The sequence below is a fragment of the Balaenoptera borealis genome, assembly GCF_965194805.1.
Source record: "Balaenoptera borealis genome assembly, contig: HAP1_SCAFFOLD_1247, whole genome shotgun sequence".
In the NCBI taxonomy this organism is placed as follows: domain Eukaryota; kingdom Metazoa; phylum Chordata; class Mammalia; order Artiodactyla; family Balaenopteridae; genus Balaenoptera; species Balaenoptera borealis.
The window spans coordinates 17070-161248 of record NW_028122970.1 but is presented as its reverse complement, the minus strand read 5'-3'; the positions used below and the strand labels follow the sequence as shown (position 1 = coordinate 161248).

At 44.8% G+C, this 144179-nt stretch overlaps 1 protein-coding gene and 1 pseudogene across 2 annotated transcripts; one reads left to right on the top strand and one right to left on the bottom strand.

Annotated features, from left to right (window-relative positions):
* Positions 1 to 23288: 23288 nt before the first annotated feature.
* On the bottom strand, positions 23289 to 93057 carry LOC309621945 (uncharacterized protein; the record flags this gene model as incomplete). The annotated part of the gene is made up of 8 exons (XM_082409216.1): positions 23289 to 24512; positions 25223 to 25269; positions 31569 to 31629; positions 34422 to 34559; positions 43027 to 43164; positions 51707 to 51844; positions 64464 to 64601; positions 93054 to 93057. The coding sequence occupies 8 exons, from the start codon at positions 93055 to 93057 to the stop codon at positions 24445 to 24447; spliced, it is 732 nt and encodes a 243-aa protein (XP_082265342.1). The 3' UTR covers positions 23289 to 24444.
* LOC309621946 (RING finger protein 11 pseudogene) lies at positions 25427 to 30087 on the top strand (annotated as a pseudogene). The gene has a single exon. The product of its transcript is annotated as an RING finger protein 11 pseudogene (transcript).
* Positions 93058 to 144179: the final 51122 nt, after the last annotated feature.

Sequence of the window (144179 nt, the reverse complement as noted above, 5' to 3'; positions counted from 1 at the left end):
TATTTATAGGACATTCCACCCAAAAACAACAGAATACACATTTTTCTCAAGTGCTCATGGAACATTCTCCAGGATAGATCATATCTTGGGTCACAAATCAAGCCTTGGTAAATTTAAGAAAATTGAAATCGTATCAAGTATCTTTTCCGACCACAACGCTATGAGACTAGATATCAATTACAGGAAAAGATCTGTAAATAATACAAACACATGGAGGCTACACAATACACTACTTAATAACGAAGTGATCACTGAAGAAATCAAAGGGGAAATCAAAAAATACCTAGAAACAAATGACAATGGAGACACGACGACCCAAAACCTATGGGACGCAGCAAAAGCAGTGCTAAGAGGGAAGTTTATAGCAATACAAGCCTACCTCAAGAAACAGGAAACATCTCGAATAAACAACCTAACCTTGCACCTAAAGCAATTAGAGAAAGAAGAACAAAAAAACCCCAAAGCCAGCAGAAGGAAAGAAATCATAAAGATTAGGTCAGAAATAAATGAAAAAGAAATGAAGGAAACAATAGCAAAAATCAATGAAACTAAAAGCTGGTTCTTCGAGAAGATAAACAAAATTGATAAACCATTAGCCAGACTCATCAAGAGAAAAAGGGAGAAGACTCAAATCAATAGAATTAGAAATGAAAAAGGAGAAGTAACCACTGACACTGCAGAGATACAAACGATCATGAGAGATTACTACAAGCAACTCTATGCCAATAAAATGGACAACCTGGAAGAAATGGACAGATGCTTAGAAATGCACAAACTGCCGAGACTGAACCAGGAAGAAATAGAAAATATGAACAGACCAATCACAAGCACTGAAATTGAAACTGTGATTAAAAACCTTCCAACAAACAAAAGCCCAGGACCAGATGGCTTCACAGGCGAATTCTATCAAACATTTAGAGAAGAGCTAACACCTATCCTTCTCAAACTCTTCCAAAATATTGCAGAGGGAGGAACACTCCCCAACTCATTCTACGAGGCCACCATCACCCTGATACCAAAACCAGACAAAGATGTCACAAAGAAAGAAAACTACAGGCCAATATCACTGATGAACATAGATGCAAAAATCCTCAACAAAATACTAGCAAACAGAATCCAACAGCACATTAAAAGGATCATACACCATGATCAAGTGGGGTTTATCCCAGGAATGCAAGGATTCTTCAACATACGCAAATCAATCAATGTGATACACCATATTAACAAACTGAAGGAGAAAAACCATATGATCATCTCAATAGATGCAGAGAAAGCTTTCGACAAAATTCAACACCCATTTATGATAAAAGCCCTGCAGAAAGTAGGCATAGAGGGAACCTTCCTCAACATAATAAAGGCCATATATGACAAACCCACAGCCAACATTGTCCTCAATGGTGAAAAACTGAAACCATTTCCACTAAGATCAGGAACAAGACAAGGTTGCCCACTCTCACCACTATTATTCAACATAGTTTTGGAAGTGTTAGCCACAGCAATCAGAGAAGACAAAGAAATAAAAGGAATCCAAATCAGAAAAGAAGAAGTAAAGCTGTCACTATTTGCAGATGACATGATACTATACATAGAGAATCCTAAAGATGCTACCAGAAAACTCCTAGAGCTAATCAATGAATTTGGTAGAGTAGCAGGATACAAAATTAATGCACAGAAATCTCTTGCATTTCTATACACTAATGACGAAAAATCTGAAAGTGAAATTAAGAAAACACTCCCGTTTACCATTGCAGCAAAAAGAATAAAATATCTAGGAATAAACCTACCTAAGGAGACAAAAGACCTGTATGCAGAAAATTATAAGACACTGATGAAAGAAATTAAAGATGATACAAATAGATGGAGAGATATACCATGTTCCTGGATTGGAAGAATCAACATTGTGAAAATGACTCTACTACCCAAAGAAATCTACAGATTCAATGCAATCCCTATCAAACTACCACTGGCATTTTTCACAGAACTAGAACCAAAAATTTCACAATTTCTATGGAGACACAAAAGACCCCGAATAGCCAAAGCAATCTTGAGAACGAAAAATGGAGCTGGAGGAATCGGGCTCCCTGACTTCAGACTATATTACAAAGCTACAGGAATCAAGACAGTTTGGTACTGGCACAAAAACAGAAATATAGATCAATGGAACAGGATAGAAAGCCCAGAGATAAACCCACACACATATGGTCACCTTATCTTTGATAAAGGAGGCAAGCATATACAGTGGAGAAAAGACAGCCTCTTCAATAAGTGGTGCTGGGAAAATTGGACAGGTACATGTAAAAGTATGAAATTAGAACACTCCCTGACACCATGCACAAAAATAAACTCAAAATGGATTAAAGACCTAAGTGTAAGGGCAGACACTATCAAACTCTTAGAGGAAAACATAGGCAGAACACTCTATGACATACATCACAGCAAGATTCTTTTTGACCCAGCTCCCAGAGAAATGGAAATAAGAACACAAATAAACAAATGGGACCTAATGAAACTTAAAAGCTTTTGCACAGCAAAGGAAACCATAAACAAGACCAAAAGACAACCCTCAGAATGGGAGAAAATATTTGCAAATGAAGCAACTGACAAAGGATTAATCTCCAAGATTTACAAGCAGCTCATGCAGCTCAATAACAAAAAAACAAACAACCCAATCCAAAAATGGGCAGAAGACCTAAATAGACATTTCTCCAAAGAAGATATACAGATGGCCTACAGACACATGAAAGCATGCTCAACATCATTAATCATTAGAGAAATGCAAATCAAAACTACAATGAGATATCATCTCACACCGGTCAGAATGGCCATCATCAAAAAATCTAGAAACAATAAATGCTGGAGAGGGTGTGGAGGAAAGGGAACACTCTTGCACTGTTGGTGGGAATGTAAATTGATACAGCCACTATGGAGAACAGTATGGAGGTTCCTTAAAAAACTACAAATAGAACTACCATACGACCCAGCAATCCCACTCCTGGGCATATACCCTGAGAAAACCATAGGTCAAAAAGAGTCATGTACCAAAATGTTCATTGCAGCTCTATTTACAATAGCCAGGACATGGAAGCAACCTAAATGTCCATCGACAGATGAATGGATAAAGAAGATGTGGCACATATATACAATGGAATATTACTCAGCCATAAAAAGAAATGAAATGGAGATATTTGTAATGAGGTGGATGGAGTTAGAGTCTGTCATACAGAGTGAAGTAAGTCAGAAAGAGAAAAACAAATACAGTATGCTAACACATATATACGGAATCTAAGGAAAAAAAAAAAAAAAGGCCACGAAGAACCTAGTGGCAAGACGGGAATAAAGACACAGACCTACTAGAGAATGGACTTGAGGATATGGGGAGGGGGTGGGGTGAGATGTGACAGGGTAAGAGAGTGTCATGGACATATATACACTACCAAATGTAAAATAGATAACTAGTGGGAAGCAGCCGCATAGCACAGGGAGATCAGCTCGGTGCTTTGTGACCACCTAGAGGGGTGGGATGGGGAGGGTGGGAGGGAGGGAGATGCAAGAGGGAAGAGAAATGGGAACATATTGTATATGTATAACTGATTCACTTTGTTATAAAGCAGAAGCTAACACACCATTGTAAGGCAATTATACTTCAATAAAGATGTTAAAAAAAAAAAAAGTATCCCTGAGTATTTCATTCTTTTTGATACCAGTGTAACTAGTATTGGTTTCTTAAGTTCATTTTGGGAATTTTCCTTGTGGTACAGGAATATTACTGGTTTTTGTATGTATTTTGGTTCCTGCAACTTTGCTGAACTTGCTTATAAGTTTGAGTAATTTGTGTTTGTGTGTTCCTTAGTGTTTTCTATATAAAATATTGTGTCATTTGCAAAGAGAGATAGTTTTCCTTCTTCTTTCCGATATCATGTCATTTATCTCTTTTTCTTGCCTAGTTGCCCTTGCTAGAACCTCCAGTACTGTGTTGAATAGAAGTGTTAAGAATGAGTATCCTTGTCTTGTTCCTGATTTTTTTTTTTTTTTTTTTAATTTTATTTATTTATTTATTTATTTATGGCTGTGTTGGGTCTTCGTTTCTGTACGAGGGCTTTCTCCAGTTGCGGCAAGTGGGGGCCACTGTTCATCACGTTGCGCGGGCCTCTCATTATCGCGGCCTCTCTTGTTGCGGAGCACAGGCTCCGGACGCGCAGGCTCAGCAGTTGTGGCTCACGGGCGTAGTTGCTCCGCAGCATGTGGGATCCTCCCAGACCAGGGCTCGAACCCGTGTCCCCTGCATTAGCAGGCAGATTCTCAACCACTGCGCCACCAGGGAAGCCCTTGTTCCTGATTTTAAGGAGAAATCTTTCTGGTCATTAAGCATGATGTTAGCTGTGAGTTTTTTTTATAAATGCCGTTTATCAGGTTGAGGAACTTCTATTCCTGTTTTGTTGAGTGTTTTTATTATGGAAGGGTTTTGGGTTTTGCCATATGCTTTTTCTACGTATAATGAAATGATCCTATGTTTTCTTTATGAAGATGGTGTGTTACGTTGATTGATAATCATATATTGAACCAACTTTGCCTTCCTGGGATAAATTCCTCTTGGTTTTAATGTATAATCCCTCTTCTGTGTTGCTGGATTCAGTTTGCTAGTATTTTGTTGAGGATTTTCCTTCTATATTCATAAGGGGTATTGGTCTGTAGTTTTACTGTATCTTTGCCTTTTTTATCAGGGTAATAATCTCCTTATAGAAAGAATTGGGAAGTAATCCTTCTTCTCATTTTGTTTTGATGATGATGTTGTTTTTTGAGTTTGTGAATGGTTGTTGTTAATTCTACTTTAAATGTTTTTTAGAATTCACCAGTTTGGGCCTGGGCTTTTCTTTGGGGGGTGTTTTCTGATTACTGACTCAGCCTCTGTCCTTATTATAGGTTTGTTCAGATTTTCTATTTTTGCTTGAGTCAGTTTTGCTAGGTTGTTTTTCTAGGAATTTGTCTATTTCATCTGGGTTACCTAATTTGTTGACATGTGATTGTTCATAATATTCCCTTATGATCCTTTTTAATTTCTGTGTGATTGGTAGTAACATCCCCTGGTTCATTCTTAATGTAAATGATTTGAGTTTTCCCCTTTTTGCTTTTGGTGAATTCTAGCTAAAGATTTGTCCATTTTTGTTGACCTTTTCCAAGAACCAACTTTTGATTTCTTTGATTTTTCTCTTTTTTTGATTCTCTGATTCATTTATTTTCATTCTAATCTATATAATTTCCTTCATTTTGCCTGCTTTGGGTTTTATTTGGTCTTCTTTTTCTGGTTTCTTAAGGTTGAAGGTGAGGTTATAGTTTCGAAATCTTTCTTCTTTTAATATGGACATTTACAGATACAAATATCTGTAAGCTCTGCCTTCACTGCATCCCAAAGGTTTTGGGATGTTTTGCTTTCGTTTTCATTCATCTCAAAGTATTTTCTAATTGCCCTTGTGATTTCTTCTTTGAACATTGGTAGTTAAGAGTGTGTCATTTAATTTCTCTATATTTTTGAATTTCCCAAATTTCCTTATTGATTTCTAGTTTCATTCCATTGTGGTCAGAAAACATACTTTGTATAGTTTGTAAATATATTGTGACTTGTTTTATGGCCTAGCACATGGTCTCTCCTGGAGAACATTATTATGTTCCCTCAGAAGAATGTGTATTCTGCTTCTGTTGGTTGGAGTATTATGTATATGTCTTTAGGTCTAGTTGGATTATAGTGTTGTTCAAGCCTTCTATTTCCTTATTGGTCTGTCGAGTTTTTCTATCCATTTTGAAAGTGTACTATTGCAGTCTCCAGCTATTACTATTGAATTGTCTATGTCTCCCTTCATTTCTGTCAGTTTTTTTCCTTTGGTACCTGTCCTTGGTTTTCCAACACATGGCAGACATTCATTAATTTTTGGATGAAGTGTGTTAATTTGTCAACTACCTTTTAGTCTCCCTGTATTGTCCTAGCTTATCTTGGATCCATTTCATTAAGTCCATGTTCTTTTTAAATTTTCTCTAGAGTGAGAGTACAAATTCTTTATTGACTAAAATGGGTAAACCTTCTGGCAAAATAAATTCTTTCTCTTTCCCTTCTTTTTTTCCTTCCTTTCTTCCACTTGTTTCTTTATACATTTATTTATTTTATTTATTTATTTTTGGCTGCATTGGGCCTTCATTGCTGCGCCCAGGCTTTCTCTAGTTGTGGTGAGCGAGGGCTACTCTTCATTGTGGTGCGGGAGCTTCTCATTGCCGTGGCTCCTCTTGTTGTGGCGCACGGGCTCTAGGCACACAGGCTTCAGTAGTTGTGGCGCGTGAGCTCAGTAGTTGTGGCTCGCAGGCTCTAGAGCACAGGCTCAGTAATTCTGGCACCCTGGCTTTCTTGCTCCGCGGCATATGGGACCTTCCCAGACCAGGGCTCGAACCCGTGTCCCCTGCATTGGTAGGCAGATTCTTAACCACTGCGCCACCAGAGAAGCCCCCTTTCTTCCACTTTAATGCTATAGAATATTTTCATAAATCCTTCTCTTTTGTTTTCAGATGACCTTTGTCTCAAAACAGTTCTGTGGAAGCCATTTATTTGATCACAACCATTTATTTGATCACATTTGATGACCTTATTACCTATTTACAAGATACTGCTTGAGTCCCCTTCCTAGGACATGAACTTGAAGGCTCATTGTGTATGGCTTGTATTTCTTTTGCCCCTCAGAGTTTGGGAAAGGCAGAAAGATAGTAATTGATTCTAGGACTCTGGACAGCTACAGTAGGTGACATTTTTCTCTGCCATTGTTTTGAAACTCATAAATTGATGGCCACCTTATCAAGTGTGGAGGTGAGGAAAGTATCTTGTTCTATAGGACATGCCCTTGGGGTTTTGCTATTACACTACTGTAAAGTCACCTGGCAGCTGCTTTCATAGCATTGTCGTGTGGGCAGTGATATGGCTGAGGCCTTATTTTTTTCTAGCAAATCTTAGTAATAAAACTAAGACATTTAGACTTAAAAGGTTATTTCCCATCCCTTTTTCTGACTTCTTCCTGGCCAGAGTAGGCATACAGTGAACCATTCTGGCAAGGACATAAGGAGCTATTTTTTCACAGGGAACGTGTCTCCAATTGGGACATTTATCTTTCTCCTGGGCCACTTATTACCTCAGTCCCCTTTCTGAGATACCAGTGGGATATTTTGAATTGTTGACTCACCTTTTACCCTTCTGCTGTATGGTCCTTTGTGTAGGAAGAGCTTTGTGGTGGCTCCTTATATTTATTCCCAGTTGTTTCTTTAGACATTATTTCTGGGATTTTGTGGTGTGAGTTGAGTCTGTTCCCTAGATTCTGAATATTTTTTTACTTTTTTAATAAATTTGTTTATTTATGTAGTTAGTTATTTTGGCTGCGTTTGGGGCTTTGTGCACGGGCTTTCTCTGGTTGTGGCGAGTGGGGGTTACTCTTCGTTGTGGTGCGCAGGCTTCTCATTGTGGTGGCTTCTCTTGTTGTGGAGCACGGACTCTAGGCATGTGGGCTTCAGTAGTTGTGGCACATGGGCTCAGTAGCTGTGGCACACGGGCTTAGTTGCTCCACGGCATGTGGGATCTTCCCTGACCAGGGCTCGAACCCATGTCCCCTGCCTTGGCAGGCGGATTCTCAACCGCTGTGCCACCAGAGAAGCCCTATTTTTTTACTTTTTGATGTTTTTTGTTTGTGTCTTTCAGTTATGAAAGAAAAGGTTCATTAAGGTCTCTGTGCTGTCATATTTTCTAAAATCCATTATCTGTTTTCTCAGTTTTGTTTTCGCTCTCTCTTTTATATTCCATTTCTTCCTTTTCTGTAGGCTCCTTCCTCTCAGCTAGAACCATGCTTATGTCTCTCCTTATCATAGACTGGGGAGTGGAGGGCTTGCCTGTGGTTGATGCTTCTACCACTTTACATCTCTCTCTTCTCTTTATTACTAAATACTTTGGTCAAAAAAGATATTTTATTACTTTTGAGTATAAAAGTAAAAAGGTAACTAAATATAAAGAGTTTAGATAATATATAAAATATAAAGACCTTGGAAATCACCCATAATTCTCACCATCCTGAAATAGTCGTGATTAACATTACAGATAAGCTTCCAGGTTTATATTTTATGATTCACATACCTACTGCCTATCTTGGATCTATTTTATTAGGTCTGCAATCTAATGAAGCTAAATATCAAATGAAGAACTCCATGAGAGCATAAAATGAGAGCTTTATTAATGTTTAATTAAATGTTTACCAGTGTTTCTTACACTTTTATAAAACAGGCCGATTTCATACCAGTCTTCAAAATCATGTTCATATATGGAGAGAAACAACAGTCCAAAAAAATGAAATCATACTATGTATATGTATGAATACATATGTATGAATACATACTATGTATATGTATGAATACAATATATGTATTGTTTTGAAGCTCTGCACTTAGTATATCATAGACATCTTTCTATGCAGTAAATAAAGATTTATGTAGTCATTGTTAATAGCTTTATGGGTTCCATTGTATAAATATAATATTTAGTTAGTTCCTAATGACAGATATTTAAGTTTTTTTGGAATTTTTCTTTATCATAATCTGCACTTCGATGGGTAGTCTTGTTACATCTTTCTGAATTTTTCAATTTCCTTGAGAAACATTTCTAAACATGGAATTTCTGGGTTACCAAGTAGGCACATTAAAAATGTTTAAGCCACACTACTAAATTGTCCTTCTGAAATGTTGATTCAATTATTTGTTCACCAGTAATGTGCAATAATATTTTGGTCAATACCTGCCAACAGCATCCTTGTTAATACTTGCCACATTGGCCAGAAATATGGTATCTATCCTGATCCACGTTTCTTTAATCACATGGAGTTTTTAGTTTCTTTTGTGTGTTGATCGACCGTATTTCTTCTTTTTGGAACTGCCTATCTTATCTTTAACCCAGGTTTCCTTAGATATGCTAATGCTTTTTTCCCCCTGAACATGTGTACCCAGGACATGTACATTTGAGGGGTTAAGAGTGAATATAAGGGAATAAGTGCAACTGCCTGCTTGTTCTTCCCTTCTTCCTTTGATTACACCTACTCTTTCTTTGACTCATTCTTTCTGTGCCTCTCTCTGCTGTGTCTATGCAGGCTGTCCCCAGGCTCTATAGTTCATGCTTTTCTCTTATTACAGTGTCTTTGCACCCTGTCTGCTTCTGTGTTCTTTCTCTCTGCCTCTGTGCACCCGCATTCTGTGCACTTGTGCTCTCCTCCACCCCACCCCATGCTGTCTCTTGTCTCACTGTCTCTGCTGTGTAGCTCTCTTGTTCTTCTGCTTACTCCTTTTCTCCTCTCCTTCTCTCATGTTCTTGCTGTGTTTGTCTCTGTGCTCTTTCTCTCTCTCCTTCTTGTTTTTTCTTTCTTTCCCCCTCCCTTTCCCATCTTTTTCTCTCAATGTCTGGGTGTATACTGGGATCAAAGAAAAGGGATAGTTTACTACTGTCAGTACAAAAGAAGCCATATTTAACAGTTTTTGTTTACAGAGAAAAAGCTGAAGATGAATAATTTCTCTGTATTTTTGACCTCTCATTATTTCCAGTTGCCCACGTTTTCAGCAGTGGGGCAAATGAACAACACAAACTAACTACCAAACAAAGAGACCTCCATGAGAGAATAAAATGAGAGCTTTAGTAATATTTAATTAAATGTTTACCAGTGTTTCTTACATTTTTATAAAACAGGCTAATTTCGTATCACTCTTCACAATCACACATATATGGAGAGAAACAACAGTCCAAAGCAGTATCTTGGAACCCAAGGATACATTTCATTATATGCTAAGAGGTAAAAAGCAAGATATAATATTTACATGTATTTATACGACTGGATCAAAATTAAATATTAGCAGATTATTTTAAGATTATGGGATTATACTTTTTTTAAAAAAAATTTTTCATGTTTTTTTTTAAACAAGAAGCACATCTTTTCTACTATGAAACCATAAAAATTTCTTTGTGACATTAATTAAAAAGTGACCTCAGCCAGACTGATCAAACATAAAACGTTAGTTATGAGCTGGAAGAGAGAATTCTCAAGCTTTTCATTGTGTTCTAGTTTCTGCCTAAAGTACCTGTTTGAACCTCCAATCTAGTCATAACAAATCCTTCTAGAAGCAGAGCGAAAGCATAGAATTAGTACGCAGTTTCTATGCCAAGATAAAGTTAAAAAAATTTTTTTAACTTCAGCTGCCAAGAGTTGAGTTAAGTATACTCCTAGGTTCATGGCCTCTCTTTTTAAAATTTCATTCCCATATCCCATCCTCATTCCTGTCCTCCCGTCGGAACTGGCCTTGTTATGTAAATATCTTTTGGCTTACAAGAGTTCTTACAAAATATGTATTCTGTGTTGTCATGTATTTTCAATGTATATAAAAGGTATGTCATTACTTTTGTTATTTTCACTAAGCTTGTATTTTTAAGATTCATCACATTGCTATACACACGTCTAATTCAGGTTTCTGATCACTGCATAGTACTCCATGGAGTGCATCTACCAATCTACCTATGCACTTGCCCTGTAATGGACACCCAGGTCGCCGTCAATTCCCAACAAGGCAAAACACCAGCAGTGCACATCCTTGTCCATATTGCCTTATGGACCTTGTGAGACTACCTTTGTTGCACAGACCCAGAAGTGGAAATCTTGGATCATAAGCTATATGTATACTTAATTTTCTACATTAGTACCAAATTAATTTCCAGTCTATATTCCTACCTGCAATGCATGAAAATTCCTATACTTCCACCTTTCTGCCAATAATTTATAGTTTTTCCGGATTAGAAATACAAGTTTCTATACCATGGAAAGGTAGCGTTTTGGGGTCATTTCTAATTAAATGTTACTTGTCTTGAGAATCTACCCTATCTCCACTCTGTAATTTCCAAGGGAAGAAAGAGTCTTTCAGAGACTTCCAAAATTACTGCTGTGCTTTCAACCAGAGTGCATTCATATGTTCATCCAGACATAATTACAATATACAACGTGACAAAAGTACAAGAATGGGATATTTTCATTGTTTTTATCAGATTTTGACATATAACAGATAAAAGATATGGAAGATTTTAATAGCAATATTAAGAAGTTTGATTTAAAGTATCTATAGAAAACTTTATTCCCAAAACACAGCAGCCACAGTTGTTCCAAATGCCCACGGAATATTTACAAAAATTAACTGTACATTTAGGCAAAATGTTGATAAATCCGCAAAGTAGAACATTTCTAACTAAGCTTATATTCTCTAACCACAGTACAATAAGGTTGGAATTTAACAACTATAACTTTTTCCTTAAATAAACATTTTAAAACAGTCTAAGCTTTTGGGCTACAGGAGAACTAAAAATTGAGATTATAGAATTTTTTTCATTAATGACAGTAAAAGCACATATCCAAAACTTACGGGATGTGACTAAATCTATATTGAGAGGAAAATGTATAGCCTTCAATGATATTTTAGTTCAACAAACTCAACTAGGAAACAATTGAAATAAGCATTCTATAAATCAGTCCCCAGAATTGATCGATATAACCAAGATCTGGTTCTTTCAAAAAAAAAATAGACCAAATCTCTGGTTATTCTGACCATGAGAAAAGGATCAACACTAATAGTATGGAAGGGTATAACCACAGTCAAAGAAGTGTTTTTTTTAAAAAGATTACTGTATGCAACTTTAAGCTGATATATATATTTTTTTTTCCTTTTTTTTTTTTTTTTTAATATGAATGGCTGGATTTTATTTATTTATTTATTTTATTTTTTTGGCTGTGTTGGGTCTTCGTTTCTACGCGAGGGCTTTCTCTAGTTGTGGCAAGCGGGGGCCACTCTTCATCGCGGTGCGCGGGGTTTTCACTGTCGCGGCCTCTCTTGTTGCGGGGCACAGGCTCCAGACGCGCAGGCTCAGTAGTTGTGGCTCACGGGCCTAGTTGCTCCGCGGCATGTGGGATCCTCCCAGACCAGGGCTCGAACCCGTGTCCCCTGCATTGGCAGGCAGATTCTCAACCACTGCGCCACCAGGGAAGCCCTAGGCTGATATATTTTAAAACCGAAATTAGATGGGTGATTTTCTAAGAAAATATAAATTAACAGAGTTGACCAAGAAGTTTTAAATCCTAAGTAGATCATTAATAATAGAAATTTAAAAGACTGTCAGTAATCTGTAGACCTCCCCACCTCTAACTATGTGCCCTCCGGGAATTTTGTACAAATATATGTGCCCACCAAAAGTATGAGAGGATGTGTTTCTTCATTCCTTTGCCAACTATGGGTAGTATCAGTCTTTTTAATATTTGCTAATCTAATGTGTGAAAAAACTCATTGCTTTAAATTGCATTTTTTAAATATTAGGTTTCAGAGATTGCTCTTTACATTTCTTGTTTTGAGAATTAGCTGCTTATATCCTTTGCCCATTTTTCTCTGAAGAATTTTTCTTATTAATTCTTGAGCATTATTGATATTGTATTAATAGTGTAATAGCATTGTTGTGTACTCAACTTCTTTATTTCTTTTTTCCATGCTAAGAAAGATGTCCCCAACCACAAGATTATAAAAAAGTATTCTCCTTTTTTTTTTTTTTTTTTAATACTTATTTAGGGTGGAGGGCAATGCATTTAAACACTTAATCCACATGGAATTTATTTTGTGTGTCTAGATATAATTTTATTGCCAAATGTTTAGCTAATTGTCAGCAGAGATTTTTAAATAAGAAAGTGATATTCATCAATTAATTTATGAGAAGAAACTAAGCTGGACTCTCATCACTTGGACTTGGTAATTAATAGCCGTGGTTCTTTTGAAATTTCTACCCAAAGCAACTAAAATACTATGCAAACACCTTATCAAAATGGAGAGATTGGAAGAGGAAACTAATTCTGACTGAAATATGAAGGAGTTTTATTGATTAAAGTTGAAGTTAGATCAAAACATCCAAGTGAAACTATCTAAAAACATAGCTACGTATGACCTCATGAGTATGTCATGAGTGGAATAAAGATTTTAGAGCCATCCATGTAAAAAAGGTGATCATAATCCTCACAAATACTAAAGCTAAGAGGAAAGATTTCAGAGAATGCAGAGAAGCAGAGAGTGAGAGGGTCACTTCCAGACCATAATTTTTCAAACCTGATAGAAAATCCTTTGGGACTTAAGTCATCTAGCTCTACCACCCTCTACAAGATTTTAATGATCATTTGCTAACCTTCCAGTTTTTCCTGTATATTGAGGGCTTTAGCTCTTGATTTTCTTTCTTTTCTACCCCAAACCCAGCCACTATCTGGGAACCTTACCATCCTGTTAGTTTCTTGACCTCGGTTCTAATGACAAGTACTTCCATTACATTTTAACTCTACAGTCTCATGGCCTGGAATTTTGGCATTATTCAGATTCGTTATGTCTCTGCAATCTTTACTCATTCATGTATGAAAAGAAATTTTCTGAGGACCATTCTGCAGGCGCAATGCATTTTTGATTTGAGGGGGAGGATATATTAGAGTTATCATCTACCATACTTGCAGAAGTAATTGACCAGTTCTGATTTTCTGATGGTGACTACTAGACAGTTATCACCTTAGTTCCTGCTTTTAGAAGTTCTAATCTTGCCTTTCAGAATTAAATCTACGTCAAAATGTTATTTTGGGGGCAGACGAGCTAGTACGTTTTCGTACTGAAACGCCAGTTGCCAGTTTGAACGGTGCATATCTAAAAACTTTTCACAAGAAAAGACTGTCTTTTGGTGCCATCGACTGTATTTCTAATTTTGACTCTGTCTTATCAATGTGTATCTCTGGTCCTAAACTTTAGTGGTTATAAATAAATGAGCATAAACCCATTTTTCTGAAAGAAAAGCATCTTTCAGCAGGCACCTTGCCGGCAGAAGGTCAGCAATAACAATCTTCATACATGAAGAATAGCTGTATAAGGTGATGTAAGAAAATACAGCCTTTTTCCTATATTAGAGATGTTTTCCTAAGTTCAGTTTCCACCTAAAAAGTCATTATTTAATTGAAAAGCTTTTCTTTTTCCCCCCCTGGGTCTCTATGATGGTTTGTCTGATCAATGAACACGGGAATGAATTTCACCTAGATTTTAATTAAACTAAAAAGTACTACAAAAAGCCTGAAACATCTCTGAGATGGTGGCAGTTACTTTTTCCCCAGTTGTAATAAGGCATTAACAGGTGAGTTTACTCTCACAATAATAGAAATTATAACAGAAGAAGCCAGCCAGTGTGTATCTCCTTTCAAGACTCTCTGCAACAGAAAGCTTAAATCATGGTAGCTGATAATGTGAGTTGACTTGTAGTCACTTCAATCTTTATGCGTAAGCCCAGTTGCAGAGAACAGAGTGGGTTGATTCACATCCAGGCGCTAAGGGATGATGAGATCATTAGAGGAAATGCCTGAGACTCTCCCACGGACTAAGGAAAGTGGATTGTTGTGGTTTACCGACGGCATCTGTAAATGAATTCAGCAACAGTTCTATGTTCTATCCCATGGTGGGTCCTCAGCACAAATTGTCACACACAGTGCAGACCTGTGAATTGTGGTTATTGATTGAATCTGTGGAAGTCAAATTAGCGTGACGGCACGGTTCTGACGGTTTGCACTTAGTGCTAGCCGTAGTGTGTGTAGCACTGCACCAAACGTACAATACCCAGCGCCCACATTTTTGTTGGGACTGTCCACTGTTAAATGGAAATGACGCTGTTGGTCACCTTCCATTGTTCTTGTACCCCTGATTCAGTAACAGAAGATGTAAGAACAGAGAGCCCGAGAAGCTTTTTTCTCCAAATAAGGCTTCATAATCGACATGTATTTTAGTTTGCGTACATGAATAAACACATTGTTATAGCTTTCTTGAGATCCTTAACATACCATAAAAGTCACCTATTTAAAGCGTACAGTTAAGTGTGTTTCAGTGTATTCACCGAGCTGTGCAACCGTCACCCCAGTTTAATTTTAAGACATTTTCAACACCTACCATAAACACCCTATGTACATTAGCAGTCACTCATTTCTCCCAATCTCCCACCCCTGCCCCAGCCCCTGCCCCGGCTGTGGTTACTAATCTGCTTTCTGTCTCTATAGATTTCATTATTCTGGACATTTCATGTAAATGGAATCATACAACATGTGATCTTTTGTGACTGGCTTCTTTCACTTAATATTTTCAGAGTTCATCTACACTGTAGCATGTATTCATTCCTTTTTATGGCCAAATCATATTCCACTGTATGAATGCACATATTTCACTTATCTATTCATCAGTTACTGGACATTTGCATTTCTTCCACTGCTTGGCTACTATTAACAAAGCTGCTGTGAACATCCATGTACAAGTTTTTGTGTGGACGTATTTTACATTTCTTTTGGGCATATGCCGATGAATGGATATACTCTGGATAATACAGTTAACTCTATATTTAACCATTTGGGGAACTACCAGACTGTTATGCAAAGTATTGTTACCATTTTGCATTCCTAGCAGCAATGTATGAAGGTTCCCATTTCTCCACATCCTTGAAAACACTTGTTGGCGTCTGTCCTTTTGATTTTCACCATCCTAGAGGGCTAACTAGATACATTTTGTTGAGAAAGAATTTATTTTTAGACTATTTTCTATTTTTAAATGTTTACCGTTTTATAGGCAGGAATGAACTTAATCAGAAAGATTGAAACTAGAAGCAGAAACACACACACCAAGGCTCCTCCCTCATTTAATCAGATGTAAACGTGTGTGCTTTACACCCAGCGGTGCATACCATGTCCTCTGGAAGTGCCAGAGGTTCTCAGACTCGTTCTCGGAAGGGACCGTCAACACTTCCGCTGCCTCTGCTCCACAGGGTGCTCCAGCCTCTGCTTCAACAGCTCCACCACTCACTTGCCGCTCATTGGCAACTTGTTCCATTTGTCTAAGGCTCCAGCTGGCAAAGGTTTTAAAACTTAAAAAGATCCAAAATCTGCCTGTACTAGATTTCCTGGCTCTGCTTCCAGTTCTGCTCTCTGAAGGCACAAAAGAGACCTAATCTTCTACCTCTCAGGTCCCCACTTCCTTCCCTGAAGTATTTTCCCTCAGGTCTTCACTCTTTGAACCGTTTCTCACAGGTCATCCTTTCTACTCCCCTTTCCTAAGTTGACAGCTTCTGGGTCTATTTGTTGACATCCTGTTTTTAAGCATGTCCCTTTGAACTAAGCATGTTGTGCTTCAGATGGTGACAGAGGATTTATCATCTTCCTTTCTGTAAGCTAGAACATTTCTATGGCCTAACATATGTTTTACTCCTATTGAACTCACCAAAGCCATTAAACCTTTATTGCCACACTCTTCCTTGTAAGTTTTTGTTTTGTTTATTCTCATTTCTTAAACTGACAATACATGGTACAAAATTAAAAATATAGAAAGGAGTATTTGATACAGTGTCTTCCCTCTCCCGTTTCCCAGGCACCCATCTTTCCTTTCCAGAGCTACTCAGTGTGACTTGTTCTGGCATATCTTTACAGAGATTTTTAAAACACTTTATAGAAGTTTAATTTACATACCATAAAATACATCCATTTTAAGTATACAATTCAATTATTTTTAGTAAATTTACAGAGCTGTGCAATCATCACCACAATCCAGTTTTAGAACACTTCTGTTACCCAGAAAAGTCCCTTATACCTGTTTGCAATCAATCCACATTCCCAGCCCCAGACAACCTCCAATCTGCCTTTTTCCTTTTCTGCACATTTCATGTAAATAGAATTATATAATATCTAGTCTTTGCATCTAGCTTCTTAGCATGATGTTTTCAAGATTCATCCTTGTTATAGTGTGTACCAGTACTCCTTTTTATTGCTGGTTAGTATTCCATTGTATGGCTCTACCACATTTTGTTTATCCAGTTGCCAGTTGTTGGACATTTGGATTGTTTCATTTTTTTTTTTTTTTTCCGGATAACGTGAATCATGCTGCTATGAACATTTTTGTAAAAGTTTTTCTGTGGACATAGGTTTTCATTTCTTTTGCATATATACGCAGGACTGGAATTGCTGGGTCATATGGTAAGTTTATGTTTAGCTTTTAAGAAAATGCCAAAGTGCAAGCCCCACAAACAGCAAGAAAGTTGAAGAATGAGGTCAGCATTCAAAAATGGGGTCAAATCTACAGCTGGGAAGTGGTGTACAGACAGGTAGAATTTAGATCCTGAGCCTTTAATAAGCACTACCTTCGCTCAGTGCTCTCTGTTTTTAGACTCTATATGAGAACACCTAGGGCTTCCCTGGTGGCGCCGTGGTTAAGAATCCGCCTGCCAAGGCAGGGGACACGGGTTCGAGGCCTGGTCAGGGAAGATCCCAGATGCAGTGGAGCGACTAAGCGCATGTGCCACAGCTACTGAGCCTGCATTCTAGAGCCCGGGAGCCACAACTACTGAAGCCCATGCGCCTAGAGCCCATACTCCGCAACAAGAGAAGCCACTGCGATGAGAAACCCGCACACCGCAACCAAGAGTAGCCCCCGCTAGCCGCAACTAGAGAAAGCCCGTGCACAGCAATGAAGACCCAGTGCAGCCAAAAAAATTAATACATAAAATAAATAAGTTCAAAAAATAAACAAATTAAAAAAAAAAAACAGAACACCTAATGCAGGTGGGAAGGTGGGAGGGACACTGTAAAGGTCATCTATGCTACATGTACAAGAACCCCGAGAGCACACCAATAGGTACCACATTTTTCACTGCTGTAGCCGATCATTCCCCCTGTACTACCACACTGTAGCATTCCCTTCCCTGATCTACTGCTACAGTCTCTTTGGAAGGTGTTTCAGAACTCTTGTTATGAGAGTACCAGTTGAACTGTCCTCACTTCCTTCATTTATACCAGGATTGAAGACCTTGTGGTCCGAGATCCTGTCCAGAGAGCAAGCAGGCTAAGACTCTGTCTTTGTTGATGTATTTCATCAGCAAGGGCTCTACCCCCTCTCCTAGTTCATGGTGTGAAGTGTTCTTAGCCTCTCAGGAAAGTGGGGAGAATTGGAAAGACTCTACATGAGAATGCTAGGCTTTGTAAAACACTTTAGTTTTTTAAAAATAAGACTCATTTTGTATTGGACTTATAACAATCCTATGAAATACAAAGAAAGCCAAGAATCAGTGACATGAAATGATCACCAGTAAGAACTACAACAGTCACCGCTTATCTCGTAGCACAGGGCATTGTCCATGATCCTTAAGAAGAGTTACTAGAAATGCCTCGCCCATCCTGCCCCTAAACACCAACACAGCAATCATGTACCTTGAACGGTACATGATTGCTGTGTTGGAGTTTAGCGGGAGCATCTCACTTACCAGGGACTGGACTTTTACCTTGATTCCTTTGTAGTGACGGAGACATCCCTGGTGATGAAAAATTCCCTGGGATTGCAACCTCCAAGCCAGACATTTTGTGTGACACAAACTCAAGAACTCCCCAAGTCCTGCAGTAGCAGAAACAGTCACATATTTGAGAGTAACCCAGCATCTGAACTTGGGGACATTTCAGTGACAGCTCCAGTCCAGAGTGCCAGGCGTCTCCTGGCCCTGCCTCCAGCTCCAAGCCAGGGACAAATAGAGAGTAAGAACGTGGATGATATTAAAACCAAGCTTTCAAAGATTCTGGATGCCTAACACATCCCAAAAGAAAACCAAGATCCTCCACTACTCCCTTTAGGAATCCCTGATATTCACCAGCCGCTGGCCTGCACCGATCCCCTCAGCCAAGAGGAGCAGCCTGGTTCTGAAAATGCTGATCTGGGAAAGAACAGCCTGAGTCGTGAGGACCTAGGGACACTCGAAAATGGGATCGAATCCAGCAGTGGTCTTGCAGACATTACTACACTGGCGGAGGATATTCACCTTCCCCAGCTCTTTAGTTCTTTGAAAGATCTTGATCAATCCCAAGGTCCCAACGGGATCAAAGCCAAAGATGCCAGAGCCTTTAAGGTGAATCAGGTGCAGGAAAAGCCAAGTGTCATAAAGGTTCCCTCTGATCAACCCAGGAAGAACAAACAGAAAGCCTCTGAGCCTATCAGTGGCGCTCCCAAGGCCAAAATCCAGCCAAAGAATCCAGAGTGCCTGTTAGGGGGAGAAGTGGTTATATGCCACGCTGCAGTCAGTGACAGGGCTCCTGTGAACACGGCCAAGCACTCTCAAGGCAAACCTCAGAAAGCTGCATCCAGAAAGATCAGCAAAACTAAGAGCCACGGGCAGGAAAAGACCAAAAGGACCAGAGGAAGAAACAAGGCTGAAGAGAACAAGCAGTCAGGGAACAAAGTCAAGGCAGAAGAGAAGCCAACAATTCCCGAGACGAAGCGAAAAAAACACCAAACTGAGCTTTAAAAAGCCTCGAACCTCCCTAGGCATGCGCATGCTGGAGTCTGTGAAGGTTCTTCATGCGCTGGGGAAGAAGGATGATAAGAAAACTGGGCTCTCTTCCTGTCGGCTCTTGGGAAATTCAAGCAACCCCAAAGACCCCCAGCCATCCGGCCATGGCGGCATACCCCACATGAGGGTAAGAGTGCTGAGAAAACTCAAGTCGAAGCCCAGAAACCAGTCAGCAGTGCTGAAACAGAGTGTCTATCCTCATCCCAGTATGAGCGGCCTCCTCCTGGGAAGGTCAAGTTGATACCTCTGCCTTTTTCTGCCTGGGACAAGCCTCAAGCTCGACCCGCTCCTCGGAGGCCACAGTCTCTGGCCTCACATCGGCCTGCTGGGGCTTACCGTGCCCAGCCTGGTTCTACTGACTCAGCTCAACCTGCTGCAGTCAATTCATCCCAGCCAGTTCCTGCCTCTCTGCCAGGTCCCGCCAAACCAGCTCAGCCAACTGTGACCAACCCAACCCAACCGGCTTGGACCAACCATACCCAGCCTCGTGTCCCCTCAGTCTGCTGCTCTTAGGCCTGCACCCTACAAAACTTCATCTGGCGCTTCTCTCCAGCGGGAAGCCTGTTCCCCCTGCTGTGACTAAGCGCCAGTCCCCATCCAAGCTCCAAACCCAACTTCTATGCCAAGACTTCAGCAAGCAACGAGTTCCATGGAGGGAACCCAACGTGCCTGAGCCAGTCATGTCAAAGCCCATCGAACAAGAGCAGAGGCCAGAGCGAGAGGCCATGAAGAGGCGGGCTCAACAACGTGAGAATGCTGCCAGATACACCTCTTCGGGGAAGCTGCAATTTTTCACTGAGAGGGAAAAAGAAATGGAAATTGCTGTCTACTACGGATACGTCAAGTGAGAGCTGCTAGGATTCTTGGTGCCACCTTGGCTACCAGCTGTTCTTCCATACATAGGTAAGATAGGTATAGAACTGAATAAGTAAATGGAATACAATTAATAGATGAGTAATAAACCTTAAGAATTTTGAGATGCTGCTAACTGGGGCGTGAGAAAGGAAGGACTGAAAGTTGGATGGGAGAATGAAGGAAAGGGGTAAAAACTGAGCAAAGAGGAAGGAACTTGGCCCAGGGCTAGGAAGGCCAAAAGAGACGTATGGATTTAGGAAAGGAAGCAGGAGTGAGGATGAAATGGCAGAAGTAAAAAGCAGGGTCAGAGGTCTGGGTTGAAAGAACACAATTGGAGTAGAGTTGAAGGTGACAGAAGATGAGTCTAGGTTTACTAGGAGAAATAGAAAAAGTCTCTCGGGGACGCTGGCCTTAAGTCTCACAACCACCAGATAGGTATTTCAGAAAACAAGAGGTTCAGGACACATCTCTGAAAGGTCTGAGTTGCCTTATTCAGGTGTGACTATAGTGGGGGAATAGGGAAATCTACCAGAGAAGTGGCTAGGGCTCAGAGTTATCCTAGGGGCAGCTGACGACAGGGGCAGAGCCAAGGGAACTGCTGCATCAGGAGGCCCACGAATAGGGCCTGGTATGTAAATCACGATGTACTCAACACCTAAGCACGAGGGGAGCGAATGCGCTCTTCAGTTAACCTTGGCAAAGACAGGCAAGGCCGGTATTCCTGTGCCACTTCACTTACAGAGGTGCAGCAAAGGGCTGAGGTCACATCCCATGTGGAGGTACAAGGACTCAATTTGAGGCCCAAATGCCTCTGAAGTCCTCTGTATTTGCAGATGCCCGTAGGCGGCCAACCTGGCTTTCAGAGCACAGCATCCTGAGGTTACTGGTGGACGAGATCAAACTTCTGCACGCGCCTAAATATTAACTTGAGGGGCTTCCTCCATTGAGCAGGGCACGTGCCGCCTTTTGTAAACATCACCATCTACTGAAACGCATGAGAAAAAATCCGACGGAAGCGTCCACTCTCACGGGTGAGAGTGGTGGGGGCACGCGCACTGGGCAGCAGCTCCAACAGCCACAGGACGCAGGCGCCCAGGGGTTCAGAGGCTCCCTGGGAGGCCTCGTGGGGCAGCTCGAGGGAGTGACGATGGGAGAGAGCGGCAGGGCTGGGCGTGAAAAGGAATGCAGTGGGGAGAAGGGAGAGATGGAGACAGTGGATAGTGACTATGGGAAAATGGGCAATTTTCATTTTCAAAATTATTTTTTTGAGATGTCATTCACATGCCATAAAATTCACCTTCTGAAACTGCAAATTCAGTGTCATTTAGTACATCCACAAGCCTATGCAACCATCACCGGCATCTAACCCATCACGTTTTCATCACCCCAAAAAGAAGCCCCCTTAAGCATCAGCAGGCACTCTTCATCCCCTCTTCCTTCAGCCCTGGCAACCATTAATTTGCTTTCTGTTGCTATGGTTTTGCCTTTTCTGGACATTTCATGAAATAATACAAATGTGACCGCTGTCTCTGGCTTCTTTCACTTAGCATAATGTTTTCAAGTTCGTCCATGTTGTAGCATGTGTTAGTACTTCATTCCTTTTTATGGCTGTATAATATTTCACATATCCACCACATTTAAAAAAATCCATTCATCCACTGATGGGCATTTGGGTTTTTTTCACTAATAATGTCCATTTTTTGAGAGTTTATTCTGTGCCAGGCAGCACCAGGCTGAGTTACTGACCTTACTTCACAGATTAAGAGGCTTGGAGAGTGTGAAGAGTTTGCCCTAGATTAAGAGCTAGCAATTGGGGGAACTGGGGTTTGAACTCAGGCAAACTTCAGAGGTAATAGATTCACATGACAGAACACTAGAAAAGGTACACAAGGGTATTCAATGAAAAGTGACCCTTTTCCCCACGTTCCCCAGCCACACATTTCCCTCCTCAGAGACATCTGCTTTGGCCGTGCTGTGGATCCTTCCAGAGAAATATTTATACCCCAACATTTATGTATCACAACTTATTGACTAATCTGTCCCACTGATTTGAAATGTCACTTTTATGGTATAACAGATTCTTATACGTATATATATTTTAATGTATTTATTTATTTATTTTTGGCTGCTTTGGGTCTTTGTTGCTGTGCGCAGGCTTTCTCTAGTTGCGGCAAGCGGGCTTCTCATTGCGGTGGCTCCTCGTGTTGCCGAGCACGGGCTCTAGGCGCGTGGGCTTCAGTAGTTGTGGCACACAGGCTCAGTAGTTGTGTCTCACGGGCTTAGCTTCTCCATGGCATGTGGGATCTTCCTGGGCCAGGGATCGAACCCATATCCCCTGCATTGGCAGGAGGATTTTTAACCACTGCACCACCAGGAAAGCCCCTTATACGTATTTATATTTCTCTTTTCAGAGCTGTCCTGACTCTTTCTTGCCTATCTGTTATGTTTGCCATTTCTCTAAAATTCTTTTTATCTTCTTTTTGATTTAAAAAAATTTTTTCCTCTTCTTGTTTGTTTCTCTTAAGGCATTATCCATTATGTTCATTCACTCGTATTATTTTATTTAATTTATTTAATTAATTAACTTATTTATTTTTGGAGGTGTCGGGTATTAGTTGCAGCACGTGGGCTCTTTGTTGCAGTGCGTGGGCTCTTCCTTGCGGCTCGTGGGCTCTCCAGTTGTGGCGCGTGGGCTCCAGAGCACGTGGGCTCAGTAGTTGCGGCGTGCGGGCTTAGTTGCCCTGCAGCATGTGGGATCTCAGTTCCCCAACCAGGGACCGAACCTGCATCCCCTGCACTGCAAGGTGGATTCTTAACCACTGGACAACCAGGGAAGTCCCCACTCTTGTATTATTTTAAATTTAGTCCTCATTTCTGAAACTTTTTTCTTTTATTTTGAATTCTGTCTTGAGTTCTATCATCTTACCTAATTCTGGTTTATGCTGTTCTTTCATCTTTTTTTTATTATGGTAAAATATACATAAAACAAAATTTATTATTTCAACCATTTTCAAGTATACAATTCAGTGACATTAAATACATTCACAATGCTGTGCAACCATCACCACTGTGCAAATTCAAAATAATTATGTCAAAAGATTGAGCAGGACATCAGAAAGATGGAGGCAGCAGCATAGCTTCTGAATCTCTCCAAACCCTTTCATGGAAGAAGATCAACTAAAACCAAACACCCATAGGTGGCATTTATCAGCATTTACCATTTCCAGAACTTTTCCACCATCCCAAACAGAGACTCTATAGCCACTAAACAATAACTTCCCATTCCCTCCTCGATCCATGTTCTTTCATCTTTCGCATTGTTTTTCCTAACATCTTTTAGCCCACTTTGAAATAATAGGTTACAGTTTTGATCTGTTTTGTGGACCTGTCTTTTCCAACTTGATTTTATTGTCTGAAGACATGCTATTCTGCTCCTTATTCTCTTTTTTCTTACACTACCTCTGTACGGGATTTGATCCCAATCCTTTTCTGTTACTGATTTTTGGATGAAAAAAGTTTTACAGCACTTTGAAAAGGTGGTGCGAGGCCATGTGGAAACATGTTCTTCATGGCTGTTTCATCAATGCTTCACTTATACTGCTTTGGAATAACTGTTTTCCAGGAGGCATAAACCAGTGGGCTTTACCATTGGACAGAGTGCAGAGAAAGGACCCCACGAAAGCTGATCACCTTAGCAGAAATGACTTAGTTATGATTTCACCCAAGATTGGTCACAAACCAGCCTGGGAAACTCAAGGCACCAGAGACAAGGCATAATGCCATCTTTCCTTCTCTCTGCCTCAGCTCTCAAGGATTGGTCACCTCCATGTTATTAGTAACTATTATTTGGTTTCTGTTCATAATTACTATCAGGAGACACAGCACTTAGGGGCCTAATTACACTGCCTAGCTACGCACCATTCTTCTTCATCTTGGCTTCCTGTCCACCAGCAGGAACCTGATTTAGTTTTGTTCTCCCTTCACCACAGCCCAGTAATTTTTGTGCATGACTCTCAGTCTCACCAGAATCTGTATCTCTCACTCTGCCCCAACATTCCACCCCATCATTCGCTCCCTGAAGTGTACTCTAGAAATTTCGGTCAACTGGATATTTTACCACTGTTCACCATCTCTTATGAAACCAGAAGACGAGCAGCTTTCTTATGGAATGACGGAGAACTTGTAAAGATAAAACACCAGTCTGCAGGAGAAAGGGAAGAAGAGAATGATGGAAATCGTTTCTGCAAAACTAGTTTTACATTACGTTTTGTTTGTTCCTGGTAAAGAAACTGAAATCTTCTAAACATTAAAAAAAAAATCTAAACCACTAAAGTCAATAATACAGGAATATAACTTTTGAAAAAAAGTTCTTTGGCTGCGCAGCATGTGGGATCTTAGCTCCCCAACCAGGGGTTGAACCCACGCCTGCTGCATTGGAAGCGCAGAGTCTTCACCACGGGACCACCAGGGAAGTCCCAGGAATATCACTTTTAAAGGAGAAGTTATAAACCCCTTGGTTCTATGAACTGGAGATTTTTAGTAAGAAGTCATGTATTTTAAATGACTTGGAGCTTTAAAGGAAGGAAGGAAGGAAGGGAGGAAGGAAAGAAGGAAGGAAGAAAAAGGGACTTCCTTGGTGGGGCAGTGGATATAATATCAAAAGTAAATTAATTAATTAAATAAATTTTAAAAAGAAAAAAAAAATGCTGAAATCCACTGACTAATTATTCAGGCTATTATATCTTGCTATTTCCAGATACATCCCTTTATAAACTTTTGGTAAAAGGTTATCGTATGTCAGAACAAATGAATTACAGACTTTTCTATTTTTCCAAAATTTGAGAAATTCCCTTACATTTCTCCCTTCAAATTTTATAACAAGGGAAAAGTAGTGACAACCCTTATACTTACATTCAATTGCATCATCTGGCCACATGCCTTCTACATCAATCAAATATCTACAAAACAACAAAATTCGAGTCATTTGTAAATAAAAAGGAAAGAAAATCAAGTTTTTGCAAAAAAAGGTCCAATTGTGCTTTACAAATACAGATAGAAAAATCCTAAGAAAATATCAGCATATCTAATCAATAATTATTAAAGCATGATATATACCATGACTACAAAAAGGCTTTATTCCGGAGTTTCCCTGGTGGCGCAGTGTTGAGAATCTGCCTGCCAATGCACGGGACACGGATTCGAGCTCTGGTCTGGGAAGATCGCACATGCCCCGGAGCGACTGGGTCCGTGAGCCACAACTACTGAGCCTGCGCGTCTGGAGCCCGTGCTCTGCAACAAGAGAGGCCGCGATAGTGAGAGGCCCGCCCACCGCGATGAACAGTGGCCCCCGCTTGCCGCAACTAGGGAAAGCGCTCGCATAGAAACAAAGACCCAACACAGCCAAAAAAAAAAAAAAAAAAAAAAAAAAACAGGCTTTATTCCAAGGACCAAGGATGCAAGGATAACGCAACTTTAGAAAATCTATTAATATAGTTATTTACATTAATACAACAATTTAATCAATAAATGAAAGAGAATAAAATACAGGACCAAACTGGCAGATGTTAAAAAGTTATCTGATAACATACAACGGTCAGTTTCGGTCAAAATGCTTTGTACACTAAAAACAGGAGACTTAATATGACAAGAGTATTCATCAAGAACCAACAAATAACAAAAGACAAATTAGGACAAATATTAACATCATATCTAAAAAACCCTATCTAACCAACCACAGGAGCCAGAAACTTAGGAATCACCATCACTGACAGCTATTTCTCCCTCACCCTCATCCTCAACCCACCACCAGTGCTGACAATGATACTGCCTACATACCTCTAGAATCTGTCCACATCTTTCCACCAAAATGACCACCATACCCTGGTCCAAGCCACCATTATGCCCAATTTCTACACAAGTCTCCTAACTTGCTTCCTCGCTTCCACTCTTTCTCCCTGCAGTGTATTCTCCACTCGGTAGCAAAACGATAGGTTGAAAATGCAATTGGGTATGTTCCACACACTCACCTTCAACAAAAATAGTTCAATGGTTTTCTATTACTCTTCAAGTCTGAAACCTTAAACATAAGCCTGCACGATCGAGCTCCTACCCACACTTGCAGCTCCATTATAATGACATGCTCCCCCAACGGCCCCACCTTCCTGGCCAGTTCCTCCAACACAGCATATGCTTTCCTCTTAGAGGGTCTTTTGCTATTCCTTATGCTCAGAAATCTCTCCCCAACGTCCCTATCTGGTTAATACCTACTCATCCTTCAGATATCAGCTGAAACATCCCTAAACCTTCTCTAATCTCCATGATGAGATCAAATCCTCCCTAAAATATGCTCTCATGGTACCATGTCCCTCTCCTTGGCACCTGTCAGAGTTGTAATTCTACATGCAGAGTGTGATTCTTGAATAGCTATTCCCTCTCTGGACTGCTAGAATTCACAAAGGGCAGGCAGGTCAAGTCTCCTCACTCACAAAATTTCTCAAGTCTTTTTGCTAGCACCCAGCACAGTGCTTAAACATAACAGATGCTCAATACGTATTTCCTGCATGAACAACCATACATTGGTACAGTGTAGCAACACCCACAAAAAGCATAAGGGCATAAACTCCTTGATGCAGAAGTCCCATTCTGAGTGAAGTTAACTGAGACAAAGCATATATATTCAAAGATGTTCACACAGGAATGTTCATTACTTTGATGTTTTATAATATCAAAAACTTCTGACTTGTACATGTTCATCAGTAAGCAAAGGAACAATGCAGCCTTAAAAAAAAAAATAAACCGATCAACAAAGGATTAATCTCCAAAATATATCAATAGGTCATGCAGCTCACTATTAAAAACACAAACAACCCAATCAAAAAATGGGCAGAAGACCTAAATAGACATTTCTCCAAAGAAGACATACAGATGGCCAAGAAGCACACGAAAAGCTGCTCAACATCACTAATTATTAAAGAAATGCAAATCAAAACTACAATGAGGTATCACCTCACACCGCTTAGAATGGGCATCATCAGAAAATCTACAAACAGCAAATGCTGGAGAGGATGTGAGGAAAGGGAACCCTCTTGCACTGCTGGTGGGAATGTAAACTGATACAGCCACTATGGAGAACAGTATGCAGGTTCCTTAAAAACTAAAAATAGAATTACCATATGACCCAGTAATCCCACTACTGGGCATATACCCAGAGAAAACCATAATTCAAAAAGACATATGCACCCCAATGTTCACTGCAGCACTATTCACAATAGCTAGGTCACGGAAGCAACCTAAACGCCCATCGACAGGTGCACGGACAAAGAAGATGTGGTACGCATATACAATGGAATATTACTCAGCGATAAAAAAGAACGAACTTGGGTCATTTGTAGAGACGTGGATGGACCTCGAGACTGTCATACAGAGTGAAGTCAGTCAGAAAGAGAAAAACAAATATTATATATTAATGCATATATGTGGAATCTAGAAAAGTGGTACAGAAGAACCGGTTTGCAAGGCAGAAATAGAGACACAGATGTAGAGAACAAACGTATGGACATCAAGGGGGGAAAGCGGGGCAGGGCGGGGGTCGGTGGTGGTGAGATGAATTGGGAGATTGGGATTGACATATATACACTAATATGTATAAAATAGATAACTAATAAGAACCTGCTGTATAAAAAATAAATAAATTTTTTAAATTCAAAAATAAATAAATAAATAAACTAATTAAAAAAAAAAAAAAAAAAAAAAAGAATGAGGTTGGGAGACTGTCAAAACAGCACACAGATCACACACTCAAGCCCCGGAAGATGGGGAACTGCCTTAAGTCCCCCACTTCGGATGACATCTCCCTGCCTCAGAAGTCTCAATCCGACTGGGCTAGCTTTGGCAAGGGGACGGAGCTGGATCAGGAGCTGCTGCTGCCATATCTGGATCAAGTTCCAGTTTTGGTCTCTCATCCAACACCTAGTCAGACTCGCCTAGCACCTCAGCTGAGAGGAGCAAATTAGGATAGCTCAAAGAATAGGCCTCATACAGCATCAGCCTGAAGGAGTTTATGACCCTGGAAGAAATGGATCAGAAAAAAGGATCCGGGGGACTTCCCTGGTGGTGCAGCGGCTAAAGACTCCACACTCCCAACGCAGGGGGCCCGGGTTCGTTCCCCGGTCAGGGAACTAGATCCCACATGCATGCCGCAACTAAGAGTTTGCATGCCACAACTAAGGAGCCCACCGACTGCAATTAAGACCCGGCGCAACCAAATAAATGAATAAATAAAATAAAACAAATATTTAAAAAAAAGATCGGGGAGTGTGTGATCTGTATGATGCACTTTGTTTATGAGAACCCAATTTGATTTCTGCTGTGTATGCAGATCACCTGGGCTGTACAGATGACTGGCTGATGAGATCCTTCACGTGCCCCTCCTGCATGGAGACAGTTGATGCAGCACTGCTTTTGTCCTACGAGACTAACTGAGCCAGTGTCTCTCACCTGACTTCAAGTGAACCATCATTTTTGGTGGTTTTGATCTTTTGTGGTTGAGCCCAAAGAGCCAGGGATTAGGAATTAAGATCATGCATGAAAGTTTCCTAAAAATTCCTGAACGGCTGCAGATGTTGGGGAAAAGCACGTGATATTTTAGAAATTTAGGGGGAAAAAGGAGGATGGTATTTTTATGTAAAGCCTTCACCCAGTGTTGAAAAATATAATTGTTATTTAGATCTTGTTATTCCTCCAGTACATAGGAATTGTGTAAAGTGTTACAGCAGCTATATATGTTTCAACTGTGTGCCAAAGATTAGGATAAAGATAGTGGTTGTTTTTCCTAAGTGAGATAACTTTCTTCTTCCCCCTACCCAAATTCTTTTCTGAAGTTGCTGGCATTTGGGTCAAGGTTTTATGAAAAGCCACATTTTAGAACACTGGCACAAAAAAAGGAGTTTTAAGCTGGTTTGCATAGTTCTTTTTTTGTTTTAGAATAAACATAGAGCACTTATATTTTTTACTTTATAGGAACTCCACAAGTTAAGGTCCCATTGTTCTTTTGCTGTGATTGTTGTTACTATTGATGTTGCTGTTTTCTGTCTTTGCTGGTTCTTTCTAATCTACCATTTGTCATTATTGGCATATGATCATCTCAGGGTCACAAGATGGCTGCTGTAAAACCAAATATCATATTCTCACAAAACAAGGAGGAAGCAGAAAAAGAGCCCAAATGGTCATTTTCCTAATGCCTATTTATCTTTTCTCAGAGAAAAATATCATTCTCATAAGCACAATAACAGCCTTCCCTTAATTACTCATTTGCCAAAACAGACTGATATGACCATTCGTAAGACAATTCATGGCAAAGAGGGATATGATAATGATTGTCTTAGCCTAACAAGGATTTATCCACTCAAGCTGAATGCTTCACTCCTCAAAAAAGTCATAAAGCTCTATGAGCAAGGAAGAACTACTAAGTGACTGTTAAGTAAACCATCAGAATTGTTTGTCCAAGACCATACGATTCTTTCTTTCCACTGGAAATGGAATTCATTGCCTTAGGTCTTTTTCAATAGTGTACTATTACTGTTGGGGCTGGCTCTGTGCTTGAAAACCAGCTGAAAACCAGTTATAACCTGTTACAAGTGCTATATCTGTTTGCAGTTAAGAAATGCAGAATTCAAAGTGATCTCCTAGCTTGTAAGCCAACTGAGATTCACTGTCCCTCTTCTATAAAAAAAATGAGCTAATGTGTCCAGAAACTAACTCTAGTAAAGTGGGGTTTATTAACATTACCCTTTCTTATGAGTTTCGTCAAATTATTTTGGTTGTTAACATGGTGATAATTAAAAGTCAAGGTAAATTTTAAATATTAAGAATTCTGATGTATTGAGCTTGAATTATGCCACCATGCTTATGTAAAAATGAAAGTGGCACCATGGTTACACTGAGAAAAGTTTCTCAGTTGTAACCATTTTGATTTCTTCTTTCCTGTGACCTCCTTCCCTGTTGTCTTGAAGCACAGCAAAAGGATACTGCATGTCTTCTTACTGTAGTGCTGAGGTTATTGAAGTTATATAAAACACATCTCAGTCTCTTGTTTCTTGGAAGGAAAGTCCTGCTAGTTGACTGACAATTCTAAGCAGGGAGAATTAAGAGAAATGTGTTTCATGTTTTGCACACAAATGAAGAATTTGTATAATCACGACTTCACAGCTGTGATCTCAAAAAAGAAGGAATTTCTCTCTTTCTATTTTTCTTGCAATTAACATAAGAACACTCTAAATCTCTAAGCTTCTGAAGCGTTAGTAGAGATGGTCTAGTAAAGATGTAGTTGTAATGTTTTACCCATTTAGCATGTGTTTATTTTTCCTTATGTACTCCAAGGTGACATATTTGTTCAGCTCAGTGATATTACAGCTAAAACAATCATTCATTAGTAAAAGGAGAAGCAATCTCAACCTAACAAATCAGAAGTGTTTCTTATTATTTTATACTGAGTTGAATATTTGACTCTTAACACTTTTTGCTACATACAAAACACAAGTCTCTTGAAGGGTTCCTCATAAGTGCATTATACAAGGATTTAGTATGTCCTAAGCACTTAAAGATTTGACATTCAACTGTAGTAGTATCCATGTTGGTTACTTTTCTTACGAGCCCCATGATGAGTTGGAGAAACACTGAAAGAATTAAGAGTATCAGGTTCTATTAAATTGTTACATGTATCTTGCTTAAGTTTGTGCTCATTTATTTATATCCAACTACATAAAGCAAATTAGGATGAAAAAAAAGAATAATAAATAAATAAGAATGAGGTCTCCAAATATTGTCAGACGAAGATGTCCTCCATATATTAAATTATAAACCAGAATGTCTAAAACACTATACCATTAAATCACAGGTACAGTCAGTTCTGTATATCCAACGGTTCCATAACCTGCAGATATGGAAGCCCGACTGTACTACACCATTTTACATACGGGACTTGAGCATCCGAGGATTTTCGGATCCATGGGGAGTCCTAAAACCAATCCCCCTGCAGATACCAAGGGACCATTGTATATGCTTATATCTGCATTTTTTACGTCTGAAAAAATATGTGCTAAATTATTACTGGTGGTAACATCTGAGTAGGGGGCAAAATTGCCTTCCACTTCATACACTTCTCTGACTGCATTTTTTGCATTCAGCTTACATTAGCTTACATTACTATTGTAAACAGAACAATTTAAACATGCTCTGCCTCTTGGGGTTGGCAACTCACCTGCACATGAGGTAGCCAGTCCTGTTGAAACCATGGGTACAGTGGACACCAAGAAGTCTGTCTAGAAAACAGGGAATATGGAATTAAGTAAGCGAAGTAGATACACTAAAAACGAGTTATACAATTTTCTGAAGAGTAGCCTTTATTAGTTACCACAACACTACCACTATCCTGAAAAGGAAAAACTCTGAAGAAAAGAGTGTTTTTGCAGGAACGTACTATAAAGAATTAACTACTATACAGTCAAAATTCATTGTCTCTGGGAAATTTTGCATAGCCTCCAATCAGATGCAATAGTGTGGACTGGAGAATGCCCATCAGGAACTGATCTGACTATAGAAAAAGGGAGTGGAAAAAAAAAACAGGCTATCAGAAGAACAGAATTTGTTTTTGAGTGAAACAAATGGAATGCCTTCACTTTTAATGCTCAATATTAAAAAGAACAAACGGTTTCTGAAGGGCTCTTGGGGTCCCCAAAGCACTTCCATTCCTTCTCTCCTTCACTGCTCCTCACACGCCACGGGTCTATGTGCCTGGGGAGTTCTCGGGTTAAGTAGCACCGTTCTTATTTCACAATGAAAAAGTAAGGCTTGAGAACGTAAGCCCAAGCTGCAGAGCAGGCAAACAGAAAAAAGACTAGAATCGAGTCTCAGATTTTTCCAACGATGCCACAGTATTTTGTGGTCCAGGACTTAAAAAAAATTATATGAGAGAGTAAATAAAAAACAACAACATGTAGCTGATCTCTGCAAAAGCTATGTCTGTGACTAGGTGGTGTCTGGCATTCGTCATCTCCTGCCTGGAATACTACCGCCCTACAATTCTAACAATCTCTTCTATTTCAACTGATCCTCCACATGGAAGATGTTCTCTCTCTAAAATATAAACTTGGCTGGATTGCTCTGTTGCTTAAAAATCTGTTGTAGCAATGCAACTTCCCTAACACGAAGCGTCTGCAACTTCTCCAGAGTCTCTGCCCCTGCCGTCAGTTCGGCATCGGCTACTGGTACCCCTTTCCAGACACTCATGGGTAGTGCCTACCTTTACCAACATTCTAGCACGACTATGTTACCTGGAGTTACGGACCACAGCCAGATCTCCACTTCAGCTGCTTCCTATCCAGGTGTTCTTGAGTGGGACATCACAGCAAGCACTGAAAAGAATTCTTCTTCACTCGGAGACTTTACTCTGGCACTCACTGACCGGCATACAGCTGCTTCCTCCATGTTTCTGGCAGCCCAGTATGATAAAACTTCAGACGCCAAGAACATGGTCCCTCTACATCCATCGCTTTCTGCCAGCCTTGCTCAGGGAACACCATCTCAGATTCCAAATCAGGGGCAGAGCCACCTGTCACTTACCTACCAGGAAGGAAGCCAGGTATATTACTATAACCAAGGCACACTGGGGTCTTTACTGTATGGAGAACTTGGCTCCTGCCCGCAATCCTATGGCTCTGTGTCATACACAGGAAGTAGGGCCTCTGTGCAACCAGAAATGGGAATGGGACTGAAGGAGATTCAGCCCACAAATATCCGACCACCAGCTTCCACCTCTGCAATCTGCCACCCTGTGTCTGCTCAACGCATCACAGAAACAAGTTTTCAAGGTGAGTACACAAACGGCAGAGAAAGTTGAAGAATGAGGTCGGCATTCAAAAATGGGGTCAAATCGACAGCTGGGAAGGGGTGTAGAGACAGGTAGAATTTAGATCCTGAGCCTTTAATAACCACTACCTTCTCTCAGTGCTCTCTGTTTTTAGACTCTATGTAAGAACACCTAGGGCTTCCCTGGTGGCGCCGTGGTTAAGAATCCGCCTGCCAATGCAATGCGGGGGACACGGGTTCGAGCCCTGGTCTGGGAAGATCCCACATGCCGTGGAGCAACTAAGCCCATGTGCCACAACGACTGACCCTGCATCCTAGAGCCCGTGAGCCGCAACTACCGAAGCCCACGCGCCTAGAGCGCATGCTCCGCAACAAGAGACGCCACCGCGAGGAGAAGCCCGCACACCACAACCAAGAGTAGACCCCGCTAGCCGCCAACTAGAGAAAGCCCGTGCACAGCAATGAGAGACGCAGTGCAGCCAAAAAAATAAATACGTAGAATAAATAAGTTCAAACAATAAATAAATACATAAACATAAATTACAAAAAAAAGAACACCTAATGCAGGTGGGAAGGTGGGAGGGCCACCGTAGAGGTCATCTATGCTACATGTACAAGAACCCCGAGAGCACACCAATCGGTACCACACTTTTCACTGCTGTAGCCGATCGTTCCCCCTGTACTGCCACACTGTAGCACTCCCTTCCCTCATCTACTGCTATAGTCTCTTCGGAAGGTGTTTCCGAACTCTTGTTATGAGAGTGCCAGTTGAACTGTCCTCACTTCCTTCATTTATACCAGGATTGAAGACCTTGTGGTCCGAGATCCTGTCCAGAGAGCAAGCAGGCTAAGGCTCTGTCTTTGTTGATGTATTTCATCAGAAAGGGCTCTACCCCCTCTCCTAGTTCATGGTGTGAAGTGTTCTTGGCCTCTCGGGAAAGTGGGGAGAATGGAAAGGACCCTATATGAGAATGCTAGGCTCTGTAAAACATTTCAGGTTTTTAAAAATAAGACTCATTTTGTATTGGACTGACAACAGTCCTATGAAATACAAAGAAAGCCGAGAATCAGTGACAGGAAAGGATCACCAGTAAGAACTACAGCAGTCACCGCTTACCTCGTAGCATAGGGCACTGTCCGTGATCCTTAAGAAGAGTTAGTAGAAATGCCTTGCCCATCTTGCCCCTGAACCCCTTGAAAGGTACACGACTGCTGTGTTGGTGTTTAGGGGGAGCATCTCACTTACCAGGGACTGACTTCTCCCTTGATTCCTCTGTAGTGATGGAGACTTCCCCGCTGATGAAAAATTCCCTGGGATTGCAACCTCCAAGCCAGACAGCTTTCCTATGGAATGACAGAGAACTTGTCAAGGTGAAACACCAGTCTGCGGGAGAAAGGGAGGAAGAGAATGATGGAAATCGTTTCTGGGAAACTATTTTTACATTATGTGTTGTTTGTTCCCGGTAAATAAACTGAAATCTTCTTAACAGTACAACAAAATCTAAACCACTAAAGCCAACAATACAGGAGTATAACGTTCGAAAAAAATTTCTTTGGCTGCGCAGCATGTGGGATCTTAGCTCCCCAACCAGGGATTGAACCCACGCCTGCTGCATTGGAAGCGCAGAGTCTTCACCACGGGACCACCGGGGAAGTCCCAGGACTATCACTTTTAAAGGAGAAGGTACAAACCCCTCGGTTCTATGAACTGGAGATTTTTAGTAAGAAGTCAATATATTTGTTGTTAGGCACATTTTATGTTAGGCTGTCTCCCTGCACAGGATGCAGGCGCCTTGAGAATGGAAGTCATATCCCTCTATAGTACGTCCCTCTTCTTTCTGCTTTGCAGTTTGCTGCTCCACTTGTTCAACCCCACCTAGTAATAACCTATACTTCCCTTGTTCCTGTTTTCCCATCTGGAAAACAGACAAAAGGCAACCAAACAACGCAAAGGTCTCAACAAATAAGGGATATCCAAAACCAGAGATGGCCAGAACTTCTGTACCCCTGATGAAATAGTCCTCATACAAAACCTGATAATCAAATTCCTTAATGCTAGGAATCACAGTGAAAAATAGTATCTGAACTGACTTCTGTCAGATGAGTGAGAACTAAGGTTAATTCAGTGTATCTGAAGCATAGAAAGTGAGGGCAAAAGTGGCACAAGATGGGGCTAGAGAAGCAGAGAGGATTCTAGACCACGCAGAGTCTTAAAGGCCAACAGTGTGTTTTCTATTCTCAAAACAATGCTTGTGAGCGATGTTTATGAGCAACGTTCCAACTTGCTTTGAAGGTTTCTTGTGTGAAGAGTGGATTGGAAGGAAACAAGATATATGGACACCAGTTAGGACCTAATCGTAACAGACAGGCAAGTTCAGTATTAGGAAGTTGAGGAAGAGCTGGCTGACAGATTCCAAAGAAATTCAGGAGATGAACTGAAGCGGGCTTAATGGGGTAGGAGATGGAGGAAAGGAAGGTCTTAGGGAATTCAAGGGTTTACTGCACACATGAGCAAAGTCTCAAAATTAATCATTTGAACGTACAGAGGCGGATCTCCCAAATGACACCGGTTAGGAAGCAACGGTACGCCCTTTAGAATTCCTAGAGACAACACAAATCAACTGTTTCGATGGAAAATTCGGCGGGACTCTTGATTTCCATGGGAATACAGAGAAAAGAGACACTGATCTGGCTTGCAGGTATATTTAGGAAGCTGTTAGCCGGACATCACCTACTAGTATCATGTAAGTAGGCCGTCCGAAGTAGGAAGCTTAGGGGAAAAACCTGGAGGAAAACTTAAAAGCTTAAGCCACACCTCTACACTACACCACCTTTCACAATTTCTTCTCAGATAAGCATCATCCCCATCAGTGAAGAAACTCGTTCGTACCTCATAATAGGAAAAACAGGCCTAAAGATTCAATGTGTGTCTTGGGAGGTCCCATCTATGCGATATCTTCCTGGGACCAGAAAAGGCCCCAGGAAGATCCATCTCTGCACCCCTGAAAGCTTACCACCAAGGAAAATGACTAGGTCCATAGATTTCCTCCCTCAAACCAGCTTACCTCACACATAGATCATTAGCAACTCCGCCCTTACTCACATTATCACAGTCACAAGAGTGGTTAGGGAGAAAAGCACTAACCAGGGGAACTAAAACAGAGGCAATCCAGGCCAAGCTGGGCTAGTGGCAGATATCTGCTCCTTACGCTCGGGTGCATAATGCGACTCACCACAGTGCCTTTTTCACAGACCCTTTTGAACGTTTCTCCACAGAATCCAACAGCTCAAGTTAGTTCATGACGCTTCAAGGTCAACAATCGTCAAGAGAAAAACATGCAATATGTCTTACAATGTTGGATTCCTTACAAACAGGACAAGGAGATAACCATGTAGACAAAACCAGAGCATTTGAAAACATCTGTATTCTACAAACACACCAGTGAATGCTATAAATAAGGTACTATGACATAAAACAAAATGAAAACTAGATGTGAGACTGTTCTCTTCAGTGTACAGACTTCATGGCAGTTGCTGCACACTATCTAGCTACTTAGATCTTTAACTCTCTGTTCTGTTAATACCAAAGGAGGCCCAAGTGTGTCAACCTGTTTCCCACAGAAACCAAAAAGTCTACATGCATCTCTTTTCTCCTGTGCCCTTTCACCTTACCTGCTCCCAATTCTCCACCAACGTCCTCCTCTTTCTCTAATTATTCTCCTCTTCATTTTGCTTGGCCTTGCCCCCAAGCATGCAAGACAGAGAGTCCTAGAGGTCCAAGATTCTAGAGTGGCTGTTTGCAAGGCGGAGGAGATTACAGTAACTGCCACACTGTATATACTTCTGTGCAAAGAAAAAGGGACAGTGTTCAGAATGTCTCTCACATATAACAAGAGCTGGAGATGGCAGGATACCTGTGTGGCCCAAGGAACTAGAGCTAGCAAATTATGGGCCAAACAATTGCAACCAAAGGCTGGAAGAGGAAAGGTCTGCAACCAGCTCTGTCTCCTAGCTCTCTGGTATTTGCTGCCAACGGGCAGAGTCTATTTCGTGAAGCATCAAGCACTGAAAAGAAGACTCCTGCTGCTGGAAGGTGACAGGAAGTAACGTCCAATGCAAGATCAAGGCTTGTCCTCGAAGCAATGCCCATAATGGAAGAAAAAAAAAAAAGAGAAAGCGGAAGAGAAACGTTAAGTCGCAAGTCCAACCTGGCCCCCAGCCTAGCCCAGCCCAAGGAAGGTAGGAGTCAAGGAGAAGAAACTAAAAGAGAAGAGCCTTGGACCACAACATTCTCCACAAGGTACACTCAACAAACTTCACCCTACTCTTGAACCAAGTTACAAAAAGAGCTTCTTAATCCCTACTTTGGCTCCTTAAAAGCTGCTATCAGTTCACTCATTAGACACATATGATTTCAGAACAACTGTAATAGTTCAAACTAGATGGCTCTTTCCTTCCTAAGGATTATTAATTAAAGAAGATCTATATAGCTCTAAGTATATGATACATAAAATAGAATACTCTGTAGAATATAAGTAACTCTTAGTTCAGTGTATTAATGAACGTCTGTAAGAAATGTGGCAATGATTTCCCTAATGGAAGAGCCTGGGGGAGGTAAATCTGTCTTCTAGGATTTCCTCCTCCCCAAAGCTCAGAAACTCAGGTGTTGTTTTAGCTCTCCTACACTCTCTTCACCCAAGCCCGCCTTCCTGTTGGGGATCGGACCTCCCTATTGGCTCTCTCATACCTTTCAACTGCCTGCTTTGTGACATCACTCTCCTCCCAAACCTACTACCACTTGGTAGAGCCTTGGGGTTTCCGTGGAGCTGTTTGGACCAGTAACCAGTGACCTCTGTACTGGACACGTGCGCCGTTCAGCTGCAGCCACTCGGACATCCTCTAGTGTTGTCTCCTCATCCCTTGTACCTGCAGTGGATGCTTCCTCTTCTCTGACCATGTCAGGTAAGAAAAGAAACTTTGGAAAGTTTTGCGTTCGATTTCTTTTGCCCCTAAATTGAGTAAGTAGGAGATTCAAAATAGCATGGAATAATGAGGGAAAGTATTGAACTACAAGTCTGGAGACCTAATTTCAGTTTTGACTTTGACGTTTACTATCTGTGTGACTTTGGACAAATCACTGGCTGTCTCACAAAGCCTGTTGCTTTCCTTAACTGTTACGTTAGGATACCACGTTGGGTTGATCACTCTGATCCCCTTCTTTTCCAGTATTGAGCCTTAAAGGGTACCCATGTAGAAAACGAAATCAGACACTTCTCAAGAGTGTTTCAACAGAAACATAGAAAAGCCAGGGGACATAGAAAACTAGCAATATATACCAAGATGTTTCATCTCTAATGGTCTCCCTCCACTAGGATTTCGACTAGTTGAAAAGAGAGAATAGGGAGAGAGGATGGAGAGTACTGGGCTCTACAGGGAGGCACAGAGTCGAGCGTAAGGAAGTTTAGGATGGTTTTCATTAGCACAGGCCAACAGGCACCAAGAGATGGGAGAAAATGTAAGAATGAAGAGGGAAAGCATAGAGGAGCTCTCAAGAAAAACGGAGTTTGCAATGGAATGCTGATGGGAACCAAAGATTTTCAATTAAAGCAGAAACAGCACAGAGGGAAACCTGCTCAGAGCAGGGCAAAACCAAGTTGATGGTAGCAAACCCTTACATTAACAGACTAAGAAGGAAAGTAAGGCCAGAACAGGGGATCACCAGGAAAGGCAGCTTATCAGAAAAGTCATACTCCGTTTTCTTTCTTTTATTGCCTCTCTGAATACAGTTGGCCACTTGACAGTTTTGAATATAAACATTTTAGAAATACGTTTTAGAAATGATGCCTCCTATAAACAAGCAACCACAGTGGTTATCTAGGGGGCTGCTTTTCAGTGTTTTATTCTTTCTAATTTTTAAACTAGGTAGACATTTCACCAATTCAACATTTTAAGTGATATCTTCTAAATTGAATCAGAAGGACTATTTTCCTTGGTGTGATATGTAGGTTCTAAGGCAAGGCTGCTTTTCATTTTTACAGTTATTTCCTTCCTAACACAGAGAGCACATTGATCAACAGCCATCGTTCGCTTGTAGAGCTTAGCTACCGAAGAAGAAGAAGAAAAAGTCAAGCCCCACATCTCTAATTCCCCCCACTTAGGGAATTCCCTGGCGGTCCAGTGCTTAGGACTCGGTGCTTTCACGGCCAGGGCCACGCGGCGCGGCCAAAGAAACAAAACAAACAAACATCCACGTTTATCGAAAACCATATTGTGGAGTCCTGTGGATTTTCTTACATTCGAAAATCTTTTTTAATTGGATTCTAGGCATGATGGTTTTTTGAGGTTTTGGGATGCCATCTTCTTGGATGCTGAAGATGATTCTAATCTAAGTTCTAGGATAAATCCAAAAACCTTCCTGATACATTTTAAGCTTCCTTTCTGCTTATTATATAAGCTATATTCATTGAAATATATATTTCTCCTAGGCTTAATACCTCTTACTTGCTGGGTAAAAATATGAAGGAGCACAATAATGAAACTCTTTTACACTTATTATTTTGCTGTCTGCTTCGTACCGGTTTTCATTGAAATACTTGTCTATATGTGTTGTGGCTACCTATACATGCACATTTATTGCATTCTGTTGCTTGTTATGCATTTTTTACTGACATACCTTCTCTGTCTGTATGCATTGGCTAGGAATTCATTCACCTCTATCACCTCCATCGTGTCTTCTGGTTAATAGTATTCACTAAAATAGAGTGGGCAAAATTCACTTTCATAATATTGCATGGATAGTACAGAATGCCATTTGTTAGTAAATTCATTAGGCTTCGATACTTGCCACATACCTCAGTTTTCATTAATATCTATGGATTTCTTTTTCGTTAACGTAATATGCTTGTCATGATTTTTCTTTGTCTTTCTAGAACTTATTGTATCTTCCTCCATATAAATCATACGCAATAGATCAGCTTATTCATCTATTAATTATTACTGCTATTATTATTGGTGGTGGTGTTATAACCACTTTACAGATGAGTAATCTGAAGTAATCAGATAACTCTTCCCTTTCCAAAAGCACTTAAGAAATCCACTTTCGGGTAATCATTTTGAGGTAGGATGAGAAACCAGGCTTGAAGAGGGCAAAAATGACTCTTTCAATTCACCAGTTGGACTGAGCTGTACGTCACCTCTAGGTAATAGCGTGGGAACTGCACAAGCAAAGGGAGACACTGAAGACGACAATGGTAACAGCCGTACTGTTTTCTAATGGACAAAAAAAATGCCTATATTATAAGTTCTATTTCTCCTGCTTTCTGGCAGTATCATGCTCAGAGTGGAGTCCTGGCAAGGAAGTCAGGATACTTAGGTTCTGAAACCTGGTAATGATACTAACATAATGAGAGAACTTGAACAAGTCAACCCGACCTCTCTGAGCCTCAGTTTCCTTACTCACGAAATGAGACTGAGAACATCGAAGTTCTCTAAGGGCCTCCTAGTTCTAAAATGCTTCCAGTCTAGGAAATAGCATAGAAGTCAATACGAGTGCAGGCTGAAGGGAAAGACAGGGCAGGGAGAAGGTTGCTTCCAGCCTAGAGAACAATCTCTGAACCACACCACTTGGCTCTTCTGCCCGTCTGTGCCCAAGATGGGAGCACAGGCAGTGAATAGAGAAGAGTGGAAAACTGCTCAGTCCTTACAGCCATCATTAACTGTCTGATTTTGGGTTTCTCAGGAAGTAGTGATAGTAGAGGTGTCCTGATAGCAAGAACCTTCAGATGATGCCGTTCCTCAAACGTAGTGAGAATTTCTCAACCTCCCTGAGTTTTTCATGACCCTCTTGTTCTTACAGAAAATTTCCAACATCCATCTCTACTTGGAACTCTAAATTCTCTGCAGCATTCTCCTCCTGTGGTGAGCAATGCAACTTCCCTAACACGAAGTGTCTGCAACTTCTCCAGAGTCTCTGCCCCTGCCGTCAGTTCGGCATCGGCTACTGGTACCCCTTTCCAGACACTCATGGGTAGTGCCTACCTTTACCAACATTCTAGCACGACTATGTTATCTGGAGTTACTGACCACAGCCAGATCTCCACTTCAGCTGCTTCCTATCCAGGTGTTCTTGAGTGGGACATCACAGCAAGCACTGAAAAGAATTCTTCTTCACTCGGAGACTTTACTCTGGCACTCACTGACCGCCACACAGCTGCCTCCTCCATGTTTCTGGCAGCCCAGGATGATAAAACTTCAGACGCCAAGAACATGGTCCCTCTACATCCATCGCTTTCTGCCAGCCTTGCTCAGGGAACACCATCTCAGATTCCAAATCAGGGGCAGAGCCGCCTGTCACTTCCCTGCCAGGAAGGAAGCCAGGTATATTACTGTAACCAAGGCACACTGGGGTCTTTACTGTATGGAGAACTTGGCTCCTGCCCGCAATCCTACGGCTCGGCGTCATACACAGGAAGTCGGGCCTCTGGGCAACCAGAAATGGGAATGGGACTGAAGGAGATTCAGCCCACAAATATCCGACCACCAGCTTCCACCTCTGCAGTCTGCCACCCTGTGTCTGCTCAACGCATCACAGAAACAAGTTTTCAAGGTGAGTATAACAAACGCCAGAGAAAGTTGAAGAATGAGGTCGGCATTCAAAAATGGGGTCAAATCGACAGCTGGGAAGGGGTGTAGAGGCAGGTAGAATTTAGATCCTGAGCCTTTAATAACCACTACCTTCGCTCAGTGCCCTCTGTTTTTAGACTCTATATGAGAACACCTAGGGCTTCCCTGGTGGCGCCGTGGTTAAGAATCCGCCTGCCAATGCAATGCGGGGGACACGGGTTCGAGCCCTGGTCTGCGAAGATCCCACATGCCGTGCAGCAACTAAGCGCATGTGCCACAACGACGGAGCCTGCATTCTAGAGCCCGTGAGTCTCAACTACCGAAGCCCACGTGCCTACAGCCCATGCTCCGCAACAAGAGAAGCCACCGCGATGAGAAGCCCGCACACCGCAACCGAGAGTAGCCCCCGCTAGCCGCCAACTAGAGAAAGCCCGTGCACAGCAATGAGAGACCCAGTGCAGCCAAAAAAATAAATACGTAGAATAAATAAGTTCAAACAGTAAATAAATACATAAACATAAATTACAAAAAAAAGAACACCTAATGCAGGTGGGAAGGTGGGAGGGCCACTGTAGAGGTCATCTATGCTACATGTACAAGAACCCCGAGAGCACACCAATCGGTACCACACTTTTCACTGCTGTAGCCGATCATTCCCCCTGTACTGCCACACTGTAGCACTCCCTTCCCTCATCTACTGCTATAGTCTCTTCGGAAGGTGTTTCAGAACTCTTGTTATGAGAGTGCCAGTTGAACTGTCCTCACTTCCTTCATTTATACCAGGATTGAAGACCTTGTGGTCCGAGATCCTGTCCAGAGAGCAAGCAGGCTAAGACTCTGTCTTTGTTGATGTATTTCATCAGCAAGGGCTCTACCCCCTCTCCTAGTTCATGGTGTGACGTGTTCTTGGCCTCTCGGGAAAGTGGGGAGAATGGAAAGGACCCTATATGAGAATGCTAGGCTTTGTAAAACATTTCAGGTTTTTAAAAATAAGACTCATTTTGTATTGGACTTATAAACAGTCCTATGAAATACAAAGCGAGCCGAGAATCAGTGACAGGAAAGGCTCACCAGTAAGAATTACAACAGTCACCGCTTACCTCGTAGCATACGGCACTGTCCGTGATCCTTAAGAAGAGTTAGTAGAAATGCCTTGCCCATCTTGCCCCTGAACCCCTTGAAAGGTACATGACTGCTGTGTTGGTGTTTAGGGGGAGCATCTCACTTACCAGGGACTGACTTCTCCCTTGATTCCTCTGTAGTGATGGAGACTTCCCCGCTGATGAAAAATTCCCTGGGATTGCAACCTCCAAGCCAGACAGCTTTCCTATGGAATGACAGAGAACTTGTCAAGGTGAAACACCAGTCTGCGGGAGAAAGGGAGGAAGAGAATGATGGAAATCGTTTCTGGGAAACTATTCTTACATTATGTGTTGTTTGTTACCGGTAAATAAACTGAAATCTTCTTAACAGTAAAACAAAATCTAAACCACTAAAGCCAATAATACAGGAGTATAACTTTTGAAAAAAATTTCTTTGGCTGCGCAGCATGTGGGATCTTAGCTCCCCAACCAGGGATTGAACCCACGCCTGCTGCATTGGAAGCGCAGAGTCTTCACCACGGGACCACCGGGGAAGTCCCAGGACTATCACTTTTAAAGGAGAAGGTACAAACCCCTCGGTTCTATGAACTGGAGATTTTTAGTAAGAAGTCAATATATTTGTTGTTAGGCTCATTTTATGTTAGGCTGTCTCCCTGCACAGGATGCAGGCGCCTTGAGGATGGAAATCATATCCCTCTATAGTACGTCCCTCTTCTTTCTGCTTTGCAGTTTGCTGCTCCACTTGCTCAACCCCACCTAGTAATAACCTATACTTCCCTTGTTCCTGTTTTCCCATCTGGAAAACAGACAAAAGGCAACCAAACAACGCAAAGGTCTCAACAAATAAGGGATATCCAAAACCAGAGATGGCCAGAACTTCTGTATCCCTGATGAAACCTAGCCCGGTGTTCAATACTTAGGTATCATTAATTCATGCGTGTTGACTGAAACAGTTGAAACTCAATTCTTCCACTTCCCAGTTTAGTTTTAGTCCTCATACAAAACCTGATAATCAAATTCCTTAATGCTAGGAATCACAGTGAAAAATAGTATCTGAACTGACTTCTGTCAGATGAGTGAGAACTAAGGTTAATTCAGTGTATCTGAAGCATAGAAAGTGAGGGCAAAAGTGGCACAAGATGGGACTAGAGAAGCAGAGAGGATTCTAGACCACGCAGAGTCTTAAAGGCCAACAGTGTGTTTTCTATTCTCAAAACAATGTTTGTGAGCGATGTTTATGAGCAACGTTCCAACTTGCTTTGAAGGTCTCTTGTGTGAAGAATGGATTGAAAGGAAACAAGATATATGGACGCTAGTTAGGACCTAATCGCAACAGACAGGCAAGTTCAGTATTAGGATGTTGAGGACGAGCTGACAGATTCCAAAGAAATTCAGGAGATGAACTGAAGCGGGCTTAATGGGGTAGGAGATGGAAGAAAGGAAGGTCTTAGGGAATTCAAGGGTTTACTGCACACATGAGCAAAGTCTCAAAATTAATCATTTGAACGTACAGAGGTGGATCTCCCAAATGACACCGGTTAGGAAGCAACGGTACGCCCTTTAGAATTCCTAGAGACAACACAAATCAACTGTTTCGATGGAAAATTCGGCGGGACCCTTGATTTCCATGGGAATACAGAGAAAAGAGACACTGATCTGGCTTGCAGGTATTTAGGAAGTTGTTAGCCGGACATCACCTACTAGTATCATGTAAGTAGGCCGTCCGAAGTAGGAAGCTTAGGGGAAAAACCTGGAGGAAAACTTAAAAGCTTAAGCCACACCTCTACACTACACCACCTTTCACAATTTCTTCTCAGATAAGCATCATCCCCATCAGTGAAGAAACTCGTACCTCATAATAGGAAAAACAGGCCTAAAGATTCAATGTGTGTCTTGGGAGGTCCCATCTATGCGATATCTTCCTGGGACCAGAAAAGGCCCCAGGAAGATCAATCTCTGCACCCCTGAAAGCTTACCACCAAGGAAAATGACTAGGTCCATAGATTTCCTCCCTCAAACCAGCTTACCTCACACATAGATCATTAGCAACTCCGCCCTTACTCACATTATCACAGTCACAAGAGTGGTTAGGGAGAAAAGCACTAACCAGGGGAACTAAAACAGAGGCAATCCAGGCCAAGCTGGGCTGGTGGCAGATATCTGCTCCTTACGCTCGGGTGCATAATGCGACTCACCACAGTGCCTTTTTCACAGACCCTTTTGAACGTTTCTCCACAGAATCCAACAGCTCAAGTTAGTTCATGACGCTTCAAGGTCAACAATCGTCAAGAGAAAAACATGCAATATGTCTTACAATGTTGGATTCCTTACAAACAGGACAAGGAGATAACCATGTAGACAAAACCAGAGCATTTGAAAACATCTGTATTCTACAAACACACCAGTGAATGCTATAAATAAGGTACTATGACATAAAACAAAATGAAAACTAGATGTGAGACTGTTCTCTTCAGTGTACAGACTTCATGGCAGTTGCTGCACACTATCTAGCTACTTAGATCTTTAACTCTCTGTTCTGTTAATACCAAATGAGGCCCAAGTGTGTCAACCTGTTTCCCACAGAAACCAAAAAGTCTACATGCATCTCTTTTCTCCTGTGCCCTTTCACCTTACCTGCTCCCAATTCTCCACCAACGTCCTCCTCTTTCTCTAATTATTCTCCTCTTCATTTTGCTTGGCCTTGCCCCCAAGCATGCAAGACAGAGAGTCCTAGAGGTCCAAGATTCTAGAGTGGCTGTTTGCAAGGCGGAGGAGATTACAGTAACTGCCACACTGTATATACTTCTGTGCAAAGAAAAAGGGACAGTGTTCAGAATGTCTCTCACATATAACAAGAGCTGGAGATGGCAGGATACCTGTGTGGCCCAAGGAACTAGAGCTAGCAAATTATGGGCCAAACAATTGCAACCAAAGGCTGGAAGAGGAAAGGTCTGCAACCAGCTCTGTCTCCTAGCTCTCTGGTATTTGCTGCCAACGGGCAGAGTCTATTTCGTGAAGCATCAAGCACTGAAAAGAAGACTCCTGCTGCTGGAAGTTGACAGGAAGTAACGTCCAATGCAAGATCAAGGCTTGTCCTCGAAGCAATGCCCATAATGGAAGAGAAAAAAAAAAGAGAAAGCGGAAGTGAAATGTTAAGTCGCAAGTCCAACCTGGCCCCCAGCCTAGCCCAGCCCAAGGAAGGTAGGAGTCAAGGAGAAGAAACTAAAAGAGAAGAGCCTTGGACCACAACATTCTCCACAAGGTACACTCAAGAAACTTCACCCTACTCTTGAACCAAGTTACAAAGAGAGCTTCTTAATCCCTACTTTGGCTCCTTAAAAGCTGCTATCAGTTCACTCATTAGACACATATGATTTCAGAACAACTGTAATAGTTCAAACTAGATGGCTCTTTCCTTCCTAAGGATTATTAATTAAAGAAGATCTATATAGCTCTAAGTATATGATACATAAAATAGAATACTCTGTAGAATATAAGTAACTCTTAGTTCAGTGTATTAATGAACGTCTGTAAGAAATGTGGCAATGATTTCCCTAATGGAAGAGCCTGGGGGAGGTAAATCTGTCTTCTAGGATTTCCTCCCCAGAGCTCAGAAACTCAGGTGTTGTTTTAGCTCTCCTACACTCTCTTCACCCAAGCCCGCCTTCCTGTTGGGGATCGGACCTCCCTATTGGCTCTCTCATACCTTTCAACTGCCTGCTTTGTGACATCACTCTCCTACCAAACCTACTACCACTTGGTAGAGTCTTGGGGTTTCCGTGGAGCTGTTTGGACCAGTAACCAGTGACCTCTGTACTGGACACGTGCGCCGTTCAGCTGCAGCCACTCGGACATCCTCTAGTGTTGTCTCCTCATCCCTTGTACCTGCAGTGGATGCTTCCTCTTCTCTGACCATGTCAGGTAAGAAAAGAAACTTTGGAAAGTTTTGCGTTCGATTTCTTTTGCCCCTAAATTGAGTAGGAGATTCAAAATAGCATGGAATAATGAGGGAAAGTATTGAACTACACGTCTGGAGACCTAATTTCAGTTTTGACTTTGACGTTTACTATCTGTGTGACTTTGGACAAATCACTGGCTGTCTCACAAAGCCTGTTGCTTTCCTTAACTGTTACGTTAGGATACCACGTTGGGTTGATCACTCTGATCCCCTTCTTTTCCAGTATTGAGCCTTAAAGGGTACCCATGTAGAAAACGAAATCAGACACTTCTCAAGAGTGTTTCAACAGAAACATAGAAAAGCCAGGGGACATAGAAAACTAGCAATATATACCAAGATGTTTCATCTCTAATGGTCTCCCTCCACTAGGATTTCGACTAGTTGAAAAGAGAGAATAGGGAGAGAGGATGGAGAGTACTGGGCTCTACAGGGAGGCACAGAGTCGAGCGTAAGGAAGTTTAGGATGGTTTTCATTAGCACAGGCCAACAGGCACCAAGAGATGGGAGAAAATGTAAGAATGAAGAGGGAAAGCATAGAGGAGCTCTCAAGAAAAACGGAGTTTGCAATGGAATGCTGATGGGAACCAAAGATTTTCAATTAAAGCAGAAACAGCACAGAGGGAAACCTGCTCAGAGCAGGGCAAAACCAAGTTGATGGTAGCAAACCCTTACATTAACAGACTAAGAAGGAAAGTAAGGCCAGAACAGGGGATCACCAGGAAAGGCAGCTTATCAGAAAAGTCATACTCCGTTTTCTTTCTTTTATTGCCTCTCTGAATACAGTTGGCCACTTGACAGTTTTGAATATAAACATTTTAGAAATACGTTTTAGAAATGATGCCTCCTATAAACAAGCAACCACAGTGGTTATCTAGGGGGCTGCTTTTCAGTGTTTTATTCTTTCTAATTTTTAAACTAGGTAGACATTTCACCAATTCAACATTTTAAGTGATATCTTCTAAATTGAATCAGAAGGACTATTTTCCTTGGTGTGATATGTAGGTTCTAAGGCAAGGCTGCTTTTCATTTTTACAGTTATTTCCTTCCTAACACAGAGAGCACATTGATCAACAGCCATCGTTCGCTTGTAGAGCTTAGCTACCGAAGAAGAAGAAGAAAAAGTCAAGCCCCACATCTCTAATTCCCCCCACTTAGGGAATTCCCTGGCGGTCCAGTGCTTAGGACTCGGTGCTTTCACGGCCAGGGCCACGCGGCGCGGCCAAAGAAACAAAACAAACAAACATCCACGTTTATCGAAAACCATATTGTGGAGTCCTGTGGATTTTCTTACATTTGAAAATCTTTTTTAATTGGATTCTAGGCATGATGGTTTTTTGAGGTTTTGGGATGCCATCTTCTTGGATGCTGAAGATGATTCTAATCTAAGTTCTAGGATAAATCCAAAAACCTTCCTGATACATTTTAAGCTTCCTTTCTGCTTATTATATAAGCTATATTCATTGAAATATATATTTCTCCTAGGCTTAATACCTCTTACTTGCTGGGTAAAAATATGAAGGAGCACAATAATGAAACTCTTTTACACTTATTATTTTGCTGTCTGCTTCGTACCGGTTTTCATTGAAATACTTGTCTATATGTGTTGTGGCTACCTATACATGCACATTTATTGCATTCTGTTGCTTGTTATGCATTTTTTACTGACATACCTTCTCTGTCTGTATGCATTGGCTAGGAATTCATTCACCTCTATCACCTCCATCGTGTCTTCTGGTTAATAGTATTCACTAAAATAGAGTGGGCAAAATTCACTTTCATAATATTGCATGGATAGTACAGAATGCCATTTGTTAGTAAATTCATTAGGCTTCGATACTTGCCACATACCTCAGTTTTCATTAATATCTATGGATTTCTTTTTCGTTAACGTAATATGCTTGTCATGATTTTTCTTTGTCTTTCTAGAACTTATTGTATCTTCCTCCATATAAATCATACGCAATAGATCAGCTTATTCATCTATTAATTATTACTGCTATTATTATTGGTGGTGGTGTTATAACCACTTTACAGATGAGTAATCTGAAGTAATCAGATAACTCTTCCCTTTCCAAAAGCACTTAAGAAATCCACTTTCGGGTAATCATTTTGAGGTAGGATGAGAAACCAGGCTTGAAGAGGGCAAAAATGACTCTTTCAATTCACCAGTTGGACTGAGCTGTACGTCACCTCTAGGTAATAGCGTGGGAACTGCACAAGCAAAGGGAGACACTGAAGACGACAATGGTAACAGCCGTACTGTTTTCTAATGGACAAAAAAAATGCCTATATTATAAGTTCTATTTCTCCTGCTTTCTGGCAGTATCATGCTCAGAGTGGAGTCCTGGCAAGGAAGTCAGGATACTTAGGTTCTGAAACCTGGTAATGATACTAACATAATGAGAGAACTTGAACAAGTCAACCCGACCTCTCTGAGCCTCAGTTTCCTTACTCACGAAATGAGACTGAGAACATCGAAGTTCTCTAAGGGCCTCCTAGTTCTAAAATGCTTCCAGTCTAGGAAATAGCATAGAAGTCAATACGAGTGCAGGCTGAAGGGAAAGACAGGGCAGGGAGAAGGTTGCTTCCAGCCTAGAGAACAATCTCTGAACCACACCACTTGGCTCTTCTGCCCGTCTGTGCCCAAGATGGGAGCACAGGCAGTGAATAGAGAAGAGTGGAAAACTGCTCAGTCCTTACAGCCATCATTAACTGTCTGATTTTGGGTTTCTCAGGAAGTAGTGATAGTAGAGGTGTCCTGATAGCAAGAACCTTCAGATGATGCCGTTCCTCAAACGTAGTGAGAATTTCTCAACCTCCCTGAGTTTTTCATGACCCTCTTGTTCTTACAGAAAATTTCCAACATCCATCTCTACTTGGAACTCTAAATTCTCTGCAGCATTCTCCTCCTGTGGTGAGCAATGCAACTTCCCTAACACGAAGTGTCTGCAACTTCTCCAGAGTCTCTGCCCCTGCCGTCAGTTCGGCATCGGCTACTGGTACCCCTTTCCAGACACTCATGGGTAGTGCCTACCTTTACCAACATTCTAGCACGACTATGTTATCTGGAGTTACTGACCACAGCCAGATCTCCACTTCAGCTGCTTCCTATCCAGGTGTTCTTGAGTGGGACATCACAGCAAGCACTGAAAAGAATTCTTCTTCACTCGGAGACTTTACTCTGGCACTCACTGACCGCCACACAGCTGCCTCCTCCATGTTTCTGGCAGCCCAGGATGATAAAACTTCAGACGCCAAGAACATGGTCCCTCTACATCCATCGCTTTCTGCCAGCCTTGCTCAGGGAACACCATCTCAGATTCCAAATCAGGGGCAGAGCCGCCTGTCACTTCCCTGCCAGGAAGGAAGCCAGGTATATTACTGTAACCAAGGCACACTGGGGTCTTTACTGTATGGAGAACTTGGCTCCTGCCCGCAATCCTACGGCTCGGCGTCATACACAGGAAGTCGGGCCTCTGGGCAACCAGAAATGGGAATGGGACTGAAGGAGATTCAGCCCACAAATATCCGACCACCAGCTTCCACCTCTGCAGTCTGCCACCCTGTGTCTGCTCAACGCATCACAGAAACAAGTTTTCAAGGTGAGTATAACAAACGCCAGAGAAAGTTGAAGAATGAGGTCGGCATTCAAAAATGGGGTCAAATCGACAGCTGGGAAGGGGTGTAGAGGCAGGTAGAATTTAGATCCTGAGCCTTTAATAACCACTACCTTCGCTCAGTGCCCTCTGTTTTTAGACTCTATATGAGAACACCTAGGGCTTCCCTGGTGGCGCCGTGGTTAAGAATCCGCCTGCCAATGCAATGCGGGGGACACGGGTTCGAGCCCTGGTCTGCGAAGATCCCACATGCCGTGCAGCAACTAAGCGCATGTGCCACAACGACGGAGCCTGCATTCTAGAGCCCGTGAGTCTCAACTACCGAAGCCCACGTGCCTACAGCCCATGCTCCGCAACAAGAGAAGCCACCGCGATGAGAAGCCCGCACACCGCAACCGAGAGTAGCCCCCGCTAGCCGCCAACTAGAGAAAGCCCGTGCACAGCAATGAGAGACCCAGTGCAGCCAAAAAAATAAATACGTAGAATAAATAAGTTCAAACAGTAAATAAATACATAAACATAAATTACAAAAAAAAGAACACCTAATGCAGGTGGGAAGGTGGGAGGGCCACTGTAGAGGTCATCTATGCTACATGTACAAGAACCCCGAGAGCACACCAATCGGTACCACACTTTTCACTGCTGTAGCCGATCATTCCCCCTGTACTGCCACACTGTAGCACTCCCTTCCCTCATCTACTGCTATAGTCTCTTCGGAAGGTGTTTCAGAACTCTTGTTATGAGAGTGCCAGTTGAACTGTCCTCACTTCCTTCATTTATACCAGGATTGAAGACCTTGTGGTCCGAGATCCTGTCCAGAGAGCAAGCAGGCTAAGACTCTGTCTTTGTTGATGTATTTCATCAGCAAGGGCTCTACCCCCTCTCCTAGTTCATGGTGTGACGTGTTCTTGGCCTCTCGGGAAAGTGGGGAGAATGGAAAGGACCCTATATGAGAATGCTAGGCTTTGTAAAACATTTCAGGTTTTTAAAAATAAGACTCATTTTGTATTGGACTTATAAACAGTCCTATGAAATACAAAGCGAGCCGAGAATCAGTGACAGGAAAGGCTCACCAGTAAGAATTACAACAGTCACCGCTTACCTCGTAGCATACGGCACTGTCCGTGATCCTTAAGAAGAGTTAGTAGAAATGCCTTGCCCATCTTGCCCCTGAACCCCTTGAAAGGTACATGACTGCTGTGTTGGTGTTTAGGGGGAGCATCTCACTTACCAGGGACTGACTTCTCCCTTGATTCCTCTGTAGTGATGGAGACTTCCCCGCTGATGAAAAATTCCCTGGGATTGCAACCTCCAAGCCAGACAGCTTTCCTATGGAATGACAGAGAACTTGTCAAGGTGAAACACCAGTCTGCGGGAGAAAGGGAGGAAGAGAATGATGGAAATCGTTTCTGGGAAACTATTCTTACATTATGTGTTGTTTGTTACCGGTAAATAAACTGAAATCTTCTTAACAGTAAAACAAAATCTAAACCACTAAAGCCAATAATACAGGAGTATAACTTTTGAAAAAAATTTCTTTGGCTGCGCAGCATGTGGGATCTTAGCTCCCCAACCAGGGATTGAACCCACGCCTGCTGCATTGGAAGCGCAGAGTCTTCACCACGGGACCACCGGGGAAGTCCCAGGACTATCACTTTTAAAGGAGAAGGTACAAACCCCTCGGTTCTATGAACTGGAGATTTTTAGTAAGAAGTCAATATATTTGTTGTTAGGCTCATTTTATGTTAGGCTGTCTCCCTGCACAGGATGCAGGCGCCTTGAGGATGGAAATCATATCCCTCTATAGTACGTCCCTCTTCTTTCTGCTTTGCAGTTTGCTGCTCCACTTGCTCAACCCCACCTAGTAATAACCTATACTTCCCTTGTTCCTGTTTTCCCATCTGGAAAACAGACAAAAGGCAACCAAACAACGCAAAGGTCTCAACAAATAAGGGATATCCAAAACCAGAGATGGCCAGAACTTCTGTATCCCTGATGAAACCTAGCCCGGTGTTCAATACTTAGGTATCATTAATTCATGCGTGTTGACTGAAACAGTTGAAACTCAATTCTTCCACTTCCCAGTTTAGTTTTAGTCCTCATACAAAACCTGATAATCAAATTCCTTAATGCTAGGAATCACAGTGAAAAATAGTATCTGAACTGACTTCTGTCAGATGAGTGAGAACTAAGGTTAATTCAGTGTATCTGAAGCATAGAAAGTGAGGGCAAAAGTGGCACAAGATGGGACTAGAGAAGCAGAGAGGATTCTAGACCACGCAGAGTCTTAAAGGCCAACAGTGTGTTTTCTATTCTCAAAACAATGTTTGTGAGCGATGTTTATGAGCAACGTTCCAACTTGCTTTGAAGGTCTCTTGTGTGAAGAATGGATTGAAAGGAAACAAGATATATGGACGCTAGTTAGGACCTAATCGCAACAGACAGGCAAGTTCAGTATTAGGATGTTGAGGACGAGCTGACAGATTCCAAAGAAATTCAGGAGATGAACTGAAGCGGGCTTAATGGGGTAGGAGATGGAAGAAAGGAAGGTCTTAGGGAATTCAAGGGTTTACTGCACACATGAGCAAAGTCTCAAAATTAATCATTTGAACGTACAGAGGTGGATCTCCCAAATGACACCGGTTAGGAAGCAACGGTACGCCCTTTAGAATTCCTAGAGACAACACAAATCAACTGTTTCGATGGAAAATTCGGCGGGACCCTTGATTTCCATGGGAATACAGAGAAAAGAGACACTGATCTGGCTTGCAGGTATTTAGGAAGTTGTTAGCCGGACATCACCTACTAGTATCATGTAAGTAGGCCGTCCGAAGTAGGAAGCTTAGGGGAAAAACCTGGAGGAAAACTTAAAAGCTTAAGCCACACCTCTACACTACACCACCTTTCACAATTTCTTCTCAGATAAGCATCATCCCCATCAGTGAAGAAACTCGTACCTCATAATAGGAAAAACAGGCCTAAAGATTCAATGTGTGTCTTGGGAGGTCCCATCTATGCGATATCTTCCTGGGACCAGAAAAGGCCCCAGGAAGATCAATCTCTGCACCCCTGAAAGCTTACCACCAAGGAAAATGACTAGGTCCATAGATTTCCTCCCTCAAACCAGCTTACCTCACACATAGATCATTAGCAACTCCGCCCTTACTCACATTATCACAGTCACAAGAGTGGTTAGGGAGAAAAGCACTAACCAGGGGAACTAAAACAGAGGCAATCCAGGCCAAGCTGGGCTGGTGGCAGATATCTGCTCCTTACGCTCGGGTGCATAATGCGACTCACCACAGTGCCTTTTTCACAGACCCTTTTGAACGTTTCTCCACAGAATCCAACAGCTCAAGTTAGTTCATGACGCTTCAAGGTCAACAATCGTCAAGAGAAAAACATGCAATATGTCTTACAATGTTGGATTCCTTACAAACAGGACAAGGAGATAACCATGTAGACAAAACCAGAGCATTTGAAAACATCTGTATTCTACAAACACACCAGTGAATGCTATAAATAAGGTACTATGACATAAAACAAAATGAAAACTAGATGTGAGACTGTTCTCTTCAGTGTACAGACTTCATGGCAGTTGCTGCACACTATCTAGCTACTTAGATCTTTAACTCTCTGTTCTGTTAATACCAAATGAGGCCCAACTGTGTCAACCTGTTTCCCACAGAAACCAAAAAGTCTACATGCATCTCTTTTCTCCTGTGCCCTTTCACCTTACCTGCTCCCAATTCTCCACCAACGTCCTCCTCTTTCTCTAATTATTCTCCTCTTCATTTTGCTTGGCCTTGCCCCCAAGCATGCAAGACAGAGAGTCCTAGAGGTCCAAGATTCTAGAGTGGCTGTTTGCAAGGCGGAGGAGATTACAGTAACTGCCACACTGTATATACTTCTGTGCAAAGAAAAAGGGACAGTGTTCAGAATGTCTCTCACATATAACAAGAGCTGGAGATGGCAGGATACCTGTGTGGCCCAAGGAACTAGAGCTAGCAAATTATGGGCCAAACAATTGCAACCAAAGGCTGGAAGAGGAAAGGTCTGCAACCAGCTCTGTCTCCTAGCTCTCTGGTATTTGCTGCCAACGGGCAGAGTCTATTTCGTGAAGCATCAAGCACTGAAAAGAAGACTCCTGCTGCTGGAAGTTGACAGGAAGTAACGTCCAATGCAAGATCAAGGCTTGTCCTCGAAGCAATGCCCATAATGGAAGAGAAAAAAAAAAGAGAAAGCGGAAGTGAAATGTTAAGTCGCAAGTCCAACCTGGCCCCCAGCCTAGCCCAGCCCAAGGAAGGTAGGAGTCAAGGAGAAGAAACTAAAAGAGAAGAGCCTTGGACCACAACATTCTCCACAAGGTACACTCAAGAAACTTCACCCTACTCTTGAACCAAGTTACAAAGAGAGCTTCTTAATCCCTACTTTGGCTCCTTAAAAGCTGCTATCAGTTCACTCATTAGACACATATGATTTCAGAACAACTGTAATAGTTCAAACTAGATGGCTCTTTCCTTCCTAAGGATTATTAATTAAAGAAGATCTATATAGCTCTAAGTATATGATACATAAAATAGAATACTCTGTAGAATATAAGTAACTCTTAGTTCAGTGTATTAATGAACGTCTGTAAGAAATGTGGCAATGATTTCCCTAATGGAAGAGCCTGGGGGAGGTAAATCTGTCTTCTAGGATTTCCTCCCCAGAGCTCAGAAACTCAGGTGTTGTTTTAGCTCTCCTACACTCTCTTCACCCAAGCCCGCCTTCCTGTTGGGGATCGGACCTCCCTATTGGCTCTCTCATACCTTTCAACTGCCTGCTTTGTGACATCACTCTCCTACCAAACCTACTACCACTTGGTAGAGTCTTGGGGTTTCCGTGGAGCTGTTTGGACCAGTAACCAGTGACCTCTGTACTGGACACGTGCGCCGTTCAGCTGCAGCCACTCGGACATCCTCTAGTGTTGTCTCCTCATCCCTGGTACCTGCAGTGGATGCTTCCTCTTCTCTGACCATGTCAGGTAAGAAAAGAAACTTTGGAAAGTTTTGCGTTCGATTTCTTTTGCCCCTAAATTGAGTAGGAGATTCAAAATAGCATGGAATAATGAGGGAAAGTATTGAACTACACGTCTGGAGACCTAATTTCACTTTTGACTTTGACGTTTACTATCTGTGTGACTTTGGACAAATCACTGGCTGTCTCACAAAGCCTGTTGCTTTCCTTAACTGTTACGTTAGGATACCACGTTGGGTTGATCACTCTGATCCCCTTCTTTTCCAGTATTGAGCCTTAAAGGGTACCCATGTAGAAAACGAAATCAGACACTTCTCAAGAGTGTTTCAACAGAAACATAGAAAAGCCAGGGGACATAGAAAACTAGCAATATATACCAAGATGTTTCATCTCTAATGGTCTCCCTCCACTAGGATTTCGACTAGTTGAAAAGAGAGAATAGGGAGAGAGGATGGAGAGTACTGGGCTCTACAGGGAGGCACAGAGTCGAGCGTAAGGAAGTTTAGGATGGTTTTCATTAGCACAGGCCAACAGGCACCAAGAGATGGGAGAAAATGTAAGAATGAAGAGGGAAAGCATAGAGGAGCTCTCAAGAAAAACGGAGTTTGCAATGGAATGCTGATGGGAACCAAAGATTTTCAATTAAAGCAGAAACAGCACAGAGGGAAACCTGCTCAGAGCAGGGCAAAACCAAGTTGATGGTAGCAAACCCTTACATTAACAGACTAAGAAGGAAAGTAAGGCCAGAACAGGGGATCACCAGGAAAGGCAGCTTATCAGAAAAGTCATACTCCGTTTTCTTTCTTTTATTGCCTCTCTGAATACAGTTGGCCACTTGACAGTTTTGAATATAAACATTTTAGAAATACGTTTTAGAAATGATGCCTCCTATAAACAAGCAACCACAGTGGTTATCTAGGGGGCTGCTTTTCAGTGTTTTATTCTTTCTAATTTTTAAACTAGGTAGACATTTCACCAATTCAACATTTTAAGTGATATCTTCTAAATTGAATCAGAAGGACTATTTTCCTTGGTGTGATATGTAGGTTCTAAGGCAAGGCTGCTTTTCATTTTTACAGTTATTTCCTTCCTAACACAGAGAGCACATTGATCAACAGCCATCGTTCGCTTGTAGAGCTTAGCTACCGAAGAAGAAGAAGAAAAAGTCAAGCCCCACATCTCTAATTCCCCCCACTTAGGGAATTCCCTGGCGGTCCAGTGCTTAGGACTCGGTGCTTTCACGGCCAGGGCCACGCGGCGCGGCCAAAGAAACAAAACAAACAAACATCCACGTTTATCGAAAACCATATTGTGGAGTCCTGTGGATTTTCTTACATTTGAAAATCTTTTTTAATTGGATTCTAGGCATGATGGTTTTTTGAGGTTTTGGGATGCCATCTTCTTGGATGCTGAAGATGATTCTAATCTAAGTTCTAGGATAAATCCAAAAACCTTCCTGATACATTTTAAGCTTCCTTTCTGCTTATTATATAAGCTATATTCATTGAAATATATATTTCTCCTAGGCTTAATACCTCTTACTTGCTGGGTAAAAATATGAAGGAGCACAATAATGAAACTCTTTTACACTTATTATTTTGCTGTCTGCTTCGTACCGGTTTTCATTGAAATACTTGTCTATATGTGTTGTGGCTACCTATACATGCACATTTATTGCATTCTGTTGCTTGTTATGCATTTTTTACTGACATACCTTCTCTGTCTGTATGCATTGGCTAGGAATTCATTCACCTCTATCACCTCCATCGTGTCTTCTGGTTAATAGTATTCACTAAAATAGAGTGGGCAAAATTCACTTTCATAATATTGCATGGATAGTACAGAATGCCATTTGTTAGTAAATTCATTAGGCTTCGATACTTGCCACATACCCCAGTTTTCATTAATATCTATGGATTTCTTTTTCGTTAACGTAATATGCTTGTCATGATTTTTCTTTGTCTTTCTAGAACTTATTGTATCTTCCTCCATATAAATCATACGCAATAGATCAGCTTATTCATCTATTAATTATTACTGCTATTATTATTGGTGGTGGTGTTATAACCACTTTACAGATGAGTAATCTGAAGTAATCAGATAACTCTTCCCTTTCCAAAAGCACTTAAGAAATCCACTTTCGGGTAATCATTTTGAGGTAGGATGAGAAACCAGGCTTGAAGAGGGCAAAAATGACTCTTTCAATTCACCAGTTGGACTGAGCTGTACGTCACCTCTAGGTAATAGCGTGGGAACTGCACAAGCAAAGGGAGACACTGAAGACGACAATGGTAACAGCCGTACTGTTTTCTAATGGACAAAAAAAATGCCTATATTATAAGTTCTATTTCTCCTGCTTTCTGGCAGTATCATGCTCAGAGTGGAGTCCTGGCAAGGAAGTCAGGATACTTAGGTTCTGAAACCTGGTAATGATACTAACATAATGAGAGAACTTGAACAAGTCAACCCGACCTCTCTGAGCCTCAGTTTCCTTACTCACGAAATGAGACTGAGAACATCGAAGTTCTCTAAGGGCCTCCTAGTTCTAAAATGCTTCCAGTCTAGGAAATAGCATAGAAGTCAATACGAGTGCAGGCTGAAGGGAAAGACAGGGCAGGGAGAAGGTTGCTTCCAGCCTAGAGAACAATCTCTGAACCACACCACTTGGCTCTTCTGCCCGTCTGTGCCCAAGATGGGAGCACAGGCAGTGAATAGAGAAGAGTGGAAAACTGCTCAGTCCTTACAGCCATCATTAACTGTCTGATTTTGGGTTTCTCAGGAAGTAGTGATAGTAGAGGTGTCCTGATAGCAAGAACCTTCAGATGATGCCGTTCCTCAAACGTAGTGAGAATTTCTCAACCTCCCTGAGTTTTTCATGACCCTCTTGTTCTTACAGAAAATTTCCAACATCCATCTCTACTTGGAACTCTAAATTCTCTGCAGCATTCTCCTCCTGTGGTGAGCAATGCAACTTCCCTAACACGAAGTGTCTGCAACTTCTCCAGAGTCTCTGCCCCTGCCGTCAGTTCGGCATCGGCTACTGGTACCCCTTTCCAGACACTCATGGGTAGTGCCTACCTTTACCAACATTCTAGCACGACTATGTTATCTGGAGTTACTGACCACAGCCAGATCTCCACTTCAGCTGCTTCCTATCCAGGTGTTCTTGAGTGGGACATCACAGCAAGCACTGAAAAGAATTCTTCTTCACTCGGAGACTTTACTCTGGCACTCACTGACCGCCACACAGCTGCCTCCTCCATGTTTCTGGCAGCCCAGGATGATAAAACTTCAGACGCCAAGAACATGGTCCCTCTACATCCATCGCTTTCTGCCAGCCTTGCTCAGGGAACACCATCTCAGATTCCAAATCAGGGGCAGAGCCGCCTGTCACTTCCCTGCCAGGAAGGAAGCCAGGTATATTACTGTAACCAAGGCACACTGGGGTCTTTACTGTATGGAGAACTTGGCTCCTGCCCGCAATCCTACGGCTCGGCGTCATACACAGGAAGTCGGGCCTCTGGGCAACCAGAAATGGGAATGGGACTGAAGGAGATTCAGCCCACAAATATCCGACCACCAGCTTCCACCTCTGCAGTCTGCCACCCTGTGTCTGCTCAACGCATCACAGAAACAAGTTTTCAAGGTGAGTATAACAAACGCCAGAGAAAGTTGAAGAATGAGGTCGGCATTCAAAAATGGGGTCAAATCGACAGCTGGGAAGGGGTGTAGAGGCAGGTAGAATTTAGATCCTGAGCCTTTAATAACCACTACCTTCGCTCAGTGCCCTCTGTTTTTAGACTCTATATGAGAACACCTAGGGCTTCCCTGGTGGCGCCGTGGTTAAGAATCCGCCTGCCAATGCAATGCGGGGGACACGGGTTCGAGCCCTGGTCTGCGAAGATCCCACATGCCGTGCAGCAACTAAGCGCATGTGCCACAACGACGGAGCCTGCATTCTAGAGCCCGTGAGCCTCAACTACCGAAGCCCACGTGCCTACAGCCCATGCTCCGCAACAAGAGAAGCCACCGCGATGAGAAGCCCGCACACCGCAACCGAGAGTAGCCCCCGCTAGCCGCCAACTAGAGAAAGCCCGTGCACAGCAATGAGAGACCCAGTGCAGCCAAAAAAATAAATACGTAGAATAAATAAGTTCAAACAGTAAATAAATACATAAACATAAATTACAAAAAAAAGAACACCTAATGCAGGTGGGAAGGTGGGAGGGCCACTGTAGAGGTCATCTATGCTACATGTACAAGAACCCCGAGAGCACACCAATCGGTACCACACTTTTCACTGCTGTAGCCGATCATTCCCCCTGTACTGCCACACTGTAGCACTCCCTTCCCTCATCTACTGCTATAGTCTCTTCGGAAGGTGTTTCAGAACTCTTGTTATGTGAGTGCCAGTTGAACTGTCCTCACTTCCTTCATTTATACCAGGATTGAAGACCTTGTGGTCCGAGATCCTGTCCAGAGAGCAAGCAGGCTAAGACTCTGTCTTTGTTGATGTGTTTCATCAGCAAGGGCTCTACCCCCTCTCCTAGTTCATGGTGTGACGTGTTCTTGGCCTCTCGGGAAAGTGGGGAGAATGGAAAGGACCCTATATGAGAATGCTAGGCTTTGTAAAACATTTCAGGTTTTTAAAAATAAGACTCATTTTGTATTGGACTTATAACAGTCCTATGAAATACAAAGCGAGCCGAGAATCAGTGACAGGAAAGGCTCACCAGTAAGAATTACAACAGTCACCGCTTACCTCGTAGCATAGGGCACTGTCCGTGATCCTTAAGAAGAGTTAGTAGAAATGCCTTGCCCATCTTGCCCCTGAATCCCTTGAAAGGTACATGACTGCTGTGTTGGTGTTTAGGGGGAGCATCTCACTTACCAGGGACTGACTTCTCCCTTGATCCCTTTGTAGGGATGGAGACCTCCCCCCTGGTGATGAAAAATTCCCTGGGATTGCAACCTCCAAGCCAGACGTTTTGTGTGACACAAAGTCAAGAACTCCCCAAGTCCTGCAGTAGCAGAAACAGCCACATACTTGAGAGTAACCCACCATCTGAACTTGGGGACATTTCAGTGACAGCTCCAGTCCAGAGTGCCAGGCGTCTCCTGGCCCTGCCTCCAGCTCCAAGCCAGGGACAAATAGAGAGTAAGCACGTGGATGATATCAAAACCAAGCTTTCAAAGCCTCTGGATGCCTACCAGATCCCAACAGAGAACCAAGATCCTCCACTACTCCCTTTAGGAATCCCTGATATTCACCAGCCGCTGGCCTGCACCGATCCCCTCAGCCAAGAGGAGCAGCCTGGTTCTGAAAATGCTGATCTGGGAGAGAACAGCCGGAGTCGTCAGGACCTAGGGACACTTGAAAATGGGATTGAACCTAGCAGTGGTCTTGCAGACATTACTACACTGGCGGAGGATATTCACCTTCCCCAGCTCTTTAATCCTTTGAAAGATCTTGATCAATCCCAAGGTCCCAACGTGATCAAAGCTAAAGACACCAGAGCCATTAAGGTGAATCAGGTGCAGGAAAAGCCAAGTGTCATAAAGGTTCCCTCTGATCAACCCAGGAAGAACAAACAGAAAGCCTCTGAGCCTATCAGTGGCGCTCCCAAGGCCAAAATCCAGCCAAAGAATCCAGAGTGCCTGTTAGGGGGAGAAGTGGTTATATGCCACGCTGCAGTCAGTGACAGGGCTCCTGTGAACACGGCCAAGCACTCTCAAGGCAAACCTCAGAAAGCTGCATCCAGAAAGATCAGCAAAACTAAGAGCCACGGGCAGGAAAAGACCAAAAGGACCAGAGGGAGAAACAAGGCTGAGGAGAACAAGCAGTCAGGGAACAAAGTCAAGGCAGAAGAGAAGCCAGCAATCCCCCACACGAAGCGAAAGGAACACCAAACTGAGCTTCTCCAACAGAGCTTTCAAAAGCCTCGAACCTCCCTTGGCGTGCGCATGCTGGAGTCTGTGAAGGTTCTTCATGCGCTGGGGAAGAAGAATGAGACGAAAACTGGGCGCTCTTCCTGTCGGCTCTTGGGAAAGTCAAGCAACCCCAAAGACCCCCAGCCACCCCCAGCTATCCAGCCATGGCGGCATACCCCACGTGAGGGGAAGGGTCCTGAGAAAACGCAAGTCCAAGCCCAGAAACCAGACAGCAGTGCTGAAACAGAGTGTCCGTCTCCAGCCCAGTATGAGCGGCCTCCTCCTGGGAAGGTCAAGTTGATACCTCTGCCTTTTTCTGCCTGGGACAAGCCTCAAGCTCGACCCGCTCCTCGGAGGCCACAGTCTCTGGCCTCACATCGGCCTGCTGGGGCTTACCGTGCCCAGCCTGGTTCTACTGACTCAGCTCAACCTGCTGCAGCCAATTCATCCCAGCCAGCTCCTGCCTCTTTGCCAGGCCCCGCCAAACCAGCTCAGCCAACTGTGACCAACCCAACCCAACCGGCTTGGCCCAACCATACCCAGCCTCGTGTCCCTCAGTCTGCTGCTCCTAGGCCTGCACCCTCCAAAACTTCATCTGGCGCTCCTCTCCAGCGGGAGCCTGTTCCCCCTGCTGTGAATAAGCGCCAGTCCCCACCCAAGCTCCAAACCCACTTTCTACTCCAAGACTTCAGCAAGCAACGAGTTCCATGGAGGGAACCCAACGTGCCTGAGCCAGTCATGTCAAAGCCCATCGAACAAGAGCAGAGGCCAGAGCGAGAGGCCATGAAGAGGCGGGCTCAACAACAACGGGAGAATGCTGCCAGATACACCTCTTCGGGCAAGCTGCAATTTTTCACCGAGAGGGAAAACGAAATGGAAATTGCCGACTACTACGGATACGTCAAGTGAGAGCTGCTAGGATTCTTGGTGCCACCTTGGCTACCAGCTGTTCTTCCATACACAGGTAAGACAGGTATAGAACTGAATAAGTAAATGGAATACAATTAATAGACGAGTAACAAACCTTTCGAATTTTCAGATGCTGCTAACTGGGGCGTGAGAAAGGAAGGACTGAAAGTTGGATGGGAGAATGAAGGAAAGGGGTAAAAACTGAGCAAAGAGGAAGGAACTTGGCCCAGGGCTAGGAAGGCCAAAAGAGACGTATGGATTTAGGAAAGGAAGCAGGAGCGAGGATGAAATGGCAGAAGTAAAAAGCAGGGTCAGAGGTCTGGGTTGAAAGAACACAATTGGAGTAGAGTTGAAGGTGACAGAAGATGAGTCTAGGTTTACTAGGAGAAATAGAAAAAGTCTCTCGGGGACGCTGGCCTTAAGTCTCACAACCACCAGATAGGTATTTCAGAAAACAAGAGGTTCAGGACACATCTCTGAAAGGTCTGAGTTGCCTTATTCAGGTGTGACTGTAGTGGGGGAATAGGGAAATCTACCAGAGAAGTGGCTAGGGCTCAGAGTTATCCTAGGGGCAGCTGACGACAGGGGCAGAGCCAAGGGAACTGCTGGATCAGGAGGCCCACGAACAAAGCAGGGGCATAGCCGCCTGTCACTTCCCTGCCAGGAAGGAAGCCAGGTATATTACTGTAACCAAGGCACACTGGGGTCTTTACTGTATGGAGAACTTGGCTCCTGCCCGCAATCCTACGGCTCGGCGTCACACACAGGAAGTAGGGCCTCTGGGCAACCAGAAATGGGAATGGGACTGAAGGAGATTCAGCCCACAAATATCCGACCACCAGCTTCCACCTCTGCAGTCTGCCACCCTGTGTCTGCTCAACGCATCACAGAAACAAGTTTTCAAGGTGAGTATACAGACGGCAGAGAAAAGTTGAACAATGAGGTCAGCAATCAAAAATGGGGTCAAATCGACAGCTGGGAAGGGGTGTAGAGACAGGTAGAATTTAGATCCTGAGCCTTTAATAACCACTACCTTCTCTCAGTGCTCTCTGTTTTTAGACTCTATATGAGAACACCTAGGGCTTCCCTGGTGGCGCCTGCCAATGCAGGGGACACGGGTTCGAGCCCTGGTCTGCGAAGATCCCACATGCCGTGCAGCAACTAAGCGCATGTGCCACGACGACGGAGCCTGCATTCTAGAGCCCGTGAGCCTCAACTACCGAAGCCCACGTGCCTACAGCCCATGCTCCGCAACAAGAGAAGCCACCGCGATGAGATGCCCGCACACCGCAACCGAGAGTAGCCCCCGCTAGCCGCCAACTAGAGAAAGCCCGTGCACAGCAATGAGAGACCCAGTGCAGCCAAAAACATAAATACGTAGAATAAATAAGTTCAAACAGTAAATAAATACATAAACATAAATTACAAAAAAAAAGAACACCTAATGCAGGTGGGAAGGTGGGAGGGCCACCGTAGAGGTCATCTATGCTACATGTACAAGAACCCCGAGAGCACACCAATCGGTACCACACTTTTCACTGCTGTAGCCGATCGTTCCCCCTGTACTGCCACACTGTAGCACTCCCTTCCCTCATCTACTGCTATAGTCTCTTCGGAAGGTGTTTCAGAACTCTTGTTATGTGAGTGCCAGTTGAACTGTCCTCACTTCCTTCATTTATACCAGGATTGAAGACCTTGTGGTCCGAGATCCTGTCCAGAGAGCAAGCAGGCTATGACTCTGTCTTTGTTGATGTATTTCATCAGAAAGGGCTCTACCCCCTCTCCTAGTTCATGGTGTGACGTGTTCTTGGCCTCTCGGGAAAGTGGGGAGAATGGAAAGGACCCTATATGAGAATGCTAGGCTCTGTAAAACATTTCAGGTTTTTAAAAATAAGACTCATTTTGTATTGGACTGACAACAGTCCTATGAAATACAAAGAAAGCCGAGAATCAGTGACAGGAAAGGATCACCAGTAAGAACTACAGCAGTCACCGCTTACCTCGTAGCATAGGGCACTGTCCGTGATCCTTAAGAAGAGTTAGTAGAAATGCCTTGCCCATCTTGCCCCTGAACCCCTTGAAAGGTACACGACTGCTGTGTTGGTGTTTAGGGGGAGCATCTCACTTACCAGGGACTGACTTCTCCCTTGATTCCTCTGTAGTGATGGAGACTTCCCCGCTGATGAAAAATTCCCTGGGATTGCAACCTCCAAGCCAGACAGCTTTCCTATGGAATGACAGAGAACTTGTCAAGGTGAAACACCAGTCTGCGGGAGAAAGGGAGGAAGAGAATGATGGAAATCGTTTCTGGGAAACTATTTTTACATTATGTGTTGTTTGTTCCCGGTAAATAAACTGAAATCTTCCTAACAGTAAAACAAAATCTAAACCACTAAAGCCAATAATACAGGAGTATAACGTTCGAAAAAAATTTCTTTGGCTGCGCAGCATGTGGGATCTTAGCTCCCCAACCAGGGATTGAACCCACGCCTGCTGCATTGGAAGCGCAGAGTCTTCACCACGGGACCACCGGGGAAGTCCCAGGACTATCACTTTTAAAGGAGAAGGTACAAACCCCTCGGTTCTATGAACTGGAGATTTTTAGTAAGAAGTCAATATATTTGTTGTTAGGCACATTTTATGTTAGGCTGTCTCCCTGCACAGGATGCAGGCGCCTTGAGAATGGAAGTCATATCCCTCTATAGTACGTCCCTCTTCTTTCTGCTTTGCAGTTTGCTGCTCCACTTGCTCAACCCCACCTAGTAATAACCTATACTTCCCTTGTTCCTGTTTTCCCATCTGGAAAACAGACAAAAGGCAACCAAACAACGCAAAGGTCTCAACAAATAAGGGATATCCAAAACCAGAGATGGCCAGAACTTCTGTACCCCTGATGAAATAGTCCTCATACAAAACCTGATAATCAAATTCCTTAATGCTAGGAATCACAGTGAAAAATAGTATCTGAACTGACTTCTGTCAGATGAGTGAGAACTAAGGTTAATTCAGTGTATCTGAAGCATAGAAAGTGAGGGCAAAAGTGGCACAAGATGGGACTAGAGAAGCAGAGAGGATTCTAGACCACGCAGAGTCTTAAAGGCCAACAGTGTGTTTTCTATTCTCAAAACAATGCTTGTGAGCGATGTTTATGAGCAACGTTCCAACTTGCTTTGAAGGTTTCTTGTGTGAAGAGTGGATTGGAAGGAAACAAGATATATGGACACTAGTTAGGACCTAATCGCAACAGACAGGCAAGTTCAGTATTAGGAAGTTGAGGAAGAGCTGGCTGACAGATTCCAAAGAAATTCAGGAGATGAACTGAAGCGGGCTTAATGGGGTAGGAGATGGAGGAAAGGAAGGTCTTAGGGAATTCAAGGGTTTACTGCACACATGAGCAAAGTCTCAAAATTAATCATTTGAACGTACAGAGGCGGATCTCCCAAATGACACCGGTTAGGAAGCAACGGTACGCCCTTTAGAATTCCTAGAGACAACACAAATCAACTGTTTCGATGGAAAATTCGGCGGGACTCTTGATTTCCATGGGAATACAGAGAAAAGAGACACTGATCTGGCTTGCAGGTATATTTAGGAAGTTGTTAGCCGGACATCACCTACTAGTATCATGTAAGTAGGCCGTCCGAAGTAGGAAGCTTAGGGGAAAAACCTGGAGGAAAACTTAAAAGCTTAAGCCACACCTCTACACTACACCACCTTTCACAATTTCTTCTCAGATAAGCATCATCCCCATCAGTGAAGAAACTCGTACCTCATAATAGGAAAAACAGGCCTAAAGATTCAATGTGTGTCTTGGGAGGTCCCATCTATGCGATATCTTCCTGGGACCAGAAAAGGCCCCAGGAAGATCAATTTCTGCACCCCTGAAAGCTTACCACCAAGGAAAATGACTAGGTCCATAGATTTCCTCCCTCAAACCAGCTTACCTCACACATAGATCATTAGCAACTCCGCCCTTACTCACATTATCACAGTCACAAGAGTGGTTAGGGAGAAAAGCACTAACCAGGGGAACTAAAACAGAGGCAATCCAGGCCAAGCTGGGCTGGTGGCAGATATCTGCTCCTTACGCTCGGGTGCATAATGCGACTCACCACAGTGCCTTTTTCACAGACCCTTTTGAACGTTTCTCCACAGAATCCAACAGCTCAAGTTAGTTCATGACGCTTCAAGGTCAACAATCGTCAAGAGAAAAACATGCAATATGTCTTACAATGTTGGATTCCTTACAAACAGGACAAGGAGATAACCATGTAGACAAAACCAGAGCATTTGAAAACATCTGTATTCTACAAACACACCAGTGAATGCTATAAATAAGGTACTATGACATAAAACAAAATGAAAACTAGATGTGAGACTGTTCTCTTCAGTGTACAGACTTCATGGCAGTTGCTGCACACTATCTAGCTACTTAGATCTTTAACTCTCTGTTCTGTTAATACCAAATGAGGCCCAAGTGTGTCAACCTGTTTCCCACAGAAACCAAAAAGTCTACATGCATCTCTTTTCTCCTGTGCCCTTTCACCTTACCTGCTCCCAATTCTCCACCAACGTCCTCCTCTTTCTCTAATTATTCTCCTCTTCATTTTGCTTGGCCTTGCCCCCAAGCATGCAAGACAGAGAGTCCTAGAGGTCCAAGATTCTAGAGTGGCTGTTTGCAAGGCGGAGGAGATTACAGTAACTGCCACACTGTATATACTTCTGTGCAAAGAAAAAGGGACAGTGTTCAGAATGTCTCTCACATATAACAAGAGCTGGAGATGGCAGGATACCTGTGTGGCCCAAGGAACTAGAGCTAGCAAATTATGGGCCAAACAATTGCAACCAAAGGCTGGAAGAGGAAAGGTCTGCAACCAGCTCTGTCTCCTAGCTCTCTGGTATTTGCTGCCAACGGGCAGAGTCTATTTCGTGAAGCATCAAGCACTGAAAAGAAGACTCCTGCTGCTGGAAGTTGACAGGAAGTAACGTCCAATGCAAGATCAAGGCTTGTCCTCGAAGCAATGCCCATAATGGAAGAGAAAAAAAAAAGAGAAAGCGGAAGTGAAATGTTAAGTCGCAAGTCCAACCTGGCCCCCAGCCTAGCCCAGCCCAAGGAAGGTAGGAGTCAAGGAGAAGAAACTAAAAGAGAAGAGCCTTGGACCACAACATTCTCCACAAGGTACACTCAAGAAACTTCACCCTACTCTTGAACCAAGTTACAAAGAGAGCTTCTTAATCCCTACTTTGGCTCCTTAAAAGCTGCTATCAGTTCACTCATTAGACACATATGATTTCAGAACAACTGTAATAGTTCAAACTAGATGGCTCTTTCCTTCCTAAGGATTATTAATTAAAGAAGATCTATATAGCTCTAAGTATATGATACATAAAATAGAATACTCTGTAGAATATAAGTAACTCTTAGTTCAGTGTATTAATGAACGTCTGTAAGAAATGTGGCAATGATTTCCCTAATGGAAGAGCCTGGGGGAGGTAAATCTGTCTTCTAGGATTTCCTCCCCAGAGCTCAGAAACTCAGGTGTTGTTTTAGCTCTCCTACACTCTCTTCACCCAAGCCCGCCTTCCTGTTGGGGATCGGACCTCCCTATTGGCTCTCTCATACCTTTCAACTGCCTGCTTTGTGACATCACTCTCCTACCAAACCTACTACCACTTGGTAGAGTCTTGGGGTTTCCGTGGAGCTGTTTGGACCAGTAACCAGTGACCTCTGTACTGGACACGTGCGCCGTTCAGCTGCAGCCACTCGGACATCCTCTAGTGTTGTCTCCTCATCCCTGGTACCTGCAGTGGATGCTTCCTCTTCTCTGACCATGTCAGGTAAGAAAAGAAACTTTGGAAAGTTTTGCGTTCGATTCTTTTGCCCCTAAATTGAGTAGGAGATTCAAAATAGCATGGAATAATGAGGGAAAGTATTGAACTACACGTCTGGAGACCTAATTTCACTTTTGACTTTGACGTTTACTATCTGTGTGACTTTGGACAAATCACTGGCTGTCTCACAAAGCCTGTTGCTTTCCTTAACTGTTACGTTAGGATACCACGTTGGGTTGATCACTCTGATCCCCTTCTTTTCCAGTATTGAGCCTTAAAGGGTACCCATGTAGAAAACGAAATCAGACACTTCTCAAGAGTGTTTCAACAGAAACATAGAAAAGCCAGGGGACATAGAAAACTAGCAATATATACCAAGATGTTTCATCTCTAATGGTCTCCCTCCACTAGGATTTCGACTAGTTGAAAAGAGAGAATAGGGAGAGAGGATGGAGAGTACTGGGCTCTACAGGGAGGCACAGAGTCGAGCGTAAGGAAGTTTAGGATGGTTTTCATTAGCACAGGCCAACAGGCACCAAGAGATGGGAGAAAATGTAAGAATGAAGAGGGAAAGCATAGAGGAGCTCTCAAGAAAAACGGAGTTTGCAATGGAATGCTGATGGGAACCAAAGATTTTCAATTAAAGCAGAAACAGCACAGAGGGAAACCTGCTCAGAGCAGGGCAAAACCAAGTTGATGGTAGCAAACCCTTACATTAACAGACTAAGAAGGAAAGTAAGGCCAGAACAGGGGATCACCAGGAAAGGCAGCTTATCAGAAAAGTCATACTCCGTTTTCTTTCTTTTATTGCCTCTCTGAATACAGTTGGCCACTTGACAGTTTTGAATATAAACATTTTAGAAATACGTTTTAGAAATGATGCCTCCTATAAACAAGCAACCACAGTGGTTATCTAGGGGGCTGCTTTTCAGTGTTTTATTCTTTCTAATTTTTAAACTAGGTAGACATTTCACCAATTCAACATTTTAAGTGATATCTTCTAAATTGAATCAGAAGGACTATTTTCCTTGGTGTGATATGTAGGTTCTAAGGCAAGGCTGCTTTTCATTTTTACAGTTATTTCCTTCCTAACACAGAGAGCACATTGATCAACAGCCATCGTTCGCTTGTAGATCTTAGCTACCGAAGAAGAAGAAGAAGAAGAAGAAAAAGTCAAGCCCCACATCTCTAATTCCCCCCACTTAGGGAATTCCCTGGCGGTCCAGTGCTTAGGACTCGGTGCTTTCACGGCCAGGGCCACGCGGCGCGGCCAAAGAAACAAAACAAACAAACATCCACATTTATCGAAAACCATATTGTGGAGTCCTGTGGATTTTCTTACATTTGAAAATCTTTTTTAATTGGATTCTAGGCATGATGGTTTTTTGAGGTTTTGGGATGCCATCTTCTTGGATGCTGAAGATGATTCTAATCTAAGTTCTAGGATAAATCCAAAAACCTTCCTGATACATTTTAAGCTTCCTTTCTGCTTATTATATAAGCTATATTCATTGAAATATATATTTCTCCTAGGCTTAATACCTCTTACTTGCTGGGTAAAAATATGAAGGAGCACAATAATGAAACTCTTTTACACTTATTATTTTGCTGTCTGCTTCGTACCGGTTTTCATTGAAATACTTGTCTATATGTGTTGTGGCTACCTATACATGCACATTTATTGCATTCTGTTGCTTGTTATGCATTTTTTACTGACATACCTTCTCTGTCTGTATGCATTGGCTAGGAATTCATTCACCTCTATCACCTCCATCGTGTCTTCTGGTTAATAGTATTCACTAAAATAGAGTGGGCAAAATTCACTTTCATAATATTGCATGGATGGTACAGAATGCCATTTGTTAGTAAATTCATTAGGCTTCGATACTTGCCACATACCCCAGTTTTCATTAATATCTATGGATTTCTTTTTCGTTAACGTAATATGCTTGTCATGATTTTTCTTTGTCTTTCTAGAACTTATTGTATCTTCCTCCATATAAATCATACGCAACAGATCAGCTTATTCATCTATTAATTATTACTGCTATTATTATTGGTGGTGGTGTTATAACCACTTTACAGATGAGTAATCTGAAGTAATCAGATAACTCTTCCCTTTCCAAAAGCACTTAAGAAATCCACTTTCGGGTAATCATTTTGAGGTAGGATGAGAAACCAGGCTTGAAGAGGGCAAAAATGACTCTTTCAATTCACCAGTTGGACTGAGCTGTACGTCACCTCTAGGTAATAGCGTGGGAACTGCACAAGCAAAGGGAGACACCGAAGACGACAATGGTAACAGCCGTACTGTTTTCTAATGGACAAAAAAAATGCCTATATTATAAGTTCTATTTCTCCTGCTTTCTGGCAGTATCATGCTCAGAGTGGAGTCCTGGCAAGGAAGTCAGGATACTTAGGTTCTGAAACCTGGTAATGATACTAACATAATGAGAGAACTTGAACAAGTCAACCCGACCTCTCTGAGCCTCAGTTTCCTTACTCACGAAATGAGACTGAGAACATCGAAGTTCTCTAAGGGCCTCCTAGTTCTAAAATGCTTCCAGTCTAGGAAATAGCATAGAAGTCAATACGAGTGCAGGCTGAAGGGAAAGACAGGGCAGGGAGAAGGTTGCTTCCAGCCTAGAGAACAATCTCTGAACCACACCACTTGGCTCTTCTGCCCGTCTGTGCCCAAGATGGGAGCACAGGCAGTTAATAGAGAAGAGTGGAAAACTGCTCAGTCCTTACAGCCATCATTAACTGTCTGATTTTGGGTTTCTCAGGAAGTAGTGATAGTAGAGGTGTCCTGATAGCAAGAACCTTCAGATGATGCCGTTCCTCAAACGTAGTGAGAATTTCTCAACCTCCCTGAGTTTTTCATGACCCTCTTGTTCTTACAGAAAATTTCCAACATCCATCTCTACTTGGAACTCTAAATTCTCTGCAGCATTCTCCTCCTGTGGTGAGCAATGCAACTTCCCTAACACGAAGTGTCTGCAACTTCTCCAGAGTCTCTGCCCCTGCCGTCAGTTCGGCATCGGCTACTGGTACCCCTTTCCAGACACTCATGGGTAGTGCCTACCTTTACCAACATTCTAGCACGACTATGTTATCTGGAGTTACTGACCACAGCCAGATCTCCACTTCAGCTGCTTCCTATCCAGGTGTTCTTGAGTGGGACATCACAGCAAGCACTGAAAAGAATTCTTCTTCACTCGGAGACTTTACTCTGGCACTCACTGACCGCCACACAGCTGCCTCCTCCATGTTTCTGGCAGCCCAGGATGATAAAACTTCAGACGCCAAGAACATGGTCCCTCTACATCCATCGCTTTCTGCCAGCCTTGCTCAGGGAACACCATCTCAGATTCCAAATCAGGGGCAGAGCCGCCTGTCACTTCCCTGCCAGGAAGGAAGCCAGGTATATTACTGTAACCAAGGCACACTGGGGTCTTTACTGTATGGAGAACTTGGCTCCTGCCCGCAATCCTACGGCTCGGCGTCATACACAGGAAGTCGGGCCTCTGGGCAACCAGAAATGGGAATGGGACTGAAGGAGATTCAGCCCACAAATATCCGACCACCAGCTTCCACCTCTGCAGTCTGCCACCCTGTGTCTGCTCAACGCATCACAGAAACAAGTTTTCAAGGTGAGTATAACAAACGCCAGAGAAAGTTGAAGAATGAGGTCGGCATTCAAAAATGGGGTCAAATCGACAGCTGGGAAGGGGTGTAGAGGCAGGTAGAATTTAGATCCTGAGCCTTTAATAACCACTACCTTCGCTCAGTGCCCTCTGTTTTTAGACTCTATATGAGAACACCTAGGGCTTCCCTGGTGGCGCCGTGGTTAAGAATCCGCCTGCCAATGCAATGCGGGGGACACGGGTTCGAGCCCTGGTCTGCGAAGATCCCACATGCCGTGCAGCAACTAAGCGCATGTGCCACAACGACGGAGCCTGCATTCTAGAGCCCGTGAGCCTCAACTACCGAAGCCCGCGTGCCTACAGCCCATGCTCCGCAACAAGAGAAGCCACCGCGATGAGAAGCCCGCACACCGCAACCGAGAGTAGCCCCCGCTAGCCGCCAACTAGAGAAAGCCCGTGCACAGCAATGAGAGACCCAGTGCAGCCAAAAAAATAAATACGTAGAATAAATAAGTTCAAACAGTAAATAAATACATAAACATAAATTACAAAAAAAAGAACACCTAATGCAGGTGGGAAGGTGGGAGGGCCACTGTAGAGGTCATCTATGCTACATGTACAAGAACGCCGAGAGCACACCAATCGGTACCACACTTTTCACTGCTGTAGCCGATCGTTCCCCCTGTACTGCCACACTGTAGCACTCCCTTCCCTCATCTACTGCTATAGTCTCTTCGGAAGGTGTTTCAGAACTCTTGTTATGTGAGTGCCAGTTGAACTGTCCTCACTTCCTTCATTTATACCAGGATTGAAGACCTTGTGGTCCGAGATCCTGTCCAGAGAGCAAGCAGGCTAAGACTCTGTCTTTGTTGATGTGTTTCATCAGCAAGGGCTCTACCCCCTCTCCTAGTTCATGGTGTGACGTGTTCTTGGCCTCTCGGGAAAGTGGGGAGAATGGAAAGGACCCTATATGAGAATGCTAGGCTTTGTAAAACATTTCAGGTTTTTAAAAATAAGACTCATTTTGTATTGGACTTATAACAGTCCTATGAAATACAAAGCGAGCCGAGAATCAGTGACAGGAAAGGCTCACCAGTAAGAATTACAACAGTCACCGCTTACCTCGTAGCATAGGGCACTGTCCGTGATCCTTAAGAAGAGTTAGTAGAAATGCCTTGCCCATCTTGCCCCTGAACCCCTTGAAAGGTACATGACTGCTGTGTTGGTGTTTAGGGGGAGCATCTCACTTACCAGGGACTGACTTCTCCCTTGATCCCTTTGTAGGGATGGAGACCTCCCCCCTGGTGATGAAAAATTCCCTGGGATTGCAACCTCCAAGCCAGACGTTTTGTGTGACACAAAGTCAAGAACTCCCCAAGTCCTGCAGTAGCAGAAACAGCCACATACTTGAGAGTAACCCACCATCTGAACTTGGGGACATTTCAGTGACAGCTCCAGTCCAGAGTGCCAGGCGTCTCCTGGCCCTGCCTCCAGCTCCAAGCCAGGGACAAATAGAGAGTAAGCACGTGGATGATATCAAAACCAAGCTTTCAAAGCCTCTGGATGCCTACCAGATCCCAACAGAGAACCAAGATCCTCCACTACTCCCTTTAGGAATCCCTGATATTCACCAGCCGCTGGCCTGCACCGATCCCCTCAGCCAAGAGGAGCAGCCTGGTTCTGAAAATGCTGATCTGGGAGAGAACAGCCGGAGTCGTCAGGACCTAGGGACACTTGAAAATGGGATTGAACCTAGCAGTGGTCTTGCAGACATTACTACACTGGCGGAGGATATTCACCTTCCCCAGCTCTTTAATCCTTTGAAAGATCTTGATCAATCCCAAGGTCCCAACGTGATCAAAGCTAAAGACACCAGAGCCATTAAGGTGAATCAGGTGCAGGAAAAGCCAAGTGTCATAAAGGTTCCCTCTGATCAACCCAGGAAGAACAAACAGAAAGCCTCTGAGCCTATCAGTGGCGCTCCCAAGGCCAAAATCCAGCCAAAGAATCCAGAGTGCCTGTTAGGGGGAGAAGTGGTTATATGCCACGCTGCAGTCAGTGACAGGGCTCCTGTGAACACGGCCAAGCACTCTCAAGGCAAACCTCAGAAAGCTGCATCCAGAAAGATCAGCAAAACTAAGAGCCACGGGCAGGAAAAGACCAAAAGGACCAGAGGGAGAAACAAGGCTGAGGAGAACAAGCAGTCAGGGAACAAAGTCAAGGCAGAAGAGAAGCCAGCAATCCCCCACACGAAGCGAAAGGAACACCAAACTGAGCTTCTCCAACAGAGCTTTCAAAAGCCTCGAACCTCCCTTGGCGTGCGCATGCTGGAGTCTGTGAAGGTTCTTCATGCGCTGGGGAAGAAGAATGAGACGAAAACTGGGCGCTCTTCCTGTCGGCTCTTGGGAAAGTCAAGCAACCCCAAAGACCCCCAGCCACCCCCAGCTATCCAGCCATGGCGGCATACCCCACGTGAGGGGAAGGGTCCTGAGAAAACGCAAGTCCAAGCCCAGAAACCAGACAGCAGTGCTGAAACAGAGTGTCCGTCTCCAGCCCAGTATGAGCGGCCTCCTCCTGGGAAGGTCAAGTTGATACCTCTGCCTTTTTCTGCCTGGGACAAGCCTCAAGCTCGACCCGCTCCTCGGAGGCCACAGTCTCTGGCCTCACATCGGCCTGCTGGGGCTTACCGTGCCCAGCCTGGTTCTACTGACTCAGCTCAACCTGCTGCAGTCAATTCATCCCAGCCAGCTCCTGCCTCTTTGCCAGGCCCCGCCAAACCAGCTCAGCCAACTGTGACCAACCCAACCCAACCGGCTTGGCCCAACCATACCCAGCCTCGTGTCCCTCAGTCTGCTGCTCCTAGGCCTGCACCCTCCAAAACTTCATCTGGCGCTCCTCTCCAGCGGGAGCCTGTTCCCCCTGCTGTGAATAAGCGCCAGTCCCCACCCAAGCTCCAAACCCACTTTCTACTCCAAGACTTCAGCAAGCAACGAGTTCCATGGAGGGAACCCAACGTGCCTGAGCCAGTCATGTCAAAGCCCATCGAACAAGAGCAGAGGCCAGAGCGAGAGGCCATGAAGAGGCGGGCTCAACAACAACGGGAGAATGCTGCCAGATACACCTCTTCGGGCAAGCTGCAATTTTTCACCGAGAGGGAAAACGAAATGGAAATTGCCGACTACTACGGATACGTCAAGTGAGAGCTGCTAGGATTCTTGGTGCCACCTTGGCTACCAGCTGTTCTTCCATACACAGGTAAGACAGGTATAGAACTGAATAAGTAAATGGAATACAATTAATAGACGAGTAACAAACCTTTTGAATTTTCAGATGCTGCTAACTGGGGCGTGAGAAAGGAAGGACTGAAAGTTGGATGGGAGAATGAAGGAAAGGGGTAAAAACTGAGCAAAGAGGAAGGAACTTGGCCCAGGGCTAGGAAGGCCAAAAGAGACGTATGGATTTAGGAAAGGAAGCAGGAGCGAGGATGAAATGGCAGAAGTAAAAAGCAGGGTCAGAGGTCTGGGTTGAAAGAACACAATTGGAGTAGAGTTGAAGGTGACAGAAGATGAGTCTAGGTTTACTAGGAGAAATAGAAAAAGTCTCTCGGGGACGCTGGCCTTAAGTCTCACAACCACCAGATAGGTATTTCAGAAAACAAGAGGTTCAGGACACATCTCTGAAAGGTCTGAGTTGCCTTATTCAGGTGTGACTGTAGTGGGGGAATAGGGAAATCTACCAGAGAAGTGGCTAGGGCTCAGAGTTATCCTAGGGGCAGCTGACGACAGGGGCAGAGCCAAGGGAACTGCTGGATCAGGAGGCCCACGAACAAAGCAGGGGCATAGCCGCCTGTCACTTCCCTGCCAGGAAGGAAGCCAGGTATATTACTGTAACCAAGGCACACTGGGGTCTTTACTGTATGGAGAACTTGGCTCCTGCCCGCAATCCTACGGCTCGGCGTCACACACAGGAAGTAGGGCCTCTGGGCAACCAGAAATGGGAATGGGACTGAAGGAGATTCAGCCCACAAATATCCGACCACCAGCTTCCACCTCTGCAGTCTGCCACCCTGTGTCTGCTCAACGCATCACAGAAACAAGTTTTCAAGGTGAGTATACAGACGGCAGAGAAAAGTTGAACAATGAGGTCAGCATTCAAAAATGGGGTCAAATCGACAGCTGGGAAGGGGTGTAGAGACAGGTAGAATTTAGATCCTGAGCCTTTAATAACCACTACCTTCTCTCAGTGCTCTCTGTTTTTAGACTCTATATGAGAACACCTAGGGCTTCCCTGGTGGCGCCTGCCAATGCAGGGGACACGGGTTCGAGCCCTGGTCTGCGAAGATCCCACATGCCGTGCAGCAACTAAGCGCATGTGCCACGACGACGGAGCCTGCATTCTAGAGCCCGTGAGCCTCAACTACCGAAGCCCACGTGCCTACAGCCCATGCTCCGCAACAAGAGAAGCCACCGCGATGAGATGCCCGCACACCGCAACCGAGAGTAGCCCCCGCTAGCCGCCAACTAGAGAAAGCCCGTGCACAGCAATGAGAGACCCAGTGCAGCCAAAAACATAAATACGTAGAATAAATAAGTTCAAACAGTAAATAAATACATAAACATAAATTACAAAAAAAAAGAACACCTAATGCAGGTGGGAAGGTGGGAGGGCCACCGTAGAGGTCATCTATGCTACATGTACAAGAACCCCGAGAGCACACCAATCGGTACCACACTTTTCACTGCTGTAGCCGATCGTTCCCCCTGTACTGCCACACTGTAGCACTCCCTTCCCTCATCTACTGCTATAGTCTCTTCGGAAGGTGTTTCAGAACTCTTGTTATGAGAGTGCCAGTTGAACTGTCCTCACTTCCTTCATTTATACCAGGATTGAAGACCTTGTGGTCCGAGATCCTGTCCAGAGAGCAAGCAGGCTAAGGCTCTGTCTTTGTTGATGTATTTCATCAGAAAGGGCTCTACCCCCTCTCCTAGTTCATGGTGTGAAGTGTTCTTGGCCTCTCGGGAAAGTGGGGAGAATGGAAAGGACCCTATATGAGAATGCTAGGCTCTGTAAAACATTTCAGGTTTTTAAAAATAAGACTCATTTTGTATTGGACTGACAACAGTCCTATGAAATACAAAGAAAGCCGAGAATCAGTGACAGGAAAGGATCACCAGTAAGAACTACAGCAGTCACCGCTTACCTCGTAGCATAGGGCACTGTCCGTGATCCTTAAGAAGAGTTAGTAGAAATGCCTTGCCCATCTTGCCCCTGAACCCCTTGAAAGGTACACGACTGCTGTGTTGGTGTTTAGGGGGAGCATCTCACTTACCAGGGACTGACTTCTCCCTTGATTCCTCTGTAGTGATGGAGACTTCCCCGCTGATGAAAAATTCCCTGGGATTGCAACCTCCAAGCCAGACAGCTTTCCTATGGAATGACAGAGAACTTGTCAAGGTGAAACACCAGTCTGCGGGAGAAAGGGAGGAAGAGAATGATGGAAATCGTTTCTGGGAAACTATTTTTACATTATGTGTTGTTTGTTCCCGGTAAATAAACTGAAATCTTCTTAACAGTACAACAAAATCTAAACCACTAAAGCCAACAATACAGGAGTATAACGTTCGAAAAAAATTTCTTTGGCTGCGCAGCATGTGGGATCTTAGCTCCCCAACCAGGGATTGAACCCACGCCTGCTGCATTGGAAGCGCAGAGTCTTCACCACGGGACCACCGGGGAAGTCCCAGGACTATCACTTTTAAAGGAGAAGGTACAAACCCCTCGGTTCTATGAACTGGAGATTTTTAGTAAGAAGTCAATATATTTGTTGTTAGGCACTTTTTATGTTAGGCTGTCTCCCTGCACAGGATGCAGGCGCCTTGAGAATGGAAGTCATATCCCTCTATAGTACGTCCCTCTTCTTTCTGCTTTGCAGTTTGCTGCTCCACTTGCTCAACCCCACCTAGTAATAACCTATACTTCCCTTGTTCCTGTTTTCCCATCTGGAAAACAGACAAAAGGCAACCAAACAACGCAAAGGTCTCAACAAATAAGGGATATCCAAAACCAGAGATGGCCAGAACTTCTGTACCCCTGATGAAATAGTCCTCATACAAAACCTGATAATCAAATTCCTTAATGCTAGGAATCACAGTGAAAAATAGTATCTGAACTGACTTCTGTCAGATGAGTGAGAACTAAGGTTAATTCAGTGTATCTGAAGCATAGAAAGTGAGGGCAAAAGTGGCACAAGATGGGACTAGAGAAGCAGAGAGGATTCTAGACCACGCAGAGTCTTAAAGGCCAACAGTGTGTTTTCTATTCTCAAAACAATGCTTGTGAGCGATGTTTATGAGCAACGTTCCAACTTGCTTTGAAGGTTTCTTGTGTGAAGAGTGGATTGGAAGGAAACAAGATATATGGACACTAGTTAGGACCTAATCGCAACAGACAGGCAAGTTCAGTATTAGGAAGTTGAGGAAGAGCTGGCTGACAGATTCCAAAGAAATTCAGGAGATGAACTGAAGCGGGCTTAATGGGGTAGGAGATGGAGGAAAGGAAGGTCTTAGGGAATTCAAGGGTTTACTGCACACATGAGCAAAGTCTCAAAATTAATCATTTGAACGTACAGAGGCGGATCTCCCAAATGACACCGGTTAGGAAGCAACGGTACGCCCTTTAGAATTCCTAGAGACAACACAAATCAACTGTTTCGATGGAAAATTCGGCGGGACTCTTGATTTCCATGGGAATACAGAGAAAAGAGACACTGATCTGGCTTGCAGGTATATTTAGGAAGTTGTTAGCCGGACATCACCTACTAGTATCATGTAAGTAGGCCGTCCGAAGTAGGAAGCTTAGGGGAAAAACCTGGAGGAAAACTTAAAAGCTTAAGCCACACCTCTACACTACACCACCTTTCACAATTTCTTCTCAGATAAGCATCATCCCCATCAGTGAAGAAACTCGTACCTCATAATAGGAAAAACAGGCCTAAAGATTCAATGTGTGTCTTGGGAGGTCCCATCTATGCGATATCTTCCTGGGACCAGAAAAGGCCCCAGGAAGATCAATCTCTGCACCCCTGAAAGCTTACCACCAAGGAAAATGACTAGGTCCATAGATTTCCTCCCTCAAACCAGCTTACCTCACACATAGATCATTAGCAACTCCGCCCTTACTCACATTATCACAGTCACAAGAGTGGTTAGGGAGAAAAGCACTAACCAGGGGAACTAAAACAGAGGCAATCCAGGCCAAGCTGGGCTGGTGGCAGATATCTGCTCCTTACGCTCGGGTGCATAATGCGACTCACCACAGTGCCTTTTTCACAGACCCTTTTGAACGTTTCTCCACAGAATCCAACAGCTCAAGTTAGTTCATGACGCTTCAAGGTCAACAATCGTCAAGAGAAAAACATGCAATATGTCTTACAATGTTGGATTCCTTACAAACAGGACAAGGAGATAACCATGTAGACAAAACCAGAGCATTTGAAAACATCTGTATTCTACAAACACACCAGTGAATGCTATAAATAAGGTACTATGACATAAAACAAAATGAAAACTAGATGTGAGACTGTTCTCTTCAGTGTACAGACTTCATGGCAGTTGCTGCACACTATCTAGCTACTTAGATCTTTAACTCTCTGTTCTGTTAATACCAAATGAGGCCCAACTGTGTCAACCTGTTTCCCACAGAAACCAAAAAGTCTACATGCATCTCTTTTCTCCTGTGCCCTTTCACCTTACCTGCTCCCAATTCTCCACCAACGTCCTCCTCTTTCTCTAATTATTCTCCTCTTCATTTTGCTTGGCCTTGCCCCCAAGCATGCAAGACAGAGAGTCCTAGAGGTCCAAGATTCTAGAGTGGCTGTTTGCAAGGCGGAGGAGATTACAGTAACTGCCACACTGTATATACTTCTGTGCAAAGAAAAAGGGACAGTGTTCAGAATGTCTCTCACATATAACAAGAGCTGGAGATGGCAGGATACCTGTGTGGCCCAAGGAACTAGAGCTAGCAAATTATGGGCCAAACAATTGCAACCAAAGGCTGGAAGAGGAAAGGTCTGCAACCAGCTCTGTCTCCTAGCTCTCTGGTATTTGCTGCCAACGGGCAGAGTCTATTTCGTGAAGCATCAAGCACTGAAAAGAAGACTCCTGCTGCTGGAAGTTGACAGGAAGTAACGTCCAATGCAAGATCAAGGCTTGTCCTCGAAGCAATGCCCATAATGGAAGAGAAAAAAAAAAGAGAAAGCGGAAGTGAAATGTTAAGTCGCAAGTCCAACCTGGCCCCCAGCCTAGCCCAGCCCAAGGAAGGTAGGAGTCAAGGAGAAGAAACTAAAAGAGAAGAGCCTTGGACCACAACATTCTCCACAAGGTACACTCAAGAAACTTCACCCTACTCTTGAACCAAGTTACAAAGAGAGCTTCTTAATCCCTACTTTGGCTCCTTAAAAGCTGCTATCAGTTCACTCATTAGACACATATGATTTCAGAACAACTGTAATAGTTCAAACTAGATGGCTCTTTCCTTCCTAAGGATTATTAATTAAAGAAGATCTATATAGCTCTAAGTATATGATACATAAAATAGAATACTCTGTAGAATATAAGTAACTCTTAGTTCAGTGTATTAATGAACGTCTGTAAGAAATGTGGCAATGATTTCCCTAATGGAAGAGCCTGGGGGAGGTAAATCTGTCTTCTAGGATTTCCTCCCCAGAGCTCAGAAACTCAGGTGTTGTTTTAGCTCTCCTACACTCTCTTCACCCAAGCCCGCCTTCCTGTTGGGGATCGGACCTCCCTATTGGCTCTCTCATACCTTTCAACTGCCTGCTTTGTGACATCACTCTCCTACCAAACCTACTACCACTTGGTAGAGTCTTGGGGTTTCCGTGGAGCTGTTTGGACCAGTAACCAGTGACCTCTGTACTGGACACGTGCGCCGTTCAGCTGCAGCCACTCGGACATCCTCTAGTGTTGTCTCCTCATCCCTGGTACCTGCAGTGGATGCTTCCTCTTCTCTGACCATGTCAGGTAAGAAAAGAAACTTTGGAAAGTTTTGCGTTCGATTCTTTTGCCCCTAAATTGAGTAGGAGATTCAAAATAGCATGGAATAATGAGGGAAAGTATTGAACTACACGTCTGGAGACCTAATTTCACTTTTGACTTTGACGTTTACTATCTGTGTGACTTTGGACAAATCACTGGCTGTCTCACAAAGCCTGTTGCTTTCCTTAACTGTTACGTTAGGATACCACGTTGGGTTGATCACTCTGATCCCCTTCTTTTCCAGTATTGAGCCTTAAAGGGTACCCATGTAGAAAACGAAATCAGACACTTCTCAAGAGTGTTTCAACAGAAACATAGAAAAGCCAGGGGACATAGAAAACTAGCAATATATACCAAGATGTTTCATCTCTAATGGTCTCCCTCCACTAGGATTTCGACTAGTTGAAAAGAGAGAATAGGGAGAGAGGATGGAGAGTACTGGGCTCTACAGGGAGGCACAGAGTCGAGCGTAAGGAAGTTTAGGATGGTTTTCATTAGCACAGGCCAACAGGCACCAAGAGATGGGAGAAAATGTAAGAATGAAGAGGGAAAGCATAGAGGAGCTCTCAAGAAAAACGGAGTTTGCAATGGAATGCTGATGGGAACCAAAGATTTTCAATTAAAGCAGAAACAGCACAGAGGGAAACCTGCTCAGAGCAGGGCAAAACCAAGTTGATGGTAGCAAACCCTTACATTAACAGACTAAGAAGGAAAGTAAGGCCAGAACAGGGGATCACCAGGAAAGGCAGCTTATCAGAAAAGTCATACTCCGTTTTCTTTCTTTTATTGCCTCTTTGAATACAGTTGGCCACTTGACAGTTTTGAATATAAACATTTTAGAAATACGTTTTAGAAATGATGCCTCCTATAAACAAGCAACCACAGTGGTTATCTAGGGGGCTGCTTTTCAGTGTTTTATTCTTTCTAATTTTTAAACTAGGTAGACATTTCACCAATTCAACATTTTAAGTGATATCTTCTAAATTGAATCAGAAGGACTATTTTCCTTGGTGTGATATGTAGGTTCTAAGGCAAGGCTGCTTTTCATTTTTACAGTTATTTCCTTCCTAACACAGAGAGCACATTGATCAACAGCCATCGTTCGCTTGTAGATCTTAGCTACCGAAGAAGAAGAAGAAGAAGAAGAAAAAGTCAAGCCCCACATCTCTAATTCCCCCCACTTAGGGAATTCCCTGGCGGTCCAGTGCTTAGGACTCGGTGCTTTCACGGCCAGGGCCACGCGGCGCGGCCAAAGAAACAAAACAAACAAACATCCACATTTATCGAAAACCATATTGTGGAGTCCTGTGGATTTTCTTACATTTGAAAATCTTTTTTAATTGGATTCTAGGCATGATGGTTTTTTGAGGTTTTGGGATGCCATCTTCTTGGATGCTGAAGATGATTCTAATCTAAGTTCTAGGATAAATCCAAAAACCTTCCTGATACATTTTAAGCTTCCTTTCTGCTTATTATATAAGCTATATTCATTGAAATATATATTTCTCCTAGGCTTAATACCTCTTACTTGCTGGGTAAAAATATGAAGGAGCACAATAATGAAACTCTTTTACACTTATTATTTTGCTGTCTGCTTCGTACCGGTTTTCATTGAAATACTTGTCTATATGTGTTGTGGCTACCTATACATGCACATTTATTGCATTCTGTTGCTTGTTATGCATTTTTTACTGACATACCTTCTCTGTCTGTATGCATTGGCTAGGAATTCATTCACCTCTATCACCTCCATCGTGTCTTCTGGTTAATAGTATTCACTAAAATAGAGTGGGCAAAATTCACTTTCATAATATTGCATGGATAGTACAGAATGCCATTTGTTAGTAAATTCATTAGGCTTCGATACTTGCCACATACCCCAGTTTTCATTAATATCTATGGATTTCTTTTTCGTTAACGTAATATGCTTGTCATGATTTTTCTTTGTCTTTCTAGAACTTATTGTATCTTCCTCCATATAAATCATACGCAATAGATCAGCTTATTCATCTATTAATTATTACTGCTATTATTATTGGTGGTGGTGTTATAACCACTTTACAGGTGAGGAATCTGAAGTAATCAGATAACTCTTCCCTTTCCAAAAGCACTTAAGAAATCCACTTTCGGGTAATCATTTTGAGGTAGGATGAGAAACCAGGCTTGAAGAGGGCAAAAATGACTCTTTCAATTCACCAGTTGGACTGAGCTGTACGTCACCTCTAGGTAATAGCGTGGGAACTGCACAAGCAAAGGGAGACACTGAAGACGACAATGGTAACAGCCGTACTGTTTTCTAATGGACAAAAAAAATGCCTATATTATAAGTTCTATTTCTCCTGCTTTCTGGCAGTATCATGCTCAGAGTGGAGTCCTGGCAAGGAAGTCAGGATACTTAGGTTCTGAAACCTGGTAATGATACTAACATAATGAGAGAACTTGAACAAGTCAACCCGACCTCTCTGAGCCTCAGTTTCCTTACTCACGAAATGAGACTGAGAACATCGAAGTTCTCTAAGGGCCTCCTAGTTCTAAAATGCTTCCAGTCTAGGAAATAGCATAGAAGTCAATACGAGTGCAGGCTGAAGGGAAAGACAGGGCAGGGAGAAGGTTGCTTCCAGCCTAGAGAACAATCTCTGAACCACACCACTTGGCTCTTCTGCCCGTCTGTGCCCAAGATGGGAGCACAGGCAGTTAATAGAGAAGAGTGGAAAACTGCTCAGTCCTTACAGCCATCATTAACTGTCTGATTTTGGGTTTCTCAGGAAGTAGTGATAGTAGAGGTGTCCTGATAGCAAGAACCTTCAGATGATGCCGTTCCTCAAACGTAGTGAGAATTTCTCAACCTCCCTGAGTTTTTCATGACCCTCTTGTTCTTACAGAAAATTTCCAACATCCATCTCTACTTGGAACTCTAAATTCTCTGCAGCATTCTCCTCCTGTGGTGAGCAATGCAACTTCCCTAACACGAAGTGTCTGCAACTTCTCCAGAGTCTCTGCCCCTGCCGTCAGTTCGGCATCGGCTACTGGTACCCCTTTCCAGACACTCATGGGTAGTGCCTACCTTTACCAACATTCTAGCACGACTATGTTATCTGGAGTTACTGACCACAGCCAGATCTCCACTTCAGCTGCTTCCTATCCAGGTGTTCTTGAGTGGGACATCACAGCAAGCACTGAAAAGAATTCTTCTTCACTCGGAGACTTTACTCTGGCACTCACTGACCGCCACACAGCTGCCTCCTCCATGTTTCTGGCAGCCCAGTATGATAAAACTTCAGACGCCAAGAACATGGTCCCTCTACATCCATCGCTTTCTGCCAGCCTTGCTCAGGGAACACCATCTCAGATTCCAAATCAGGGGCAGAGCCGCCTGTCACTTCCCTGCCAGGACGGAAGCCAGGTATATTACTATAACCAAGGCACACTGGGGTCTTTACTGTATGGAGAACTTGGCTCCTGCCCGCAATCCTACGGCTCGGCGTCATACACAGGAAGTCGGGCCTCTGGGCAACCAGAAATGGGAATGGGACTGAAGGAGATTCAGCCCACAAATATCCGACCACCAGCTTCCACCTCTGCAGTCTGCCACCCTGTGTCTGCTCAACGCATCACAGAAACAAGTTTTCAAGGTGAGTATAACAAACGCCAGAGAAAGTTGAAGAATGAGGTCGGCATTCAAAAATGGGGTCAAATCGACAGCTGGGAAGGGGTGTAGAGGCAGGTAGAATTTAGATCCTGAGCCTTTAATAACCACTACCTTCGCTCAGTGCCCTCTGTTTTTAGACTCTATATGAGAACACCTAGGGCTTCCCTGGTGGCGCCGTGGTTAAGAATCCGCCTGCCAATGCAATGCGGGGGACACGGGTTCGAGCCCTGGTCTGCGAAGATCCCACATGCCGTGCAGCAACTAAGCGCATGTGCCACAACGACGGAGCCTGCATTCTAGAGCCCGTGAGCCTCAACTACCGAAGCCCGCGTGCCTACAGCCCATGCTCCGCAACAAGAGAAGCCACCGCGATGAGAAGCCCGCACACCGCAACCGAGAGTAGCCCCCGCTAGCCGCCAACTAGAGAAAGCCCGTGCACAGCAATGAGAGACCCAGTGCAGCCAAAAAAATAAATACGTAGAATAAATAAGTTCAAACAGTAAATAAATACATAAACATAAATTACAAAAAAAAGAACACCTAATGCAGGTGGGAAGGTGGGAGGGCCACTGTAGAGGTCATCTATGCTACATGTACAAGAACGCCGAGAGCACACCAATCGGTACCACACTTTTCACTGCTGTAGCCGATCGTTCCCCCTGTACTGCCACACTGTAGCACTCCCTTCCCTCATCTACTGCTATAGTCTCTTCGGAAGGTGTTTCAGAACTCTTGTTATGTGAGTGCCAGTTGAACTGTCCTCACTTCCTTCATTTATACCAGGATTGAAGACCTTGTGGTCCGAGATCCTGTCCAGAGAGCAAGCAGGCTAAGACTCTGTCTTTGTTGATGTGTTTCATCAGCAAGGGCTCTACCCCCTCTCCTAGTTCATGGTGTGACGTGTTCTTGGCCTCTCGGGAAAGTGGGGAGAATGGAAAGGACCCTATATGAGAATGCTAGGCTTTGTAAAACATTTCAGGTTTTTAAAAATAAGACTCATGGGGCTTCCCTGGTGGCGCAGTGGTTGGGAATCTGCCTGCCAATGCAGGGCACGCGGGTTCGAGCCCTGGTCTGGGAGGATCCCGCGTGCCACGGAGCGGCTGGGCCCGTGAGCCACAATTGCTGGGCCTGCGCGTCTGGAGCCTGTGCTCCGCAACAAGAGAGGCCGCGATGGCGAGAGGCCCGCGCACCGCGATGAAGAGTGGTCCCCGCTTGCCGCAACTGGAGAAAGCCCTCGCACAGAAACGAAGACCCAACACAGTCATAAATAAATAAATAAATAAATAAATAAAAGAACGTGAATTTAAAAAAAAAAAAAAAAAAAATAAGACTCATTTTGTATTGGACTTATAACAGTCCTATGAAATACAAAGCGAGCCGAGAATCAGTGACAGGAAAGGCTCACCAGTAAGAATTACAACAGTCACCGCTTACCTCGTAGCATAGGGCACTGTCCGTGATCCTTAAGAAGAGTTAGTAGAAATGCCTTGCCCATCTTGCCCCTGAACCCCTTGAAAGGTACATGACTGCTGTGTTGGTGTTTAGGGGGAGCATCTCACTTACCAGGGACTGACTTCTCCCTTGATCCCTTTGTAGGGATGGAGACCTCCCCCCTGGTGATGAAAAATTCCCTGGGATTGCAACCTCCAAGCCAGACGTTTTGTGTGACACAAAGTCAAGAACTCCCCAAGTCCTGCAGTAGCAGAAACAGCCACATACTTGAGAGTAACCCACCATCTGAACTTGGGGACATTTCAGTGACAGCTCCAGTCCAGAGTGCCAGGCGTCTCCTGGCCCTGCCTCCAGCTCCAAGCCAGGGACAAATAGAGAGTAAGCACGTGGATGATATCAAAACCAAGCTTTCAAAGCCTCTGGATGCCTACCAGATCCCAACAGAGAACCAAGATCCTCCACTACTCCCTTTAGGAATCCCTGATATTCACCAGCCGCTGGCCTGCACCGATCCCCTCAGCCAAGAGGAGCAGCCTGGTTCTGAAAATGCTGATCTGGGAGAGAACAGCCGGAGTCGTCAGGACCTAGGGACACTTGAAAATGGGATTGAACCTAGCAGTGGTCTTGCAGACATTACTACACTGGCGGAGGATATTCACCTTCCCCAGCTCTTTAATCCTTTGAAAGATCTTGATCAATCCCAAGGTCCCAACGTGATCAAAGCTAAAGACACCAGAGCCATTAAGGTGAATCAGGTGCAGGAAAAGCCAAGTGTCATAAAGGTTCCCTCTGATCAACCCAGGAAGAACAAACAGAAAGCCTCTGAGCCTATCAGTGGCGCTCCCAAGGCCAAAATCCAGCCAAAGAATCCAGAGTGCCTGTTAGGGGGAGAAGTGGTTATATGCCACGCTGCAGTCAGTGACAGGGCTCCTGTGAACACGGCCAAGCACTCTCAAGGCAAACCTCAGAAAGCTGCATCCAGAAAGATCAGCAAAACTAAGAGCCACGGGCAGGAAAAGACCAAAAGGACCAGAGGGAGAAACAAGGCTGAGGAGAACAAGCAGTCAGGGAACAAAGTCAAGGCAGAAGAGAAGCCAGCAATCCCCCACACGAAGCGAAAGGAACACCAAACTGAGCTTCTCCAACAGAGCTTTCAAAAGCCTCGAACCTCCCTTGGCGTGCGCATGCTGGAGTCTGTGAAGGTTCTTCATGCGCTGGGGAAGAAGAATGAGACGAAAACTGGGCGCTCTTCCTGTCGGCTCTTGGGAAAGTCAAGCAACCCCAAAGACCCCCAGCCACCCCCAGCTATCCAGCCATGGCGGCATACCCCACGTGAGGGGAAGGGTCCTGAGAAAACGCAAGTCCAAGCCCAGAAACCAGACAGCAGTGCTGAAACAGAGTGTCCGTCTCCAGCCCAGTATGAGCGGCCTCCTCCTGGGAAGGTCAAGTTGATACCTCTGCCTTTTTCTGCCTGGGACAAGCCTCAAGCTCGACCCGCTCCTCGGAGGCCACAGTCTCTGGCCTCACATCGGCCTGCTGGGGCTTACCGTGCCCAGCCTGGTTCTACTGACTCAGCTCAACCTGCTGCAGCCAATTCATCCCAGCCAGCTCCTGCCTCTTTGCCAGGCCCCGCCAAACCAGCTCAGCCAACTGTGACCAACCCAACCCAACCGGCTTGGCCCAACCATACCCAGCCTCGTGTCCCTCAGTCTGCTGCTCCTAGGCCTGCACCCTCCAAAACTTCATCTGGCGCTCCTCTCCAGCGGGAGCCTGTTCCCCCTGCTGTGAATAAGCGCCAGTCCCCACCCAAGCTCCAAACCCACTTTCTACTCCAAGACTTCAGCAAGCAACGAGTTCCATGGAGGGAACCCAACGTGCCTGAGCCAGTCATGTCAAAGCCCATCGAACAAGAGCAGAGGCCAGAGCGAGAGGCCATGAAGAGGCGGGCTCAACAACAACGGGAGAATGCTGCCAGATACACCTCTTCGGGCAAGCTGCAATTTTTCACCGAGAGGGAAAACGAAATGGAAATTGCCGACTACTACGGATACGTCAAGTGAGAGCTGCTAGGATTCTTGGTGCCACCTTGGCTACCAGCTGTTCTTCCATACACAGGTAAGACAGGTATAGAACTGAATAAGTAAATGGAATACAATTAATAGACGAGTAACAAACCTTTCGAATTTTCAGATGCTGCTAACTGGGGCGTGAGAAAGGAAGGACTGAAAGTTGGATGGGAGAATGAAGGAAAGGGGTAAAAACTGAGCAAAGAGGAAGGAACTTGGCCCAGGGCTAGGAAGGCCAAAAGAGACGTATGGATTTAGGAAAGGAAGCAGGAGCGAGGATGAAATGGCAGAAGTAAAAAGCAGGGTCAGAGGTCTGGGTTGAAAGAACACAATTGGAGTAGAGTTGAAGGTGACAGAAGATGAGTCTAGGTTTACTAGGAGAAATAGAAAAAGTCTCTCGGGGACGCTGGCCTTAAGTCTCACAACCACCAGATAGGTATTTCAGAAAACAAGAGGTTCAGGACACATCTCTGAAAGGTCTGAGTTGCCTTATTCAGGTGTGACTGTAGTGGGGGAATAGGGAAATCTACCAGAGAAGTGGCTAGGGCTCAGAGTTATCCTAGGGGCAGCTGACGACAGGGGCAGAGCCAAGGGAACTGCTGGATCAGGAGGCCCACGAACAAAGCAGGGGCATAGCCGCCTGTCACTTCCCTGCCAGGAAGGAAGCCAGGTATATTACTGTAACCAAGGCACACTGGGGTCTTTACTGTATGGAGAACTTGGCTCCTGCCCGCAATCCTACGGCTCGGCGTCACACACAGGAAGTAGGGCCTCTGGGCAACCAGAAATGGGAATGGGACTGAAGGAGATTCAGCCCACAAATATCCGACCACCAGCTTCCACCTCTGCAGTCTGCCACCCTGTGTCTGCTCAACGCATCACAGAAACAAGTTTTCAAGGTGAGTATACAGACGGCAGAGAAAAGTTGAACAATGAGGTCAGCATTCAAAAATGGGGTCAAATCGACAGCTGGGAAGGGGTGTAGAGACAGGTAGAATTTAGATCCTGAGCCTTTAATAACCACTACCTTCTCTCAGTGCTCTCTGTTTTTAGACTCTATATGAGAACACCTAGGGCTTCCCTGGTGGCGCCTGCCAATGCAGGGGACACGGGTTCGAGCCCTGGTCTGCGAAGATCCCACATGCCGTGCAGCAACTAAGCGCATGTGCCACGACGACGGAGCCTGCATTCTAGAGCCCGTGAGCCTCAACTACCGAAGCCCACGTGCCTACAGCCCATGCTCCGCAACAAGAGAAGCCACCGCGATGAGATGCCCGCACACCGCAACCGAGAGTAGCCCCCGCTAGCCGCCAACTAGAGAAAGCCCGTGCACAGCAATGAGAGACCCAGTGCAGCCAAAAACATAAATACGTAGAATAAATAAGTTCAAACAGTAAATAAATACATAAACATAAATTACAAAAAAAAAGAACACCTAATGCAGGTGGGAAGGTGGGAGGGCCACCGTAGAGGTCATCTATGCTACATGTACAAGAACCCCGAGAGCACACCAATCGGTACCACACTTTTCACTGCTGTAGCCGATCGTTCCCCCTGTACTGCCACACTGTAGCACTCCCTTCCCTCATCTACTGCTATAGTCTCTTCGGAAGGTGTTTCAGAACTCTTGTTATGAGAGTGCCAGTTGAACTGTCCTCACTTCCTTCATTTATACCAGGATTGAAGACCTTGTGGTCCGAGATCCTGTCCAGAGAGCAAGCAGGCTAAGGCTCTGTCTTTGTTGATGTATTTCATCAGAAAGGGCTCTACCCCCTCTCCTAGTTCATGGTGTGAAGTGTTCTTGGCCTCTCGGGAAAGTGGGGAGAATGGAAAGGACCCTATATGAGAATGCTAGGCTCTGTAAAACATTTCAGGTTTTTAAAAATAAGACTCATTTTGTATTGGACTGACAACAGTCCTATGAAATACAAAGAAAGCCGAGAATCAGTGACAGGAAAGGATCACCAGTAAGAACTACAGCAGTCACCGCTTACCTCGTAGCATAGGGCACTGTCCGTGATCCTTAAGAAGAGTTAGTAGAAATGCCTTGCCCATCTTGCCCCTGAACCCCTTGAAAGGTACACGACTGCTGTGTTGGTGTTTAGGGGGAGCATCTCACTTACCAGGGACTGACTTCTCCCTTGATTCCTCTGTAGTGATGGAGACTTCCCCGCTGATGAAAAATTCCCTGGGATTGCAACCTCCAAGCCAGACAGCTTTCCTATGGAATGACAGAGAACTTGTCAAGGTGAAACACCAGTCTGCGGGAGAAAGGGAGGAAGAGAATGATGGAAATCGTTTCTGGGAAACTATTTTTACATTATGTGTTGTTTGTTCCCGGTAAATAAACTGAAATCTTCTTAACAGTACAACAAAATCTAAACCACTAAAGCCAACAATACAGGAGTATAACGTTCGAAAAAAATTTCTTTGGCTGCGCAGCATGTGGGATCTTAGCTCCCCAACCAGGGATTGAACCCACGCCTGCTGCATTGGAAGCGCAGAGTCTTCACCACGGGACCACCGGGGAAGTCCCAGGACTATCACTTTTAAAGGAGAAGGTACAAACCCCTCGGTTCTATGAACTGGAGATTTTTAGTAAGAAGTCAATATATTTGTTGTTAGGCACATTTTATGTTAGGCTGTCTCCCTGCACAGGATGCAGGCGCCTTGAGAATGGAAGTCATATCCCTCTATAGTACGTCCCTCTTCTTTCTGCTTTGCAGTTTGCTGCTCCACTTGCTCAACCCCACCTAGTAATAACCTATACTTCCCTTGTTCCTGTTTTCCCATCTGGAAAACAGACAAAAGGCAACCAAACAACGCAAAGGTCTCAACAAATAAGGGATATCCAAAACCAGAGATGGCCAGAACTTCTGTACCCCTGATGAAATAGTCCTCATACAAAACCTGATAATCAAATTCCTTAATGCTAGGAATCACAGTGAAAAATAGTATCTGAACTGACTTCTGTCAGATGAGTGAGAACTAAGGTTAATTCAGTGTATCTGAAGCATAGAAAGTGAGGGCAAAAGTGGCACAAGATGGGACTAGAGAAGCAGAGAGGATTCTAGACCACGCAGAGTCTTAAAGGCCAACAGTGTGTTTTCTATTCTCAAAACAATGCTTGTGAGCGATGTTTATGAGCAACGTTCCAACTTGCTTTGAAGGTTTCTTGTGTGAAGAGTGGATTGGAAGGAAACAAGATATATGGACACTAGTTAGGACCTAATCGCAACAGACAGGCAAGTTCAGTATTAGGAAGTTGAGGAAGAGCTGGCTGACAGATTCCAAAGAAATTCAGGAGATGAACTGAAGCGGGCTTAATGGGGTAGGAGATGGAGGAAAGGAAGGTCTTAGGGAATTCAAGGGTTTACTGCACACATGAGCAAAGTCTCAAAATTAATCATTTGAACGTACAGAGGCGGATCTCCCAAATGACACCGGTTAGGAAGCAACGGTACGCCCTTTAGAATTCCTAGAGACAACACAAATCAACTGTTTCGATGGAAAATTCGGCGGGACTCTTGATTTCCATGGGAATACAGAGAAAAGAGACACTGATCTGGCTTGCAGGTATATTTAGGAAGTTGTTAGCCGGACATCACCTACTAGTATCATGTAAGTAGGCCGTCCGAAGTAGGAAGCTTAGGGGAAAAACCTGGAGGAAAACTTAAAAGCTTAAGCCACACCTCTACACTACACCACCTTTCACAATTTCTTCTCAGATAAGCATCATCCCCATCAGTGAAGAAACTCGTACCTCATAATAGGAAAAACAGGCCTAAAGATTCAATGTGTGTCTTGGGAGGTCCCATCTATGCGATATCTTCCTGGGACCAGAAAAGGCCCCAGGAAGATCCATCTCTGCACCCCTGAAAGCTTACCACCAAGGAAAATGACTAGGTCCATAGATTTCCTCCCTCAAACCAGCTTACCTCACACATAGATCATTAGCAACTCCGCCCTTACTCACATTATCACAGTCACAAGAGTGGTTAGGGAGAAAAGCACTAACCAGGGGAACTAAAACAGAGGCAATCCAGGCCAAGCTGGGCTGGTGGCAGATATCTTGCTCCTTACGCTCGGGTGCATAATGCGACTCACCACAGTGCCTTTTTCACAGACCCTTTTGAACGTTTCTCCACAGAATCCAACAGCTCAAGTTAGTTCATGACGCTTCAAGGTCAACAATCGTCAAGAGAAAAACATGCAATATGTCTTACAATGTTGGATTCCTTACAAACAGGACAAGGAGATAACCATGTAGACAAAACCAGAGCATTTGAAAACATCTGTATTCTACAAACACACCAGTGAATGCTATAAATAAGGTACTATGACATAAAACAAAATGAAAACTAGATGTGAGACTGTTCTCTTCAGTGTACAGACTTCATGGCAGTTGCTGCACACTATCTAGCTACTTAGATCTTTAACTCTCTGTTCTGTTAATACCAAATGAGGCCCAAGTGTGTCAACCTGTTTCCCACAGAAACCAAAAAGTCTACATGCATCTCTTTTCTCCTGTGCCCTTTCACCTTACCTGCTCCCAATTCTCCACCAACGTCCTCCTCTTTCTCTAATTATTCTCCTCTTCATTTTGCTTGGCCTTGCCCCCAAGCATGCAAGACAGAGAGTCCTAGAGGTCCAAGATTCTAGAGTGGCTGTTTGCAAGGCGGAGGAGATTACAGTAACTGCCACACTGTATATACTTCTGTGCAAAGAAAAAGGGACAGTGTTCAGAATGTCTCTCACATATAACAAGAGCTGGAGATGGCAGGATACCTGTGTGGCCCAAGGAACTAGAGCTAGCAAATTATGGGCCAAACAATTGCAACCAAAGGCTGGAAGAGGAAAGGTCTGCAACCAGCTCTGTCTCCTAGCTCTCTGGTATTTGCTGCCAACGGGCAGAGTCTATTTCGTGAAGCATCAAGCACTGAAAAGAAGACTCCTGCTGCTGGAAGTTGACAGGAAGTAACGTCCAATGCAAGATCAAGGATTGTCCTCGAAGCAGTGCCCATAATGGAAGAGAAAAAAAAAAGAGAAAGCGGAAGAGAAACGTTAAGTCGCAAGTCCAACCTGGCCCCCAGCCTAGCCCAGCCCAAGGAAGGTAGGAGTCAAGGAGAAGAAACTAAAAGAGAAGAGCCTTGGACCACAACATTCTCCACAAGGTACACTCAAGAAACTTCACCCTACTCTTGAACCAAGTTACAAAGAGAGCTTCTTAATCCCTACTTTGTCTCCTTAAAAGCTGCTATCAGTTCACTCATTAGACACATATGATTTCAGAACAACTGTAATAGTTCAAACTAGATGGCTCTTTCCTTCCTAAGGATTATTAATTAAAGAAGATCTATATAGCTCTAAGTATATGATACATAAAATAGAATACTCTGTAGAATATAAGTAACTCTTAGTTCAGTGTATTAATGAACGTCTGTAAGAAATGTGGCAATGATTTCCCTAATGGAAGAGCCTGGGGGAGGTAAATCTGTCTTCTAGGATTTCCTCCTCCCCAAAGCTCAGAAACTCAGGTGTTGTTTTAGCTCTCCTACACTCTCTTCACCCAAGCCCGCCTTCCTGTTGGGGATCGGACCTCCCTATTGGCTCTCTCATACCTTTCAACTGCCTGCTTTGTGACATCACTCTCCTCCCAAACCTACTACCACTTGGTAGAGCCTTGGGGTTTCCGTGGAGCTGTTTGGACCAGTAACCAGTGACCTCTGTACTGGACACGTGCGCCGTTCAGCTGCAGCCACTCAGACATCCTCTAGTGTTGTCTCCTCATCCCTTGTACCTGCAGTGGATGCTTCCTCTTCTCTGACCATGTCAGGTAAGAAAAGAAACTTTGGAAAGTTTTGCGTTCGATTTCTTTTGCCCCTAAATTGAGTAGGAGATTCAAAATAGCATGGAATAATGAGGGAAAGTATTGAACTACAAGTCTGGAGACCTAATTTCACTTTTGACTTTGACGTTTACTATCTGTGTGACTTTGGACAAATCACTGGCTGTCTCACAAAGCCTGTTGCTTTCCTTAACTGTTACGTTAGGATACCACATTGGGTTGATCACTCTGATCCCCTTCTTTTCCAGTATTGAGCCTTAAAGGGTACCCATGTAGAAAACGAAATCAGACACTTCTCAAGAGTGTTTCAACAGAAACATAGAAAAGCCAGGGGACATAGAAAACTAGCAATATATACCAAGATGTTTCATCTCTAATGGTCTCCCTCCACTAGGATTTCGACTAGTTGAAAAGAGAGAATAGGGAGAGAGGATGGAGAGTACTGGGCTCTACAGGGAGGCACAGAGTCGAGCGTAAGGAAGTTTAGGATGGTTTTCATTAGCACAGGCCAACAGGCACCAAGAGATGGGAGAAAATGTAAGAATGAAGAGGGAAAGCATAGAGGAGCTCTCAAGAAAAACGGAGTTTGCAATGGAATGCTGATGGGAACCAAAGATTTTCAATTAAAGCAGAAACAGCACAGAGGGAAACCTGCTCAGAGCAGGGCAAAACCAAGTTGATGGTAGCAAACCCTTACATTAACAGACTTAAGAAGGAAAGTAAGGCCAGAACAGGGGATCACCAGGAAAGGCAGCTTATCAGAAAAGTCATACTCCGTTTTCTTTCTTTTATTGCCTCTCTGAATACAGTTGGCCACTTGACAGTTTTGAATATAAACATTTTAGAAATACGTTTTAGAAATGATGCCTCCTATAAACAAGCAACCACAGTGGTTATCTAGGGGGCTGCTTTTCAGTGTTTTATTCTTTCTAATTTTTAAACTAGGTAGACATTTCACCAATTCAACATTTTAAGTGATATCTTCTAAATTGAATCAGAAGGACTATTTTCCTTGGTGTGATATGTAGGTTCTAAGGCAAGGCTGCTTTTCATTTTTACAGTTATTTCCTTCCTAACACAGAGAGCACATTGATCAACAGCCATCGTTCGCTTGTAGATCTTAGCTACCGAAGAAGAAGAAGAAGAAGAAGAAAAAGTCAAGCCCCACATCTCTAATTCCCCCCACTTAGGGAATTCCCTGGCGGTCCAGTGCTTAGGACTCGGTGCTTTCACGGCCAGGGCCACGCGGCGCGGCCAAAGAAACAAAACAAACAAACATCCACATTTATCGAAAACCATATTGTGGAGTCCTGTGGATTTTCTTACATTTGAAAATCTTTTTTAATTGGATTCTAGGCATGATGGTTTTTTGAGGTTTTGGGATGCCATCTTCTTGGATGCTGAAGATGATTCTAATCTAAGTTCTAGGATAAATCCAAAAACCTTCCTGATACATTTTAAGCTTCCTTTCTGCTTATTATATAAGCTATATTCATTGAAATATATATTTCTCCTAGGCTTAATACCTCTTACTTGCTGGGTAAAAATATGAAGGAGCACAATAATGAAACTCTTTTACACTTATTATTTTGCTGTCTGCTTCGTACCGGTTTTCATTGAAATACTTGTCTATATGTGTTGTGGCTACCTATACATGCACATTTATTGCATTCTGTTGCTTGTTATGCATTTTTTACTGACATACCTTCTCTGTCTGTATGCATTGGCTAGGAATTCATTCACCTCTATCACCTCCATCGTGTCTTCTGGTTAATAGTATTCACTAAAATAGAGTGGGCAAAATTCACTTTCATAATATTGCATGGATAGTACAGAATGCCATTTGTTAGTAAATTCATTAGGCTTCGATACTTGCCACATACCCCAGTTTTCATTAATATCTATGGATTTCTTTTTCGTTAACGTAATATGCTTGTCATGATTTTTCTTTGTCTTTCTAGAACTTATTGTATCTTCCTCCATATAAATCATACGCAATAGATCAGCTTATTCATCTATTAATTATTACTGCTATTATTATTGGTGGTGGTGTTATAACCACTTTACAGGTGAGGAATCTGAAGTAATCAGATAACTCTTCCCTTTCCAAAAGCACTTAAGAAATCCACTTTCGGGTAATCATTTTGAGGTAGGATGAGAAACCAGGCTTGAAGAGGGCAAAAATGACTCTTTCAATTCACCAGTTGGACTGAGCTGTACGTCACCTCTAGGTAATAGCGTGGGAACTGCACAAGCAAAGGGAGACACTGAAGACGACAATGGTAACAGCCGTACTGTTTTCTAATGGACAAAAAAAATGCCTATATTATAAGTTCTATTTCTCCTGCTTTCTGGCAGTATCATGCTCAGAGTGGAGTCCTGGCAAGGAAGTCAGGATACTTAGGTTCTGAAACCTGGTAATGATACTAACATAATGAGAGAACTTGAACAAGTCAACCCGACCTCTCTGAGCCTCAGTTTCCTTACTCACGAAATGAGACTGAGAACATCGAAGTTCTCTAAGGGCCTCCTAGTTCTAAAATGCTTCCAGTCTAGGAAATAGCATAGAAGTCAATACGAGTGCAGGCTGAAGGGAAAGACAGGGCAGGGAGAAGGTTGCTTCCAGCCTAGAGAACAATCTCTGAACCACACCACTTGGCTCTTCTGCCCGTCTGTGCCCAAGATGGGAGCACAGGCAGTTAATAGAGAAGAGTGGAAAACTGTTCAGTCCTTACAGCCATCATTAACTGTCTGATTTTGGGTTTCTCAGGAAGTAGTGATAGTAGAGGTGTCCTGATAGCAAGAACCTTCAGATGATGCCGTTCCTCAAACGTAGTGAGAATTTCTCAACCTCCCTGAGTTTTTCATGACCCTCTTGTTCTTACAGAAAATTTCCAACATCCATCTCTACTTGGAACTCTAAATTCTCTGCAGCATTCTCCTCCTGTGGTGAGCAATGCAACTTCCCTAACACGAAGTGTCTGCAACTTCTCCAGAGTCTCTGCCCCTGCCGTCAGTTCGGCATCGGCTACTGGTACCCCTTTCCAGACACTCATGGGTAGTGCCTACCTTTACCAACATTCTAGCACGACTATGTTATCTGGAGTTACTGACCACAGCCAGATCTCCACTTCAGCTGCTTCCTATCCAGGTGTTCTTGAGTGGGACATCACAGCAAGCACTGAAAAGAATTCTTCTTCACTCGGAGACTTTACTCTGGCACTCACTGACCGCCACACAGCTGCCTCCTCCATGTTTCTGGCAGCCCAGGATGATAAAACTTCAGACGCCAAGAACATGGTCCCTCTACATCCATCGCTTTCTGCCAGCCTTGCTCAGGGAACACCATCTCAGATTCCAAATCAGGGGCAGAGCCGCCTGTCACTTCCCTGCCAGGACGGAAGCCAGGTATATTACTATAACCAAGGCACACTGGGGTCTTTACTGTATGGAGAACTTGGCTCCTGCCCGCAATCCTACGGCTCGGCGTCATACACAGGAAGTCGGGCCTCTGGGCAACCAGAAATGGGAATGGGACTGAAGGAGATTCAGCCCACAAATATCCGACCACCAGCTTCCACCTCTGCAGTCTGCCACCCTGTGTCTGCTCAACGCATCACAGAAACAAGTTTTCAAGGTGAGTATAACAAACGCCAGAGAAAGTTGAAGAATGAGGTCGGCATTCAAAAATGGGGTCAAATCGACAGCTGGGAAGGGGTGTAGAGGCAGGTAGAATTTAGATCCTGAGCCTTTAATAACCACTACCTTCGCTCAGTGCCCTCTGTTTTTAGACTCTATATGAGAACACCTAGGGCTTCCCTGGTGGCGCCGTGGTTAAGAATCCGCCTGCCAATGCAATGCGGGGGACACGGGTTCGAGCCCTGGTCTGCGAAGATCCCACATGCCGTGCAGCAACTAAGCGCATGTGCCACAACGACGGAGCCTGCATTCTAGAGCCCGTGAGCCTCAACTACCGAAGCCCGCGTGCCTACAGCCCATGCTCCGCAACAAGAGAAGCCACCGCGATGAGAAGCCCGCACACCGCAACCGAGAGTAGCCCCCGCTAGCCGCCAACTAGAGAAAGCCCGTGCACAGCAATGAGAGACCCAGTGCAGCCAAAAAAATAAATACGTAGAATAAATAAGTTCAAACAGTAAATAAATACATAAACATAAATTACAAAAAAAAGAACACCTAATGCAGGTGGGAAGGTGGGAGGGCCACTGTAGAGGTCATCTATGCTACATGTACAAGAACGCCGAGAGCACACCAATCGGTACCACACTTTTCACTGCTGTAGCCGATCGTTCCCCCTGTACTGCCACACTGTAGCACTCCCTTCCCTCATCTACTGCTATAGTCTCTTCGGAAGGTGTTTCAGAACTCTTGTTATGTGAGTGCCAGTTGAACTGTCCTCACTTCCTTCATTTATACCAGGATTGAAGACCTTGTGGTCCGAGATCCTGTCCAGAGAGCAAGCAGGCTAAGACTCTGTCTTTGTTGATGTGTTTCATCAGCAAGGGCTCTACCCCCTCTCCTAGTTCATGGTGTGACGTGTTCTTGGCCTCTCGGGAAAGTGGGGAGAATGGAAAGGACCCTATATGAGAATGCTAGGCTTTGTAAAACATTTCAGGTTTTTAAAAATAAGACTCATTTTGTATTGGACTTATAACAGTCCTATGAAATACAAAGCGAGCCGAGAATCAGTGACAGGAAAGGCTCACCAGTAAGAATTACAACAGTCACCGCTTACCTCGTAGCATAGGGCACTGTCCGTGATCCTTAAGAAGAGTTAGTAGAAATGCCTTGCCCATCTTGCCCCTGAACCCCTTGAAAGGTACATGACTGCTGTGTTGGTGTTTAGGGGGAGCATCTCACTTACCAGGGACTGACTTCTCCCTTGATCCCTTTGTAGGGATGGAGACCTCCCCCCTGGTGATGAAAAATTCCCTGGGATTGCAACCTCCAAGCCAGACGTTTTGTGTGACACAAAGTCAAGAACTCCCCAAGTCCTGCAGTAGCAGAAACAGCCACATACTTGAGAGTAACCCACCATCTGAACTTGGGGACATTTCAGTGACAGCTCCAGTCCAGAGTGCCAGGCGTCTCCTGGCCCTGCCTCCAGCTCCAAGCCAGGGACAAATAGAGAGTAAGCACGTGGATGATATCAAAACCAAGCTTTCAAAGCCTCTGGATGCCTACCAGATCCCAACAGAGAACCAAGATCCTCCACTACTCCCTTTAGGAATCCCTGATATTCACCAGCCGCTGGCCTGCACCGATCCCCTCAGCCAAGAGGAGCAGCCTGGTTCTGAAAATGCTGATCTGGGAGAGAACAGCCGGAGTCGTCAGGACCTAGGGACACTTGAAAATGGGATTGAACCTAGCAGTGGTCTTGCAGACATTACTACACTGGCGGAGGATATTCACCTTCCCCAGCTCTTTAATCCTTTGAAAGATCTTGATCAATCCCAAGGTCCCAACGTGATCAAAGCTAAAGACACCAGAGCCATTAAGGTGAATCAGGTGCAGGAAAAGCCAAGTGTCATAAAGGTTCCCTCTGATCAACCCAGGAAGAACAAACAGAAAGCCTCTGAGCCTATCAGTGGCGCTCCCAAGGCCAAAATCCAGCCAAAGAATCCAGAGTGCCTGTTAGGGGGAGAAGTGGTTATATGCCACGCTGCAGTCAGTGACAGGGCTCCTGTGAACACGGCCAAGCACTCTCAAGGCAAACCTCAGAAAGCTGCATCCAGAAAGATCAGCAAAACTAAGAGCCACGGGCAGGAAAAGACCAAAAGGACCAGAGGGAGAAACAAGGCTGAGGAGAACAAGCAGTCAGGGAACAAAGTCAAGGCAGAAGAGAAGCCAGCAATCCCCCACACGAAGCGAAAGGAACACCAAACTGAGCTTCTCCAACAGAGCTTTCAAAAGCCTCGAACCTCCCTTGGCGTGCGCATGCTGGAGTCTGTGAAGGTTCTTCATGCGCTGGGGAAGAAGAATGAGACGAAAACTGGGCGCTCTTCCTGTCGGCTCTTGGGAAAGTCAAGCAACCCCAAAGACCCCCAGCCACCCCCAGCTATCCAGCCATGGCGGCATACCCCACGTGAGGGGAAGGGTCCTGAGAAAACGCAAGTCCAAGCCCAGAAACCAGACAGCAGTGCTGAAACAGAGTGTCCGTCTCCAGCCCAGTATGAGCGGCCTCCTCCTGGGAAGGTCAAGTTGATACCTCTGCCTTTTTCTGCCTGGGACAAGCCTCAAGCTCGACCCGCTCCTCGGAGGCCACAGTCTCTGGCCTCACATCGGCCTGCTGGGGCTTACCGTGCCCAGCCTGGTTCTACTGACTCAGCTCAACCTGCTGCAGCCAATTCATCCCAGCCAGCTCCTGCCTCTTTGCCAGGCCCCGCCAAACCAGCTCAGCCAACTGTGACCAACCCAACCCAACCGGCTTGGCCCAACCATACCCAGCCTCGTGTCCCTCAGTCTGCTGCTCCTAGGCCTGCACCCTCCAAAACTTCATCTGGCGCTCCTCTCCAGCGGGAGCCTGTTCCCCCTGCTGTGAATAAGCGCCAGTCCCCACCCAAGCTCCAAACCCACTTTCTACTCCAAGACTTCAGCAAGCAACGAGTTCCATGGAGGGAACCCAACGTGCCTGAGCCAGTCATGTCAAAGCCCATCGAACAAGAGCAGAGGCCAGAGCGAGAGGCCATGAAGAGGCGGGCTCAACAACAACGGGAGAATGCTGCCAGATACACCTCTTCGGGCAAGCTGCAATTTTTCACCGAGAGGGAAAACGAAATGGAAATTGCCGACTACTACGGATACGTCAAGTGAGAGCTGCTAGGATTCTTGGTGCCACCTTGGCTACCAGCTGTTCTTCCATACACAGGTAAGACAGGTATAGAACTGAATAAGTAAATGGAATACAATTAATAGACGAGTAACAAACCTTTCGAATTTTCAGATGCTGCTAACTGGGGCGTGAGAAAGGAAGGACTGAAAGTTGGATGGGAGAATGAAGGAAAGGGGTAAAAACTGAGCAAAGAGGAAGGAACTTGGCCCAGGGCTAGGAAGGCCAAAAGAGACGTATGGATTTAGGAAAGGAAGCAGGAGCGAGGATGAAATGGCAGAAGTAAAAAGCAGGGTCAGAGGTCTGGGTTGAAAGAACACAATTGGAGTAGAGTTGAAGGTGACAGAAGATGAGTCTAGGTTTACTAGGAGAAATAGAAAAAGTCTCTCGGGGACGCTGGCCTTAAGTCTCACAACCACCAGATAGGTATTTCAGAAAACAAGAGGTTCAGGACACATCTCTGAAAGGTCTGAGTTGCCTTATTCAGGTGTGACTGTAGTGGGGGAATAGGGAAATCTACCAGAGAAGTGGCTAGGGCTCAGAGTTATCCTAGGGGCAGCTGACGACAGGGGCAGAGCCAAGGGAACTGCTGGATCAGGAGGCCCACGAACAAAGCAGGGGCATAGCCGCCTGTCACTTCCCTGCCAGGAAGGAAGCCAGGTATATTACTGTAACCAAGGCACACTGGGGTCTTTACTGTATGGAGAACTTGGCTCCTGCCCGCAATCCTACGGCTCGGCGTCACACACAGGAAGTAGGGCCTCTGGGCAACCAGAAATGGGAATGGGACTGAAGGAGATTCAGCCCACAAATATCCGACCACCAGCTTCCACCTCTGCAGTCTGCCACCCTGTGTCTGCTCAACGCATCACAGAAACAAGTTTTCAAGGTGAGTATACAGACGGCAGAGAAAAGTTGAACAATGAGGTCAGCATTCAAAAATGGGGTCAAATCGACAGCTGGGAAGGGGTGTAGAGACAGGTAGAATTTAGATCCTGAGCCTTTAATAACCACTACCTTCTCTCAGTGCTCTCTGTTTTTAGACTCTATATGAGAACACCTAGGGCTTCCCTGGTGGCGCCTGCCAATGCAGGGGACACGGGTTCGAGCCCTGGTCTGCGAAGATCCCACATGCCGTGCAGCAACTAAGCGCATGTGCCACGACGACGGAGCCTGCATTCTAGAGCCCGTGAGCCTCAACTACCGAAGCCCACGTGCCTACAGCCCATGCTCCGCAACAAGAGAAGCCACCGCGATGAGATGCCCGCACACCGCAACCGAGAGTAGCCCCCGCTAGCCGCCAACTAGAGAAAGCCCGTGCACAGCAATGAGAGACCCAGTGCAGCCAAAAACATAAATACGTAGAATAAATAAGTTCAAACAGTAAATAAATACATAAACATAAATTACAAAAAAAAAGAACACCTAATGCAGGTGGGAAGGTGGGAGGGCCACCGTAGAGGTCATCTATGCTACATGTACAAGAACCCCGAGAGCACACCAATCGGTACCACACTTTTCACTGCTGTAGCCGATCGTTCCCCCTGTACTGCCACACTGTAGCACTCCCTTCCCTCATCTACTGCTATAGTCTCTTCGGAAGGTGTTTCAGAACTCTTGTTATGAGAGTGCCAGTTGAACTGTCCTCACTTCCTTCATTTATACCAGGATTGAAGACCTTGTGGTCCGAGATCCTGTCCAGAGAGCAAGCAGGCTAAGGCTCTGTCTTTGTTGATGTATTTCATCAGAAAGGGCTCTACCCCCTCTCCTAGTTCATGGTGTGAAGTGTTCTTGGCCTCTCGGGAAAGTGGGGAGAATGGAAAGGACCCTATATGAGAATGCTAGGCTCTGTAAAACATTTCAGGTTTTTAAAAATAAGACTCATTTTGTATTGGACTGACAACAGTCCTATGAAATACAAAGAAAGCCGAGAATCAGTGACAGGAAAGGATCACCAGTAAGAACTACAGCAGTCACCGCTTACCTCGTAGCATAGGGCACTGTCCGTGATCCTTAAGAAGAGTTAGTAGAAATGCCTTGCCCATCTTGCCCCTGAACCCCTTGAAAGGTACACGACTGCTGTGTTGGTGTTTAGGGGGAGCATCTCACTTACCAGGGACTGACTTCTCCCTTGATTCCTCTGTAGTGATGGAGACTTCCCCGCTGATGAAAAATTCCCTGGGATTGCAACCTCCAAGCCAGACAGCTTTCCTATGGAATGACAGAGAACTTGTCAAGGTGAAACACCAGTCTGCGGGAGAAAGGGAGGAAGAGAATGATGGAAATCGTTTCTGGGAAACTATTTTTACATTATGTGTTGTTTGTTCCCGGTAAATAAACTGAAATCTTCTTAACAGTACAACAAAATCTAAACCACTAAAGCCAACAATACAGGAGTATAACGTTCGAAAAAAATTTCTTTGGCTGCGCAGCATGTGGGATCTTAGCTCCCCAACCAGGGATTGAACCCACGCCTGCTGCATTGGAAGCGCAGAGTCTTCACCACGGGACCACCGGGGAAGTCCCAGGACTATCACTTTTAAAGGAGAAGGTACAAACCCCTCGGTTCTATGAACTGGAGATTTTTAGTAAGAAGTCAATATATTTGTTGTTAGGCACTTTTTATGTTAGGCTGTCTCCCTGCACAGGATGCAGGCGCCTTGAGAATGGAAGTCATATCCCTCTATAGTACGTCCCTCTTCTTTCTGCTTTGCAGTTTGCTGCTCCACTTGCTCAACCCCACCTAGTAATAACCTATACTTCCCTTGTTCCTGTTTTCCCATCTGGAAAACAGACAAAAGGCAACCAAACAACGCAAAGGTCTCAACAAATAAGGGATATCCAAAACCAGAGATGGCCAGAACTTCTGTACCCCTGATGAAATAGTCCTCATACAAAACCTGATAATCAAATTCCTTAATGCTAGGAATCACAGTGAAAAATAGTATCTGAACTGACTTCTGTCAGATGAGTGAGAACTAAGGTTAATTCAGTGTATCTGAAGCATAGAAAGTGAGGGCAAAAGTGGCACAAGATGGGACTAGAGAAGCAGAGAGGATTCTAGACCACGCAGAGTCTTAAAGGCCAACAGTGTGTTTTCTATTCTCAAAACAATGCTTGTGAGCGATGTTTATGAGCAACGTTCCAACTTGCTTTGAAGGTTTCTTGTGTGAAGAGTGGATTGGAAGGAAACAAGATATATGGACACTAGTTAGGACCTAATCGCAACAGACAGGCAAGTTCAGTATTAGGAAGTTGAGGAAGAGCTGGCTGACAGATTCCAAAGAAATTCAGGAGATGAACTGAAGCGGGCTTAATGGGGTAGGAGATGGAGGAAAGGAAGGTCTTAGGGAATTCAAGGGTTTACTGCACACATGAGCAAAGTCTCAAAATTAATCATTTGAACGTACAGAGGCGGATCTCCCAAATGACACCGGTTAGGAAGCAACGGTACGCCCTTTAGAATTCCTAGAGACAACACAAATCAACTGTTTCGATGGAAAATTCGGCGGGACTCTTGATTTCCATGGGAATACAGAGAAAAGAGACACTGATCTGGCTTGCAGGTATATTTAGGAAGTTGTTAGCCGGACATCACCTACTAGTATCATGTAAGTAGGCCGTCCGAAGTAGGAAGCTTAGGGGAAAAACCTGGAGGAAAACTTAAAAGCTTAAGCCACACCTCTACACTACACCACCTTTCACAATTTCTTCTCAGATAAGCATCATCCCCATCAGTGAAGAAACTCGTACCTCATAATAGGAAAAACAGGCCTAAAGATTCAATGTGTGTCTTGGGAGGTCCCATCTATGCGATATCTTCCTGGGACCAGAAAAGGCCCCAGGAAGATCCATCTCTGCACCCCTGAAAGCTTACCACCAAGGAAAATGACTAGGTCCATAGATTTCCTCCCTCAAACCAGCTTACCTCACACATAGATCATTAGCAACTCCGCCCTTACTCACATTATCACAGTCACAAGAGTGGTTAGGGAGAAAAGCACTAACCAGGGGAACTAAAACAGAGGCAATCCAGGCCAAGCTGGGCTGGTGGCAGATATCTTGCTCCTTACGCTCGGGTGCATAATGCGACTCACCACAGTGCCTTTTTCACAGACCCTTTTGAACGTTTCTCCACAGAATCCAACAGCTCAAGTTAGTTCATGACGCTTCAAGGTCAACAATCGTCAAGAGAAAAACATGCAATATGTCTTACAATGTTGGATTCCTTACAAACAGGACAAGGAGATAACCATGTAGACAAAACCAGAGCATTTGAAAACATCTGTATTCTACAAACACACCAGTGAATGCTATAAATAAGGTACTATGACATAAAACAAAATGAAAACTAGATGTGAGACTGTTCTCTTCAGTGTACAGACTTCATGGCAGTTGCTGCACACTATCTAGCTACTTAGATCTTTAACTCTCTGTTCTGTTAATACCAAATGAGGCCCAACTGTGTCAACCTGTTTCCCACAGAAACCAAAAAGTCTACATGCATCTCTTTTCTCCTGTGCCCTTTCACCTTACCTGCTCCCAATTCTCCACCAACGTCCTCCTCTTTCTCTAATTATTCTCCTCTTCATTTTGCTTGGCCTTGCCCCCAAGCATGCAAGACAGAGAGTCCTAGAGGTCCAAGATTCTAGAGTGGCTGTTTGCAAGGCGGAGGAGATTACAGTAACTGCCACACTGTATATACTTCTGTGCAAAGAAAAAGGGACAGTGTTCAGAATGTCTCTCACATATAACAAGAGCTGGAGATGGCAGGATACCTGTGTGGCCCAAGGAACTAGAGCTAGCAAATTATGGGCCAAACAATTGCAACCAAAGGCTGGAAGAGGAAAGGTCTGCAACCAGCTCTGTCTCCTAGCTCTCTGGTATTTGCTGCCAACGGGCAGAGTCTATTTCGTGAAGCATCAAGCACTGAAAAGAAGACTCCTGCTGCTGGAAGTTGACAGGAAGTAACGTCCAATGCAAGATCAAGGCTTGTCCTCGAAGCAGTGCCCATAATGGAAGAGAAAAAAAAAAGAGAAAGCGGAAGAGAAACGTTAAGTCGCAAGTCCAACCTGGCCCCCAGCCTAGCCCAGCCCAAGGAAGGTAGGAGTCAAGGAGAAGAAACTAAAAGAGAAGAGCCTTGGACCACAACATTCTCCACAAGGTACACTCAAGAAACTTCACCCTACTCTTGAACCAAGTTACAAAGAGAGCTTCTTAATCCCTACTTTGTCTCCTTAAAAGCTGCTATCAGTTCACTCATTAGACACATATGATTTCAGAACAACTGTAATAGTTCAAACTAGATGGCTCTTTCCTTCCTAAGGATTATTAATTAAAGAAGATCTATATAGCTCTAAGTATATGATACATAAAATAGAATACTCTGTAGAATATAAGTAACTCTTAGTTCAGTGTATTAATGAACGTCTGTAAGAAATGTGGCAATGATTTCCCTAATGGAAGAGCCTGGGGGAGGTAAATCTGTCTTCTAGGATTTCCTCCTCCCCAAAGCTCAGAAACTCAGGTGTTGTTTTAGCTCTCCTACACTCTCTTCACCCAAGCCCGCCTTCCTGTTGGGGATCGGACCTCCCTATTGGCTCTCTCATACCTTTCAACTGCCTGCTTTGTGACATCACTCTCCTCCCAAACCTACTACCACTTGGTAGAGCCTTGGGGTTTCCGTGGAGCTGTTTGGACCAGTAACCAGTGACCTCTGTACTGGACACGTGCGCCGTTCAGCTGCAGCCACTCAGACATCCTCTAGTGTTGTCTCCTCATCCCTTGTACCTGCAGTGGATGCTTCCTCTTCTCTGACCATGTCAGGTAAGAAAAGAAACTTTGGAAAGTTTTGCGTTCGATTTCTTTTGCCCCTAAATTGAGTAGGAGATTCAAAATAGCATGGAATAATGAGGGAAAGTATTGAACTACAAGTCTGGAGACCTAATTTCACTTTTGACTTTGACGTTTACTATCTGTGTGACTTTGGACAAATCACTGGCTGTCTCACAAAGCCTGTTGCTTTCCTTAACTGTTACGTTAGGATACCACATTGGGTTGATCACTCTGATCCCCTTCTTTTCCAGTATTGAGCCTTAAAGGGTACCCATGTAGAAAACGAAATCAGACACTTCTCAAGAGTGTTTCAACAGAAACATAGAAAAGCCAGGGGACATAGAAAACTAGCAATATATACCAAGATGTTTCATCTCTAATGGTCTCCCTCCACTAGGATTTCGACTAGTTGAAAAGAGAGAATAGGGAGAGAGGATGGAGAGTACTGGGCTCTACAGGGAGGCACAGAGTCGAGCGTAAGGAAGTTTAGGATGGTTTTCATTAGCACAGGCCAACAGGCACCAAGAGATGGGAGAAAATGTAAGAATGAAGAGGGAAAGCATAGAGGAGCTCTCAAGAAAAACGGAGTTTGCAATGGAATGCTGATGGGAACCAAAGATTTTCAATTAAAGCAGAAACAGCACAGAGGGAAACCTGCTCAGAGCAGGGCAAAACCAAGTTGATGGTAGCAAACCCTTACATTAACAGACTTAAGAAGGAAAGTAAGGCCAGAACAGGGGATCACCAGGAAAGGCAGCTTATCAGAAAAGTCATACTCCGTTTTCTTTCTTTTATTGCCTCTCTGAATACAGTTGGCCACTTGACAGTTTTGAATATAAACATTTTAGAAATACGTTTTAGAAATGATGCCTCCTATAAACAAGCAACCACAGTGGTTATCTAGGGGGCTGCTTTTCAGTGTTTTATTCTTTCTAATTTTTAAACTAGGTAGACATTTCACCAATTCAACATTTTAAGTGATATCTTCTAAATTGAATCAGAAGGACTATTTTCCTTGGTGTGATATGTAGGTTCTAAGGCAAGGCTGCTTTTCATTTTTACAGTTATTTCCTTCCTAACACAGAGAGCACATTGATCAACAGCCATCGTTCGCTTGTAGATCTTAGCTACCGAAGAAGAAGAAGAAGAAGAAGAAAAAGTCAAGCCCCACATCTCTAATTCCCCCCACTTAGGGAATTCCCTGGCGGTCCAGTGCTTAGGACTCGGTGCTTTCACGGCCAGGGCCACGCGGCGCGGCCAAAGAAACAAAACAAACAAACATCCACATTTATCGAAAACCATATTGTGGAGTCCTGTGGATTTTCTTACATTTGAAAATCTTTTTTAATTGGATTCTAGGCATGATGGTTTTTTGAGGTTTTGGGATGCCATCTTCTTGGATGCTGAAGATGATTCTAATCTAAGTTCTAGGATAAATCCAAAAACCTTCCTGATACATTTTAAGCTTCCTTTCTGCTTATTATATAAGCTATATTCATTGAAATATATATTTCTCCTAGGCTTAATACCTCTTACTTGCTGGGTAAAAATATGAAGGAGCACAATAATGAAACTCTTTTACACTTATTATTTTGCTGTCTGCTTCGTACCGGTTTTCATTGAAATACTTGTCTATATGTGTTGTGGCTACCTATACATGCACATTTATTGCATTCTGTTGCTTGTTATGCATTTTTTACTGACATACCTTCTCTGTCTGTATGCATTGGCTAGGAATTCATTCACCTCTATCACCTCCATCGTGTCTTCTGGTTAATAGTATTCACTAAAATAGAGTGGGCAAAATTCACTTTCATAATATTGCATGGATAGTACAGAATGCCATTTGTTAGTAAATTCATTAGGCTTCGATACTTGCCACATACCCCAGTTTTCATTAATATCTATGGATTTCTTTTTCGTTAACGTAATATGCTTGTCATGATTTTTCTTTGTCTTTCTAGAACTTATTGTATCTTCCTCCATATAAATCATACGCAATAGATCAGCTTATTCATCTATTAATTATTACTGCTATTATTATTGGTGGTGGTGTTATAACCACTTTACAGGTGAGGAATCTGAAGTAATCAGATAACTCTTCCCTTTCCAAAAGCACTTAAGAAATCCACTTTCGGGTAATCATTTTGAGGTAGGATGAGAAACCAGGCTTGAAGAGGGCAAAAATGACTCTTTCAATTCACCAGTTGGACTGAGCTGTACGTCACCTCTAGGTAATAGCGTGGGAACTGCACAAGCAAAGGGAGACACTGAAGACGACAATGGTAACAGCCGTACTGTTTTCTAATGGACAAAAAAAATGCCTATATTATAAGTTCTATTTCTCCTGCTTTCTGGCAGTATCATGCTCAGAGTGGAGTCCTGGCAAGGAAGTCAGGATACTTAGGTTCTGAAACCTGGTAATGATACTAACATAATGAGAGAACTTGAACAAGTCAACCCGACCTCTCTGAGCCTCAGTTTCCTTACTCACGAAATGAGACTGAGAACATCGAAGTTCTCTAAGGGCCTCCTAGTTCTAAAATGCTTCCAGTCTAGGAAATAGCATAGAAGTCAATACGAGTGCAGGCTGAAGGGAAAGACAGGGCAGGGAGAAGGTTGCTTCCAGCCTAGAGAACAATCTCTGAACCACACCACTTGGCTCTTCTGCCCGTCTGTGCCCAAGATGGGAGCACAGGCAGTTAATAGAGAAGAGTGGAAAACTGCTCAGTCCTTACAGCCATCATTAACTGTCTGATTTTGGGTTTCTCAGGAAGTAGTGATAGTAGAGGTGTCCTGATAGCAAGAACCTTCAGATGATGCCGTTCCTCAAACGTAGTGAGAATTTCTCAACCTCCCTGAGTTTTTCATGACCCTCTTGTTCTTACAGAAAATTTCCAACATCCATCTCTACTTGGAACTCTAAATTCTCTGCAGCATTCTCCTCCTGTGGTGAGCAATGCAACTTCCCTAACACGAAGTGTCTGCAACTTCTCCAGAGTCTCTGCCCCTGCCGTCAGTTCGGCATCGGCTACTGGTACCCCTTTCCAGACACTCATGGGTAGTGCCTACCTTTACCAACATTCTAGCACGACTATGTTATCTGGAGTTACTGACCACAGCCAGATCTCCACTTCAGCTGCTTCCTATCCAGGTGTTCTTGAGTGGGACATCACAGCAAGCACTGAAAAGAATTCTTCTTCACTCGGAGACTTTACTCTGGCACTCACTGACCGCCACACAGCTGCCTCCTCCATGTTTCTGGCAGCCCAGGATGATAAAACTTCAGACGCCAAGAACATGGTCCCTCTACATCCATCGCTTTCTGCCAGCCTTGCTCAGGGAACACCATCTCAGATTCCAAATCAGGGGCAGAGCCGCCTGTCACTTCCCTGCCAGGACGGAAGCCAGGTATATTACTATAACCAAGGCACACTGGGGTCTTTACTGTATGGAGAACTTGGCTCCTGCCCGCAATCCTACGGCTCGGCGTCATACACAGGAAGTCGGGCCTCTGGGCAACCAGAAATGGGAATGGGACTGAAGGAGATTCAGCCCACAAATATCCGACCACCAGCTTCCACCTCTGCAGTCTGCCACCCTGTGTCTGCTCAACGCATCACAGAAACAAGTTTTCAAGGTGAGTATAACAAACGCCAGAGAAAGTTGAAGAATGAGGTCGGCATTCAAAAATGGGGTCAAATCGACAGCTGGGAAGGGGTGTAGAGGCAGGTAGAATTTAGATCCTGAGCCTTTAATAACCACTACCTTCGCTCAGTGCCCTCTGTTTTTAGACTCTATATGAGAACACCTAGGGCTTCCCTGGTGGCGCCGTGGTTAAGAATCCGCCTGCCAATGCAATGCGGGGGACACGGGTTCGAGCCCTGGTCTGCGAAGATCCCACATGCCGTGCAGCAACTAAGCGCATGTGCCACAACGACGGAGCCTGCATTCTAGAGCCCGTGAGCCTCAACTACCGAAGCCCGCGTGCCTACAGCCCATGCTCCGCAACAAGAGAAGCCACCGCGATGAGAAGCCCGCACACCGCAACCGAGAGTAGCCCCCGCTAGCCGCCAACTAGAGAAAGCCCGTGCACAGCAATGAGAGACCCAGTGCAGCCAAAAAAATAAATACGTAGAATAAATAAGTTCAAACAGTAAATAAATACATAAACATAAATTACAAAAAAAAGAACACCTAATGCAGGTGGGAAGGTGGGAGGGCCACTGTAGAGGTCATCTATGCTACATGTACAAGAACGCCGAGAGCACACCAATCGGTACCACACTTTTCACTGCTGTAGCCGATCGTTCCCCCTGTACTGCCACACTGTAGCACTCCCTTCCCTCATCTACTGCTATAGTCTCTTCGGAAGGTGTTTCAGAACTCTTGTTATGTGAGTGCCAGTTGAACTGTCCTCACTTCCTTCATTTATACCAGGATTGAAGACCTTGTGGTCCGAGATCCTGTCCAGAGAGCAAGCAGGCTAAGACTCTGTCTTTGTTGATGTGTTTCATCAGCAAGGGCTCTACCCCCTCTCCTAGTTCATGGTGTGACGTGTTCTTGGCCTCTCGGGAAAGTGGGGAGAATGGAAAGGACCCTATATGAGAATGCTAGGCTTTGTAAAACATTTCAGGTTTTTAAAAATAAGACTCATTTTGTATTGGACTTATAACAGTCCTATGAAATACAAAGCGAGCCGAGAATCAGTGACAGGAAAGGCTCACCAGTAAGAATTACAACAGTCACCGCTTACCTCGTAGCATAGGGCACTGTCCGTGATCCTTAAGAAGAGTTAGTAGAAATGCCTTGCCCATCTTGCCCCTGAACCCCTTGAAAGGTACATGACTGCTGTGTTGGTGTTTAGGGGGAGCATCTCACTTACCAGGGACTGACTTCTCCCTTGATCCCTTTGTAGGGATGGAGACCTCCCCCCTGGTGATGAAAAATTCCCTGGGATTGCAACCTCCAAGCCAGACGTTTTGTGTGACACAAAGTCAAGAACTCCCCAAGTCCTGCAGTAGCAGAAACAGCCACATACTTGAGAGTAACCCACCATCTGAACTTGGGGACATTTCAGTGACAGCTCCAGTCCAGAGTGCCAGGCGTCTCCTGGCCCTGCCTCCAGCTCCAAGCCAGGGACAAATAGAGAGTAAGCACGTGGATGATATCAAAACCAAGCTTTCAAAGCCTCTGGATGCCTACCAGATCCCAACAGAGAACCAAGATCCTCCACTACTCCCTTTAGGAATCCCTGATATTCACCAGCCGCTGGCCTGCACCGATCCCCTCAGCCAAGAGGAGCAGCCTGGTTCTGAAAATGCTGATCTGGGAGAGAACAGCCGGAGTCGTCAGGACCTAGGGACACTTGAAAATGGGATTGAACCTAGCAGTGGTCTTGCAGACATTACTACACTGGCGGAGGATATTCACCTTCCCCAGCTCTTTAATCCTTTGAAAGATCTTGATCAATCCCAAGGTCCCAACGTGATCAAAGCTAAAGACACCAGAGCCATTAAGGTGAATCAGGTGCAGGAAAAGCCAAGTGTCATAAAGGTTCCCTCTGATCAACCCAGGAAGAACAAACAGAAAGCCTCTGAGCCTATCAGTGGCGCTCCCAAGGCCAAAATCCAGCCAAAGAATCCAGAGTGCCTGTTAGGGGGAGAAGTGGTTATATGCCACGCTGCAGTCAGTGACAGGGCTCCTGTGAACACGGCCAAGCACTCTCAAGGCAAACCTCAGAAAGCTGCATCCAGAAAGATCAGCAAAACTAAGAGCCACGGGCAGGAAAAGACCAAAAGGACCAGAGGGAGAAACAAGGCTGAGGAGAACAAGCAGTCAGGGAACAAAGTCAAGGCAGAAGAGAAGCCAGCAATCCCCCACACGAAGCGAAAGGAACACCAAACTGAGCTTCTCCAACAGAGCTTTCAAAAGCCTCGAACCTCCCTTGGCGTGCGCATGCTGGAGTCTGTGAAGGTTCTTCATGCGCTGGGGAAGAAGAATGAGACGAAAACTGGGCGCTCTTCCTGTCGGCTCTTGGGAAAGTCAAGCAACCCCAAAGACCCCCAGCCACCCCCAGCTATCCAGCCATGGCGGCATACCCCACGTGAGGGGAAGGGTCCTGAGAAAACGCAAGTCCAAGCCCAGAAACCAGACAGCAGTGCTGAAACAGAGTGTCCGTCTCCAGCCCAGTATGAGCGGCCTCCTCCTGGGAAGGTCAAGTTGATACCTCTGCCTTTTTCTGCCTGGGACAAGCCTCAAGCTCGACCCGCTCCTCGGAGGCCACAGTCTCTGGCCTCACATCGGCCTGCTGGGGCTTACCGTGCCCAGCCTGGTTCTACTGACTCAGCTCAACCTGCTGCAGCCAATTCATCCCAGCCAGCTCCTGCCTCTTTGCCAGGCCCCGCCAAACCAGCTCAGCCAACTGTGACCAACCCAACCCAACCGGCTTGGCCCAACCATACCCAGCCTCGTGTCCCTCAGTCTGCTGCTCCTAGGCCTGCACCCTCCAAAACTTCATCTGGCGCTCCTCTCCAGCGGGAGCCTGTTCCCCCTGCTGTGAATAAGCGCCAGTCCCCACCCAAGCTCCAAACCCACTTTCTACTCCAAGACTTCAGCAAGCAACGAGTTCCATGGAGGGAACCCAACGTGCCTGAGCCAGTCATGTCAAAGCCCATCGAACAAGAGCAGAGGCCAGAGCGAGAGGCCATGAAGAGGCGGGCTCAACAACAACGGGAGAATGCTGCCAGATACACCTCTTCGGGCAAGCTGCAATTTTTCACCGAGAGGGAAAACGAAATGGAAATTGCCGACTACTACGGATACGTCAAGTGAGAGCTGCTAGGATTCTTGGTGCCACCTTGGCTACCAGCTGTTCTTCCATACACAGGTAAGACAGGTATAGAACTGAATAAGTAAATGGAATACAATTAATAGACGAGTAACAAACCTTTCGAATTTTCAGATGCTGCTAACTGGGGCGTGAGAAAGGAAGGACTGAAAGTTGGATGGGAGAATGAAGGAAAGGGGTAAAAACTGAGCAAAGAGGAAGGAACTTGGCCCAGGGCTAGGAAGGCCAAAAGAGACGTATGGATTTAGGAAAGGAAGCAGGAGCGAGGATGAAATGGCAGAAGTAAAAAGCAGGGTCAGAGGTCTGGGTTGAAAGAACACAATTGGAGTAGAGTTGAAGGTGACAGAAGATGAGTCTAGGTTTACTAGGAGAAATAGAAAAAGTCTCTCGGGGACGCTGGCCTTAAGTCTCACAACCACCAGATAGGTATTTCAGAAAACAAGAGGTTCAGGACACATCTCTGAAAGGTCTGAGTTGCCTTATTCAGGTGTGACTGTAGTGGGGGAATAGGGAAATCTACCAGAGAAGTGGCTAGGGCTCAGAGTTATCCTAGGGGCAGCTGACGACAGGGGCAGAGCCAAGGGAACTGCTGGATCAGGAGGCCCACGAACAAAGCAGGGGCATAGCCGCCTGTCACTTCCCTGCCAGGAAGGAAGCCAGGTATATTACTGTAACCAAGGCACACTGGGGTCTTTACTGTATGGAGAACTTGGCTCCTGCCCGCAATCCTACGGCTCGGCGTCACACACAGGAAGTAGGGCCTCTGGGCAACCAGAAATGGGAATGGGACTGAAGGAGATTCAGCCCACAAATATCCGACCACCAGCTTCCACCTCTGCAGTCTGCCACCCTGTGTCTGCTCAACGCATCACAGAAACAAGTTTTCAAGGTGAGTATACAGACGGCAGAGAAAAGTTGAACAATGAGGTCAGCATTCAAAAATGGGGTCAAATCGACAGCTGGGAAGGGGTGTAGAGACAGGTAGAATTTAGATCCTGAGCCTTTAATAACCACTACCTTCTCTCAGTGCTCTCTGTTTTTAGACTCTATATGAGAACACCTAGGGCTTCCCTGGTGGCGCCTGCCAATGCAGGGGACACGGGTTCGAGCCCTGGTCTGCGAAGATCCCACATGCCGTGCAGCAACTAAGCGCATGTGCCACGACGACGGAGCCTGCATTCTAGAGCCCGTGAGCCTCAACTACCGAAGCCCACGTGCCTACAGCCCATGCTCCGCAACAAGAGAAGCCACCGCGATGAGATGCCCGCACACCGCAACCGAGAGTAGCCCCCGCTAGCCGCCAACTAGAGAAAGCCCGTGCACAGCAATGAGAGACCCAGTGCAGCCAAAAACATAAATACGTAGAATAAATAAGTTCAAACAGTAAATAAATACATAAACATAAATTACAAAAAAAAAGAACACCTAATGCAGGTGGGAAGGTGGGAGGGCCACCGTAGAGGTCATCTATGCTACATGTACAAGAACCCCGAGAGCACACCAATCGGTACCACACTTTTCACTGCTGTAGCCGATCGTTCCCCCTGTACTGCCACACTGTAGCACTCCCTTCCCTCATCTACTGCTATAGTCTCTTCGGAAGGTGTTTCAGAACTCTTGTTATGAGAGTGCCAGTTGAACTGTCCTCACTTCCTTCATTTATACCAGGATTGAAGACCTTGTGGTCCGAGATCCTGTCCAGAGAGCAAGCAGGCTAAGGCTCTGTCTTTGTTGATGTATTTCATCAGAAAGGGCTCTACCCCCTCTCCTAGTTCATGGTGTGAAGTGTTCTTGGCCTCTCGGGAAAGTGGGGAGAATGGAAAGGACCCTATATGAGAATGCTAGGCTCTGTAAAACATTTCAGGTTTTTAAAAATAAGACTCATTTTGTATTGGACTGACAACAGTCCTATGAAATACAAAGAAAGCCGAGAATCAGTGACAGGAAAGGATCACCAGTAAGAACTACAGCAGTCACCACTTACCTCGTAGCATAGGGCACTGTCCGTGATCCTTAAGAAGAGTTAGTAGAAATGCCTTGCCCATCTTGCCCCTGAACCCCTTGAAAGGTACACGACTGCTGTGTTGGTGTTTAGGGGGAGCATCTCACTTACCAGGGACTGACTTCTCCCTTGATTCCTCTGTAGTGATGGAGACTTCCCCGCTGATGAAAAATTCCCTGGGATTGCAACCTCCAAGCCAGACAGCTTTCCTATGGAATGACAGAGAACTTGTCAAGGTGAAACACCAGTCTGCGGGAGAAAGGGAGGAAGAGAATGATGGAAATCGTTTCTGGGAAACTATTTTTACATTATGTGTTGTTTGTTCCCGGTAAATAAACTGAAATCTTCTTAACAGTACAACAAAATCTAAACCACTAAAGCCAACAATACAGGAGTATAACGTTCGAAAAAAATTTCTTTGGCTGCGCAGCATGTGGGATCTTAGCTCCCCAACCAGGGATTGAACCCACGCCTGCTGCATTGGAAGCGCAGAGTCTTCACCACGGGACCACCGGGGAAGTCCCAGGACTATCACTTTTAAAGGAGAAGGTACAAACCCCTCGGTTCTATGAACTGGAGATTTTTAGTAAGAAGTCAATATATTTGTTGTTAGGCACATTTTATGTTAGGCTGTCTCCCTGCACAGGATGCAGGCGCCTTGAGAATGGAAGTCATATCCCTCTATAGTACGTCCCTCTTCTTTCTGCTTTGCAGTTTGCTGCTCCACTTGCTCAACCCCACCTAGTAATAACCTATACTTCCCTTGTTCCTGTTTTCCCATCTGGAAAACAGACAAAAGGCAACCAAACAACGCAAAGGTCTCAACAAATAAGGGATATCCAAAACCAGAGATGGCCAGAACTTCTGTACCCCTGATGAAATAGTCCTCATACAAAACCTGATAATCAAATTCCTTAATGCTAGGAATCACAGTGAAAAATAGTATCTGAACTGACTTCTGTCAGATGAGTGAGAACTAAGGTTAATTCAGTGTATCTGAAGCATAGAAAGTGAGGGCAAAAGTGGCACAAGATGGGACTAGAGAAGCAGAGAGGATTCTAGACCACGCAGAGTCTTAAAGGCCAACAGTGTGTTTTCTATTCTCAAAACAATGCTTGTGAGCGATGTTTATGAGCAACGTTCCAACTTGCTTTGAAGGTTTCTTGTGTGAAGAGTGGATTGGAAGGAAACAAGATATATGGACACTAGTTAGGACCTAATCGCAACAGACAGGCAAGTTCAGTATTAGGAAGTTGAGGAAGAGCTGGCTGACAGATTCCAAAGAAATTCAGGAGATGAACTGAAGCGGGCTTAATGGGGTAGGAGATGGAGGAAAGGAAGGTCTTAGGGAATTCAAGGGTTTACTGCACACATGAGCAAAGTCTCAAAATTAATCATTTGAACGTACAGAGGCGGATCTCCCAAATGACACCGGTTAGGAAGCAACGGTACGCCCTTTAGAATTCCTAGAGACAACACAAATCAACTGTTTCGATGGAAAATTCGGCGGGACTCTTGATTTCCATGGGAATACAGAGAAAAGAGACACTGATCTGGCTTGCAGGTATATTTAGGAAGTTGTTAGCCGGACATCACCTACTAGTATCATGTAAGTAGGCCGTCCGAAGTAGGAAGCTTAGGGGAAAAACCTGGAGGAAAACTTAAAAGCTTAAGCCACACCTCTACACTACACCACCTTTCACAATTTCTTCTCAGATAAGCATCATCCCCATCAGTGAAGAAACTCGTACCTCATAATAGGAAAAACAGGCCTAAAGATTCAATGTGTGTCTTGGGAGGTCCCATCTATGCGATATCTTCCTGGGACCAGAAAAGGCCCCAGGAAGATCAATCTCTGCACCCCTGAAAGCTTACCACCAAGGAAAATGACTAGGTCCATAGATTTCCTCCCTCAAACCAGCTTACCTCACACATAGATCATTAGCAACTCCGCCCTTACTCACATTATCACAGTCACAAGAGTGGTTAGGGAGAAAAGCACTAACCAGGGGAACTAAAACAGAGGCAATCCAGGCCAAGCTGGGCTGGTGGCAGATATCTGCTCCTTACGCTCGGGTGCATAATGCGACTCACCACAGTGCCTTTTTCACAGACCCTTTTGAACGTTTCTCCACAGAATCCAACAGCTCAAGTTAGTTCATGACGCTTCAAGGTCAACAATCGTCAAGAGAAAAACATGCAATATGTCTTACAATGTTGGATTCCTTACAAACAGGACAAGGAGATAACCATGTAGACAAAACCAGAGCATTTGAAAACATCTGTATTCTACAAACACACCAGTGAATGCTATAAATAAGGTACTATGACATAAAACAAAATGAAAACTAGATGTGAGACTGTTCTCTTCAGTGTACAGACTTCATGGCAGTTGCTGCACACTATCTAGCTACTTAGATCTTTAACTCTCTGTTCTGTTAATACCAAATGAGGCCCAAGTGTGTCAACCTGTTTCCCACAGAAACCAAAAAGTCTACATGCATCTCTTTTCTCCTGTGCCCTTTCACCTTACCTGCTCCCAATTCTCCACCAACGTCCTCCTCTTTCTCTAATTATTCTCCTCTTCATTTTGCTTGGCCTTGCCCCCAAGCATGCAAGACAGAGAGTCCTAGAGGTCCAAGATTCTAGAGTGGCTGTTTGCAAGGCGGAGGAGATTACAGTAACTGCCACACTGTATATACTTCTGTGCAAAGAAAAAGGGACAGTGTTCAGAATGTCTCTCACATATAACAAGAGCTGGAGATGGCAGGATACCTGTGTGGCCCAAGGAACTAGAGCTAGCAAATTATGGGCCAAACAATTGCAACCAAAGGCTGGAAGAGGAAAGGTCTGCAACCAGCTCTGTCTCCTAGCTCTCTGGTATTTGCTGCCAACGGGCAGAGTCTATTTCGTGAAGCATCAAGCACTGAAAAGAAGACTCCTGCTGCTGGAAGTTGACAGGAAGTAACGTCCAATGCAAGATCAAGGCTTGTCCTCGAAGCAATGCCCATAATGGAAGAGAAAAAAAAAAGAGAAAGCGGAAGTGAAATGTTAAGTCGCAAGTCCAACCTGGCCCCCAGCCTAGCCCAGCCCAAGGAAGGTAGGAGTCAAGGAGAAGAAACTAAAAGAGAAGAGCCTTGGACCACAACATTCTCCACAAGGTACACTCAAGAAACTTCACCCTACTCTTGAACCAAGTTACAAAGAGAGCTTCTTAATCCCTACTTTGGCTCCTTAAAAGCTGCTATCAGTTCACTCATTAGACACATATGATTTCAGAACAACTGTAATAGTTCAAACTAGATGGCTCTTTCCTTCCTAAGGATTATTAATTAAAGAAGATCTATATAGCTCTAAGTATATGATACATAAAATAGAATACTCTGTAGAATATAAGTAACTCTTAGTTCAGTGTATTAATGAACGTCTGTAAGAAATGTGGCAATGATTTCCCTAATGGAAGAGCCTGGGGGAGGTAAATTTGTCTTCTAGGATTTCCTCCCCAGAGCTCAGAAACTCAGGTGTTGTTTTAGCTCTCCTACACTCTCTTCACCCAAGCCCGCCTTCCTGTTGGGGATCGGACCTCCCTATTGGCTCTCTCATACCTTTCAACTGCCTGCTTTGTGACATCACTCTCCTACCAAACCTACTACCACTTGGTAGAGTCTTGGGGTTTCCGTGGAGCTGTTTGGACCAGTAACCAGTGACCTCTGTACTGGACACGTGCGCCGTTCAGCTGCAGCCACTCGGACATCCTCTAGTGTTGTCTCCTCATCCCTGGTACCTGCAGTGGATGCTTCCTCTTCTCTGACCATGTCAGGTAAGAAAAGAAACTTTGGAAAGTTTTGCGTTCGATTCTTTTGCCCCTAAATTGAGTAGGAGATTCAAAATAGCATGGAATAATGAGGGAAAGTATTGAACTACACGTCTGGAGACCTAATTTCACTTTTGACTTTGACGTTTACTATCTGTGTGACTTTGGACAAATCACTGGCTGTCTCACAAAGCCTGTTGCTTTCCTTAACTGTTACGTTAGGATACCACGTTGGGTTGATCACTCTGATCCCCTTCTTTTCCAGTATTGAGCCTTAAAGGGTACCCATGTAGAAAACGAAATCAGACACTTCTCAAGAGTGTTTCAACAGAAACATAGAAAAGCCAGGGGACATAGAAAACTAGCAATATATACCAAGATGTTTCATCTCTAATGGTCTCCCTCCACTAGGATTTCGACTAGTTGAAAAGAGAGAATAGGGAGAGAGGATGGAGAGTACTGGGCTCTACAGGGAGGCACAGAGTCGAGCGTAAGGAAGTTTAGGATGGTTTTCATTAGCACAGGCCAACAGGCACCAAGAGATGGGAGAAAATGTAAGAATGAAGAGGGAAAGCATAGAGGAGCTCTCAAGAAAAACGGAGTTTGCAATGGAATGCTGATGGGAACCAAAGATTTTCAATTAAAGCAGAAACAGCACAGAGGGAAACCTGCTCAGAGCAGGGCAAAACCAAGTTGATGGTAGCAAACCCTTACATTAACAGACTAAGAAGGAAAGTAAGGCCAGAACAGGGGATCACCAGGAAAGGCAGCTTATCAGAAAAGTCATACTCCGTTTTCTTTCTTTTATTGCCTCTCTGAATACAGTTGGCCACTTGACAGTTTTGAATATAAACATTTTAGAAATACGTTTTAGAAATGATGCCTCCTATAAACAAGCAACCACAGTGGTTATCTAGGGGGCTGCTTTTCAGTGTTTTATTCTTTCTAATTTTTAAACTAGGTAGACATTTCACCAATTCAACATTTTAAGTGATATCTTCTAAATTGAATCAGAAGGACTATTTTCCTTGGTGTGATATGTAGGTTCTAAGGCAAGGCTGCTTTTCATTTTTACAGTTATTTCCTTCCTAACACAGAGAGCACATTGATCAACAGCCATCGTTCGCTTGTAGAGCTTAGCTACCGAAGAAGAAGAAGAAGAAGAAGAAAAAGTCAAGCCCCACATCTCTAATTCCCCCCCCCACTTAGGGAATTCCCTGGCGGTCCAGTGCTTAGGACTCGGTGCTTTCACGGCCAGGGCCACGCGGCGCGGCCAAAGAAACAAAACAAACAAACATCCACGTTTATCGAAAACCATATTGTGGAGTCCTGTGGATTTTCTTACATTTGAAAATCTTTTTTAATTGGATTCTAGGCATGATGGTTTTTTGAGGTTTTGGGATGCCATCTTCTTGGATGCTGAAGATGATTCTAATCTAAGTTCTAGGATAAATCCAAAAACCTTCCTGATACATTTTAAGCTTCCTTTCTGCTTATTATATAAGCTATATTCATTGAAATATATATTTCTCCTAGGCTTAATACCTCTTACTTGCTGGGTAAAAATATGAAGGAGCACAATAATGAAACTCTTTTACACTTATTATTTTGCTGTCTGCTTCGTACCGGTTTTCATTGAAATACTTGTCTATATGTGTTGTGGCTACCTATACATGCACATTTATTGCATTCTGTTGCTTGTTATGCATTTTTTACTGACATACCTTCTCTGTCTGTATGCATTGGCTAGGAATTCATTCACCTCTATCACCTCCATCGTGTCTTCTGGTTAATAGTATTCACTAAAATAGAGTGGGCAAAATTCACTTTCATAATATTGCATGGATAGTACAGAATGCCATTTGTTAGTAAATTCATTAGGCTTCGATACTTGCCACATACCCCAGTTTTCATTAATATCTATGGATTTCTTTTTCGTTAACGTAATATGCTTGTCATGATTTTTCTTTGTCTTTCTAGAACTTATTGTATCTTCCTCCATATAAATCATACGCAATAGATCAGCTTATTCATCTATTAATTATTACTGCTATTATTATTGGTGGTGGTGTTATAACCACTTTACAGATGAGTAATCTGAAGTAATCAGATAACTCTTCCCTTTCCAAAAGCACTTAAGAAATCCACTTTCGGGTAATCATTTTGAGGTAGGATGAGAAACCAGGCTTGAAGAGGGCAAAAATGACTCTTTCAATTCACCAGTTGGACTGAGCTGTACGTCACCTCTAGGTAATAGCGTGGGAACTGCACAAGCAAAGGGAGACACTGAAGACGACAATGGTAACAGCCGTACTGTTTTCTAATGGACAAAAAAAATGCCTATATTATAAGTTCTATTTCTCCTGCTTTCTGGCAGTATCATGCTCAGAGTGGAGTCCTGGCAAGGAAGTCAGGATACTTAGGTTCTGAAACCTGGTAATGATACTAACATAATGAGAGAACTTGAACAAGTCAACCCGACCTCTCTGAGCCTCAGTTTCCTTACTCACGAAATGAGACTGAGAACATCGAAGTTCTCTAAGGGCCTCCTAGTTCTAAAATGCTTCCAGTCTAGGAAATAGCATAGAAGTCAATACGAGTGCAGGCTGAAGGGAAAGACAGGGCAGGGAGAAGGTTGCTTCCAGCCTAGAGAACAATCTCTGAACCACACCACTTGGCTCTTCTGCCCGTCTGTGCCCAAGATGGGAGCACAGGCAGTGAATAGAGAAGAGTGGAAAACTGCTCAGTCCTTACAGCCATCATTAACTGTCTGATTTTGGGTTTCTCAGGAAGTAGTGATAGTAGAGGTGTCCTGATAGCAAGAACCTTCAGATGATGCCGTTCCTCAAACGTAGTGAGAATTTCTCAACCTCCCTGAGTTTTTCATGACCCTCTTGTTCTTACAGAAAATTTCCAACATCCATCTCTACTTGGAACTCTAAATTCTCTGCAGCATTCTCCTCCTGTGGTGAGCAATGCAACTTCCCTAACACGAAGTGTCTGCAACTTCTCCAGAGTCTCTGCCCCTGCCGTCAGTTCGGCATCGGCTACTGGTACCCCTTTCCAGACACTCATGGGTAGTGCCTACCTTTACCAACATTCTAGCACGACTATGTTATCTGGAGTTACTGACCACAGCCAGATCTCCACTTCAGCTGCTTCCTATCCAGGTGTTCTTGAGTGGGACATCACAGCAAGCACTGAAAAGAATTCTTCTTCACTCGGAGACTTTACTCTGGCACTCACTGACCGCCACACAGCTGCCTCCTCCATGTTTCTGGCAGCCCAGGATGATAAAACTTCAGACGCCAAGAACATGGTCCCTCTACATCCATCGCTTTCTGCCAGCCTTGCTCAGGGAACACCATCTCAGATTCCAAATCAGGGGCAGAGCCGCCTGTCACTTCCCTGCCAGGAAGGAAGCCAGGTATATTACTGTAACCAAGGCACACTGGGGTCTTTACTGTATGGAGAACTTGGCTCCTGCCCGCAATCCTACGGCTCGGCGTCATACACAGGAAGTCGGGCCTCTGGGCAACCAGAAATGGGAATGGGACTGAAGGAGATTCAGCCCACAAATATCCGACCACCAGCTTCCACCTCTGCAGTCTGCCACCCTGTGTCTGCTCAACGCATCACAGAAACAAGTTTTCAAGGTGAGTATAACAAACGCCAGAGAAAGTTGAAGAATGAGGTCGGCATTCAAAAATGGGGTCAAATCGACAGCTGGGAAGGGGTGTAGAGGCAGGTAGAATTTAGATCCTGAGCCTTTAATAACCACTACCTTCGCTCAGTGCCCTCTGTTTTTAGACTCTATATGAGAACACCTAGGGCTTCCCTGGTGGCGCCGTGGTTAAGAATCCGCCTGCCAATGCAATGCGGGGGACACGGGTTCGAGCCCTGGTCTGCGAAGATCCCACATGCCGTGCAGCAACTAAGCGCATGTGCCACAACGACGGAGCCTGCATTCTAGAGCCCGTGAGCCTCAACTACCGAAGCCCACGTGCCTACAGCCCATGCTCCGCAACAAGAGAAGCCACCGCGATGAGAAGCCCGCACACCGCAACCGAGAGTAGCCCCCGCTAGCCGCCAACTAGAGAAAGCCCGTGCACAGCAATGAGAGACCCAGTGCAGCCAAAAAAATAAATACGTAGAATAAATAAGTTCAAACAGTAAATAAATACATAAACATAAATTACAAAAAAAAGAACACCTAATGCAGGTGGGAAGGTGGGAGGGCCACTGTAGAGGTCATCTATGCTACATGTACAAGAACGCCGAGAGCACACCAATCGGTACCACACTTTTCACTGCTGTAGCCGATCGTTCCCCCTGTACTGCCACACTGTAGCACTCCCTTCCCTCATCTACTGCTATAGTCTCTTCGGAAGGTGTTTCAGAACTCTTGTTATGTGAGTGCCAGTTGAACTGTCCTCACTTCCTTCATTTATACCAGGATTGAAGACCTTGTGGTCCGAGATCCTGTCCAGAGAGCAAGCAGGCTAAGACTCTGTCTTTGTTGATGTGTTTCATCAGCAAGGGCTCTACCCCCTCTCCTAGTTCATGGTGTGACGTGTTCTTGGCCTCTCGGGAAAGTGGGGAGAATGGAAAGGACCCTATATGAGAATGCTAGGCTTTGTAAAACATTTCAGGTTTTTAAAAATAAGACTCATTTTGTATTGGACTTATAACAGTCCTATGAAATACAAAGCGAGCCGAGAATCAGTGACAGGAAAGGCTCACCAGTAAGAATTACAACAGTCACCGCTTACCTCGTAGCATAGGGCACTGTCCGTGATCCTTAAGAAGAGTTAGTAGAAATGCCTTGCCCATCTTGCCCCTGAACCCCTTGAAAGGTACATGACTGCTGTGTTGGTGTTTAGGGGGAGCATCTCACTTACCAGGGACTGACTTCTCCCTTGATCCCTTTGTAGGGATGGAGACCTCCCCCCTGGTGATGAAAAATTCCCTGGGATTGCAACCTCCAAGCCAGACGTTTTGTGTGACACAAAGTCAAGAACTCCCCAAGTCCTGCAGTAGCAGAAACAGCCACATACTTGAGAGTAACCCACCATCTGAACTTGGGGACATTTCAGTGACAGCTCCAGTCCAGAGTGCCAGGCGTCTCCTGGCCCTGCCTCCAGCTCCAAGCCAGGGACAAATAGAGAGTAAGCACGTGGATGATATCAAAACCAAGCTTTCAAAGCCTCTGGATGCCTACCAGATCCCAACAGAGAACCAAGATCCTCCACTACTCCCTTTAGGAATCCCTGATATTCACCAGCCGCTGGCCTGCACCGATCCCCTCAGCCAAGAGGAGCAGCCTGGTTCTGAAAATGCTGATCTGGGAGAGAACAGCCGGAGTCGTCAGGACCTAGGGACACTTGAAAATGGGATTGAACCTAGCAGTGGTCTTGCAGACATTACTACACTGGCGGAGGATATTCACCTTCCCCAGCTCTTTAATCCTTTGAAAGATCTTGATCAATCCCAAGGTCCCAACGTGATCAAAGCTAAAGACACCAGAGCCATTAAGGTGAATCAGGTGCAGGAAAAGCCAAGTGTCATAAAGGTTCCCTCTGATCAACCCAGGAAGAACAAACAGAAAGCCTCTGAGCCTATCAGTGGCGCTCCCAAGGCCAAAATCCAGCCAAAGAATCCAGAGTGCCTGTTAGGGGGAGAAGTGGTTATATGCCACGCTGCAGTCAGTGACAGGGCTCCTGTGAACACGGCCAAGCACTCTCAAGGCAAACCTCAGAAAGCTGCATCCAGAAAGATCAGCAAAACTAAGAGCCACGGGCAGGAAAAGACCAAAAGGACCAGAGGGAGAAACAAGGCTGAAGAGAACAAGCAGTCAGGGAACAAAGTCAAGGCAGAAGAGAAGCCAGCAATCCCCCACACGAAGCGAAAGGAACACCAAACTGAGCTTCTCCAACAGAGCTTTCAAAAGCCTCGAACCTCCCTTGGCGTGCGCATGCTGGAGTCTGTGAAGGTTCTTCATGCGCTGGGGAAGAAGAATGAGACGAAAACTGGGCTCTCTTCCTGTCGGCTCTTGGGAAAGTCAAGCAACCCCAAAGACCCCCAGCCACCCCCAGCTATCCAGCCATGGCGGCATACCCCACGTGAGGGGAAGGGTCCTGAGAAAACGCAAGTCCAAGCCCAGAAACCAGACAGCAGTGCTGAAACAGAGTGTCCATCTCCAGCCCAGTATGAGCGGCCTCCTCCTGGGAAGGTCAAGTTGATACCTCTGCCTTTTTCTGCCTGGGACAAGCCTCAAGCTCGACCCGCTCCTCGGAGGCCACAGTCTCTGGCCTCACATCGGCCTGCTGGGGCTTACCGTGCCCAGCCTGGTTCTACTGACTCAGCTCAACCTGCTGCAGTCAATTCATCCCAGCCAGCTCCTGCCTCTTTGCCAGGCCCCGCCAAACCAGCTCAGCCAACTGTGACCAACCCAACCCAACCGGCTTGGCCCAACCATACCCAGCCTCGTGTCCCTCAGTCTGCTGCTCCTAGGCCTGCACCCTCCAAAACTTCATCTGGCGCTCCTCTCCAGCGGGAGCCTGTTCCCCCTACTGTGAATAAGCGCCAGTCCCCACCCAAGCTCCAAACCCAATTTCTACTCCAAGACTTCAGCAAGCAACGAGTTCCATGGAGGGAACCCAACGTGCCTGAGCCAGTCATGTCAAAGCCCATCGAACAAGAGCAGAGGCCAGAGCGAGAGGCCATGAAGAGGCGGGCTCAACAACAACGGGAGAATGCTGCCAGATACACCTCTTCGGGCAAGCTGCAATTTTTCACCGAGAGGGAAAACGAAATGGAAATTGCCGACTACTACGGATACGTCAAGTGAGAGCTGCTAGGATTCTTGGTGCCACCTTGGCTACCAGCTGTTCTTCCATACACAGGTAAGATAGGTATAGAACTGAATAAGTAAATGGAATACAATTAATAGACGAGTAACAAACCTTTCGAATTTTCAGATGCTGCTAACTGGGGCGTGAGAAAGGAAGGACTGAAAGTTGGATGGGAGAATGAAGGAAAGGGGTAAAAACTGAGCAAAGAGGAAGGAACTTGGCCCAGGGCTAGGAAGGCCAAAAGAGACGTATGGATTTAGGAAAGGAAGCAGGAGCGAGGATGAAATGGCAGAAGTAAAAAGCAGGGTCAGAGGTCTGGGTTGAAAGAACACAATTGGAGTAGAGTTGAAGGTGACAGAAGATGAGTCTAGGTTTACTAGGAGAAATAGAAAAAGTCTCTCGGGGACGCTGGCCTTAAGTCTCACAACCACCAGATAGGTATTTCAGAAAACAAGAGGTTCAGGACACATCTCTGAAAGGTCTGAGTTGCCTTATTCAGGTGTGACTGTAGTGGGGGAATAGGGAAATCTACCAGAGAAGTGGCTAGGGCTCAGAGTTATCCTAGGGGCAGCTGACGACAGGGGCAGAGCCAAGGGAACTGCTGGATCAGGAGGCCCACGAACAAAGCAGGGGCATAGCCGCCTGTCACTTCCCTGCCAGGAAGGAAGCCAGGTATATTACTGTAACCAAGGCACACTGGGGTCTTTACTGTATGGAGAACTTGGCTCCTGCCCGCAATCCTACGGCTCGGCGTCACACACAGGAAGTAGGGCCTCTGGGCAACCAGAAATGGGAATGGGACTGAAGGAGATTCAGCCCACAAATATCCGACCACCAGCTTCCACCTCTGCAGTCTGCCACCCTGTGTCTGCTCAACGCATCACAGAAACAAGTTTTCAAGGTGAGTATACAGACGGCAGAGAAAAGTTGAACAATGAGGTCAGCATTCAAAAATGGGGTCAAATCGACAGCTGGGAAGGGGTGTAGAGACAGGTAGAATTTAGATCCTGAGCCTTTAATAACCACTACCTTCTCTCAGTGCTCTCTGTTTTTAGACTCTATATGAGAACACCTAGGGCTTCCCTGGTGGCGCCTGCCAATGCAGGGGACACGGGTTCGAGCCCTGGTCTGCGAAGATCCCACATGCCGTGCAGCAACTAAGCGCATGTGCCACAACGACGGAGCCTGCATTCTAGAGCCCGTGAGCCTCAACTACCGAAGCCCACGTGCCTACAAGCCCATGCTCCGCAACAAGAGAAGCCACCGCGATGAGAAGCCCGCACACCGCAACCGAGAGTAGCCCCCGCTAGCCGCCAACTAGAGAAAGCCCATGCACAGCAATGAGAGACCCAGTGCAGCCAAAAAAATAAATACGTAGAATAAATAAGTTCAAACAGTAAATAAATACATAAACATAAATTACAAAAAAAAGAACACCTAATGCAGGTGGGAAGGTGGGAGGGCCACTGTAGAGGTCATCTATGCTACATGTACAAGAACGCCGAGAGCACACCAATCGGTACCACACTTTTCACTGCTGTAGCCGATCGTTCCCCCTGTACTGCCACACTGTAGCACTCCCTTCCCTCATCTACTGCTATAGTCTCTTCGGAAGGTGTTTCAGAACTCTTGTTATGTGAGTGCCAGTTGAACTGTCCTCACTTCCTTCATTTATACCAGGATTGAAGACCTTGTGGTCCGAGATCCTGTCCAGAGAGCAAGCAGGCTAAGACTCTGTCTTTGTTGATGTGTTTCATCAGCAAGGGCTCTACCCCCTCTCCTAGTTCATGGTGTGACGTGTTCTTGGCCTCTCGGGAAAGTGGGGAGAATGGAAAGGACCCTATATGAGAATGCTAGGCTTTGTAAAACATTTCAGGTTTTTAAAAATAAGACTCATTTTGTATTGGACTTATAACAGTCCTATGAAATACAAAGCGAGCCGAGAATCAGTGACAGGAAAGGCTCACCAGTAAGAATTACAACAGTCACCGCTTACCTCGTAGCATAGGGCACTGTCCGTGATCCTTAAGAAGAGTTAGTAGAAATGCCTTGCCCATCTTGCCCCTGAACCCCTTGAAAGGTACATGACTGCTGTGTTGGTGTTTAGGGGGAGCATCTCACTTACCAGGGACTGACTTCTCCCTTGATCCCTTTGTAGGGATGGAGACCTCCCCCCTGGTGATGAAAAATTCCCTGGGATTGCAACCTCCAAGCCAGACGTTTTGTGTGACACAAAGTCAAGAACTCCCCAAGTCCTGCAGTAGCAGAAACAGCCACATACTTGAGAGTAACCCACCATCTGAACTTGGGGACATTTCAGTGACAGCTCCAGTCCAGAGTGCCAGGCGTCTCCTGGCCCTGCCTCCAGCTCCAAGCCAGGGACAAATAGAGAGTAAGCACGTGGATGATATCAAAACCAAGCTTTCAAAGCCTCTGGATGCCTACCAGATCCCAACAGAGAACCAAGATCCTCCACTACTCCCTTTAGGAATCCCTGATATTCACCAGCCGCTGGCCTGCACCGATCCCCTCAGCCAAGAGGAGCAGCCTGGTTCTGAAAATGCTGATCTGGGAGAGAACAGCCGGAGTCGTCAGGACCTAGGGACACTTGAAAATGGGATTGAACCTAGCAGTGGTCTTGCAGACATTACTACACTGGCGGAGGATATTCACCTTCCCCAGCTCTTTAATCCTTTGAAAGATCTTGATCAATCCCAAGGTCCCAACGTGATCAAAGCTAAAGACACCAGAGCCATTAAGGTGAATCAGGTGCAGGAAAAGCCAAGTGTCATAAAGGTTCCCTCTGATCAACCCAGGAAGAACAAACAGAAAGCCTCTGAGCCTATCAGTGGCGCTCCCAAGGCCAAAATCCAGCCAAAGAATCCAGAGTGCCTGTTAGGGGGAGAAGTGGTTATATGCCACGCTGCAGTCAGTGACAGGGCTCCTGTGAACACGGCCAAGCACTCTCAAGGCAAACCTCAGAAAGCTGCATCCAGAAAGATCAGCAAAACTAAGAGCCACGGGCAGGAAAAGACCAAAAGGACCAGAGGGAGAAACAAGGCTGAAGAGAACAAGCAGTCAGGGAACAAAGTCAAGGCAGAAGAGAAGCCAGCAATCCCCCACACGAAGCGAAAGGAACACCAAACTGAGCTTCTCCAACAGAGCTTTCAAAAGCCTCGAACCTCCCTTGGCGTGCGCATGCTGGAGTCTGTGAAGGTTCTTCATGCGCTGGGGAAGAAGAATGAGACGAAAACTGGGCTCTCTTCCTGTCGGCTCTTGGGAAAGTCAAGCAACCCCAAAGACCCCCAGCCACCCCCAGCTATCCAGCCATGGCGGCATACCCCACGTGAGGGGAAGGGTCCTGAGAAAACGCAAGTCCAAGCCCAGAAACCAGACAGCAGTGCTGAAACAGAGTGTCCATCTCCAGCCCAGTATGAGCGGCCTCCTCCTGGGAAGGTCAAGTTGATACCTCTGCCTTTTTCTGCCTGGGACAAGCCTCAAGCTCGACCCGCTCCTCGGAGGCCACAGTCTCTGGCCTCACATCGGCCTGCTGGGGCTTACCGTGCCCAGCCTGGTTCTACTGACTCAGCTCAACCTGCTGCAGTCAATTCATCCCAGCCAGCTCCTGCCTCTTTGCCAGGCCCCGCCAAACCAGCTCAGCCAACTGTGACCAACCCAACCCAACCGGCTTGGCCCAACCATACCCAGCCTCGTGTCCCTCAGTCTGCTGCTCCTAGGCCTGCACCCTCCAAAACTTCATCTGGCGCTCCTCTCCAGCGGGAGCCTGTTCCCCCTACTGTGAATAAGCGCCAGTCCCCACCCAAGCTCCAAACCCAATTTCTACTCCAAGACTTCAGCAAGCAACGAGTTCCATGGAGGGAACCCAACGTGCCTGAGCCAGTCATGTCAAAGCCCATCGAACAAGAGCAGAGGCCAGAGCGAGAGGCCATGAAGAGGCGGGCTCAACAACAACGGGAGAATGCTGCCAGATACACCTCTTCGGGCAAGCTGCAATTTTTCACCGAGAGGGAAAACGAAATGGAAATTGCCGACTACTACGGATACGTCAAGTGAGAGCTGCTAGGATTCTTGGTGCCACCTTGGCTACCAGCTGTTCTTCCATACACAGGTAAGATAGGTATAGAACTGAATAAGTAAATGGAATACAATTAATAGACGAGTAACAAACCTTTCGAATTTTCAGATGCTGCTAACTGGGGCGTGAGAAAGGAAGGACTGAAAGTTGGATGGGAGAATGAAGGAAAGGGGTAAAAACTGAGCAAAGAGGAAGGAACTTGGCCCAGGGCTAGGAAGGCCAAAAGAGACGTATGGATTTAGGAAAGGAAGCAGGAGCGAGGATGAAATGGCAGAAGTAAAAAGCAGGGTCAGAGGTCTGGGTTGAAAGAACACAATTGGAGTAGAGTTGAAGGTGACAGAAGATGAGTCTAGGTTTACTAGGAGAAATAGAAAAAGTCTCTCGGGGACGCTGGCCTTAAGTCTCACAACCACCAGATAGGTATTTCAGAAAACAAGAGGTTCAGGACACATCTCTGAAAGGTCTGAGTTGCCTTATTCAGGTGTGACTGTAGTGGGGGAATAGGGAAATCTACCAGAGAAGTGGCTAGGGCTCAGAGTTATCCTAGGGGCAGCTGACGACAGGGGCAGAGCCAAGGGAACTGCTGGATCAGGAGGCCCACGAACAAAGCAGGGGCATAGCCGCCTGTCACTTCCCTGCCAGGAAGGAAGCCAGGTATATTACTGTAACCAAGGCACACTGGGGTCTTTACTGTATGGAGAACTTGGCTCCTGCCCGCAATCCTACGGCTCGGCGTCACACACAGGAAGTAGGGCCTCTGGGCAACCAGAAATGGGAATGGGACTGAAGGAGATTCAGCCCACAAATATCCGACCACCAGCTTCCACCTCTGCAGTCTGCCACCCTGTGTCTGCTCAACGCATCACAGAAACAAGTTTTCAAGGTGAGTATACAGACGGCAGAGAAAAGTTGAACAATGAGGTCAGCATTCAAAAATGGGGTCAAATCGACAGCTGGGAAGGGGTGTAGAGACAGGTAGAATTTAGATCCTGAGCCTTTAATAACCACTACCTTCTCTCAGTGCTCTCTGTTTTTAGACTCTATATGAGAACACCTAGGGCTTCCCTGGTGGCGCCTGCCAATGCAGGGGACACGGGTTCGAGCCCTGGTCTGCGAAGATCCCACATGCCGTGCAGCAACTAAGCGCATGTGCCACGACGACGGAGCCTGCATTCTAGAGCCCGTGAGCCTCAACTACCGAAGCCCACGTGCCTACAGCCCATGCTCCGCAACAAGAGAAGCCACCGCGATGAGATGCCCGCACACCGCAACCGAGAGTAGCCCCCGCTAGCCGCCAACTAGAGAAAGCCCGTGCACAGCAATGAGAGACCCAGTGCAGCCAAAAACATAAATACGTAGAATAAATAAGTTCAAACAGTAAATAAATACATAAACATAAATTACAAAAAAAAAGAACACCTAATGCAGGTGGGAAGGTGGGAGGGCCACCGTAGAGGTCATCTATGCTACATGTACAAGAACCCCGAGAGCACACCAATCGGTACCACACTTTTCACTGCTGTAGCCGATCGTTCCCCCTGTACTGCCACACTGTAGCACTCCCTTCCCTCATCTACTGCTATAGTCTCTTCGGAAGGTGTTTCAGAACTCTTGTTATGAGAGTGCCAGTTGAACTGTCCTCACTTCCTTCATTTATACCAGGATTGAAGACCTTGTGGTCCGAGATCCTGTCCAGAGAGCAAGCAGGCTAAGGCTCTGTCTTTGTTGATGTATTTCATCAGAAAGGGCTCTACCCCCTCTCCTAGTTCATGGTGTGAAGTGTTCTTGGCCTCTCGGGAAAGTGGGGAGAATGGAAAGGACCCTATATGAGAATGCTAGGCTCTGTAAAACATTTCAGGTTTTTAAAAATAAGACTCATTTTGTATTGGACTGACAACAGTCCTATGAAATACAAAGAAAGCCGAGAATCAGTGACAGGAAAGGATCACCAGTAAGAACTACAGCAGTCACCGCTTACCTCGTAGCATAGGGCACTGTCCGTGATCCTTAAGAAGAGTTAGTAGAAATGCCTTGCCCATCTTGCCCCTGAACCCCTTGAAAGGTACACGACTGCTGTGTTGGTGTTTAGGGGGAGCATCTCACTTACCAGGGACTGACTTCTCCCTTGATTCCTCTGTAGTGATGGAGACTTCCCCGCTGATGAAAAATTCCCTGGGATTGCAACCTCCAAGCCAGACAGCTTTCCTATGGAATGACAGAGAACTTGTCAAGGTGAAACACCAGTCTGCGGGAGAAAGGGAGGAAGAGAATGATGGAAATCGTTTCTGGGAAACTATTTTTACATTATGTGTTGTTTGTTCCCGGTAAATAAACTGAAATCTTCTTAACAGTACAACAAAATCTAAACCACTAAAGCCAACAATACAGGAGTATAACGTTCGAAAAAAATTTCTTTGGCTGCGCAGCATGTGGGATCTTAGCTCCCCAACCAGGGATTGAACCCACGCCTGCTGCATTGGAAGCGCAGAGTCTTCACCACGGGACCACCGGGGAAGTCCCAGGACTATCACTTTTAAAGGAGAAGGTACAAACCCCTCGGTTCTATGAACTGGAGATTTTTAGTAAGAAGTCAATATATTTGTTGTTAGGCACATTTTATGTTAGGCTGTCTCCCTGCACAGGATGCAGGCGCCTTGAGAATGGAAGTCATATCCCTCTATAGTACGTCCCTCTTCTTTCTGCTTTGCAGTTTGCTGCTCCACTTGCTCAACCCCACCTAGTAATAACCTATACTTCCCTTGTTCCTGTTTTCCCATCTGGAAAACAGACAAAAGGCAACCAAACAACGCAAAGGTCTCAACAAATAAGGGATATCCAAAACCAGAGATGGCCAGAACTTCTGTACCCCTGATGAAATAGTCCTCATACAAAACCTGATAATCAAATTCCTTAATGCTAGGAATCACAGTGAAAAATAGTATCTGAACTGACTTCTGTCAGATGAGTGAGAACTAAGGTTAATTCAGTGTATCTGAAGCATAGAAAGTGAGGGCAAAAGTGGCACAAGATGGGACTAGAGAAGCAGAGAGGATTCTAGACCACGCAGAGTCTTAAAGGCCAACAGTGTGTTTTCTATTCTCAAAACAATGCTTGTGAGCGATGTTTATGAGCAACGTTCCAACTTGCTTTGAAGGTTTCTTGTGTGAAGAGTGGATTGGAAGGAAACAAGATATATGGACACTAGTTAGGACCTAATCGCAACAGACAGGCAAGTTCAGTATTAGGAAGTTGAGGAAGAGCTGGCTGACAGATTCCAAAGAAATTCAGGAGATGAACTGAAGCGGGCTTAATGGGGTAGGAGATGGAGGAAAGGAAGGTCTTAGGGAATTCAAGGGTTTACTGCACACATGAGCAAAGTCTCAAAATTAATCATTTGAACGTACAGAGGCGGATCTCCCAAATGACACCGGTTAGGAAGCAACGGTACGCCCTTTAGAATTCCTAGAGACAACACAAATCAACTGTTTCGATGGAAAATTCGGCGGGACTCTTGATTTCCATGGGAATACAGAGAAAAGAGACACTGATCTGGCTTGCAGGTATATTTAGGAAGTTGTTAGCCGGACATCACCTACTAGTATCATGTAAGTAGGCCGTCCGAAGTAGGAAGCTTAGGGGAAAAACCTGGAGGAAAACTTAAAAGCTTAAGCCACACCTCTACACTACACCACCTTTCACAATTTCTTCTCAGATAAGCATCATCCCCATCAGTGAAGAAACTCGTACCTCATAATAGGAAAAACAGGCCTAAAGATTCAATGTGTGTCTTGGGAGGTCCCATCTATGCGATATCTTCCTGGGACCAGAAAAGGCCCCAGGAAGATCCATCTCTGCACCCCTGAAAGCTTACCACCAAGGAAAATGACTAGGTCCATAGATTTCCTCCCTCAAACCAGCTTACCTCACACATAGATCATTAGCAACTCCGCCCTTACTCACATTATCACAGTCACAAGAGTGGTTAGGGAGAAAAGCACTAACCAGGGGAACTAAAACAGAGGCAATCCAGGCCAAGCTGGGCTGGTGGCAGATATCTGCTCCTTACGCTCGGGTGCATAATGCGACTCACCACAGTGCCTTTTTCACAGACCCTTTTGAACGTTTCTCCACAGAATCCAACAGCTCAAGTTAGTTCATGACGCTTCAAGGTCAACAATCGTCAAGAGAAAAACATGCAATATGTCTTACAATGTTGGATTCCTTACAAACAGGACAAGGAGATAACCATGTAGACAAAACCAGAGCATTTGAAAACATCTGTATTCTACAAACACACCAGTGAATGCTATAAATAAGGTACTATGACATAAAACAAAATGAAAACTAGATGTGAGACTGTTCTCTTCAGTGTACAGACTTCATGGCAGTTGCTGCACACTATCTAGCTACTTAGATCTTTAACTCTCTGTTCTGTTAATACCAAATGAGGCCCAAGTGTGTCAACCTGTTTCCCACAGAAACCAAAAAGTCTACATGCATCTCTTTTCTCCTGTGCCCTTTCACCTTACCTGCTCCCAATTCTCCACCAACGTCCTCCTCTTTCTCTAATTATTCTCCTCTTCATTTTGCTTGGCCTTGCCCCCAAGCATGCAAGACAGAGAGTCCTAGAGGTCCAAGATTCTAGAGTGGCTGTTTGCAAGGCGGAGGAGATTACAGTAACTGCCACACTGTATATACTTCTGTGCAAAGAAAAAGGGACAGTGTTCAGAATGTCTCTCACATATAACAAGAGCTGGAGATGGCAGGATACCTGTGTGGCCCAAGGAACTAGAGCTAGCAAATTATGGGCCAAACAATTGCAACCAAAGGCTGGAAGAGGAAAGGTCTGCAACCAGCTCTGTCTCCTAGCTCTCTGGTATTTGCTGCCAACGGGCAGAGTCTATTTCGTGAAGCATCAAGCACTGAAAAGAAGACTCCTGCTGCTGGAAGTTGACAGGAAGTAACGTCCAATGCAAGATCAAGGCTTGTCCTCGAAGCAATGCCCATAATGGAAGAGAAAAAAAAAAGAGAAAGCGGAAGTGAAATGTTAAGTCGCAAGTCCAACCTGGCCCCCAGCCTAGCCCAGCCCAAGGAAGGTAGGAGTCAAGGAGAAGAAACTAAAAGAGAAGAGCCTTGGACCACAACATTCTCCACAAGGTACACTCAAGAAACTTCACCCTACTCTTGAACCAAGTTACAAAGAGAGCTTCTTAATCCCTACTTTGGCTCCTTAAAAGCTGCTATCAGTTCACTCATTAGACACATATGATTTCAGAACAACTGTAATAGTTCAAACTAGATGGCTCTTTCCTTCCTAAGGATTATTAATTAAAGAAGATCTATATAGCTCTAAGTATATGATACATAAAATAGAATACTCTGTAGAATATAAGTAACTCTTAGTTCAGTGTATTAATGAACGTCTGTAAGAAATGTGGCAATGATTTCCCTAATGGAAGAGCCTGGGGGAGGTAAATCTGTCTTCTAGGATTTCCTCCCCAGAGCTCAGAAACTCAGGTGTTGTTTTAGCTCTCCTACACTCTCTTCACCCAAGCCCGCCTTCCTGTTGGGGATCGGACCTCCCTATTGGCTCTCTCATACCTTTCAACTGCCTGCTTTGTGACATCACTCTCCTACCAAACCTACTACCACTTGGTAGAGTCTTGGGGTTTCCGTGGAGCTGTTTGGACCAGTAACCAGTGACCTCTGTACTGGACACGTGCGCCGTTCAGCTGCAGCCACTCGGACATCCTCTAGTGTTGTCTCCTCATCCCTGGTACCTGCAGTGGATGCTTCCTCTTCTCTGACCATGTCAGGTAAGAAAAGAAACTTTGGAAAGTTTTGCGTTCGATTTCTTTTGCCCCTAAATTGAGTAGGAGATTCAAAATAGCATGGAATAATGAGGGAAAGTATTGAACTACACGTCTGGAGACCTAATTTCAGTTTTGACTTTGACGTTTACTATCTGTGTGACTTTGGACAAATCACTGGCTGTCTCACAAAGCCTGTTGCTTTCCTTAACTGTTACGTTAGGATACCACGTTGGGTTGATCACTCTGATCCCCTTCTTTTCCAGTATTGAGCCTTAAAGGGTACCCATGTAGAAAACGAAATCAGACACTTCTCAAGAGTGTTTCAACAGAAACATAGAAAAGTCAGGGGACATAGAAAACTAGCAATATATACCAAGATGTTTCATCTCTAATGGTCTCCCTCCACTAGGATTTCGACTAGTTGAAAAGAGAGAATAGGGAGAGAGGATGGAGAGTACTGGGCTCTACAGGGAGGCACAGAGTCGAGCGTAAGGAAGTTTAGGATGGTTTTCATTAGCACAGGCCAACAGGCACCAAGAGATGGGAGAAAATGTAAGAATGAAGAGGGAAAGCATAGAGGAGCTCTCAAGAAAAACGGAGTTTGCAATGGAATGCTGATGGGAACCAAAGATTTTCAATTAAAGCAGAAACAGCACAGAGGGAAACCTGCTCAGAGCAGGGCAAAACCAAGTTGATGGTAGCAAACCCTTACATTAACAGACTAAGAAGGAAAGTAAGGCCAGAACAGGGGATCACCAGGAAAGGCAGCTTATCAGAAAAGTCATACTCCGTTTTCTTTCTTTTATTGCCTCTCTGAATACAGTTGGCCACTTGACAGTTTTGAATATAAACATTTTAGAAATACGTTTTAGAAATGATGCCTCCTATAAACAAGCAACCACAGTGGTTATCTAGGGGGCTGCTTTTCAGTGTTTTATTCTTTCTAATTTTTAAACTAGGTAGACATTTCACCAATTCAACATTTTAAGTGATATCTTCTAAATTGAATCAGAAGGACTATTTTCCTTGGTGTGATATGTAGGTTCTAAGGCAAGGCTGCTTTTCATTTTTACAGTTATTTCCTTCCTAACACAGAGAGCACATTGATCAACAGCCATCGTTCGCTTGTAGATCTTAGCTACCGAAGAAGAAGAAGAAGAAGAAGAAAAAGTCAAGCCCCACATCTCTAATTCCCCCCACTTAGGGAATTCCCTGGCGGTCCAGTGCTTAGGACTCGGTGCTTTCACGGCCAGGGCCACGCGGCGCGGCCAAAGAAACAAAACAAACAAACATCCACATTTATCGAAAACCATATTGTGGAGTCCTGTGGATTTTCTTACATTTGAAAATCTTTTTTAATTGGATTCTAGGCATGATGGTTTTTTGAGGTTTTGGGATGCCATCTTCTTGGATGCTGAAGATGATTCTAATCTAAGTTCTAGGATAAATCCAAAAACCTTCCTGATACATTTTAAGCTTCCTTTCTGCTTATTATATAAGCTATATTCATTGAAATATATATTTCTCCTAGGCTTAATACCTCTTACTTGCTGGGTAAAAATATGAAGGAGCACAATAATGAAACTCTTTTACACTTATTATTTTGCTGTCTGCTTCGTACCGGTTTTCATTGAAATACTTGTCTATATGTGTTGTGGCTACCTATACATGCACATTTATTGCATTCTGTTGCTTGTTATGCATTTTTTACTGACATACCTTCTCTGTCTGTATGCATTGGCTAGGAATTCATTCACCTCTATCACCTCCATCGTGTCTTCTGGTTAATAGTATTCACTAAAATAGAGTGGGCAAAATTCACTTTCATAATATTGCATGGATAGTACAGAATGCCATTTGTTAGTAAATTCATTAGGCTTCGATACTTGCCACATACCCCAGTTTTCATTAATATCTATGGATTTCTTTTTCGTTAACGTAATATGCTTGTCATGATTTTTCTTTGTCTTTCTAGAACTTATTGTATCTTCCTCCATATAAATCATACGCAATAGATCAGCTTATTCATCTATTAATTATTACTGCTATTATTATTGGTGGTGGTGTTATAACCACTTTACAGGTGAGGAATCTGAAGTAATCAGATAACTCTTCCCTTTCCAAAAGCACTTAAGAAATCCACTTTCGGGTAATCATTTTGAGGTAGGATGAGAAACCAGGCTTGAAGAGGGCAAAAATGACTCTTTCAATTCACCAGTTGGACTGAGCTGTACGTCACCTCTAGGTAATAGCGTGGGAACTGCACAAGCAAAGGGAGACACTGAAGACGACAATGGTAACAGCCGTACTGTTTTCTAATGGACAAAAAAAATGCCTATATTATAAGTTCTATTTCTCCTGCTTTCTGGCAGTATCATGCTCAGAGTGGAGTCCTGGCAAGGAAGTCAGGATACTTAGGTTCTGAAACCTGGTAATGATACTAACATAATGAGAGAACTTGAACAAGTCAACCCGACCTCTCTGAGCCTCAGTTTCCTTACTCACGAAATGAGACTGAGAACATCGAAGTTCTCTAAGGGCCTCCTAGTTCTAAAATGCTTCCAGTCTAGGAAATAGCATAGAAGTCAATACGAGTGCAGGCTGAAGGGAAAGACAGGGCAGGGAGAAGGTTGCTTCCAGCCTAGAGAACAATCTCTGAACCACACCACTTGGCTCTTCTGCCCGTCTGTGCCCAAGATGGGAGCACAGGCAGTGAATAGAGAAGAGTGGAAAACTGCTCAGTCCTTACAGCCATCATTAACTGTCTGATTTTGGGTTTCTCAGGAAGTAGTGATAGTAGAGGTGTCCTGATAGCAAGAACCTTCAGATGATGCCGTTCCTCAAACGTAGTGAGAATTTCTCAACCTCCCTGAGTTTTTCATGACCCTCTTGTTCTTACAGAAAATTTCCAACATCCATCTCTACTTGGAACTCTAAATTCTCTGCAGCATTCTCCTCCTGTGGTGAGCAATGCAACTTCCCTAACACGAAGTGTCTGCAACTTCTCCAGAGTCTCTGCCCCTGCCGTCAGTTCGGCATCGGCTACTGGTACCCCTTTCCAGACACTCATGGGTAGTGCCTACCTTTACCAACATTCTAGCACGACTATGTTATCTGGAGTTACTGACCACAGCCAGATCTCCACTTCAGCTGCTTCCTATCCAGGTGTTCTTGAGTGGGACATCACAGCAAGCACTGAAAAGAATTCTTCTTCACTCGGAGACTTTACTCTGGCACTCACTGACCGCCACACAGCTGCCTCCTCCATGTTTCTGGCAGCCCAGTATGATAAAACTTCAGACGCCAAGAACATGGTCCCTCTACATCCATCGCTTTCTGCCAGCCTTGCTCAGGGAACACCATCTCAGATTCCAAATCAGGGGCAGAGCCGCCTGTCACTTCCCTGCCAGGACGGAAGCCAGGTATATTACTATAACCAAGGCACACTGGGGTCTTTACTGTATGGAGAACTTGGCTCCTGCCCGCAATCCTACGGCTCGGCGTCATACACAGGAAGTCGGGCCTCTGGGCAACCAGAAATGGGAATGGGACTGAAGGAGATTCAGCCCACAAATATCCGACCACCAGCTTCCACCTCTGCAGTCTGCCACCCTGTGTCTGCTCAACGCATCACAGAAACAAGTTTTCAAGGTGAGTATAACAAACGCCAGAGAAAGTTGAAGAATGAGGTCGGCATTCAAAAATGGGGTCAAATCGACAGCTGGGAAGGGGTGTAGAGGCAGGTAGAATTTAGATCCTGAGCCTTTAATAACCACTACCTTCGCTCAGTGCCCTCTGTTTTTAGACTCTATATGAGAACACCTAGGGCTTCCCTGGTGGCGCCGTGGTTAAGAATCCGCCTGCCAATGCAATGCGGGGGACACGGGTTCGAGCCCTGGTCTGCGAAGATCCCACATGCCGTGCAGCAACTAAGCGCATGTGCCACAACGACGGAGCCTGCATTCTAGAGCCCGTGAGCCTCAACTACCGAAGCCCACGTGCCTACAGCCCATGCTCCGCAACAAGAGAAGCCACCGCGATGAGAAGCCCGCACACCGCAACCGAGAGTAGCCCCCGCTAGCCGCCAACTAGAGAAAGCCCGTGCACAGCAATGAGAGACCCAGTGCAGCCAAAAAAATAAATACGTAGAATAAATAAGTTCAAACAGTAAATAAATACATAAACATAAATTACAAAAAAAAGAACACCTAATGCAGGTGGGAAGGTGGGAGGGCCACTGTAGAGGTCATCTATGCTACATGTACAAGAACGCCGAGAGCACACCAATCGGTACCACACTTTTCACTGCTGTAGCCGATCGTTCCCCCTGTACTGCCACACTGTAGCACTCCCTTCCCTCATCTACTGCTATAGTCTCTTCGGAAGGTGTTTCAGAACTCTTGTTATGTGAGTGCCAGTTGAACTGTCCTCACTTCCTTCATTTATACCAGGATTGAAGACCTTGTGGTCCGAGATCCTGTCCAGAGAGCAAGCAGGCTAAGACTCTGTCTTTGTTGATGTGTTTCATCAGCAAGGGCTCTACCCCCTCTCCTAGTTCATGGTGTGACGTGTTCTTGGCCTCTCGGGAAAGTGGGGAGAATGGAAAGGACCCTATATGAGAATGCTAGGCTTTGTAAAACATTTCAGGTTTTTAAAAATAAGACTCATTTTGTATTGGACTTATAACAGTCCTATGAAATACAAAGCGAGCCGAGAATCAGTGACAGGAAAGGCTCACCAGTAAGAATTACAACAGTCACCGCTTACCTCGTAGCATAGGGCACTGTCCGTGATCCTTAAGAAGAGTTAGTAGAAATGCCTTGCCCATCTTGCCCCTGAACCCCTTGAAAGGTACACGACTGCTGTGTTGGTGTTTAGGGGGAGCATCTCACTTACCAGGGACTGACTTCTCCCTTGATCCCTTTGTAGGGATGGAGACCTCCCCCCTGGTGATGAAAAATTCCCTGGGATTGCAACCTCCAAGCCAGACGTTTTGTGTGACACAAAGTCAAGAACTCCCCAAGTCCTGCAGTAGCAGAAACAGCCACATACTTGAGAGTAACCCACCATCTGAACTTGGGGACATTTCAGTGACAGCTCCAGTCCAGAGTGCCAGGCGTCTCCTGGCCCTGCCTCCAGCTCCAAGCCAGGGACAAATAGAGAGTAAGCACGTGGATGATATCAAAACCAAGCTTTCAAAGCCTCTGGATGCCTACCAGATCCCAACAGAGAACCAAGATCCTCCACTACTCCCTTTAGGAATCCCTGATATTCACCAGCCGCTGGCCTGCACCGATCCCCTCAGCCAAGAGGAGCAGCCTGGTTCTGAAAATGCTGATCTGGGAGAGAACAGCCGGAGTCGTCAGGACCTAGGGACACTTGAAAATGGGATTGAACCTAGCAGTGGTCTTGCAGACATTACTACACTGGCGGAGGATATTCACCTTCCCCAGCTCTTTAATCCTTTGAAAGATCTTGATCAATCCCAAGGTCCCAACGTGATCAAAGCTAAAGACACCAGAGCCATTAAGGTGAATCAGGTGCAGGAAAAGCCAAGTGTCATAAAGGTTCCCTCTGATCAACCCAGGAAGAACAAACAGAAAGCCTCTGAGCCTATCAGTGGCGCTCCCAAGGCCAAAATCCAGCCAAAGAATCCAGAGTGCCTGTTAGGGGGAGAAGTGGTTATATGCCACGCTGCAGTCAGTGACAGGGCTCCTGTGAACACGGCCAAGCACTCTCAAGGCAAACCTCAGAAAGCTGCATCCAGAAAGATCAGCAAAACTAAGAGCCACGGGCAGGAAAAGACCAAAAGGACCAGAGGGAGAAACAAGGCTGAGGAGAACAAGCAGTCAGGGAACAAAGTCAAGGCAGAAGAGAAGCCAGCAATCCCCCACACGAAGCGAAAGGAACACCAAACTGAGCTTCTCCAACAGAGCTTTCAAAAGCCTCGAACCTCCCTTGGCGTGCGCATGCTGGAGTCTGTGAAGGTTCTTCATGCGCTGGGGAAGAAGAATGAGACGAAAACTGGGCGCTCTTCCTGTCGGCTCTTGGGAAAGTCAAGCAACCCCAAAGACCCCCAGCCACCCCCAGCTATCCAGCCATGGCGGCATACCCCACGTGAGGGGAAGGGTCCTGAGAAAACGCAAGTCCAAGCCCAGAAACCAGACAGCAGTGCTGAAACAGAGTGTCCGTCTCCAGCCCAGTATGAGCGGCCTCCTCCTGGGAAGGTCAAGTTGATACCTCTGCCTTTTTCTGCCTGGGACAAGCCTCAAGCTCGACCCGCTCCTCGGAGGCCACAGTCTCTGGCCTCACATCGGCCTGCTGGGGCTTACCGTGCCCAGCCTGGTTCTACTGACTCAGCTCAACCTGCTGCAGCCAATTCATCCCAGCCAGCTCCTGCCTCTTTGCCAGGCCCCGCCAAACCAGCTCAGCCAACTGTGACCAACCCAACCCAACCGGCTTGGCCCAACCATACCCAGCCTCGTGTCCCTCAGTCTGCTGCTCCTAGGCCTGCACCCTCCAAAACTTCATCTGGCGCTCCTCTCCAGCGGGAGCCTGTTCCCCCTGCTGTGAATAAGCGCCAGTCCCCACCCAAGCTCCAAACCCACTTTCTACTCCAAGACTTCAGCAAGCAACGAGTTCCATGGAGGGAACCCAACGTGCCTGAGCCAGTCATGTCAAAGCCCATCGAACAAGAGCAGAGGCCAGAGCGAGAGGCCATGAAGAGGCGGGCTCAACAACAACGGGAGAATGCTGCCAGATACACCTCTTCGGGCAAGCTGCAATTTTTCACCGAGAGGGAAAACGAAATGGAAATTGCCGACTACTACGGATACGTCAAGTGAGAGCTGCTAGGATTCTTGGTGCCACCTTGGCTACCAGCTGTTCTTCCATACACAGGTAAGACAGGTATAGAACTGAATAAGTAAATGGAATACAATTAATAGACGAGTAACAAACCTTTCGAATTTTCAGATGCTGCTAACTGGGGCGTGAGAAAGGAAGGACTGAAAGTTGGATGGGAGAATGAAGGAAAGGGGTAAAAACTGAGCAAAGAGGAAGGAACTTGGCCCAGGGCTAGGAAGGCCAAAAGAGACGTATGGATTTAGGAAAGGAAGCAGGAGCGAGGATGAAATGGCAGAAGTAAAAAGCAGGGTCAGAGGTCTGGGTTGAAAGAACACAATTGGAGTAGAGTTGAAGGTGACAGAAGATGAGTCTAGGTTTACTAGGAGAAATAGAAAAAGTCTCTCGGGGACGCTGGCCTTAAGTCTCACAACCACCAGATAGGTATTTCAGAAAACAAGAGGTTCAGGACACATCTCTGAAAGGTCTGAGTTGCCTTATTCAGGTGTGACTGTAGTGGGGGAATAGGGAAATCTACCAGAGAAGTGGCTAGGGCTCAGAGTTATCCTAGGGGCAGCTGACGACAGGGGCAGAGCCAAGGGAACTGCTGGATCAGGAGGCCCACGAACAAAGCAGGGGCATAGCCGCCTGTCACTTCCCTGCCAGGAAGGAAGCCAGGTATATTACTGTAACCAAGGCACACTGGGGTCTTTACTGTATGGAGAACTTGGCTCCTGCCCGCAATCCTACGGCTCGGCGTCACACACAGGAAGTAGGGCCTCTGGGCAACCAGAAATGGGAATGGGACTGAAGGAGATTCAGCCCACAAATATCCGACCACCAGCTTCCACCTCTGCAGTCTGCCACCCTGTGTCTGCTCAACGCATCACAGAAACAAGTTTTCAAGGTGAGTATACAGACGGCAGAGAAAAGTTGAACAATGAGGTCAGCATTCAAAAATGGGGTCAAATCGACAGCTGGGAAGGGGTGTAGAGACAGGTAGAATTTAGATCCTGAGCCTTTAATAACCACTACCTTCTCTCAGTGCTCTCTGTTTTTAGACTCTATATGAGAACACCTAGGGCTTCCCTGGTGGCGCCTGCCAATGCAGGGGACACGGGTTCGAGCCCTGGTCTGCGAAGATCCCACATGCCGTGCAGCAACTAAGCGCATGTGCCACGACGACGGAGCCTGCATTCTAGAGCCCGTGAGCCTCAACTACCGAAGCCCACGTGCCTACAGCCCATGCTCCGCAACAAGAGAAGCCACCGCGATGAGATGCCCGCACACCGCAACCGAGAGTAGCCCCCGCTAGCCGCCAACTAGAGAAAGCCCGTGCACAGC